The sequence below is a fragment of the Phragmites australis genome, chromosome 13 (assembly GCF_958298935.1).
Source record: "Phragmites australis chromosome 13, lpPhrAust1.1, whole genome shotgun sequence".
Lineage (NCBI taxonomy): Eukaryota > Viridiplantae > Streptophyta > Magnoliopsida > Poales > Poaceae > Phragmites > Phragmites australis.
In genome coordinates, this window is record NC_084933.1 from 17,919,210 (window position 1) to 18,027,993 (window position 108,784).

Here is a 108,784-nt window from a genome sequence, read left to right on the forward strand (position 1 = left end):
GAACCTAGACGTTTGCCCCAGTACCCTGAAAAAAAAAACAACTTGTCAATTTCAATTCCCGAATCAAAATAAAATATGATGTCAATTGTATATAATTTGTTTTTACACTACTCACCCGTTGTCGGCACCACATCGCACCCATAGTCGGTGTGTCCTTGTTAGAGTCTCCGTATATATCCTCAGTGTATTCGAAGAGGTCGATCAGCGGACAACCAATTGAGAACCTCTTATACAACCATAGTTACGTGAGTAGAGGGCACCCTGTGATTATGGCATGCGATTCGTCTTTGTGCAAGTGTCAAACAAATCCTGATACATCGCTATGAGCACAGTTGTGATTCGTCTTTGTACTAGGGAGCTTTCGCTCCTTTCTTCTCCTCTTCTCTTCTCCCCTCTACTCGCTTTCCTTTTTCAGATTAAAATGAGCCTCCAACCGATTATTTGATCTTATAAAGAAAATTCTAGTTGCCCGACCATTAGACGATAGGATACCTCACCCCCTTGTCGCTCCAATAGCAGGAGGTTTTTATAAAAATCGCCCGCAGTTAGAGCAATTAGACCCACATCAGTATGACAGGCAGCTGTCGCCCAACTGACAGTAGAGATTTTTATAAATCTGACCCACTGTTCAGGTGACAAGCCCACATGAGTCGATAAACCGATATTGCCCACCTGTCTAAGCAGTGCCACTGTAGCTCGCCAAATGACAACATGTCGCTCGATGGCTGAGAGGGGCGATATAAAATTTTCACCGTTACTTTGGCCGATTAATTCTGTTGTCGCCCAGTGTTCATACGATTTTAAAAAATCACCCAGCTGTTATGCGTCAAGAGGCTACTAGTAGTTCTGTAATTTTTTTAAAAGAAAAAAATAGAGTATATAGGGAAAAAAATCCAGCTGAACCCCCTGCCGATCGAACAGACCGAACCTGAGCCCGCCACCCACCGCCGTACCACGGGGCGTAACTCGCGCGTCGGCGCGTCGCCGCCGTTGGGTGGGTGAGCCGGATGGATTGACACGACGGAAGGACGGACGGATCGCAAGGTGTCAGTGTGCTTGTAGTCAGTACTGCCTGGCAAGCAGTTGTACTAGCACCCTTGCAGACTCCGCCGCACCTGCCATCTCCCGGCTATTTTTCTTCGTCGCCATCAATCGCATGGTTCCCGTGTCGAAGTGGGAAAACGCTTGATTTGTGCGTCGGTTTTTGGCCGCAGGGCGGTGTTTTTTTTGGTAACTAGGTGGATTGGCGCTAGGCCGCGCTTGTTTTTTTTCACACAACATGATAAAAAAGGTTGAAAATTGAGTTTACCCATTTTAAGTATCTTAATATTTATTTATGAATTTATCAATATTTAACACATTCATTTAATTAGGGAGAGAATAGTGGTACTTTCATATATGTATGTAATATTAACAGGTAGACGATGGTAATACGAACCTTACTAAATTTGTTTCATATTTTTTTTAGTTTTAGTTATTTTTTTATGCATTTTAAATTATTTCAGCCGATTTATCAGTATAACTGTTATTACTTTCGCTATTTTTCTGGAATTTTAAAAAAATTATGTGCATACACATATGTATATATGTACATACGTATATATGTGAGATTCACATAAACCGTACCTGCAGTTATTTGATCCTATAGAATCGCTCCAATTTTTTACCCTTTAATATATTTAATAGATTAGTACTTGCCTGTATTAAATAGTAACAAAAACGTATATTTACCTATATAAATACAGATGCATATGTGAAGGATAGGGGAGAGTTGTACTAGCCAACTTGCAAAGAGTACCTAGAAAGAGAATAAACCCTTGAGGAGCTCAGTGGTTGCCAAAGCCGTCTTGCATCGCCGGACTTCGTCGTCGTTGACGCACACGTCAGAGAAGAAAGAAGATGTCAAGTAGGAAACTGAGGCTAGAAGAAGTACCATCGCACAAAGACTTTCAAGTGAGCCGCAGTAATGTCCCGCCACTAAAGACGAGAACAAAGAACCTACAAACTTCCATTGGCAGGGGACGCACCCTGTTGTATAGAAAATTATCTTATTAGATCATGATTATGATTTTGATGATTAATAATAATATAACCATTTATACTAACATATTTGTCAAGAATATATGTTAGTAGGTCTTATGATGTAATACATCAAGAAGTCATCGTAGCTAGAACAAAGGTTGATTGAATTAGAAAAGTTTGAGGAAAATTTGGCTCATCGGATGGTCTGATGCAGAGGAGTTTTCACTCACTGGAGCATTGTATATAGAGGCTGATAGCATCACCGAATAGTTCGGTGAATAAAACATGAGACCACCAGAGTGTTTCTAACAAAAAGGGAGAAGACTGAGGACATTACCAGATAGTCTGGTGATCTACATTGGGTATCAACAGATTATTTCTGACAAAGGAAAAGAAGACTGAGGACCTCACCGGATGGTCCGGTGCTCTGTGTGTTGAACTCATCGGAGTATTTCTGACAAAGAGGGAGAAGGCTGAGGATCTCACCGGATAGTCCGGTGATCTGCATTGGATAACACCGAAGTATTTCCTGCAGAGAAGAATACAAGCACAGAAGACTGAAGATCAACCCACCGGATGGTCCGGTGCTTGGTTTGTGCACACCGAATTATAGCACCAGAACATTTCTTGCAGAGGCGATTGCAAGTGTTGAAAAATGAAAAACAACCCACCGGAAGATCTGATGCTCTGAGGATAAATGCATCGGAGCATTTCTTGCAGGGATGACTGCAAGTGTTGAAGAATGAAGAACAACTCACCGGAAGGTCCGATGCTTTGATGATGAATGCACCTGAGTATTTTACACAAATATATTGTAAAGGCTCGGATGGCTAAAGATAACTCACCAGAAGGTCTGGTGATAGATTTAAAGGTACACTGGAGTGTTCGGCGTTCACAAAGGCATCGAGTGAAATTCGAACGGCTAGTTTCTGAGGTTGTACTCACCGGATGGTCTGGTGTTGGTACTATTATTCTCAACGGATCATTCAATGTTAATAGCTTTTCTGAGCCATTGAAAAAATAGCTAGTTGGCGGGGTTGAGGTTATAAATACCTCTCCACTCAGTCATTTGAAGGTGTGGTATGCTGCTGGAGTCCAAAAAATCTTATAAACATTTGAGAAGACATCCAAGCTACAAAAGTGTTTAAAGTGATCATCAAAAGCGATTAAGCATAACATTGGAGAGTATTAGTGCTTATAGTCCTAGAGAGAGTTATAGCTAGATGCTGCAACTTTGAGAGGGGATTAAGGAGTGATCCTAACTTGTACCAAGAGGTACATCGATAACTTAGAGTTTTGATAACTCGTTGGTAAGCTTCTTGACCCTCCAACTTGGTGTGGAGCAGCGACAAGACACGTGTACGAAGATTCGGATACCCTAGACTTAGTGGCTCAAGTTCCGAAGTGATCATGGCAAGTGACCGGAAGAGAGGCTAGTGGTGAGATCTTGTCTTGGTAGCTTGGTGACTCATACAGCTTGAGGCCTTGCATTGGTGGTTTGGTGGCTCAAAAGTTATGGCAGGGTACCGATCGGGAGCATATCTTTGGTGTAGCTCTAACGTGAATTAGGAGTGACATTCATGCCATCGATACCACGGGATAAAAATTTCTTGTGCCAAGTTTGTCACTATCTTATTTATATTTTCGCATTTACTTTCTTGCAATTTACCTTGCTAAAGTAGGTTACAAAACCCTTGAGTGGTAGAGTAGACACACTAGATAAACGTAGAGCACATTTACATAAAAATTGAGATATGTTTATCTTATGAAGTTTTTAGTGCTATTAGTTTTTAAATGTCATAATTCACTTCTCTCTTAGGACGTCACCATTCCTCACACCAGTGCTTATCACATGGCCATGGATATGATTGCACCGTTTGAAGACGACAAAGAAGAAGACCAGATCCATTCATCGCGCCACCACACTCCCAACAGCCACTCCTCTGCATACAACACACCATGCCACCATTGCCACCGCCTCTAGCGGAGTGCGGTGGTACGACGAGTGGATCTGGTCCTCTTCGTTGTCGTCTTCGAACAGTGCGATCAGATCCGTGGTCAGGTGATAAGCACAGGGTGCGTTCCCAGCCAATGGAAGTTTATAGTTTCTTTGTTCTCGTCTTCAGTGGTAGGACACTATTTTCTCACTTGAAAGTCTTTATGCGATGGTGCTTCTTCTAGTCTTGGTTTCCTGCTTGGCTTCTTCTTTCTTCTCCGACGTTTTGCGTCAGCGGTGAGGAAGTCCGGTGATGCGAGCGGCTTCGGCAAGCACTTAGATCCTCAAGTGTTCATCTACAATTTATTCTCTTTCTAGGGTACTCTTTGCAAGTTGGCTAGGACAACTCTCCCTATCCTTCACATATATATCTGTATTTGTATATGTCAATATACATTTTTGTTACTGTTTAATACAGGCGAGTACTAATCTATTATATATATTAAAGGGTCAAGAATTAGAGCGATCCTAGAGGTTCAAGTAATTGTAAGCTACTGTTTATGTGGGTCTCACATATATGTATGTACATATATATGGATACGTATACATATATATACACGTAAACATACATACACATATACATATATATATATATGTATACACATGCATATAGTATAAGTATGTGTACGTACATATTTTTTTGCGAAATTCTAGAAAATAGTGGAAGTAATATATTTTTATTGATGTTATTAATTAAATATTGTATTGGAGACCGTGTTAATAATGTAATGAACTTATATTTGGGGATCTGATGTAGTAGTAAGGGTCGAATCGGTCAACGCAGTGAGGTAACGCTCTGTTACCCCTAAGCTGATCGAGTCCGCCCATTATTTCATCCAACGATCAAGACAACCTCCCCGTGCTTCCAGACGTGGAAAGCATCTAGCCCAATCTGCATACGTGTGCCCGTGTATTGGTAGTTTGGTACCCACCCCGCCCACATCGCACAGCGAAACGCACGGCCCTCACATTTACGTGTATGCTGGCATCGGCACGGCAAGATGATTCGAACGCATTTAACCCGTGCGCGCGCAGCCGGTCCGTTGCGCCCCCGCGAGATTAATTTGGAAACACCAGAAGGCACCGTCGTTACAAGTGCGTTGTCACGTCTCGTTCCGTCACCATGTGCTCGCTGCCCGCCAGCAGTACGATCTTTCTAGTAGTAACAATCACGTAGCCATATCAACACCGCCCTACAGTTATCACAGTCCGCCTTTCCCCTGCTACCGGAAAAAGGGGTGACCGAAAGGGGAGAGTTGTCCCGGCCGAATAGACGCCGGGAGCGAAAGGCGTCTTTCGGTCACTTTTTTACTGTAGTTATCAATAAAAATCTATTATTTTAAATAAAAATAGTTATATTTTTTAGAATGTATTTTTTTAGCTATTGATGGTAAAAGTTATTTTTTTTAAAATTAGAACATACCAAAATGGATTTCTATTTGGGATCAAAGGTAATACTAAATCGGTTTACTCTTCTTATATGTCTACACCTTCTTTTAAACAGATGTGTTAAGCGGTTTGTGTTAAACGTTACAGAGGGCCCTTCTAAACGTTCTCTGTTAGTCAATCCAGGTTAAACATCCAGGTGGAAGCCGAGCGAACAGTTGATTTTCAGCCTTAGATCATACTCATATCTAGCTGACGCTTAGACATGTCGAGCTTTTCCCTGACTGGGTCCCACATGTAATAGATAGTAAAAGCGTGGTAGGATTCATTTACGCGATGTTAAATTGTGGTGCCGTTTTTTTTAACACAAGTTAGATGAGTTATGAATTTATAAGGGCGATTCCGTGTGAGGCTTTCTCTGGCTGTGATTCGAGTCGAAGGCCTCAACATAGAGCCGTCTTTGTACATTGGATGGATCTAGAGTCCAAAAACCTTCTGAGACGAGTTTTGGCAAACAGGACGTCTTAAAAAAGCACGCTTCCTAATATTTAGCATCTGAAATCGTGGATTTTAGGCGACGTTGAACTGAAGAATCCAAAGAGGTTTAGCGGCGGAGGTTTGATTTCGGCAGGATTCTCCTCAGCAGGCTTAGAGAGAGTTCCTGAGAAGGGAGGCTGATTCCGCGGAAGAGGTGGGCATGAGAACAGAGCGGCGAGGTGACCGAGTCAGTGTGGCAGCAAACAGCGGCGAATCTAACGGCAGAAACGCCATCGAAGATAGATAGAGGCCCTGTTTGGGGAGCTGAGTTTATGGGTTTTTTCTGAAAAATTGTTTTTCTGAAAAGCTGCTTATGGCTTCTGAGATAAGCGGTTTGACTTATGGGCTTAATTTTTAGCTTCTCAGCATACCAACTTTTCAGAAAAGCCACCCTCAATCAGCTTTTCAGCTTTTAGTTCATTTCACCAGAAACCAGCTTTTGCTTCTCAGAAAAGTTTCTCAGTAATCAGCCTGTTTGGGGGAGCTTCTCAGCTTTTCTGAGAAGCAAAAGCTGCCAGAAGCTCCCCAAATAGGGCCAGAGGGGGACAGAAGATAGGAGGAAGCATAAAGAGGGTGGGTATGGTGACGAAGGGCATCACATGAAAGAGAAAGAGCATGGCTGCTCTAGCAAGAGGAAAAGAGAATATGGTGACCATTGGATTTTAATGGTACAGAAGATAATATTAACTGAAACTGATCCGTTTTTGACGGTTGAAGAATAGCATGACCTATAAAACAGGCTAAATCTATCGAGAATCTCTGTGACCATGACTCAAGATGGCTCGTGTGTATGCATTTAAGCTGCACCCACACTTACCTCTGTAGCTGATCGTGGCAGAGGGGACATAGCTACTGCTGACACTTAAGCTCGCTGCTTTTGACTCATTGGCACTTGGAAGTAACATCTATATCAGAAGTTGTTAGCTGTAGTTCCCAGTCTAACCGGGAAAAATAATAATAAGCTCGGCCATCCTTGTCATGCTATTCACATGTAGACTTCTTGACCACCTGCTATTGCTATAGGTCCTCTGCCGTGCATGCCTGTTCCAACCACGCGCGCGACCAAGATCAACACAGACCATGCGCAGCATTTCGCTGCCCGGTAGATCGTCGATCGAGCTTGAACGATTGCTAAGAGACGCTGTTATAGTACTACCTCACTACCAGAAAACGGTTGATTCGTGACGGTATAAGGATTTCGTAACGGTTTTACACCAGCCGATGTGAATAGCGGTCTGATTTACTTGGTACCCATCGTTTTCCAAACCACATTTTTAGACCATCTTCAACATCTATCTTAAATTTTCATCCTAAAAATACTATTACAGCATCCCTTATCACTATTACAGTATCTCTGATTTATTCATCTCTAACAGCTACTCTATTTCTTACCTTCTACTACTCTTTTCCTCCTTCCGAACCCACTGTCAGCCTCTATCTACAATGTTGCTTACAGTGTTTTCCTCCCTTCAGACCCATTGTCAGCCTCTGTCTACAGTAATGCTACATCACTACTACAGTATTGCGGCTGCTACAACACTAGAATTTGCAGATTTGAGGATTCCGTTGTAGTTAGCCTTAGACGACTTTCTTGTAGTCCCCAAAATGCACTGTGACTAGGCCCATGTAATAAGTCATAGTTTTTTTAATAGAGAAACCCACGAAATTTGAACTGGAAACGGGAGACACGGATCACCCTGGCCGTGCTCGCTGTATTATCTTTGTCATAAATATATGTTATTTTAGATAAAATACGGTCTTTAATATATTGTATTGACTATTATTTTTTATTATGATATAGTTATAAAATTAAATGAATTTTATAATATTATGAAAGTATTTTTCAAAATAAATATATCATTTTTCAAGTTTTTAAACTAAATATTTTGAAATAGATTGTTAGTCAAAGTTTTAAAAGTTTAACTGAATATTTGTAAAACACCGTGTATTTATGACCGGATGGAGTATTACACTTGCGAAAAGAAATATGGCATGATTTTACCACTTTTAAGCTTATGCAATAGAAAATGATGATCATTAAACGTGGACTTGTATTTAGAAGGTAAAATAGGAAGGGGTTTAGTAGGAATTGGACACTTCCTCGTGTGGTGTCCGGTGACTTGACAATGTTGGCAATATGAACTAACTTCTTTGATGAAACAATTCTTGATCTCCGGTGTCTTTATGACCCTTTTTACCGGGTTAGGGAAGCATCCAAGTCCTTTCTTGTTGTAGTATAAAGTATTTTTCATGAGAATTTTCTTGTGCTTGTACTCCCCCTTAGTCAACCGGGCCACACAAGACTTGAGACTTGCAACCTCACTCTCAAGCTCTTGCTCCCTTACATGGTTAGTCTTAGAGGATGATGTAACATCACATGAACAGGAGCATGGTATATCAAGAAGGTCATCACAAGAGGTAGATGCATTGACCTTAACAACATCAATATCAACCAATTCATTCAAGCTACGATCAATGGCATCATAAGCATACTCAAGTTCTTGGTGTTTGTATATCAAGCCATTATGCTCAAGTTTTAGCTTGTAGTTACCAGCCTCAAGAGACTTGCTAGATGCAACTACTTCATCATGTTTCTTAAGCACATTATTATATTTAGCAAGCAACTCATCATGACTAGAACTAAGCATAGAATTAGCATTTTCAAGAGACTTGATTTTAGCCTTTTGCCTTTTGATAATAGTAGCATAGTCATTCATTAGCTTAGATAGATCATTAGGAGAAAGACCATCATCATCACTACTATCATCTTTCTCACTACTCACCTTGTTGTTACCTTTTGCCATAAGACACATAGGTGGTGGAGGTAGAGATGGATCATCATTGACGATGGCGAGACCCGCGAAGTTGTTGTCTTCATCATCACTTGAGCTTTCACCAGAGATCCATTCACCAACAATGTAGGCCTTGCGTCCTCCACCCTTCTTGTTGAAGAGCTTATTCTTCCTCTTGTCTTGATCCTTTTTCTTGTGCTTGTCCTCATCCTCAATTGCATCAAACTTCTTGGACTTGTTCTTGTTTCTCTTGTCGGGATGAGGGCAATCATATGATATGTGGCCAAGGTTACCACAATTATAGCACTTCTTCTTGTCTCCACCACCGAACTTGTCAAATTTCTTTGAGAGAAATTTATTCTTCTTGGGATCATAGTTGTAGCTCTTCTTTTGAAACTTAGAGATCATCCTTGTGGTTCTTCTCATGAGAAAAGTAAGCTCGGTGTCGGAGTCATCATCATCATCTTCATCTTCATCGCTTTCACTTGATGATGGAAGCTTCATCTTCTTGTTGTTGTTGTCAACCATCTTTGCTTTGAGAGCAAGATTTTTCTTGGATGATGACTCATGATCTCCAAACAAGAACATCTCATGAGCACATATCTTTCCCACGACATCGGTGATGGTCATGTTATTGATGTCCCTTTCATGAAGAAGAGAGATGACAATGTTGTATTGTGGCTTAGGAAGCACCATCAAGATCCTACGAATAATGTCTCCATCGGACAATTGGGTGAGTTCAACGGAATTGATTTCTTCCACAAGCATGTTCATACGAGAATACATGTCATTGCATAATTCATTTGGAAACATCTTGAATTGATTAAGAGCATTCATAAGCACATGATATCTTTCCTCACGAATTCTCCTAGAACCCTCATGAATTTCACAAAGAGCGGTCCAAATGTCATGAGCGAATTCTTTGCTTCTAACTCTAGAGAAAACTTCTTTACTAATTCCCTCAAATATAGCATTCTTTGCCTTAGCATTCCACCTAACTTCTTGTTCGGTAAAAGGTTGATCAAACCCAACAGAGGTGGCTTGCCAACACTCGGGGGAAATAGCCTCAAGATAGCTCGCCATGCGAACTTTCCAATAGGCAAAGTTCTTTCCCTCGAACTTTGGCACGCTACTTCCGCTCCCCGGGACCATTTCTCTTGGATTTTAAGCCTATCAAGAGCACGAGGCTCTGATACCAATTGAAAGGATCGAATGGCCCAAGAGGGGGGGTGAATTGGGCGCTAATTAAAACTTCTACCGCTTTCTAAAACAAATAACAACTTTAGCCTATATAAAAGTAAATGCAACTACGTGATTTAAACTAGGACAAGGCAACTAAACAAACAAGATAACTAAGAGAGGGAACGGTAAAGAAAGACTTGCAAGAACAATACTCAAAGTAAAATGCGGGAATGTAAATAGTTAGAGAAGAGAACATCAATTTTTTTCCGAGGTTTCGAGAAGTTGGCACTTCCCCCTAGTCCTCGTTGGAGCATCCACCAAGGATGTAGCTCTCTCTTGATTGCCCCTTCTCCATCTCCGGATTGGCGGGCATCAAACCAAGTACATCATCTCTTCCCGGGGCTCCCACAAGTCCTCAAGAGCTCGCTGAGAACACTTCCGATCACCAAGACCGTCTAGGTGTTGCCAACCACCAAGAGTAACAAGCTTCACTTAACAAAGACCAAGCCTAGACAACAGCTAGATGCACACTTGTTACTCTCCAAGCACTAAAGATGTCATTAATCTTCAACTAAGAACTTGGAATTAACACAAGTGCTCTCTCTTGCTTCTAAATGACACACCAAGTGTATGAGCTGCTACAGGGTCGCAAGAGTACCATATGAGACCAAATGAGTAGGTATTTATAGGCTAAGGATCAAGAATTAGCCGTTGCCTAACAACCTAAAATTTTTCTTAACGCCAGAAGGTCCGGTGTGAATAACTCTCTCCACACCGGAATATCCGGTGCTAATACCTCTGACAGAATAGCCGTTAATTGTTCCATTAGCTGTTAAAGATCCGGCGTTTCATCTGGACTAACGCTGGATCATCCGGCGCATTGAAATCGGCTAGATGATAGTTTGCAACCTTTCTGTATAAAAACATCCGGCGTTTATCCAACCATACGCCGGACCATCCGGCGTGTAGAATCACGCCGAGACTGCACTGCAAAGATTGCTCCGGCGATCTCACCACTCGAACGCCGGACCATACGGCGTGGACTTCAACAATTTTTCAACTCAGAACTCTTAGGAAACTGCTACGATGCTAACAACAATTTTGGCGCCGGACCAACCTGACCAAGCTTAAGAATTTTGCTGTCCTCGACCAAAATAAACTCTGGTGAGTACACTCGTCATACAGAGGATCATCCGGTGTGTTGAATTTTCGCTGAATTCATCCAATTCAAACAATCTTGAGTTCTAACTTCTTGGACACTCAACCAAAAGCTTGTATGAGCTACCTAGATCTAGAACTTCACAAGTGTGCATCAACTATGTCTAGACTCACCTAGGTCAAGCTACAACTCTTAACCCCCTTTATAGTACGGTCAAAAGACTAAAAAGAAATAAAACTTATACTACTCTAAGTGTCCTTCATCTTCTTGTGACACTTAGAACTTGAAGATCCTTAATCTTCATACACATGTCCTTTGATCATCCATATAAGTGCTTAAAGGGCCAAGAGTATCAAAGCATCATTGTGAACTAAGTTTTTCTTTTTCTTTGCTACCGTTCAAAACACATATGTTAGTCACAATGATACGGTTGTCATTAATCACCGAAACTCTTACCACTTACCTAGGGGCCTAGATGCTACAACTGTGTCTACTTTACCGTTTAAAAAGGTTTGCAGCCTATAGCCAATCCAAAAAACTACCCTAGAAAGATAAGCATACAAAGGTAGATTTCAAGTATGTAAATGCAAAAAAGTAAAGATGGTAGAAAGAACAAACTCGGTACAAAGAATTTTTATCTCGTAGTATTGATGGCATAAACGTCACTCCTAGTCCATATTAGAATAGCCACCTAGGCTATAGCTCTCGAACGGTACCCAGTCATGGCCCTTGGGCAAATTAGTCCTCAAGTAGGTTGAGCCACCAAGCCATAAAGTCAAGATCTCATCACAAGCCTCTCTTCCTGTTACTTACCGTTATCTTCATTTCGGAGCTTAAGCCACTAAGGCAAAGGTCTCCACATCCCAGTGTAAGCGTCTTGCCCCCGCTTCACACAAAGTTAGAGGGTCAACAAGTATGAACCACTAAGGCTCACGGTGCCAACGAGTCACCAAGACTCTAAGGTGCCGGCATATCACTTCGTATAATGTAGGATCACTTCTTTATCCCCTGTCTAGGGAGCACTCCTAACAACAACACTCTCTAGGGCTATTAGTACTAATCACTCTATAACTTTATACTTAATTACCTTGGATGATCACTTTTATCACTTTAGTGGTTTGGAAGTCTTCTTAAGTCTCTATGAGTTTTCCTAGACTTCAGCACACTCAAATGATCAAGGTATTTATAGTCTCAAATCCGCAAATTAGCCGTTATTCCAACGGCTCAGAAAGACTATAAACACCGAATGATTCAGCGTCAATAGCAGTACAAACACCGGACCATCCGGCGTGTACAACAATAGAAACTAGCCGTTGGAACCCCACTCAAACTCATTATGAACATCGGATATTTCAACGTTAATGTTAACTCCATCACCGGACTATTCTGCGTGTAGACTTGAGCCGACCGAGTCACTTTTCGTTGTTCATTTGTCTAGCGTGTATAGTCCTCTGATCACTGGATCATCCGACGTGTGCAAATCTCTTCACTAAACACCTTCTGGAAAAAGCTCCGGCGAGGCCTCTGGTGCACACTTTTCTGAGCATTGGACCATTAGATGAGGCCTTCAATTTTATCTTTTGAGTCAAAATACTCTGGTGTGAATTTTTGCTGAGCAGCGGATAATCCGGTGTGTTATCCTTTCTGAGCACCGGACCATCCGGTATTAACAATTTTTTCTGAACTCTTCCAATTCAAATTTTCTTGAGTTCTGCTTCAGTGGCTTTTACATTTATTGCATCATGAGACATAATAAAGTATATACTTGACAAATATGTTAGTACTATTGACTATGTTATTATTAATCATCAAAATCACACACATGTTCGCTATAGACAACACGATGATTTTAAGGCACCGAACAACGCACCGCGCTAGCCAGCCGTTCCTCTCACACCGAACCGCAATGCACGCCGCTCTACACCCGCTGCACCGCTGCTCGCCGCCCCGTGCCCAACACCAGCCACTGTAGCCACGTGCCAGTGCTCGACGTCAGGCTAAACCACGTCGGCAACAGTAGTGTAGGAGGAGGAGGAGAGAAGGAGGAGGACGAAAGGAGGAGGAAAGAAGAAGAAGAAGAAGAAAGGAGAGGTAATCTTTTTTGTTTGTTATTTCTGTTTGTAGAAATTTTAGAATAGTTCAGGAAAATTATAATAGTTTAGAAATTTTAGAAATTATTTTAGATTTGTCTAGAAAGTTTAGAGTAGATTAGAAATTTTAGAAATTATTTTAGAATGGTCTAGAAATTTAGAGGATTTTAGAAATTTTAAAAATGAGTATAGTTGTAGTAAAATATGTAGCATGGTTTATGAAATGATTTAGACATTTTAGCAATGTTTTTGATATGGTAATAATATTTTTACTAATATATTATCATGATTATGATTTATTTGTGCCTTATTTACGAATGTGCGTGATTAATTTTAGCAATTATAGTACCAATAAATGTTTGAATTGAAGCTTGATGAAGGAACATGTGTAGCGTGATTTAGGAATATCTTTTAAAAATATTAGCAATAATTCTTGGAATGTAAACGTGATGTAGAAATAATTATAGTATGATTTAGAATTTTTTTAACAATATTAGTAATAATAAATTTTTGGAATTTAAGTGTGATTTACGAACAAGTTTGTCATAAATTAGGAATAATTTTATGAATATCAATGAATTAGAGAACAATAATATGAATTTAGATCATGGATGTCAGGAGGAGTGGTTTTTAGCGTGAATTATGGTGAAAGGTGAAGTATCTAGACCTCTAATTCGTGTTTTGGTAATCGATGTCAATATATAATTTGTGGACTAACTTGTTTGAGTTAACTTATGAAAATATTAGTCCCAAAGGCGTCTCAAAGCTAGAAGAAGCATGTGTGGGAGATATGCAAATGGCTAGCTCAAGGCAAAGGTATAAAATATAGGGATTTTTTTACCAATCAAAGGTGATTAGAGAAGGAATTTTGATTAAATTAATAGGATAAGTGTCGTACTATAAAGAGAGATTGATGTGCATCTACTTGAGATATCAAAAGTGCCTAACTTACTCAAACTTGTATTTCATATAGGATGAGAACATTTAGTTTGAGAAGAGCTAACGGAAACAATGCTTTTCAAAGTTCTGAGTTGTGGCGGTCAGACCGTCGAGCGTGGCCGGTCTGACTGCTATATAAATATGGTCGATGTTGAGTAGTTTTCTAGGGTGGTCTGACCGTGTGTATGGCTCTATCTGTCTGCCAAGGAACAGAGAGATTTGGACCCTTTGCTCGGGTGGTGGTCTGGCTACGAGGTCACCCGGTCTGACCACCAAGGCCAAACGGTCTAACTGTCATGGCCAGCCAGACTGATCACCTGGGAACAGAGAGGTTTGGTACTCTGTTCCTAGCTCATGGTCTGACCGAGACACTGGGTGATTTGACTGCCAAACATGTGTCAGAATAATCATCACGCTTTAGTAGTTGTTGTATGGTTGACGGTCTGACCGCCAAATGACATCTAGCCAGGCTTCTATTTATAGCCCACCATTAGAAATATGATCGTTGCTATTGTTTTGACAGCTCTGCGACTCTGGCGGTCTGACCACATGGAACAATATATCCATTATGAGATGGAGATCCAGATCCTACCTGAGTACCACAATTCTAGCTGGAATTCTTGGATGAAGAAACCCAGCTGGAAAATGATAAAAGTTGGAGCCATTTTCTCGAATATTTTTTCCAAATAATATTATTTTATAATTGTAAAAATAATATTTAGAATGGAAAACCATAAAAATAGGTGCTAGTAGATATTTCAATTACCAACTAGCCACCTATCGGTAATCGAAATACAACTAGTCCCTTATTGGTAAACGGGTAGCCGGCATGTAATTCCTAGGGACATGTTGGCACTTCAATTGCGGCAGGTCGTGTGTTCCCTAGATGATATTTAAAGAAAAATTCATAAATTTTCTTATGATCTTGGATGCAGATAATTTTTATATGAAAATTATACCTATTAATGATACATATGACTTTGCAGTTGAACACTTTCTATTTGAATTAGTTTAGGTACCTAAAAAGTGATTGTAAATTTTAGATTAGAAAATAGTTCTGAAATTTCTAGCCACTTTTTGAGCATCTAAAAAGATTAAAAATGAAAAAAATATTAAACTTCAAAGTTATATATATCATCAATAAATATAATTTTCATATAAAGATCAGCTCTATCTGAGATTATACGAAAAAGTTATAATTTTTTAATATCGTCTGTGAGACATATGATCGGCCTACAATTAAAGTGCCTACATCGAAGGTCATATGAAAAATTATGATTTTTTTTAATATCGTCTGTGGGACACATGACCAACCTACTAATAGAGTGTCTAAATGAAACGATGGCACTTCGATTATCGATAGATGACTAGTTGATAATTGAACTGCTGACTATCACTTATTTATGCAAATTTCTCATTTTAAATTATATTTTTACAATTTTTAATAAAATAATATTACTTAAAAAATCTCGTTTTCTATGGGAAAAAACCCCGCAGAAGATGACCCAAATTAAAAATTCAGATAAGTTGGGGAAGGCGACGTCGCGCGCTCTGGTCTCTTCACTCCGCGTGCCCAACGAGTGGTCCTCCTTTCCCGCCCTCCCCGGCCTCCAAACCCCACAAACCCGCACCCACCCACCCTCTGCACGGTGGGCCCAAATCCTACCCGGACCCACGCGTCAGGGGCGTACGTAGACCGCCCCTCCGCAAACGGAGCGAGGGAAACCGGGGTCGTCGTCCACCTCCTCCCGCTCCTTAATGACACGCTAATCCGCAAGCTTAACCCAGCAGCTCGAACGCCGCTGCTTGCGAGCGGCATTAGCGTGCGTCACATGGGATCGGGGTGGGGCTCGAACTCTAGCCATTAATACGGCCGGTGACCCATCCCATCGCGGCCGCCTCCCCCGCTTAAATCCCGCGTCCAGGTCGCGCCCCGCTCCGCTTCCCCCACCACCTCGCCTCTCGCCGTCGTGATCCGTCTCCGCCCGATTGGCAGCAGCGCGCCCGGACACTTCGTCGTTTCCTCGTGGGGGTGGTTAGTAGACGCGGCGCGCCCCGGTTCTTCGACGAGATGGACACCGCCATGGCCGCCCCGGACGCCCCGCCGCCGGCCGTCGTGCTCGTCTCCGCCGGCGCCAGCCACTCCGTCGCGCTCCTCAGTAAGCCACTCCGTCACCTAGGGGGTGGGGGATTTCGTCGAGCACCTCTCGGGTGGGGTTGCGGTCGCTTACGGGCCGTCGTGCATGTTATGTTTTGCAGCGGGCAATGCGCTGTGCTCGTGGGGCAGGGGCGAGGACGGGCAGCTCGGGCACGCCGACGCGGAGGACCGGCTCGTGCCCACGGTGCTGAGCGGGTTCGACGCTCCGGGGATCACGTCAGTCATCTGCGGGGCGGACCACACCACCGCCTACTCCGAGGACGAGCTGCAGGTCTACAGCTGGGGGTGGGGAGACTTCGGGAGGCTCGGGCATGGAAATTCCAGCGACGTCTTCACGCCTCAGCCGGTCAAGGCGCTACAGGGGATTAAGATCAAGCAGATTGCCTGCGGGGACAGCCATTGTCTCGCCGTGACCATGGCTGGTGAAGTGCAGAGGTGAGGCAGCTATCGACAGTTCACTGCTGTGCAAATTATACCTTTGTTTGGGAAGTCTTTGGCAAATTATACCTTTGTGCAAATTATCCATGATAAATAGTGTTAAATTTCACATTGTTGTATTACTATTGCTCTTGCTGAATTTTGGGTGAGACTTGTTTAATTATCTGATGTTTTTTTATTTCTGTTAGTTGGGGCCGTAACCAAAATGGGCAGCTAGGCCTTGGAACTACTGAAGACTCGCTGCTCCCGCAAAATATTCAAGCTTTCGAGGTAGAATGCTGTTCTTTCTCAAAGAAATATTGATATTGCAAAAAAAAAAAAAAAAACTTTACAGTATGCAGTAGATCTAGATCATACAAGGGGAATTTTAGGAGCGCCTGATTGTCCTTAGATATTTGTTCATTATTCAGCTTCGAAACATTGTGATAGTTCTTATGTGTAATGATGTCTATGTAAAATCATGAATATGAGTTGAGCTAACTAGCGCATCAATCCGTGCGACTGCACAGGCTAGAAATTTAGTTTATGGTTGAATTATAGATATTTGTATTAATAATGGTTGTATGCTAAGCTACATCAACTATTTATATTTAAATATTAGAATGTAAAATATAAATATAATTTATGTTCGTCGTAATCATGTTTATTATTTGTGAATAGATCTAGTTTATAATTTTTATTTTTTATTTGTTTCTTGATTTTTTGAAATTATTATTATTTTTAATGTTGTCACCGTATCTCATATTATTTTTTTGAAATACATTATAAATTCTTTGATATTATTTTTATGTGATAATCCGTAATATATTTGCGTTCTGTTGTTTTAATTTTGTAATGTTTGATTATAATTGATTTGAAAAAGTGTGTTGATTGCTAACGTAACTAAGTTGGAGTTTGCTAACGTAATCTTGTTGGATAAATGATATCTACAACAAAAAAAGGGAAGGAAAGGCAAGGCAAAAAGTAGTTTTGGAGCTGGACTCTATTATTTGTTTTTTAATCTTGTATGTTGTTTCGCCTGGTTGTTGATCTATGGTTACAGTTAGTCAATCAATTAATTCGACGGTTGGATGTTTTGCTTTTTTATGAGAACTTATAGGATTTTCTTAGGTTTAACGTGGAGGCACCAAAAGGAGCCTCCAATTAGTAAATATAAGATAAGATGGTTGCGATAGATAGCTGACTTCATGTCTTGATTCACACCCATGTACTAGCTGTATTACTATTATCATGAGATGCACGTTGATGTGCTGTCACTATGGTTCCCCATATAATGGTGATGTGAACATTAGGCTCACCTGTTATATATTGTTGATTCAACTTCTGGGGGACAACTATCACCATTTGTCACTATCCTGTGCAATCCTGTTGAGTGATTATGGCCCAAAATGTTTGTAGGGTGTTTGTGTGAAAATGATCGCTGCCGGTGCTGAACATACTGCTGCAGTAACTGAAGATGGTGACCTATATGGATGGGGCTGGGGTCGATATGGAAATTTAGGTCTTGGTGACCGTAATGATCGTCTGCTTCCTGAAAAAGTATCTTCTGTGGAGGTAAATTATCTAATTGGTTTAACATTTTTCAGTTTGAAATCATTATGTACACTCAACTGAGGTTCTACTAAACCTTTCAACACTTGATACTGCATAAAAGTTAATCATACCATTTTGGACCTGTTGCAAAATCAAAATGCTTTCATAATTCTTTATTTGGTCCCTGAAACATGTCAGCAGGGCATATTTTCAGCTGTGAGTACTCCTTTCCTACCTGATCCCATATTATCATTTTGAAAACACTGTCGGAAGCAAATCTTTTGCCCAGATAGAAACTGTCAGAATACATATAGTTCTTTCAGCTGATCCTTTAGTGCTTGTCTGGTCATTGTTCAGGTGATTTTATTCTTTGAAACCACACACATGGAGTACTGCCATTTTTTTCTTTTCCAATTAAAACAAAGTAAAGCACTAGTGTGCCATCATCCAAGTACTGAGTGGAGGCTAAATACTAGATTCATTGGTTGCATCATCAACAACAACAACAACAACAAAGCCTTTCAGTCCTAAACAAGTTAGGGTAGGCTAGAGATGAAACCCATAAGATCTTGCAAGTCTAGTCATGGCTCTGGCACGTGGATAGCTAACTTCCACGCACCGCTGTCCATGGCTAGTTCTTTGGTGATATTCCAGTCTTTCAGATCCCTCTTTACAGACTCCTCCCATGTCAAGTTTGGTCTACCTCGACCTCTCTTGATATTATCCGCACGCTTTATTCTTCCACTATGTACAGACGCTTCTGAGGGCCTGCGTTGTATATGCCCAAACCATCTCAAACGATGTTGGACAAGCTTCTCTTCAATTGGTGCTACACCAACTCTATCACGTATGTTATCATTCCGAACCCGATCCTTTCTTGTGTGGCCACACATCCATCTCAGCATGCGCATCTCCGCTACACTCAACCGTTGGACATGTTGCCTTTTAGTTGACCAACATTCTGCGCCATACAACATCGCAGGTCTAATTGCCGTCCTATAGAACCTGCCTTTTAGCTTCTGTGGTACTCTCTTGTCGCAGAGGATGCCGGAAGCTTGGCGCCACTTCATCCATCCGGCTTTGATTCGATGGCTCACATCTTCATCGATTTCACCATCCTTCTGCAGCATCGACCCCAAATATCGAAAGGTATCCTTCTGAGGTATCACCTGCCCGTCAAGGCAAACCTCATCCTCCTCGTGCCTAGTAGTACTAAAATCGCACCTCATGTACTCAGTTTTAGTTCTACTAAGCCTAAAACCCTTCGACTCCAAGGTCTGTCTCCACAGCTCCAACTTTTCATTTACCCCCGTCCGACTATCGTCAACTAGCACCACATCATCTGCAAAGAGCATACACCATGGGATATCACCTTGTATATCCCTTGTGACATCATCCATCACCAAAGCAAAAAGATAAGGGCTTAAAGCTGACCCTTGGTGTAGTCCTATTCTAATTGGAAAATCATTGGTGTCACCATCGCTTGTCCGAACACTTGTCACAACATTATCGTACATTATCGTACATATTCATTGGTTGCATCAACTGTGAAAAAAGGTTGAACCTTACTCTAAATTTTAATAACCTGAACACTAAAGGATCTGTGGGACAAATCTAAATAACCTTGTCTTAGACTCAGTTTCCCTGCAGTTTGATCTTACTAATGCTTTCACTAAGTTAGGGCAACTGCCATGAGAATGCAGTTCATTTGGTTCTGTTCTCGTATGTACTTTTTTAATATTATTTCTGTTGGTTCTGTTGTTCCAGCTTGGTCAATATTCGTATGTCTTACCCTTTTGTAGAGTGAGAAGATGGTGCTTGTTGCATGTGGATGGCGCCATACCATTACTGTTTCTTCCTCTGGTAATCTGTACACTTACGGTTGGAGCAAATACGGTCAACTGGGACATGGTGATTTTGAAGATCATTTAGTTCCACATAAACTGGAAGCTTTGAAAGATAGCACTATATCTCAGGTAATAGCTTATAGCACCATTCCCTGACATGGTTTTATGAAGGATTAATGCAATCTCATACTTAGTTTTCACTTTGCTGGGCTTTAGAAAGACAATGCTTCTATGCACAGGCTGACACAGACATGCCACATCTGGGCACATAGAAAATGCTTCCATGCACAGGCTCATTTAGACATGTGTATCTGGGAACATATAAAGATTATGCTTTCATGCATGGGTTGACATAGGCATACCTCATGCCGGCGAGAAGAATTTTCTTTTTACGTGGTGCTGCCTATAATCTAAACTTGCTTTTTTTTTTTGAAAAAAAGAAAACTTGAGGGAAGTCTCCCAAACGAATGAAAACTTATCCTATGCTACTTAACCCAGAAAAATTCTCCATGCCAAACTAAATTAACACGTTCAAGTCTTCTTGATTACTATTTGAGTCTCCGAGGAAAGGTTTATATACATACGTTCTGCTGATTTAGATTTCAGGTGGTTGGAGGCATACAATGGCACTTACATCAGAGGGAAAGCTTTATGGATGGGGATGGAACAAGGTCATTATCTTTGTACCTCTACTTCTTATTGTGCCCCATAATTGGTGTCATTCAAACTGCACAAGCAAGCTTTTTATTTTGCACTTCTATCAACGAATACAAAAAGGAAAACATTAAAAAAGTGAATCTCTGGTGCCGGTAAGCAAACTTTTTTGTATGTTCATGTATAGTTGCTTATGTATGGTAAAAGTTTCCATGATGATTGATAAGTTTCTTTACACGGAGAAAACAAGATGGACCATTTCCTTGGTCAACTCAGCAAATTGAGTTCAGAAAGTGAACTTTATTATTGTTTTGATGAACATGATTGACCGCTTGGAAAATCATCATTGTTCTCCAGTAGAGGGACACATCTAGTCCCTACATATGCTTATTTATTACACAACTTTAAGCTATATCCAATCTGGTAATGCAAAAAATAGATTTTTGGCTTGACATGGTGCATGGAGTCATGGAAAAAATTTCCAGGTGTAGGTGTTAAGCCCATTGGTTATCCCTCTTGTCACTGGATATATCTGGTACATACTTTGACAGCCAGTGCCCAGTGGTAGAGTAATTTTCACAGTGGTCCATTTTATTCTGGTTTCACAGGAACTGAATATTCGATCCTTAATCTCAATTGCAACTCGGTTATACCTGGTCTCAAAGACATTCAGTTATACCTATGGAAACCCTTATCGGTCAACAAATATGCAACATTCATTAGTAACTCGATCTCAATGTAAAAGTGGTCAGTTCTAAGTTCCAAACTCAGCTTGTCCTGTTTACTACTCTAGGCATAGGTTGAACGATTTCTATACTGAGCTTTGCTTGAGTTCCCGCTCTATTGTTCTGAAAGATGGTGGTACTGGCTTGATGCACCACTTGTTTGACATATTTGTTTCAAATGTTTACTTACATGGGGTTTTGTTTGTCACTTACACTGATTGCCTGATATTTGGAGCCTGCAGTTTGGACAAGTTGGAGTTGGCGACAATGATGATCACTGTTCCCCAGTACAGGTTCATTTTCCAGAGGAACAGGTACGACATGTTTGTGGGAGGGCTAATGATGGAACTTGTGCTCAACTAAATGATCCATGTACCTCGTGAATCATAAAACTCATAACCACAGTACTTATGGCGAAAATTTGTTAGTTGATTCATGTGAGTAACGATTGCCAACTTTTGTTTATTACTGTGATTACTACAGAAAGTTTCTCAAGTTGCTTGCGGATGGAGGCATACACTTGCCCTTACCGAAAAGAAAAATGTTTTCTCGTGGGGAAGGGGTACTAGTGGACAGCTCGGGAATGGTGAAATAGTTGACAGGTGGTCGTGGTTCCTTTCTAGTGCACTTGCCCAATATCTTCTCTTGTTTGTTCCAGCCTTTGCTATCTATACTCTTTTGAGCTAACAATATATCATATTCTATCATCCTGAAGGAACACACCGGTGATGATTGATGCCTTAAGCCCTGACGGTTCTGGCTGCAAGAAACTGGAGTCATCAACAGCACCTCCATTTGCAGGTTTGCATCAGCGCGCTCTAGTAGCTGCAGATGCTCTTACAGACTGGTTAACTGATGTTGTTTCTTGATGCTTTCAGCAAAAGTATGGGTCTCGCCATCAGAAAGATATGCTATAGTCCCTGATGAAAATGTGAGTTCAGTTCATGTTTGTTCGATGCGAAACAAATTACAACCAAATCACTAGACAACACTCAGATTCATTAGGAATTTTTAATGAAGTTTCTTTTGTGCATCTGTAGGTTCCTAAACGAGGTGAAGGCACGGCACGCGGCAACGGGGCTGATGCAAATGTACCGGAGAACGATGTAAAGAGAATGCGTGTGCAATCGTAGTTCTATGGTCCAAGGACCTTCCTTAACCGTAGTTCTTAAAAACAACAGGCGCCTTGCTTCGCTGTTCTCATCTAGCGGTGTCCGGTTTCTGTGCATTCCGTTCCGCCGAAGTGCTTTCCGCGAACATCTTGAGATGATGCTATGTATCTCTCTGGTGTTGAGATGGTACCATTGCCCCGCTGTAATGTTGTGTAATTCACCTCTTAGAGGTGCCTAGCAAAGTCAGCCTGCACTGCTGTTAAGATATGTTTTGGATCTTTGACATTGCATGGAGGCTACAATAAGTGCTTCATTTTCATTTCTTCTCACTTGTGGATAGACAACAAAGTCGTCAGTCTTTTTGACAGATGCTTTCTTCTTGGTAAGAAATACTAGGATACAAATTCGATTTTGCATATGGATATTATTGTAGAAAATGAACAAAACAATACGGATGCTGCATCTGCTAGTGTTACCATGTCTTAACCAAGCCATCACACACCTCTGAATTCAAATGCTTGCCGTCCATTTCCTTCTAGCCCACTAAACAAACAGCAGGTCCCAAGGGCCGAGGCGGAGCACGGGCGGCGCCCGGCCCAAGTGAGGTGCCGCCGAGGACAAGCAGCGGCAGAATAGCGCGGGCCACCTCGCTCGGTCGCGGCCCAGGAGCAGGCGGGGGGACGCCGTAGTGGCAGCAGCGGCACGGTCCCGGAGCCCCGGACGTTTCAGTCATCAGGTGGGTCGCCGCGGGAGCGAGGCTGAGCTGGGACTGCACGGCCGTTGGCCGGTGCCCGGCACCAGCACACTGGAGCGTAGGTGCAGTTTGTCCGTCAAATCTCTTCGCCGTCCCTGCCACACACCCACACCTCGCTCGCCGCATGCCTACGTGGGAAGCAAGCGGGATCCAGTCTTGCGACGGCGACAGCCACATCGGCGGGCGGGTGCCCCGGCCGCATCACGCCACAGAAACAGCCGAAGCCGGCAGCCAAATCCGCCATGGATTCCCCATTCCCTCTCCCCGCCGACTTGTCAAATGCCATACAGCCGCGCCCCGCGACTCCTTCCAGCTCGCCGGGTCGATCGTCGTTGAGGCCGCGCCGGCCGGCCGTACGTACGTCGCCACTCATCCATCCATCCATCCCTCCCGTGCGCGGCAGCCACGTCACTCGATCACGGCTCACTCAGCGGCGCCGGCGCGCACGCGCCACCAAGCGGTAGACTCGGCGAGACGCCCCACCCGACGGTTCCCAGGTAACCCGCGAAATTAACTGCCTTTAGCCACGCGCGTGAAAGGCAGGCAGCGACGGTCCACGGAGCAGTCACCACACCAATGGCTGATGATCTTATTGGCCACGTACCGACGCGCGTACGTTTTGTTCGATCGGTCTCCGCGGCCGGTGGCCTCTCTACTTTTGCGAGCGGCCCCGGGGGATTGATGGGCGCCGTACGCCCGTCCTCGTGCCGGTAGATCTGCACACCGGTGGATCTACCCAACGCACGCCGATGGCCACCGCCGCCAGCACGTACGAACGCTGTCGCAGACTTGCGCGCGTATACAGGCGGCTGCACATGTCGAGACACCACGTGGGCAGTGATTCCATACGCACTAGGTACGTGCAGACACGCCAACAGAGTCGATCCCAGTTACTGCCGCGGTGTCGCCACACACATATGACTCTATTTTTAAGTCATATTAGATTTTATATTTATAGGTTATAATAAAGTGATTTAAATCTCTATTTTTAAATTAAAATAAAATATATAATGGCTCATCCAAATAATTTCGGTGTATCAAAAACTCTAACTCCATAAATTTCTAAAGCTAGTGATACTTAGATATAACAATTTTCTCCGTAGAGGTAAGGATCCGCCTCGAACTGGATAGGGACGGGACAAGTTTTTCCCCACAGGGCTCATGGGGTGGGGCTCGAGTCCAGGTCAGAGCAGGGCTAGGGATGGCAATGGGGCCAATCCCCGCGGGGAATGCTTCCTCATCCCCGTCCCCATTTAGCTATCGGGGGAAGATTTCTCCTATCCCTATCCCCACGGGGAATTTACGGGGATCGGGTCCCCAATAGGGATATAAAATTGAATGATATTTGATTATTTTTATATATTAATAATATGTATGTTGTATAAATAAGTAATTTATTGATGTATACGAGGGTAATTAATATAATATTGAGTAAATATCGTAGGTTAGACAAAAAAGAATAAGAGTAATTTATTATTTACTCTACATAATGTAATATTTGTACATTTATATACTAAGAAAAATATGTATATATGTGATACCGGGGATATAGCGGGGAGCGGGGACGAGGAGCGCCTTCCCGTCCCCGTCCCCATATGAGTTCGCGAGGGACAAAATCTCCCCATCCCCGTCCCCTAATAGGGGAATTCCCCGCGGAGAATCGGGGATCGGGTCCCCATTGACATCCCTAGGGCCAGGATGAGGTTTTTCCACGGGGCTCCATGGGACCCGAGGGGCGAATGTGCGTTGGGCGGTAGCCGACATGGGCGCACGATAGCAGGCAGCAACCCGCCTCCAGTGCAAGGGTGCTCGCTAGGGCGCATGACCTCTAGGGCCTAGGTGTCGCTCATCGAGGCGCATGGCCTCAAGGGCACGAGTGCCGCTCGCCAGAGCGACCAGCACAACACGATCATAGCCCGTCTTCGACCTCTAGCATCATAGCGTCTCCAACAAAGCACGGCTGCAGCCTGCAGTGTCTCTCTCCCACGGGCCCCAACAGAGATTGGGGATCCGACGGGGCTAAGGATGGAGATGATTTTTGCTCCGAACTGTGTTTTGGGGTTAGAGCGGATCAGATTTCGAGGGTCAGGGCGAGATCAAGGACCCATTGTTATCCCTAAGTAATATCTAGCTCTAAAGATTTTTAGAGCCAAGAGCTCTAGCTTTATATACATATATGGGGCATATGATGGCTGGCCTATAGTTAAATTCACTTGAGTAGAGTGGAGGACAGTGCCACAAGAACCACGTACCGACCGACCGATCGATCAGACTTCAGTCACCCAAGTATTTATAGTGGTATCACCGAGGCGTTTCTACGCACGAACAGCTAGCTCCCTAGCGACTTCTCTAGTCTCTCTGTGTCCGTCTCTACTGTGGAATGTGGACAGAGGCAGGGAGAGGGTAAGAACAAGATGGACATGGGCGACTTCACCTTCCCAGCTACCGCGGCCGCAGCGTCGACGCCAGAGCCTGCAGGCCCTGGTCCGGTGCGCCACCGACACTTCCCCCACTTCGCCGCCTCGCCCCTCTGGTTCCTTCACTCTCCAACCGCCGGCCACGCCATGGCGGACGAAGAGCCGCGGCAGGAGAAGGCGGGAGCGGGAGGAGGAGCGGTGCACGAGCTGGAGGAGGACAGGATGGACCTGCTGTGGGAGGACTTCAACGAGGAGCTGGCGCTGCGTGGGGCCGGCGGCTCTTGCTCGAGGGCGGCGCTTGCAGCCGCGGGCGACGGGTTGGACCTGTCGTCGTCGTCGTCGTGCGCGGAGTCGGAGCCGGAGCCGGCGGGGCGCGTGCACGTGTACGGGTGCGCGCCGGTGCTGCGGGCGTCGTCGAGGGCCGGCGGGGCGGGGCACTACCGCCGCCGGACCGACAGCTGGGTGCTGCTCATGAGGATCTTCAGGAGGCTCTTCGTCATCGAGAAGACCTTCTCGGCGGCCGCCAGGAAACACCCTACCAGGGCACGGTAATGCATGCGCTGATACGTATGTTCAGACCGTGCAATGGCTTCCATGAGTGGCAGCGCCTGCAAGAACCATGGACGCATGCCTCTGATACATATGGCAAGTAAATTATACTCCATTAGACATACTTATTGGGTGTTCTTGATGGTGTAAATAGGGTTCAGCAGATACAGAGAAAATAGTAGCATCTCTCCATTTCTTTTGTCTTATTCCACTGTCACTTCTTTTAATTATAAATCATTATTTTGTTCGGTCCTAAAATATTATCATATTTAGTGTAATAGTATAAATGTAAAAAATTCAAGGCATGTGCAAATTCTTTATTTGTCCATTAGTCATTCATATACTCCCTCGGTTCAAGAAGGTAAGGTATATTTGTTTTGAAAAAGACATTAAAAGTTTTTTTTACCGCTGTTTTTTTTATAATATATTGTCGATTGTTATAAAATCAATATTATATTAAAAGTACTTTAAAATTCAAATATATTGGAGCAAGGTTTGTATATTAAATATATATAATTTGACTAATTGTCAGTCAAAATTTATAAAGCTTAACTTTTACAAAACAAAATGTGCAACGGAGAGAGTATCATCTTTGGATCTGAAGGAAGAAAGGTGTGCGGCTTTGTTACGACAATTTTTTTTGGTGTGCGTTTGTGGGTGGGGGGGGGGGGTGTAAAAGGTGCGTGTGCTGGGGAATTCGTGTTTTAATTCGGGTGGCTCACATAAGGACAGGGGATTAGTTCGCACTAATGGCAAAAGGAGACCAATGACAGGGACACCCAACCTCCTACCTGATCAGTCATCACAACAGTAAAACTCTGCTCTGCTCTGCTCCCAAGGAAACTTCACAATCGAAAGCCAGCTATGTTGTGTTAAGAATGGGAAAATAATAAATAGCTTTTGATTCAGTGACTCGATGGCACTGCATCGTAACATTTCAGGCCAGCAAAGTAGTATTGGGGTTAGGCAATCACAAACTTCCTCAGAGTGAAGAAATGGACATTTTTGTCTTGTTACCACTTTACCTGCATCACAAGTTCACAAAGGCAAAAGCATAGGAAGCAAAGGGGCAATTCTTGCAAATTATTATGTTGTGAAGCTACAATTATTCGATACCCAACTGAGGTCAACTAACAGCCATATCAGACAGGAGATAGCTCACAAGAACCTAGAGTTCGTACGCACATAAACCAGCGTGATGGCACCAGGCCCTACTTTCACCAACTATCTCAGACCAATGCAGTGCATCCAGATTATATATCATGCATCATTCAGGTCAATAAGAGAACGATACAGCATGATCATTTTTTTACAAAGGAATCTCCCAAAATGAGGGCAAACTACAGTTCACTAATTGAAGATAGGACAGCAATACAATTTACTTTAACCAGTTTTACTTTCTACTTGTCAAGTATATATATTAGGGGAACACAATAATTGAATATAAACTTTGGAGGATTTACTGTGTTTCCTGTGAAGTTCCAACTCATCGCAGCCTTCAAAATATATTATCTAATTATGCCTGTAGAGTAAAAAAAAAAACTATAGCAATGCATCACAAAATCACCGTTGATACTGGAATTTCAGATAGATACAATCCTTTTTATTCTTGAAAATAGATGCAGAGCACAAGCATCGTATGATTCTAGCCTATTAATAATGGCACGGTAATGGAGAGTTGACATAATCATGTTTATATTTTGGAACAGAAGGGGACTTCACAATCTGCTTGATGCAGCAAGATACTTGGTATGACGGCCCTGTGCCATCAATTTTCCTGTCTTTTTCTTCCTGAAATCAACAGATACCACGCCGATTGATTTTCCAGCATGCAACAACTTTCCCTCAACCTCTATTTCTTCCTGGACAATTAACCAAAAGAGTTAACAGTGAGTCAAACAACTTTGGAAATAAACATGGCAGTGCAGAAACAAACAAAAAGTTCAATATTTATGTAGCCTTCCAGTGGAACAACCAAGGACCAGCAGCCTATATAGTATATTCTTCAATGCGATATCTGAACAAGTATCAACTATCAAGGTGATTATTTCTGATACCTCCCCAGCATTTTCACAGATGTAAAGTGTGCGATAGCTCGGTTGGTAGAGCCTCCAATTGAGAGGCCACCCACTCAGGCTCGAACTAGATGCTCGCAGGTCATGTGAGTACCTCCCTAAAGAGTTCGGTACTCTCCTCTCTTAAGACAAAGCTAGGGGGCGTCTTCTCCCCGTGGTCGAGTTTTTTTAAGTGATCCAATTCTACATTTTCTTTTTAATAAGCATGTTATAGCCAACAGCCTCCACTTCTAACTGAACAACAACAACAAAGCCTCCACTTCTAACTGACAACAACGGAAAATGAATAAATAGTGAATGTAGACTAATTCATTCAACCATCCTTTCTGCTTATAGTTCAGCACTTCCTGATAAGAAAAATATCAGTTGCCAAAAGTTACGAAGCTAAGAAGTAGTAACAATATTATTGTCCATCGAGCTGTCGTTATCCCATGTTTATCGATCTTAATAAGAATATTACATTCCACCTTCCCATAGAACTATGAAGCAATGTTAAAACTTCTAGAAGAACTTTCATAAAATGAATATTATTAAAGCTAATGATATTGACCTGCAGTAGGCACGTGTATTATGCTCGAGCACAAAACTCAATAAGAAATCAAGCATGATTTTTTCCACCGAGGTATTTATTCTGAATACATTAGAAACATATGTTAAGCATGTAAAAAGGGAAACGGTTTCATAATTTAAGCAAGAGGGATAAATGAATTAGGATTTAGAAGTACCCTGTTTAAATAACCTGCCAGAAAATCAAAATAAAACATGGCCTCCTAGGTTCTGAAATGTGTTCTGATGAATACATCAAATCATCCATGAACAGATATATAAGATCATCTAATGGATTTATTTGCCACGTCCTAAAAAAATCAATGAACTTGCATTATATAAAGCTGAGCCACCATTAATCACCACAGAAGGCAGAAATCCTAGTTAATTTCAGTCTGCCAGAAAACACGAAATAACACAAATCCAACAAATTTCATCAAGTTCAAAGCAATTGCCACACGCCCACGGCCCACACCTAATCCCAGCTCACTCTGACTCCTTATCTACCAACAACTTCACACTATGGCAAATTGAGTCAGTAGTAGTAAAAATTGCAGGAAAGATCCCTGAGTTCCAGCCATAATAATTGTCGGGTTGTCATTGAGAGGCAATTCAGGCAATCTCACAACAACTTAGTGACAGTTTCTGCTAGTCACAAAGCTGTTCACAACACCAAGAAGTAGAGCTGCAGCAATCATGCCCAATTGCAATTTCCAGGAGACAACACACCACAATAACATCCTACTGACATTCACCTACAGAACATGCCAGCGCCACAACAGAGCCTAATCGTTAACAAAGAGTAGACACCTTCAAAAGTCTAACTAATTACATAGCAATTACTGACACTCAATCTTATCTCCTCACCTAACATGAACCCTAAAAGCATTGCCTAACACAATCCCCATTAGAAGGTTGGAGACCAACAGCTATTCGCCTAAACCCCAATGTCTCAGCAATTTTCGGAAGGCCTGATTTGCCAATTGCCCAATCCTAGCACTAGACGCACAACGACTCCAGTTTTATCAGAAATTCCCAATCTCCTGAAACCCAAATTTTGTTGAGGCCATAATCAAACGCAACCCGAAATGTGAGTTGAGAGGAAGAGAGAGAAAGTCTCACCCCGACGGCAGCCGCGTCGACATAGGAGACGCTGATCTCGAGGGAGACCCCGCTGCTGACGGGCCCGCTGCAGTAGAACACGGCCGACCCCACCTGGTCGGCGAGCGTTGCCGTGACGCCGCTGCGGAGGTACCCCGCGGGGCTCTGCAAACGAACACCGATTCGAACCAAACACCAGAAGTCTCGTCCCCATCTCGAAGCAAGGAGGGTAAAGACTTAAGAGCTAAGGGTTCCTAGGGTTTCATCGGAAGAGAGGGAGGCGAGCGTGTCTTACCGCCAGGCGAGGGGTGACGACGAAGGAGCAGAGGAGGCGGCCGTGCTCCGCGGACTCGACGCTGACGCCGCTGAGGACGAAGGGGTCGTAGAAGTGGAGCTGGGGAGGGGTGGAGCCGGTGATTTCCGCGGCGGAAGCGGTGGGCTTCAGGGTTTTCCGCACCGCCTCAGGGTCCATGGCTAGCGGCAACGGCGCTCCGTCCGGCGAGGAGGGCGCACCACCGGGATCCGACAAGGCGTCACGTATGGCCCGTGGCCGTGTGGGCAAGGCGGGTTCCGGATCGGTACTTAAAAGAGTGTGAACATACTGTGTATATATTTATGTATGTATGAGAAGATGTAAAAGAGAAAAATTAAAGAGATATTTGTGTGAATAGGTAGGAAGAGTGTAAATACGTCGTGCATATATAAAAAGATGTAAAAGAGGCTCGTGTGAATGGATAGGAAGTCTAACACTCTCCCATAGTTGAGATGTGAGTTTGTCGAACGTTAAGACTGGAGCGAAATTTTTGAAAGAACGAAGTGGGCAGCCCTTTAGTGAAGATGTCGGCGTACTGAGAGGACGTCGGGACATGTATAACACGGACGTCACCAAGGCCGACGCATTCGCGAACAAAGTGCAGATCAATCTCTACATACTTGGTACGTTGATGCTGGACCGGGTTGCTGGAGAGATAGACAGCCCTGACATTGTCACAATAAATAACAGTGGTACGCTGAAGTGGACTGTAGAGCTCCATGAGCAACTGGCGTAGCCAACAAGCATCCGCAACATTATTGGCGACAGCGCGGTACTCAACCTCAGCGCCAGCCGGGATACTGTATTATGCCGTTTGGACGACCAAGAGATAAGATTATCTCCAAGAAATACCGTATAACCAGAGGTGGACTTCCGAGTGTCAGGGCAATCAGCCCAATCAGCATCGGTGTAGACAATCAAAACAGTGGTGAAGGTACGGTGAAGAGCAAGCCCATAATCAAGAGTCCCCTGAAGGTATCTTGGAATGCATTTCACTAAATTAAGATGAGACTCACGAGGGTCGTGCATGAATAAGCAGACCTACTGTACGGCATAAGCGATATCCGGACGAGTAAAGGTCAAATATTACAGAGCACCTGCCAGACTGCGGTAGTGAGTTGGGTCATCCACGGGAGCACCATCACCGGAGAGATTGGCATGTGTGTCGACTGGGGTGCTGCAGAGCTTACATGCTGACATCCCTGCTCGCTCCAAGATATCAAGGATATACTATCGCTGTGAGAGGAAAAGAGCACAATCACAATGATTAACTGTAATCCCCAAAAAATGATGAAGAGGTCCGAGGTCCTTCATCGCAAATTCCTGTTGAAGAGCCTCAATAGTGTGACGAAGAAGACTCAGAGATGAAGCTGTCAAGACAATATCATCGACATATAGGAGCAGGTAGGTAGTATCTGAACCATGACAAAAAATGAATAAGGATGTGTCAGACTTTGCCTCCACAAAACCAAGAGATAAGAGGTGGGAGGCAAATCGATTATACCATGCTCGAGGTGCCTGCTTGAGTCCATAGAGTAACTTTCGATCAACACACATCATCAGGTCGAGCAGGGTCAATAAAACCAGAGGGTTGCACGTAGTAGACTGTCTTAGAAAGCGTTCCATGTAGGAAGGAATTCTTCACGTCGAGCTGATGAATTGGGCAGGCACGTGAGAGAGACAATGTGAGAACTATGCGGACAGTAGCGGGCTTGACGACAGGACTAAAAGTTTCATCAAAGTCAACGCCGGGACGTTGGGTGAAACCACGAAAAACCCAACAAGCCTTGTAGCGATCAAGAGAACCATTCAGCCGAAACTTGTGATGAAAGACCCATTTGCCGATGACAATTATTTGCGCCTAGAGGTCGAGGAATGAGATCCCAAGTATTGTTTGCGTGGAGATCCTCAAATTCTTCAGTCATAGCAGCGTGCCAATTAGGATCTGACAGAGCGCCACGGTACGTCTTAGGAATTGGTGAGAGGATGGAGGCATGAAGGTTCATGCGATTAACCGGGAAACAGAACCCGGTCTTGCCGTGAGTGACCATCTTGTGCTGGTTGCCACCGGTGGAATGGAGATAGCAACTTCCTTACCGGTTCGACTAGCAACAACCCGAGTCATGGGGGTAGCCGAACCAGAAAGAGGGGCCGCGGGACCTGGCGCCTGATGGGAAACAGGCACGATCGCCTGAGCAGGCGCGGACACCTGTAGCTCGTTCGACACAGACGTCAGGGGTGGAACAGAGTCACCAGCTAGGCTGACATTCTGGGGCGTGGCAGCGATAGGCCCAATCCGAGCTGGGCTAGCGCAAGCGTCCACTGGATGGGCTGGAGGAATGTGAGTTTGGCCAGCCAGGGGCAGCAGGAGAAAGGTCTGCCTCGCATGATACATCAAATGATATTGGAGAACATTGTTGCAATATGTCCAGGTGCAATCACTTACCTACAAACCTACCACAATCACATTTGGTCTAGAGTTGAATTTTTAAGGGCATGCAAGGTGAACTACGTAAACAATAATATATCAGAATGCTTCAACAAATGAATAAATGATTTTAAGGAGCTATCACTAATTGATTTGCTGGACAAGATCAGGGAGAAGATCATGAAGAAAATAGCTACGAGGCAGCTAATAGCTAGTAGACTTCAAGGGGAAATCTTGCAAAGTGTGATCCATAAGCTGCACATGAAGAGTAGAGAGTTGTATTAAACCATCACTAAAAGTGTGGGAGGGGGGGGGACAAGGGGAAGGAAAATCTGAGGTCTCTGAAACAATGAGAGGAGCCAAAGTGGAGTCATATGTGCATGACTACTATTCAGGGCAGAAGTTCATATTGACATATACTTTTGAGGTTAACCCTATGGGTGACAAAACTCAATGACAAAGAGTGGATCCTGGCATAGACATGAGACCTCAAAAGCTTGAAAGATCCACAGGTAGACCTTCAAAACTCAGAAAGAAAGCTAGTGGTGAGCCTGGGAAAAGGGACCCATACCAGTGCAAAAATTGCTTTATGTTTGGGCACATTAAGAAGAGATGTCCCAACCCACCCACTGAATTAGAAGAGGAACTTCCTCCTGCAGTCCCAACAACTCACAAGACGTGCATTATACTTCACTTTAGCTTCTTTCACATAAGAATTTTGAAACCAGAAACTCATCTGGCTTACTTTCAGAAAATATCACCAAGGGGCATCAACAGGAGGCTAATAATAACTGATTAACATAGCACATTTGAGATTTGTTGTTTGAATCTATTTTCTATGCATTGTCCCTTTTGGTATGAATGTTTGACTTACTGATATGTGCTACGTGTTATTAGTTGCATTCCTTTTGCTATGTATGTGTACTCTCTGAGATGCATATGCAATGGCTCGAGAGTAGTTTGGTCATATAAAACTGCATTGGATGGGGAATGGATGGAAAAGTTGATAGAGTGCTTAGAAAACTTAATGTTCCATTCACTGGGATCTTTGGATGCTATAGAACCAATTATATGTTTGTGTGTGTGTGGGGGGGGGGGTTGGTGAGGGGTGTTTTAGCTTTATGTCATTATAAGAATTATGGTTTTAAAATATGTCACTACACTTTTGGTATTTGAAAAGATGACATTATAAATCTTCTGAGATTGGATTTATGCTATTATGAATCTTCTGAAATTGGATCATGCTATTATGAATCTTTTAAAATTAGATTCATGCCATTACAAATCTTTTAAAATTGGATCTGTGCCATTATAAAATGTGCATGGATACTAAGGTAATGGTATTGATCTAATTTCATTAGATTTATAATAGCATCTTTTGAAATACCAAAAGTGTAGTGACATATTTCAGAACCATAATATTTATAATGACATAAATCTAAAAAACCTTTTTTAAAGACCATAGTGGACTGGGAGAGTAAGGAGCATGGGGTTTGCTTAGGTTGACAGGTGGGGCCATTGATGTACGCTAGCAATAGGGCTCGCAAGGCAAGGGATAGGATTGGGCCCAGCCCCCAGTGAAAGCCAAAACCTTTTTTTAAAGAAAAGGAGAAGCCAAACATTTTCTTTTGTTAAAAAAAGTCATTTCATCCATTTGGTCCGTTTTGGAGAGTTCTTTTCATGCAACTTTCCGTATGTGTTTATTCAAAAAGAAAATTAAATTTCAAAAAGCTTCAACTAGTTGCTTACCCTACACAAAACTAAACCTTTTGTAGTCTATTTCAGAAAACTACTACTCCATGCACATTATTGATGCTTGGGGCCCACTCGTCAGCCTTAGTGGTATCCGACAACCCTAGTTCTGATGTGAATGACAATGTGGCGTCAGACTATGGTAGTTAGATGTAATATTTTAGTTGTCACGACGATTAACTAATACCTTATCTAAAGGTGAACATGTAATTGTAAGTAAACGGCAACGTTAGATTGCTGTTGTCAATGATAACTTGATGTCAATCAAAATGCCACTGAGGCTGATGAATGGGCCCAGACATCAATAACAGATGTGGTGACGAAGTTGTTTTGTACATATAGTGTCAAAATAGTTATATTTTTTAAAATATGCCCTCAAAAGTTACAACGTATGTAGCATTTGTTAAAATAGATGTAAGTTTTGATATTTACTTAAAAAAAATGACTCGTAGGAGATCAATCATCGCACGCTGAAGATAACAGTAATAGTAGGCTAATAGCGATAAAGCAGCTATTCTCGCAAAAAAAAAAAATTTGGCAAATTCTTCTACTTAATTGCATTCCTCATTGTGAAACAATATATCATTATTCAGAGGCCGCGTTGCGGCATGAAAAACGACAGGGACCACAGTGACCTTATTCAATTCAGTAACGTTATGACAGTAAATTTCAATTACTACTGACCTTAGAATGTGTAACACAACGACAATTTGACAACCTATAACACGGCATGGCCGTCATAAACCTGCGGAAATCAAGTATGATTTGCAAGAACTTCTTTTATCTGAATCTTGTATGCATCTTCCTATTGAACGATTGATCTGAACAACTGCCCTGAACATTCTGTAGCCTGCACTCTGTAGCATAGTGCTCCTCGGTTTACTGCAGAACAGAGATGCCTCTAAGAATTGGATTCACAAAGCAAGGCACATAACAAAATGCAGAAGTTATTGGTCAACAAAAAGGGTGCATACGGCGTCAAGGCACATAACAAAATGCAGAAGTTATTGGTCAACAAAAAGAGTGCATACCGCGTCATGATTAGAGTTCGTCGTTAACAGAGGCTGACGAGGATGAAGATGTGACCTCTTCTGCAGCACCGGCACCCATCTGGGTCATTTCGTCGGCTGCAGCAGCCGCACTAGCGTTGGGGCCCTTGTTCTTCTTGATGAAACCGATGATGTCGTCGGCCGCTCTCCCGCCGTTGTACGACAAGAGGTTTCCGGTGGTTGAATAGAAGTAGATTGTGGGATATCTCTCGACCGCGAAGTCTGTAGGGATATCGTTGGCAGTGCCATCCTAAGAAAACCAAAGGAATGAAAACGTGTGTAATGCCTGACAGAAGTACGATCATACCATACAATGGAAAAAAAAATGATCAATCATCAAATGAAAATGGGCTACCATCTTCGCAATGACAATGTCTTCGTCGTCTTGCAACGAGACTGCAACTTCCTCCAAGATCGGGGCAAGCTTCCGACAATGGCCACACCAAGGCGCATAAAACTCGAGCAGAACTGTGAAAAAAATTAACGCCATGCGTGAATTCATAAAACAAGTTAAATACGAAATGTGACTGAAATATGAACCAACCATTTTTGCCAGAGTTGAAAACAATGTCATCAAGATTGTCAGCCACGACGACCTTTACAGGTTGGTCATTCACCTTGGGGATTGGTTCTGACTTAACATAAGGTGCCAAGTTGCCATACTACAATGAGCAAAAACAGGACAGAACTCCATTCAGCAAGAATTTTTTTTTCAGTAAAGTACTCTGAAACAGCTTAGTAGCTAAACAACACAGTGAAGTAGAAAAGGCCTCAACTATGTACTGCTTTATCCAGGGTATGATTTGATCAGGGTCAATAGTCGGATTGAGATATTTTCCGCCTTTTGCTATCATGAAGAGGAGGGGAACATCATTCTCTCTGAGCCCAAAATACTGAAAGGATTTGCAACGAAGCTTGTAAGGCAAGTAGTCGTATGAGCTCTTTAGAAACAAATGCTGATGTAAAGTAAAAAACAACAACCTGGAAGGTACGGTCAGCGGCTTCAACGTCACCAATTAGAAAACTTATGTTATTAGCACTGAATTGCCTGGCTGCTTCATGAATCTGGCTCTTGAAGACCTCAATTCTGTCGTCGCTGAAGTGCAAGAAAAGCATTGCCTGTCCGACCATGTTCCAAATGACAATATTTCGTCAGACAAGAAAATATTATGGTCGTACATTCAAAGGATAAAAACAGGGATTTGCAAATGAATAGGGAAATTCGATGCAGTCATGCAACCAGAAATGCCAGTCCAATGTGGATAGCATAACTAATGCTTATGCAGATGTAAAGGAATTACCGAAACGTTCACTCTTCCATCCAACATACACAGTTCATACTCAATTTTGAAGGGAACGAACAGAACGTAACAGAAATTGCCTGTACTCACTTTGGCACTAGGAATGCTGTAGTATCTCTCAAGAAACTTGTGGTTGGATGAATCAGAATCGAAGGTAACTACAGTAGGGAAACCAGACACCTCAATGAATTTTTCAAGAGCGTCCTTGTCAAAATCCTGACAAAGATCAAGACTAGTGTGTTAGTGCTAGTGCGGTACTCAGGCATGAACCCAGCATCGAATAATTTATCACACGATAAAGGTATATACCCGCGAATCCACAAAGAGCTCGTCGAATGGTTTAAAGAGACGAACAAGAGGGCCCTTGACGGCCTGTTCACCACGTGGTAGAATGCCTGCGTCCGACGTGTGGAAGAAATCGTAGTCCGACCGCTTCTTCTTCGCCACGGTCATAAAATTCTCATACTCGACACCAGCAAACTCGGGGAAAACTCCCACCTGCAACAAAAAGTTCATCGCATTCACATCCATCACTCTCCCACGGTACTCGAGAAACATGAGGCACGCATAACAATTGTGAAACCTACAAGGACCACCCCCTTGTCGCCGACGGAACGGGCGGCCTCCTCCGCCGACCTGAGCCCGATGGAAGCCGGGCCGACCTGTTTCTTGAGGTACTCCACGATTCCGTCTGCGTCCCTCGGACCGCCGTAGCCGCGCACGTCGCTCCCGCCGTTCTCGATGATCTTGATGGTGGGGTACGCGTGCACCTGATACCTGTCCTTGAGCTCCTTGTTCCGCTCGTCGTGCGCGTCCACCTTCGCGAGCACCGCCGGCGGGCTGTTCTTTCGCAGAACGGCAGCTGCCCTCTCGTACTGCATGCATGGCCATCGCGGACACGGACAAACAAGTTAAACGCACGTCTCGCGCTGCATCCGCCGGGGCAATCGTGCCACGTGAAGGAAAGCAATGGGTTATTACCTCTGGGGCGAGTTGCTTGCAGTGGCCACACCTGCGGGTTAGTTGCCAGTTAGCCACTGTTCGGCTGTTTGAGATCAGGGAAACTTTTTCGGCGAAAAATCGACGGTGAACTTAGTTTCTCGCTCTACCGTCGGACACCGGTAGAAAAAAAATGTACCGTGTTTACCAACATTTTGTTTGAATTTTGTATGAGTTTGTTTGAATTTTGTCCGATATTTCTGATAAATCGTGTTTATCGGTGACCTCAGGTAAATTCTATTTACCAATAATGTAAACCTTGGTTGAGACAGAGCACAGCTGCTTAACTGCTTAATGAACTGTACGTACCATGGCGCGTAGAACTCGACGACGATGAACTGGTGCTTGGACACCACCTCTGAAAAGTTGCTCGCATCCAGCGTCAGGACCACCTCCTCCAGCTCTGCGGCAGCCTCCACCTCTGCCATGGCTGGGCCGGAGAAGAGGAGGAGGACGGCGAACGGGAGCACAAGGGAGACGGCCATTGCTTAAGCTGGAACTAACGGAGCCTCTCAGGATCTCCACTCGGGAGCAGAGACCAGCTGACCCGAGCTAATATAAGTGAGAGCGCGGAGATGTGTTTCACTTGCAGGGATCTCGAGGAAGTCAATGGGCCAATCGGGGACTTGTTTGCTAGCTTCTCTTCAACTCCATGTTCCTGAACTTTGCTTACAGAAGACATCCGCGAGTCTTTTTCCTTCATCTTTTTTGCTTCAGTTAGTAAACGACTTAACTTCAGTTGTAAACTTCAAACAGTACTGCCTCGCAGCGCACAACCAATAAGAGCTGATAACTGATGGCCTTTTGTTTAGAAATTCTAGTATCAGAATTCAGCTGTCATATATGCTCAGTACGATAGAAATCTTCCACTTGCAGATTTTGCTCCCAAGCCACGCATGATCCATGATCTTTCAACCTACAAAATGCATCTGAGTTCTGACCTTCTAGCCACAGGATTCATAGCAGTAATCTAGAGTACACAGATACCGACACGCTTATTGGACACGACACGTATCGGACACCGCGGTGCGGCATTCTTCCAAAATAACCGATATCGTAGTGCGGCTATGTACTTTAATATTAATAATAATAATAATAATAAATTATTATATATATATATGTAAAATTTAAGTTGCAAAACTAAAAAATGTAAATATAGTTGTAACTGTAAGACCATTCTTACTTCTTCAATTCTACATATCAGCAAGTAGCATGATCACTTCAATCCATTAGATGAATAACTTGATAATTGGCGTTGGCATTGGCATTTATCTGGCCAAACAAGTAGCATCATCACTTGATCAGATCAGCACATTTGCTTATGTAAAAAAATATACTTGAATACTTGATTCATGAATGATAATTGATAAAAAAAATTAGCTGAATTGCAGGCTGCAGTAGGTCAGTTGTATAAAATTGAATTGAAGAGGATGAATTACCGTGTACTCTCCCTCTCCAGTTGCTCTGCTCAACTGCGTGCAAGCAAGCAGCAGCAGCTGCTCGCCCTCGCTGCTACTTGGGCGACCAAATCCACCTCTAGGACCCAGACACGAGCTCCTCTGTCAAGTATCGTTGCTTCCCTGTCGGTTGAGCTCCTGCACGCGCTCGTCCTTCTCCGCCGCCGGCAAGCCGGGCCGAACCCCATCCACCGACCAAATCTGTGAAGCCCGGTGAGCACCCTACGAATCCTTTCACCCACAGCTGCTCCACTTCTTGACGCACCTCACCGTAGCCTCGTCGCCCTTCTTCTTCGTTCACAGCTCGCTAGAGATGCTGCCCTGTCCGCGCCAAGATCCGCCGACGAGGAAGGTCACCGTCAACCGGCCGTTCTGGACCACCTCCGCCCAAAGACACAGCCAAGGCAGGGAGAAGGAAGAACAACATCATCATCAGGCGGCCGACGTTGGGGGGGGGGGGGGTCTGCTAAGTGCCAGCATCCATCTCAGGCGACCGGCGCAGGGCGACGTCGATCTGTTGCCGGCCAGCGTCCATCTCAAGCGGCCGGCGTGAGGCGGCATCGCTTTGGTGGAGCGGCATCGACCTGCTGCGTGTCGCTCTGGTGGAGGCGTAGGCGACGTTGATGACATAGTGCGGGGGTCATGTAGCGCCTGTCGTGGGCCAGGTCGTGTCCCAACCAAATCCCAGCCGTATCTAAAATGCAAAGTATTTATTTTTATTCTGTAATTATGCGATGCTCCTCCGATACGTATCGGTGCCATATCGGCGCCATGTCCGTATTGGACATGGTACGCGATGCGGGTGTTGCAGTAAAGAGGCGTGTCGGTGTTTCAGAGGCAGTAATCAATCGTGCCATCAAGAATTTCGGCGTCTACATTTATCCTGCTCATCTCCATTTGAATGATTCTTAAGGTATCACATATCTCGTTCCTGCTCGGATGTCGATTATCTCGTGCGAGAAACACATTCACTTTCCTGCCTATCTCAATCCAACTACAGCCGGGCTGCTTGCTGACACCCCTGTCTTTCATGGATCTTCTCACTCTAAAAACATCTGCCCATTTTCCCATCTCAGCGTACATATTGGAGAGAAGAACGTAGGGTCCAGAGTTCTCAGGATCAAGCTCAAACAATTTCCCAGCTGCCCATTCCCCCATCTCAACGTTCTTATGCAGCCTGCAAGCACCTAGCAGAGAAGCCCAGAGCACAGAGTCAGGCTCCATTGGCATGTTCTTTATGAGCTCCTCAACTTCTTTCAGATGGCCAGCGCGACCGAGCAAGTCAATCATGCATGTGTGGTGATCTCGGGATGGAGTTATCCCATGATCCTCAGTCATGGAATGAAAGTATCTCCGGCCCTCCTCAACCAATCCAGAATGGCCACAAGCTGATAAAACCCCTATCATGGTGACAGAGTCTGGGCTCTCTTTGCTGCACAGCATTCTCTCAAAAAGATGTAGTGCATCTTTTGCACGGCCATTTTGCGCATAACCAACAATCATTGCATTCCACGAAACATTATCTCTGGCTGCCATTCTCTCAAACACCCTCGCACCATCATCAATGGAACCTGCCTTCAGGTACATGTCTACAAGAGAGTTCCCAACAAATACATCAGACTCCGGCCCAAAGTCAAAGCGAAAACCTTCTTTCAGGACATGCGCATGAGCTTGCTGACCAAGCTGAAGATCAGCAAGGTTCCCACAGGCGTTAAGGATGTTGCCATAAGTGTAATGTGTTGGCCAAACTGACTCTCTTTTCAGCCTGACAAAGAGCCTAAGCGCTTCTTCCTCCTCACCATTCTGTGCATACGCTGCAATGAGCACATTCCAAGCAATGACATTCTTCTCGACCATCTGCCAGAACACCACCTGAGCATCTTCCACATTCGCAGACTTTGCATACCCAGTGAGCATGGATGTTTCCGAGACAATACTCCTGGAAGCCATGCAATCAAAGACACACCTTGCTTCCCATGTCTTCCCACACTTTGCATACATGTCCACCAAAGCATTGTTCAGCACCATGTCCTCCCTAAACCTGTCACACTTCACCACACGAGCATGGACCTGCCGTCCTTCCCTCTCCGCGGCGAGGCCCGCACACGCGCTCATGACACTTGCGAACGTCACTTCATCCGGAACGAGACCAGCATCCATCATCTCGACAAACAGCACAAGAGCCTCTCCCACTGGCCCGTTCTGCTCATAGCAAGTGATCAAGCTGTTCCAGGAAACAACATTCCGCTCCGGCATTGCGTCGAACACCCTACGTGCCTCCTCCGGCCGCTCGCACTTGGCGTACATGTCCACAAGCGCGCTCCCAATGTGCACGTCCTCTGCATGCGGCGACTTGGAGACGAGGCCGTGCACCTGCTCCCCGGCCCTGTAATCCTTCTCAGTGGCACAGGCGCTCAGGGAGCTGGCGAAGGAGTAGGCGTTGAGCACGAAGTCGTCGGCGTGCATGGCGGCCAGGAAGCAGAGCGCGTCCCCGCCGCGCCCGTGCCGCGCGAGCGCCGCGACGACGGCGTTGTAGGAGCACTGGTCCGGGTCGGGGATGGCCTCGAAGAGCGCGCGCGCGTCGTCAGGGCGTCCCAGGCGCGCGTAGGCGGAGAGGAGCGCATTGTGGGAGAAAGTGTTGGGGCGGGGTATCCCGTCGAACACCCTGCGGGCGTCGCGGAGTCGGCCGAGCCGCGCGTAGGTGGAGACGAGGGTGTTGAGCAGGAAGGTTTCGCCGAAGCAAGACGACTTGAGCGCGCGCGCGTGCGTGGCGCGGGCAGCAGGGAGCGTGGGAGCGGAGCGGAGGAGGTCGGCGAGCGGCGCGGAGCCGCGGAGGTGCGCGACGAGGTGGTGGCTGTGGTGGTGGTGTCGCGCCATGCCACCAGATGGCGCGCGGGTTGGACTAATCTCCTGGTGCCCAAGACAGAATGAACGGCCAGGATCGGTTGCGAATTGCGATCCTGAGAGCTAAAGCGAGAGAGAAACAGAGCGGCATAATTAAAAAAAAAAAAAGTAACAGAGCGGCAGGAGGAACAAGATATGTGGCTGTCATATGATGAGGGATGAACATCAGATGGAGCTTGACACATCTTATGTTAGGACACTAATACTCTTCGTCAGCAACATCTTCAAAATAAAATGTGAACATTCAGGAGTTTTCATTTTCCAAATGTGCTTATGAAAGCATCACACCTGTTGCTTCATTTTCAAATGATTGTAAAAATAATTGAACAGAGAATGTTTCTTGTCATCAAGCATCCTACCAGTTTTATCATTCTAATCATTCAACTTAATATTCTGCATTAGGCTTTAGCTAATCCAGAGATTCCGCGTTCGGACAGCAATTACTCTTTCTACAAAGGGAGCAAAGGTATTTACACTTGACAGTCAGGTCACCAGATGCCCGGAGCCAACTGTAGTTAGGAAGCGAGGAGGAAACAAAAAACAGCAAGGCTTAAAACAGCTGCCTCGGCATCTTCCTACCGCTGAAGGCTTACCAGTTGCTCTCCAAGAGTTATGATTGTAGAGCAACTATTAAAACTAAACAGAGGCAAGACTACATAGAGCAAACTTCAGCTGGAGCGCGATAGTCTTTACTTGAGATGCAGATGAGTTGCTGCATGTGAAGTCTGCAATCGGGCAATTCAATCTATGAGATTGTACACCTGTTAGCCACATCGTGCCCCAATTCAAACCCACCAGCCAGCATAGGAAGCATGGGGTCTTGATAGTATCAGTTGATAGAAATAAAACATGAGAGGATCAGATAGGCGTCAATCGACGATTTTCACTATATCAAGGATGTGTATAACGCAGGGAATTACAATAAGCGTCTTAGCTCTCCTTGCAGTTTACAAGATACATTTATAAGGGTGAATACATACGACTCGAGTCTAATACGGACTGTTCCAGAATATAGACCGAAGACGTCCCTTATCTGCCCTAACAAGAATTCGGATCACAATCCAACAAACTCCACCTTGAAACGAATTTCATCTTGTAGCAAATAAATAATAATCAATAAACTCCCTTTAATAATAAATATCACCGACACCAAAAATCTCTAGGACTCAAACTATAACATCAACTAAACTTGATCATAGCTCAAATTTAGTAGTAGGAACTGGCTTTGTCATCATATCAGCAGGATTATCATGAGTGCTTATCGTGCATATTTTAATATCACCTTGAGTAATGACATCTTGAATATAATAATACCTCACATCAATGTGCTTTGTTCTTTCATGAAACATTTGATTTTTTGTAAGGCAAATAGCACTCTGACTATCACAGAATATATTAATGCAAGAATTATCTTCACAAAACTTATTGTACAAACCTCTCAACCAAACAGTTTCTTTGCATGCTTCAGAAATAACCATATATTCAGCTTTAGTAGTTGATAAAGCAACAGTAGCCTGCAAACAAGCTTTCCAACTAACAACACAACCACCAACGATGAAAACATAACCTGTAAGATATCTCCTCTTATCCAAATCACCAGCATAATCTGAGTCGACATAACCAACAAGTCCATCTCCAGATTTTTCAAACTGCAAACAAGCACTAGAAGTACCACGCAAATATCTGAAAATCCACTGAACAGCTTTTCAATGCTCTTTGCCAGGATTAGCCATGAATCTACTAATAACACTCAGTGCATGAGATAAATCAGGACGAGAGTAGATCATGGCATACATAAGTGAACCAACTGCACTAGAATATGGAACTCTAGACATGTACTTATACTCTGACTCAGGACATAACGCTGAAGATAATTTGAAATGAGCAGCTAATGGAGTACTCACTGGTTTTGCATCATGCATATTGAAACGACGAATGACCTTCTCAATATAACCTTGCTGACTAAGATATAACTTGCTAGCTTTCCTGTCTCTAATGATCTCCATGCCAAGAATTTTCTTTGCTGCACCTAAATCCTTCATCTCAAATTCATTACTCAACTGTAATTTCAATTTGGCTATTTCTGATTTATCCTTTGCAGCAATCAACATATCATCAATATAGAGAAGCAAATAAATAGTTGAACAATTAACAATCTTCAAATAGACACAGCTATTATAATCAGAACGCTTAAAACCATTAGAGAGCATAAAAGAGTCAAACCTCTTGTACCACTCTCTAGGAGACTGCTTTAAACCATAAAGAGATTTCTTTAATTTACAGATAAAGTCTTTTTTTTTCCAGAAATAACAAAGCCTTCAGGTTGATCCATATAAATATCTTCATCTAACTCCCCATGTAAAAATACAGTTTTAACATCTAATTGCTCAAGTTCATTATCATGCATAGCAACAATATTGAGTAAAGTGCGAATAGAACTATGATTCACAACAGGGGAGAAGACGTCATTATAATCAATACCTGAAATCTGGTTATAACCTTTAGCAACTAACCTTGTTTTATACCTTGCTGCTTCATTAGGAGAAATACCCTTCTTTCTTTTGAAAATCCACTTGCAACGAACATACTTCTTCTCTTTTGGCAATTTGACTAAATCTCAAGTACCATTCTTTTCAAGTGACTCCATCTCATTTTGCATTGCAGTCATCCAATTATTACAATCAGCAGAAGTAATAGCCTCATTATAATTAGAAGGTTTTGCATTACCTTCAACTTCTTCTGCACAACTCAGAGCATAAGCAGCAATATTACACACCTCAATTAACCTCTTGGGTGGATTAATTTGCCTTCTAGACCTATCAACTGCAATAGAATGTTGTGTAGGCTGCACAACTGATGAAGAATGTGGAGCACTAGATGAATCATGATCAATAAATAAATTTTCAGCAATAAGTGTATCTTGGACAATGGTATCTGACGTACTTTCTGTATTAATAAAATGCTCCGCCTGCAAGATAGAACTCTGCTGACTCTAAACAGGAGCATTTGGCAACATAGCAGATTCATTAAAGACAATATTCCTGCTAATCATCACCTTTTGTGTTGCAGGATTCCACAATTTATAACCTTTAACACCAGATTTATAACTAAGAAAGATGCACTTAACAGCTCTAGGCTCTAATTTACCATTATCAACGTGGGCATAAGCAGGACAACAAAAAACTCTCAATTTTGAATAAATAGCTGGAGAACCAGACCATACCTCAATTAGAGTTTTCTTATCAATGACAATATTGGGTGATCGATTAATAAGATAGCAAGCAGTGGAAGCAACTTCAGCCTAAAAACGTCTATGCATACCTGCATTAGACAACATGCAACGAGCCCTCGAGATGATAGTTCTGTTCATACGTTCAGCTACACCATTTTGTTGTAGAGTACCAGGAACAGTGTAGTGTCTCACAATACCTTCAGACTTACAATATGAATCAAATTCATCAGAACAGAATTCCATCCTATTATCAGTGCGAAGCTTCTTTACCTTCTTTTCAGTTTGCCTTTCAACCATAACCTTCCACTCTTTAAATGCTTTAAATGCTTCTAATTTATGCTTCAAAAAATAAGGCCAAACTTTTCTCGAGTAATCATCAATAATGAGAACCACCTAGTGAAGACCTACAAGATGGTCTCCATAAATCAGAATGCACATAATCAAGAATACCTTCTGTTGTATAAACCGAAGTGTTGAATTCACACTCTTATGCTTGCCAAAAATACAATGCTCATAAAATTTTAGCTTGTCGATACTATGCCCATCAAGAAGACCTCTCTTACTCAATTCTGCCAAACCAAGTTCACTCATATGCTCAAGGCGCATATGCCAAAGATTAGTAGCATCAGAATCTGATACTGAATGTGAACTTACAGCGGCATCACCTGTGATTGTAGTGCCTCGGAGATGATATAAATTGACAGACTTTAAATCACCTTTCATTATAATAAGGGAACATTTTTTCACCTTCAAAATACCATCTTCACCTGACCAATCATACCCTTTATTATCAAGAGTACTCAAAGATATAAGATTCCTTTTCATACCTAGAACGTGCCTCACATCTGTCAAGGTTCTAACAATGCTATCATGCATCTTTATCATAATTGATCTAATTCTAACAATTGGACGTTGGTTATCATCACCCATCCTAACACAAACAACATCTTGAACAAAATTATAAGTGGTGAACCAATCTCTATGTATGCATATATGAAAAGACGCAGCAGAGTCAATAATCCATTCATCACCACTACTAGCACATCTAGCAAAAGCAACGAGAGTCTCTCCATCAGAACTATTATCAGAAGCAGCAATAGATGCTTTACCTTCTTCAATAGATTTACCTTTTCTCTTTTCTTTATTCTTCAACTTGTAACATTCAGATATGTCATGATTATTTTTCTTGCAATACCTGCATAATTTTTGTTTGCCTCTGGACTTTGAACGACCCCTGTAACCATTCAAACTTTTATCTCTTTGGTTATTATGCAAATTCTTTTCCTTTCTCCTGCCACGCACAATCAAACCTTCTCCATTGGAAGTAGAGCCATCAGTAGACACCATCTGTTTCATCTTTTCCTTGGCATGCAAGGCCTCATAAACTTATTTCAAAGTTAGTGTATTATGACTGTATAATATGGTATCTCTGAAGTTTGCAAAAGAACTGGGTAATGAGCACAAAAGAATAAGACTCAAATCTTCATCATCATATTTTACCTCCATAGACTATAGGTCAGCAACGATCTCCTTAAAGTCCGAAAGATGATTCAACACAGAACCACCCTTCTGTAATTTGTGCGTGAACAACTTCATCTTCAGATGCATCTTACTAATTAGATCCTTGGACATGCAGATCGATTCCAGCTTTACCCATAAAGCAGCAGCGGTTTTCTCCTGCAAAACCTCCTGCAAAATATTATTTGATAAATGAAGATGAATTTGTTACAAAGCCTTACGATCCTTTTTCTTTTCTTCATCAGACCAAAACTTTTTATCCTTATTTCCAAAATTATCAAGCGCATCATCCAGATCAGTGTACGCAAGAATAGCCCGCATCTTTACTTGCTATAGAGAAAAACCTTGTATCATGATCTAGCAGCGAAATATCACATTTCATAGAAGCCATGACGAAGAATAATTAGGAACAAAATAGCTTGCAGCCCCTCTGGTACAGCCCTGTGTGCACGAAGCAAAACTGCAGAAGCCCTGGTACACTTTGTGTACGTGCAGCAATGAAACAGCAAAGCTCCTGGTAGACTTCCTCGGGTGCACCTAGCAAAGATGCCAAGTTTTGACTTTTCACATGAGAGAGTAGGCCTTGGTGTCCTCGGGACTTGAACCTCTCTCTTTTTTTCTTTTCTTCACGTGAGAGGTCACGGTTGGGTGCTCCTCGGGACTTGAACGTCTCCTTTTTTTTCTTTCACGTGAGAGGTCACGGCTGGGTGCTCCGTGTGACTACCAGCTCACGAATAACACATGAATAACCTCAAGTGCTGATGCGCAGAGACGTGCTTGAACTCGTAAGTACAGTTGCGTGCAACAGTAGCAGATCGGAACTCGACGTTGATCGGTAGGTGTCCAGCAGCAGCGCAGAAAACCAGGTGATGCCCCCTGAGACCGATCCAATCTGATAGGCTGAGGCACGCACGGCTTCGGTGGAATCTTTGGTGGCAGGACGCACGTGAAGGCCTCGTGATCCAAACTGGGCGTCGCAGATGGATCGGCACGGACCGGGGCGTGAAGAAACTGGCGACGGACAAGGTCGACGAATCGACGAAACGAGCGGCGACAACGAACACGAAGAAGACTGACGGGAATAGATCTCTTTTTTTCTCATATTCTCGTGTATACAATCCGGCTCTGATACCACTTGATAGAAATAAAGCACGATAGGATCGAACCGTAAAAAACTTTTACGGAAAAAAACCACGGGCGCCAATCGACGACCTTCACTATATCAGGGATATGTACAACGCAGGAGATTACAATGAACGTCTTGACTCTCCTTGCAGTTTACAAGATATATTTATAAAGGTGGACACATACGACTCGAGTCTAATACGGACTGTTTCAAAATATAGACCGAAAACATCCCTTATCTGACCTAACAAAAATTCGAATCACAATCCAACATCAGTTATCAGACAATTGTATATGAGCTCAGCGTTCAGCCTGAATCCTCATCATGGCAGGGTCTTCTCAATGCTGATCCTTTTCAATTTTGTCCCTTTTAACAGATTGATCTTTTTTAAGCCAACTAAAAATCAATCCCATGGCTCACCAGTTTTGTCCGCCCGAGCTGAATGACATGGACTCTGCATTATCACCATCACTGCATTCGTAGTCAGGGATGGACTCAAATCTAACTGGAGTCAGGGGATTACTATCATTAATGCGCTGCGCAGCCCTCTCCCCTAATTTTCTGTTCCCATATTCCCTGCAGCAATCGAAGATCCTGAGCCACATTGCGGCTGTTGGCTCAAATGGCATGTGCTCCACGAAATCCTCTAGCTCAACCATGTATCCATGCTTGCCCAACAGTTCTATCATGCATTCATAGCGTTTGACGCGAGGAACGATGCTATACTCATCAGTCATCAGAGTGAAATAACTCCTTCCCGACCCTTCATGCCCCTCACAGATACATGAAACCAGTGCACCATGTAAAGTGACAGAGTCTGGCCTAATCCCCTGCTTCCGCATTTCATCAAACAATTCAAGCCCATATTCACCTTTACCATTGTAAGCACATCCAAAGATCATAAATTACACAGGACGACGTCATGTGATAATCCAGCCTCAAAGACCCTGATGGAATAATCAAACAGCCTACACTTGGAGTACATGTCAACCAGTGCACTTCGCAGTATATCATCAATCTCGTACCCGCTTCTGATCATGTATGCATGAATCTGCTTCCCATGCTTAAGCAGAAATATGTTTCGCTTTGGATTGCATCTCACGTAGAGCATGCAGAGCTGCTTCACTCATGGAGTGGCATTCGTAACCTGAGATCAATGAGTTCCAGGAGTATCTATCTCTTTCTGATCCCATCTCAAATAAAAGAAGCCGTTCTGCACTCCTCAGGCATCCGCATTTGGAATACATCCTCACAAGCGCATCCATCAGAAAGGGCTAACTGAACAAACCACACTTGAAACAAAAGCATGGACCTCCTCACCTTTACCAAGGTCAAGCAGCCCAGTACAGGCATTGAGCACTGAACCAAGCGTAACATCGTCAAGATCCTTTATCTCCTACCTCATCTGTCGGAACAAATCTAAAGCACCAGTCAGATCCATGGAACTGACATAACCGGTCAACATAGAATTCCAGGATACTAAATTGTGCTGTTCCATCCCATCAAAAACCCGCTTCGCATCAGCAATCCTCCCACAAGCAGCCAATCCTGACACAATTGCAGTAGACATCACCACGTCCTTCGTTGGTGCCAAGTTGAAGAGCCTCTGCGCTGCATCAATAACGCCACACTTGGCATACATATCTACGACTGAGCTACACACGTGCGCGTGGTGCACATACCCAAGTCGAAGCACAAAGGTATGTATGCACCTTCCCTCTTTAAGTGCACTGTTATCTCAGCAAGCAAGAAGTGCATGGGAGACAGTATAAACAAGCGGCCTAACTCCAGCCCATACCATCCTGAAGAACATCTGAACTGCCATATCGCCCAGCCCAGCAAGAAGATAGCGCAGGACAATGACATTCCATGAACAGCGTAAGTCTGGTGGCGACGTGCAATAGACCTACGACATCGCCGTGAGAAAAGTTCATTTCTGGACAATTTTTTCTAAAGAGTCCATTTGTAAAATATGTTTCTCAAAAGGATTAAAAAGTAAAAAATTCCACTATGTGGAAGGGGAGTTGTACTGTCATGTGGGCCTAAATTGAGTTTTACGTCTTTAACTAGATTAAATTTAGGCCCATCAGCTATTTTCATTTTCCTTCCTAAAATAAGATATTTAGTTTTTTCATTTTTCTTGTTATTTTGCGTTGGCCTCTATGGTAGAACACTAGAACCCGTCGGGGAGTCGCTTCTGCAGTTTCTTGACAAACACTTGTTTGAACAGAAAATTATGGTGTTGCGGAAAGATCAATCATCCTAACACGGTAATTAACAACTACTGGAACAAGCCAAAAAGTTTACCGATGATTACGATGGAATCCTGTAATAGAGGTTCGAATCTCACTGTCTTCGCGTAAATTGCGCACTACTTCACGCGCGTAGTGTCAAAAGGTTGCTATCCTGTTTCAGTCTCCACAAACTTTAACCTACACTCTCAACTCTCTTCCTAGATAATCCTTTGTTTGGATTTCTGTTTTAGAGTTTTTTTTAATAAAGATTATGTTTTTAACTTATCTGAAAAGCTACTTTTAAAAATAAACTATTAGTTTTTACAATAAATTATTGATTTCTCAGTACATAATTTCTTATAAAAATATCTCTCAACGAGTTTCTCAGTTTTAGTTGATTTCTTAAAAACCAATTCTAAATCTTGTTTGTTCTAACTTTTATTTTTACTTCTAACAGTAGTTAAAGAATCAAAAGTAATAAACAAACTAGAGTCGACACGTGTCTGATTCCATGTGTTTCTGAAAATGAGCACAGTATTTGCCGGCTTGGTCACTGTCATTCTCTTGGTTTAATCTGACCATGTTTGAGACGAGGGGTACCGTCTTTTCCACTTGAAAGGATTGGATTTGACACCCAATGTAGGCCTGGCAAATGAAACACCGGCAGCTAGTACCTTACACGTCATCAATAGTACATTAGTGCATAAGAAAACAAACGAGCTACATCCAGAAGATACTAAAGTCATCTTAAAGCTCATCGATCAAGATATTACATTGTCAAACCTTGAAAAATCCAAAATAAAACCCACTTAAGCGGGGGTTTTTTATACAAACACGATCACTTCAGATTGGTTGGGATAGTGAACTGATTTTGCTAGCAACTGGAAGGGACTTGTTCAAAACCGCACATATTTTAAACAAGACCTTGACTGCAGCTTATAAGATTTGAACCCTAATCCTCTGCTCCTGATGTAAGGTAGTACTAGACGTATTTAAAAAAAATCAAATTTTATATTCTTTGATTAAGATTTAATCAAATTACAAGAATATCTAATATATACAAATTATACAACTAGATTCATAATAAAAATAAATTTAGACTATATATATTTTGTAACTATAAATAATATATTTTATAAGAAAATCTTCATCAAAATCTAACTTTAGAAACCGTGTAAAAAAATACATCTACTATTTTTAAACTAATAGAGTAGTAAATAAGACAAACACGCACCACACCTCCACACCAATTCACTCTCCCTGTATGCATACTAGACCTAAACACTATATGTATACACGTTGATGAGCTATGTAAGTGACGAGCTAAGTTAACCTTTGGTTTAGATGGTTAGTAAAGGTGATTGTACCTCTTATCTACTAAGACTTAAAATCTACATTTGCTTCTTATATGTCTGACTCAGATAGAATTGTCTTTTAGTGGTAGGCAATGTATCGGTCGACAGTAAGACGTCAGTGCTGACTTCGTCAATCTTCAAGCTTTGTATCTTCAGTCTTCAGTAGATGTTATATGAATACATACGTATGATGATATAAGTACATGCAGGTGTCTACAAGTTATACTAATATTTTAAAAAATCACCATATTACTGTGGCGTATGGCCGACACACGTGTGAGTTGGAACTTATTCGAGGATTTAAACCCCGGTGACGCACCCAGGTAACCCAGGTGGGTGGAGCGATCAGCCTCCCACGATCCCACCCACCCAACCACCGAGCCAACGGTTCGTCCTCCTCCCGGTCAATCTAGCTGAATGTGTGGGAGATAGTATCATTTTACTGTCCCAGACTCTCATCAATCTTTCCCTGTGTTTGCCGACAATGATCCCCTTCTCTTGACCCTTCAATCCATGCTTCACCCAGGCAGAAGCGGCACCATTTCCTTCCATGAGACCATGACATCCCATTTTCTCCACCCAATTAGTTCCGTCAGTGGTCTGATTTTGACTTATTTCCTGTTAACACGACAGCGAGACGAGAAAAAACGACCTGTACAGTTCGATAGTCCACATGAGAAAGGAAAGAACATCTAAGAACAAGAACAAATCATTTTAAGGCGTGCAGTAGTAATCAGCAAGGTGCCCATTTTTCCACGGAATAACAAGCAGCACAGCATCGAGCAGTTTAGAATGTAGTTAACAAGTAAGTTGTCAATTTTCCCAACAACAGAGCACAAAGGCAATAATTGTCAATAGTAAGCAGTCCATTACGCACAATATAAAAAACTCGAGGGGAGAGATATCCACCCTACCATTAATAATGAAGACCAGGGTGTAATATTATAGGCTATAACACAAAAAAGTTATCATTAATCAAAATATCTTTTCCATTCGTTTATGTAACTTTAACATGGATTTTCTTACTGTACTAAGAATTGCATCACACGTTCATGCTGGTCTTTGAATCGGCATATTTACTTCTACCGAAAAGCGTCACATATACCTTTGAAATGAAATCCTTCTTCATATTTAATGATCCCCGCAGCATCATTTTCTTGTGGTAACGTCACTGATATATTAACACCCTGTTTGACAGACCTCAAGCTTCTAGCTCAGTATCAAATCTTATACGTGTAGGCTAAGATAAAATAGTTTAAATATTCATCTTTAGACTAAAAAAAAACTCATCCAAACGCCTTCAGTATCTCATGGCTCCATCTTTATAAATTTCTGAAGCTAAGAATATTCAACTCCAAAAATTATTAAAGTCAGAGCTCTACCAAGGTCCCGTTTATATAAGCTGTGGCTTTAAAGCTTCTAGTTGGCTGAGAAAGCGATTGTACCTGTTGAATTTTGCTTGTTGACTTTTATAATAAATTTTTAGCTTCTTAACGCACCAAAAACCATAAAAGCTCATCTCAACCTACTTCTCATCTATTAATTCATTTCAGTCACAACTATTTCCTCAACCAGCAAAAAATCAATAGAAACTAAGGCAAAAAAACCAGCCCCTTAGAAAGCTTTTGTTTAAAAAAAAAAAACTAGAAAAACCATAACCAAAGGGGGTGTCAAGCTCTTTTCAGCATGTGAGAGAGATTTTTTGGGCTCTGTTCCAATCGCCTGCTGAACGTGCTGGTATACGAGCCTGATGAACATCATCCCACTAGCCAATGTATCTCGGTGAGATTCTCGCACAATATGATAAGGAGCACGAGAACGAGCAGTGAGTAATGCAGTTTAACATTACGCATTACGCTGTCCATTTTGCCACAGAACAACACAGCAGAATAGCAATAATTGTCGACAGTAAGCTGCCCATTTTGCCTCAGGACGGCCAAAGAGAGTAAGGGCCAAAATGGAGGAAGCTGAGCAACGAAGCCAATCGTGTTCTTACTCCACTATCCAGTACACACCTTGATGGAATGGCAGTGCCACCAATGCTTGCTCCGGCAGGAAAAGGATAGCCCAACATGAGCTCCCCCCATGAACAGGCCCACAATTTCCATGTACGCTGAATTAGCCAACTAGATGGCGATATAATCGAATTTTAGGCAGGCTTAATCCTGGATTTCAAGTCCAATTGTTTCCAAGCAAGCAGGTTATATGATTACGTTGCTGTCTAAAAGAAAAAGAAAAATTGTATGATTATGTTCGGGGATGGAATCGGTATTAAGTGGCTTTAATTCAGCAATCTTTAAGGCACTAACCAATACATGCTTTTCAGGTTAGTGCAGGTTACACTGCCAGTGTTAGCGCACAGGCTGGTTACTCGAAGAAAGATGACACATGCCTCGTTGAAGCAAAAGAACTCACACTACCAATCTACCATGAAGAGCTTCCAGACATGGTCCCTTGATTATCTTGTGCTACAGGGATTCAGAACCCTGTGCGCTGTCACCACCACCGGCAACAAACACCAAAAATGGCCAGCTGGGCCGTGCCGATTAGGCACGGCCCAGGTATGAGGGTAGACGGGCTGGGCTGGCACGGTACGGCTAGTCGGGTCGTGTCTAGGTTAACACCTCGGCACGGTGGGCTGGCACGGCACGACCCAGTTTAGATGGGTCGGCACAGGTACGGGCACGGCCCGCCCCGTCCTTGCGCCGCCTCCCCGCGCCGCTCACCCCCGCGTCGCCCTGCCCGCCACCGCCCCCGCCTCGCCCCTGCGCCGCCTCACCGCGCCGCCCGGTCACCCCGGCAGCTCCCCACCCCGCCTCGATCGCCGCCCGCCCCTACCCTGCCCCAGCCACCCGCCCCCGTCCCGCCCCGCCCGGTTGCGCCTACCCTGCCCGGTCGCGCCACCCCCGCACCGTCGCTCGGCCCCAGCTTGGCACGGCCCGTCGTGCTTCAACCGTGCCCAGGCCGGCCCAGCACGATACTGTGCTTCACGGCTCGTGCCGTGGGCCGAGGGCGCGGCACCTATCGGGCCGTTTCGAGTTGAGCCCGTACCGGGCCGGTACAACTGGCCCATTTAGCCATCTCTGCTGAACACCAGCCGGTCTCAAGTGGAATTACCCGTTTGGATAGGCTTAAAAGCAACTTTTTTCGGAAAAAAATCAGAAGTTATCCAAACGGTTGATTTTTTACCCCGACTTCTGGTAGTTTTTGGCTAGTCGAGGAAGTGTTGTAGTTGAAATGCATTAAAAGCTGAGAAGTAGGCTGAGATGAGCTTTTTTATTTTTGATGTAATGAGAAACTAAAAATTTATTATAAAATCCAACAACTAAAATTTAACAGCCACATTCACCTCCTCAACTAGCCAAAAACTCTAAACCTGCAGCCTATCCAAACTGGGTCTTAGCCTAATCTTGCATGACCTGCCATAAAGAGACACATCATGCATAAAACACCCTCCCTAAAGAGAAGGGGATGCAGGGAAAGAGAAAAGGGCTGAAAAGTAGAAGATAGGGGGGCTTGGGCGCCATGAAATGAATGATTGGACATTATACATCTTTCTTCTTCTTTATATATAAGAACACAGATTGAGTTGCTGGTATACTTACTCGAAGATCCTGATGATCAGAGGACGATTATACTTGTAAACTGCACCTGCACCAAGATAAGCATCTTACCAGCTGTTAGGGAGAGTACAGTAGTTAGCTATCATTGAAGGCAGGTTAACAACTCAAAATAATATTGACACCAGTGATCGCTATCAGTTGATAGGCTTTTGCTGCCAAGAATGTCTCTTACCAATTGGTCTATGGCTTACTTAGCAAGGTGAAGATTCAATAGCCCAGTGTCACCATCGTAAATCATTGTCATGTCCAAGTGATGCTCTCTGTACTTTCCACAGCTCCACTGAACTCTGCAAAATGCTGGTGGACTGCGCGATAATTGATAAGAACCATTGTCAAGAGGCATAAAGGAGCATGGTTGTGACGACTGCATGACATGAGGAAGAAGGCAGCTATCACAGACGAACTAATGCAGTAACAGCACTCAGAAGATCCATTCCTGGGGGACACTTGCACGGTCCATTTGTGCTGGAATTTTCAGAAAGAAGTAGATGATAAGTCGACAGTCCCATTTGTCTTTGACAGTGCTTTCTTACCTTGGGTTCACATGTATATGATAGAACCCAAAGCTTCAGGAAGAATTTAAGCTGCAAAAATCTGGTGAAAGATATCAGCAAATCAGTTTGCATATGAAGTCGTTGAGCCTAGCCAATACCTTCCATATGACCACAACATGATACAGATTATAGCTCATCTATCATTCAACTCCCTGGGTACAGTATTGAAAGCCTTCAGACACCAAAAGAAATAAGCCTGATAAGTCTCAATCTCAAATCGCTTGGTTAACTGTTACATGATGACGTTCTTAAACTGACTAGTTCTCTTCGAAAATTGAACTTATAAATGAACATAAAATTTTTTACTCATAAACAACCAACCAAATTGTATTAAATAAACTATTAAAACGCCCAGAATAGGAAACATATGTTATTGAAAAATGAAAATGGTAATGATGCACACTAGACTATTGTATTTCTTTAAGTAGGTTACTGATGTGTGGAGCTGAAAGGGCATACGGTACTTGCAGTTGCAACACTTGTGCTTGGGCCAGCACTTGACAGTTCAGGAACTCCACAAGTATGCATAGCAGCGCTGAAAGCACATTTCAAGTTACTATTTCCTTAAAAAAAGTTACTATTTTCTGCATGATTGATTGATATATCGACATGATATCCAACTCACATCAACTGAAAGAAAGTCAGAGCTTTTGTCTAATCAACATTATAATTTAATCACAATACTATTTTCTTTTTAACATTAACTTGCGCGTGCAAACTAAATGTCAAGTGTTGAATTGCTGATTCTGTAATCTCACCGAACTTTTCTTTCACATCTCCTGATTTCAGATATGGACGAAAATAAGGAAAACCCAATCACCTGATATTACGTTCCATTGACGGTTTTCTTGGGCGGGCATGATGATTTGATGTGTACCTAAAGTAGAACTGAAGCAAAAGATGTATTACAATCCAAGAGTCTAGAATTGAAACTTTGCATGATAATATGAAATATCTACGTAATGTAAGGTATTCAAGAGGAGTCAGCGATCAGATGCATTCTCAAAGGGTCATCCAAATTAAGTACTCGCAACTCAACATCATTGCTAAGCAAGAACTATGTCTCGTCTCTTCACCTTTGTCAATATAAAATACATAGAAAATGATGAGGCACCATGCATGCATGCATTCATTGATGAGCCTTTGTAGTTCCCATCGATCTTTCTCAACAGTACAGATACTTGCAATATATTCTCTGAAGATCAAGGCAGATATACTCCTCTGTTCAAATCCAAGAGCAGTATTTGCAGAGCATGATTAGTTTCCTCCATAAAAAAATGGAGAGGACAAGAAAGCACGACACCTCAGGCTTCCTTCTCAAAGCACCACGCTGCAGCCACACCTCAAAACCTTTCGACACTCATGGAGTTGCACGTCTCTCCCTCTCTCTCTCATACTGATACATGCACACATACGGCCCCTATAAGTACCACTAAGCCATCGTATTAAGCAAGCACTCCTGCCTCCGTCTTTCTCATTGCCTTCCACCTGCTTCTAGTCTATCTACATCCGGCTTTCACCTCACCTCACCTCACCATGGGTGGAGCCTCTGATCTTCCTCCTGGCTTCCACTTCTTCCCCTCCGATGAGGAGCTCGTCGTCCATTTCCTCCGACACAAAACCTCCATTCTCCCATGCCAGCCAGACATCGTCCCTACAGTACTTCTGAATCACCATGATCCGTGGGAACTGAATGGTATGTATCTAATACAAGCTAATCACAAGTTCTTGTCATTATCATTACTTTGTGTATGAGGGTCATGTCCTGATAGCTAGCAACAATTCTTTCAAGGCAAAGCACTTCAAGCAGGTAATCAATGGTACTTTTTCAGCCACGCAACGCAAAGTAGGGTCACACCAAACGGGTACTGGAATCCCATTTGTGCAGACGAGATAGTAGGCAGTGACGGCTGTACTGTTGGCCTGAAGAAGACACTCATCTTCTCCATTGGAAAGCCCTTTGATGGAACCAAAACCGACTGGGTCATGCATGAGTACCACTTAATGGATGGGAGTCACAAGGGGAGTAGCAGTACCACTTCAAGCAGTTCAAGAAAGAGGTCACACAAGGAGAAACGTCACTCAGACAAGGTGAGTGCTGCATACATGTTTTTGTACTTCATTTAGCATTGTTGTGTTTATACACATGATTAGCTAAGGTCAATATGTATGCATGATCATTACAGGAGTCTAATAATTGGGTTATATGCCGAGTGTTTGATTCGAGCTGCGGATCGCAAGCGAGCTTCCACGAGGAGGGCATGGAGCTTTCATGCTTAGATGAGGTGTTCCTATCCCTTGACGACTATGATGAAGTCAGTTTGCCAAATAATAAAAATACTTATCAGCAGAACAGATAGTAGGCCCTGCACCTACGAAACCATTTGATTGCGATCCCGCAGGAAAAGTTACATTCCAAAAGATCAAATGATTTCATAGGTGTTGAACCTAAAACACTGCGTCTAGACCACACATGTAATTATTCTCCTCCCAGGAGGCGCATGAAATAAACATGAGTTAGTTTTCCATAACTATGGCATTAGTGTGAACAATCCCGTCTATTATTACAAAGTTACTTAGTTTTCTTGAGCACTTTTCATGGTTTCTTCTAAATTATGGAGCAAATGTTCTGGATAATCGCTGTATGAAATTAACAGTATGTAATAGCTTATAGGGTTAAACATGTTAGTTTTGGAGAGATGCAGCCATGGCTTGTGCCTGTCTGCTTCCCCTCCAACTCATTGAGTTTCTATGTGAACAATTGTGATGTGCCCACAAATCACAGCGATAAAAAGAGAACATGGTTGGACTGATATCGCTATTGATATCTATATTACACAGACGATTTACATGAGTGGGGAAGTGGTGCTTCCATGAACTCGTAGGACTTGACAAACCAGTTACTGGATACGCGGGAAGCCACTGAAGTTTCTAAATCTTTGTTGGACTCCGGTGCATAGTGCACTAGCTTTAGATCACTAGTTATGGTGAAAAGGTAGTAGGAGAAATCTAACCTTGGAATGCGATGATATAATTTAATGCCTTAGTAATGAGAAGTTATTAACGCATCCCTCCACAATTTTAGCATGCATGTCCGTGCTTTTCCTGGCTTGTGCTGAGTGCTGACACCACAATGGTCCAGCATACGGAGTATAAGTGAATGAGAAAAACATGGACAAACAAAGGAAAGAATGTATCATAACTATGCTAGTGGTTAAATGTGTTGTCATTTGAGTTGTTCTTCAGATGATTGTAATATTGATGGGGAACAGGTAGATATAAATCAGAAGTCCCGATTTGGACATTAACAGACAAATGGAAAAAATAAAGCTACATATTATTAGGAATAGCAGGTTGTATTCTCTGGAGACCCTGAGCCAGTATATATACACATGTATATATAACAATATGAAAAAAAAATTATAGACTGAGGATATTACACAAAAAGATATATATATCTAACAACCCCTTCAAACTTATGGGGATCAACCACACTGAGTTTGGAGAGATGGAACCTGTGCTGAGCCATACTCTGCCTTCGTGAAGAAATCAGTCAATTGAAACTCGAAAGAAACATACTGAAGAGCAATCATCTCATCTTGTATATGTGCCTGTGTGTAAGAAGCATCAACACCAATATACTTGATGAACTTATGCTCCACTAGATCCTAAGCAATACTGATAGCACATGTACTTACTACTAAAGAGGAGTAGGTGCAGGAGAAGAAACACAAAAATCCTCAAGTAGCCAACGTAACCAACTGAGATCCGTTGTCAACAATATTATATCTCGCAACTCAAGCTCTGCACTAGAACGAGAAATTGCAGTCTACTTTTTAGTCTTCCACGCAATAAGAGAACCACCCAAAAAACACAGTGGCATAAATAGACAGGCAATCAGAAGGATCACTAGCCCAAGTATCATCAAAATATGCACGAAACTGTAAAGAACTGGAGCGTGAAAAGAAGAGATGACGAGAGATAGTCTCACGAAGATAGCGCAAAACATGCAGAAGATGACTATAGTGAAGCTGAGTAGGAGTAGAAACAAACTGACAGAGGATGTACACTGCATGGGGAATGTCAGAACGAGTAACACCAAGGTAAACAAGACTCCTGTCGGGGATGATACCTGACAATAATCCTGGATATACCGGACGACGAGCGCGTTGATCAACATTTACTATATGTGTATATCAAACTAGACTCAAGAACACCATGATTTATTCAGGTTCGAACCTCCCGTGGGATAATAACCCTACGTCATGTGTGTTGTCTTATGAATTAGGTGAACTTGTTACAAAATATCCTTCACATCTACAAGCAAAGTCTTTACCCCTTTATATACCATGGGTAAAGATGCACAAACAAACAGACCATGTCAAACCATATAACAGATCTACTCCTAATAGAGCCAACTACCCCTAACCCATCATGACGTCGAATAGGCATACCTGCTCTGCTCTGGTCGTCCTACGCGTCCTGTACCAACACCGAACGTCATCACGCTCACACGTCAGACCATCTCGCGGCATTAAATGCTACGGGATGGGTCACTGCAACTTTACACAGCCCCACAATCGTGCCTCGCCGAAAGAAAGTGCCTGAGGAACGGAAAAACACTCGAGTAGGCAGTATTAAATGAGACTTGACTAGTTAGGTAAGTATCTGCTCCATGACCAGCAAGAGTTGGTCGCAAGACCTCGCTTCGCGACCAGGGGGCTGGTCGCGCCAACTTTGCTCTGGTCGCGCGATGCAGTCGTGGTCTTGACAATACCTGCTGCTGGCTGACACTTAACAGCGTGGGACCCGCCAGGTAGAGCACCCCCTTACCTATTACACCGACAGTAGCCCCCAAGCTCATTCGTGGATATGGTGGACTGAGTGGTTCGTCATGGGGGTCCGTGGTCACTGCACGTCACGTGGTCGTGGACAGGTTTGGTCGCATATTCTGGGTCCCAGGTGATCATAAATTTACCCAGGGAGCGATCGCCGCATGCCACGTGGTCATGGACGGGTCTGGTCGCACCACATGGGCCCCAGGTGACCGTAAGTTTGCCTAGGGAGTGGTCGTCGACGTAGCCCACATTAATGATCGACTCAGGAAATCATATCCCGAGGGAGGTTAAACGTCCGGAGAGAGAAAAATATGGGAGAGAGAGAAAGAAAACATGAGAGAGGGGAGAAAAGATGTGGAAGAGAGAAGCATTAATTGCGCTAGGCCCGAGGGAATTTCAGTTCCCAATGCGCGTCCGTTCGAATTTCACGCAAATCTGACCCCGCGACAGTTGAGATACCGCGGCGGCCCTTTAAATTGGAGTACCCACAACTCCTCACGAATCCTTTCGTCATCTTCCATCGCTCCCAAGCCTCTTTGCACTCAGAGCTCTTCGTCTCCTCCGCTGTCTCAATCTTTGTCTTTGTCCTCGCAACATCTTCCACCACAATCTGATGGCATGCACCGGCAGTGATTCTGCCATCCCCAGATCCAAGTGCGACACGGCTAGGGTTTAATTTATCGACGGTAACCGGTCAAAATTCGCAGTTACCGAGCTTACTGCTCCTGTCCAGTTTCAAAACCAAACGGTAACCGAATTTGAATTCAAAAAAATCGAAAAAAATATAAAAAAATAATTAAAAATCCTAAAAAAACTAAAGACAATTCTAAGACCTTCTGTGAAAAAAAAATCAAAAATAATATCGTTTGCATCATATTCTATAGAGAGGAAGTTTGAAAAAAGTTGAAGCGTGCGGCTCAATTATTAACTCATGTTAAGAAAAACTTAACATGCAAACACATATTTTTCTTGTGTAGAACGTATCTTAAAATAATCTTTAAAATTGATTTCACTTCATTTAGAGTTTTATTGATTTCCTCATGATTTTTACAAAGTTCACAAGCATAAAGTGAATATATTAAGAAAAAGCACTGTAATTAACTTTTTCATGTCTATCATTATTTTTCTTACATAAAGCATAGTATAAATAAACTAATAAAAGTGGTTTCACTAATTTTGGAGGTGTGATGGGTCAGTTCTGATTTAATCTAGTCGCAACACATTGAAAATGCCTAGAGGGGGGGTGAATAGGCTTTTCTGAAAATTAAAACTAAAAACAGCAGATTAAAACTGCCGGATATTCCGGTGAAGTCCGGATACTCCGGTATGGTCCGGAGTATCCGGTCTAGTCCGGAGTCTCCGGCCTAACAAGGATTTTCAGAATAAATGTGAACTAAAGATAACAGCTAGAGTCTAAGAATTACACTAGGTCTAGTAGATATCACAAAGCTAGAATAACACTTAATACTAGCAAGATTGTCACTAAAGCAATTTAAATGACAAGTTACCAAATTCACACGATAAAGTAAATTGCGCAAAAAAGAACACGTGAATTTATCCCGAAGTTCGGCCACCTCACAAAGAAGTGCCTATGTCTCCGTTGAGGAGCTCACAAAGAGCCGGGTCTTTTCCAACCCTATCCTCTTCTAGCGACCACCAAGATCAAGCTAGAAATTCTTACTCAATATGAAGATGTTTACAAACTTCTCAAGGCACACCATAAGTTTTAGGTGCTCTTCGGGCGACTCTTTTCCTTCTAGAAGCCCAAAGCTTCAAGAGAGATGATTGCAGTAGATGCTCGATGGAGAACTAAATGCTCAAGTGGCTTGAACCCTCTCCAAACACACACTCTCAAATTTGTGCAAACTTTACTCTCAAGGTGATCGGAGGGGCTTTGAATGCTCTTAAAATGCTCAAGAGATCTCAAGTTTACCAGCCACAGCAAGCTCTAAATGCTATGGAGAGAGGGGGCATTTATAGCACTCTCTCTCAGACTAGCCGTTACTGTTTTTGTCAGAGCTTACCGAAGTATCCGGTGTACACCGGAGTCTCCGGTCCTAAATCCAAAAACGGCGTCAGAACGGTCACCGAACGTGTCAGAACTAGCCGTTACAGTTCTGTTTAATTACCGGAGTCTCCGGTGAACACCGGAGTCTCCGGTCCTGACAGTCTTTCCAAAAAGATTAAGTCCGGAGACTAGCCGGACCCTCCGGCATCTCCAGGTACCGGAGTATCCGGTGAACACCGGAGACTCCGGTCTTTTTTTTCTTTTATCAAAAAGATTAAATGCAACCGAAAGTCTCCGCCGGAGTCTACCTCGGAGACTCCGGCTGAACACTGAACATTTTATCGAAGTATCCGGTGTACACCGGAGACTCCGGTCTTTTTTTCAAAAAGAATAAACCGTAACCGAGACTCTCTGCCGGAGGCTACCTCGGAGACTCCGACCGAACACTGAGTACCGGAGTATCCGGTGAACACCGTAGACTCCGGACTCAGTGAAGATTTTCAGAAAAAAAATTTGTGTCCGTGAGTGAATGTGTCTCTCAACTGGGTGGTTTTAAAGGATCTCTTGAGCATTGAGACACTAACCAAGCAATCAAATCCATCCTTCTAAAAATATGTCTATCCTAGACTCAATTTCAAAAATAAAAGGAATGTAAACCCTATCTAGTACCCTTCGTTGATTCTTCATTTGTTTCGGCGGGCGTCAAACATCATTTATCTTCACAACTAATGCTTAAACCTGTTCAACACTCGAAAAGCATGTTAGTTCTTTAATCGTTTTGTCATCAATAAGCCAAAACCCACTTAGGGGGCCTAGATGCACTTTCACATATTTACACAATCATGCATGTTACAATAACTAATTCATGAGTTCATGTATTTTTTAAAAACATAGGATCATGTAAGAAGACTAAAAAAATTAGTTTCATGATTTTTGAATTAACAAAGAGTAAACTATGCATTTAACTTGGTTTAACAAATATATTTTCTCATAGAAAATTTTCAACTTTTTTATGAGTATAAATACTTTTATCATGCAGATCATGTTACCAAGCTTGTCATGGCGTCGCCATATCGTCGTTATGGCGGTGTGGCGGCATTTTTGGCCTCGCCACGGCGACGGCATCTATGGCGTCCGCCACATATGAGTGGCGTCGGTATGACGTCCTAAAACATGTGGCGGGCGCCATAATTTTCTATGGAGGGGATTAGAAGAGTCCAGATCCATAACTTCAACTTACCGGTTGCACATCGTACTCCACCTCCGCTTGATTTCCGACGGCGCATCGCGTCCGCCACCTCTGCACCGACCGCCTCTGCTCCGACCGCCTCCACCCTCTGCTCCAACCGGCGGCCGCCTCCACCCTCTGCTCCGGCCGCCAGAAGCCCTAGCCCTCTGCTCCGGCTGCCTCTGCTCCGCCCGCCTCCAACGTCCGCTCTGGCCGCCTGCCTCCATCCTCTGCTCCAGCCGCCCGCCTCCAACGTCTGCTCCGGCCGCCCGCCTCCACCCTCTGCTCCGGCCGCCCGCCTCCAGTCCTCCACCCTCTGCTCCGGCCACCTCCAACGTCTGCTCCGGCCGCCTGCACCTCTGGTAAGTCCCTTCGGCCTCCGCAATCCGCACCCCTCTCTGTTGGTCTGCAGTCGACTGGGGCTAAAGCAGGCTAGCAGCTCATGTCGCCCTTCTGTCTGCAGACAGAGGCACAGAGCACTCATATTCTTGCGATGAACTACTGAAGTGCAAAGGAAAAAATAGAAAACTAGTATTTTGTACAGTCAAGACTACAATTACATTCAAATACCAATGTAATTAGGAAAAAACAATCAAGATTCAAAGTTAAATACCAATGTAATTAGGAAAAAACAATCAAACTAAGTTATTGTCACTTTTTTTCAGAACATGGCTACTCACGGGACTAGAAGTGCGGAGGCATCGGACACCGCATCAAATTATGATCCAAAGACTGATCCAAAGCGCAAGCCGGGAAGGTCAAACAATCCTGGATGGAAATATGCATTTTGGCCGACTATTGGTAATAGAGATCTCTTGCAGTGTTGCTTGTGTGATAGAACTGTAACTGGAGGAATTACAAGGCTCAAGGAGCATCTTGTGGGTAGTTATGGAGATATTCTGAAGTGTGCCAAAACCACACCAGCTAGGAGATGCAAGCTGCTTTGAAGGGCAAGAAGAGACCACTTCTGCTTGATGATGATGGAGAGCTTCAAGGAGAAGATGATGATGTGCTTGATGTGACAGAGGAGTCCCAAGATGCTTCTAGAAGCATTGGGCATTCTAGTTCAGGGACAGCTGCCAAAAGGAAACAATCTAGCTTTTTGAAGTTCAGAGCACCAAAAGAGCCCAACACAAAGTCAGTCGGTTCAATGCTTAGGAGAACTCCAAAAGAGGTTGTGGAAGAAAGACATTCGAAGGGTCCTTCTCAGATCAGTATCCAAGCTAGCATGAGAACAAAAGAAGAAAGAGATGCTGTCAACTTGGAGTGGGCCAGGTTCTTTTATGAGTGTGGCATACCATTCAATGCTGCAAATTCTAGGCAATTTGAGATTGCTATAGAGGCCACTGCACAATATGGTTCTGGGTACAAGGCTCCATCCTACCATGAGCTTAGGGAGCCATTACTCAAGAAGGTTGTTAAGGAAACAGATGATTTGAGGAAGAGGCATGAGGATGCATGGAAGCGATATGGTTGCACATTAATGTCAGATGGATAGACGGATAGGAGAGGGCACTATTTGATCAACTTCCTAGTCAATAGTCTAGAGGGGACTTTCTTCTTAGAGTCGATTGATGCATCAAGTGAAGTTCATGATCAAGTGATGCTAGCTGATTTGTTAGAGAAGAGAATAAGCGACATTGGTGTTGATAAAGTTGTGCAAGTTGTCACTGACAATGGGGCTAACTATAAGGCAGCGGGCAAGCTTCTCATGGAGAGGTTTCCTACGCTTTATTGGACACCTTGTGCTGCACATTGCTTGGATCTTATGTTGGAAGATGTTGGAAAGTTGAAGGCATTCAAGAAGCCTATCTCACGTGCCCGTCATGTCACTACTTTCATCTATAGGCATAGAAGACTTCTTAGTGCAATGAGGGAGAAGACAGGTGGTAGGGATCTTGTGAGACCAGCAGCAACTCGGTTTGCTACCACATTTCTCACCTTACAAAGTTTGCACAAGCATAGAGATGCACTGAGATATCTGTTTACCTCTGATGATTGGATGAGTTGCAAACTAGCAAAGACAGGGGCCAGAAAAAAAGTGTATGATATTGTGCTTTCTAGGGAATTTTGGAACTCTGTTGAGGATTGCCTTAGAGCTTCTCTACCACTTATCATTGTGTTGAGGGTGGTTGATGGTGATGAGAGGCCTGCCATGCCAGAGGTTGCTTCTCTCATGAATCATGCAAAAGAGAGAATAAATGTTGCCTTCTGTACTGAAAACAAGAGAAGCTTGCTCAATAATATCTTACAAATTATTGAGGGTCGTTGGGATAGGCAAATGGACACCCCACTCTATGGTGCTGCCCTCTTTTTGAACCCAGGAAAATTCTATGCCATCCAAAAAGAGAATGATGAATATGTTGGACACCTAAGGGGTTGTTTCAATGATGTGCTTGCACGAATGTTGTAAGATAAGACCCTTCAAAACAAAATTGAAGAACAATCCATGCTCTACGAAGATCAACGTGGAGGCATCTTCAAGAATTGTATGGCCCTCCAAACTATGAAGTCAAAGAACCCTCGTAAGTGATTTGAAATTTTAATTACAGCATGTTATTTACAGCTTAACCCGTAATATATGCATGTTTATTGTCAATTTAGTTGATTGGTAGCGTGCGTATGGTGGCCGATCTATTGACTTACAAAGATTTGCTAAGCGTATTGTTAGTCTTTGTGCTTCATCATTTGGTTGTGAGCATAATTGGAGCACTTTTGAATTTGTAAGTGAAGTACTCAAGTTTCACATTTCAATTAGCAAAATTAATAATACATTTTTGTTAACTTTGCTTGCTTTTATGGTTGCTTGTAGATTCATACAAAGAAGAGAAACCGGCTAGAGCATAAAAGATTGAATGATTTGGTTTATGTTGCCTACAACCGGAAAATGACTAGTAGGTTCCAAAAACGCCGTGAGGAAGCGGGTAAAAGCTATGATCCTTTGGTTATGGAAGACTTTGATTGGGAAAATGAATGAGTTGACCCAACAGTCCAACCTCAATGTTCTAGTGCTTTGGACATCACATGGGACCAAGTTGATGAAGCAATTGGTGCATCCCATGAGCTTCGAGGTCGTAACCTTCCTAGGACCTACGCTCGTCGTGCAAGACATATATCAAGAGTGGTTGAAGAAGCAAGAGTGGTTGAAGATGATGAGGAGGAGGGAGAGGAAGAAGACATCATTGTGGATGATGTTGATGTTGATAATTTTGGTGACAAACCAATGGATGCTACTGAAGATGATGCGGAGAACATGGATGCTTCAAACGATTTCGATGAGTTTGCATTGGATGACTTTTGAGAGATGAGAGATTTGAAACTTTGAATGATGATTGATGAGAGAGTGCTATGTCTTTTGTGCTACATTTACATTGCTATTTATCTTTTGTGCTACATTTATATTGCTATTCGCCACATGTGTATGGCGTCGCCACGCCACGCGTCATGTCGCTGTAAAGTTGTGAAGGTGGTGAGTCGCTGCGCCACGCCACGCCGCCGTAACAACTATGCAGCTGTTCAAACTTTAAATGGAATTGCTGACCAAAATAGCTTATTTTTAGTACGCTATTATATTCTCACATTACTCAAGAAAACAGAAAATAGTCTACTCTGCTCTTTTCATGGACAATGGACCGTCCTAATTTGTAGATATACAAACCCCTGCCATAGCTAGGGAGAAAAATAATATCAACTTTTATTTTGCATTATTGCATGTATTTTAGTATATAATCATTTATAGATTTACCACATAAATTGCGTGGTGTTTTTTCATAGTTAGTTTAACATATCATTACACAGTAATTGTAAATGATAGACTAAGATATGTGAAACAGTTTCAGAAGGAACAAATAGTAAGTGGCAGATAGAGCATTGGAAATGGACAAGGGAAATATCTTATTAAGAAAATATATTAAGTTTCGGTTAGCATAATGTAAAAAATCAGTCCAAGTACTGCTAAAGTAACTTTACTTAAATGCGACAGTTAGTATAGCTGTCAAATTTAAATGACAATACATAGAACCCTTAATCATAGTTGGAACAGAATGCATGCCAGACTCCCTATTTGTTCCAAACTTCGTTAATCGATCTCCTACTCTAGTTTGCACAGTATCTATGCTTAGTAAGTGCATAAACCCCCACTGACCTCCCCATAGTTACATAGTAAAGGCTTCATAATATGGCATGCTTATCATGTAAAACTATCCCTAAGTTAGTGCACGTACCTTATCATGGAAGTCATTCCCACCATGGTAGAGATAAACTGAAAGTGCAGTTAGTGGCTAAGTCTGTTTCAATCCTGCCAAACTCACTATGTCACATGTCACATAGCATCAAAACAACATAGGATCACAAGAAGGTCACTCCTAGAAGGACAGAGAATTGATTCTGTATGGACCAATGAAAGTTAACTATTTGACATGACAAAGGATTATTGGTAATCAGACGCTAAGCATTTCATACTCGGTGTGATATCATCTCAATTCCTGCCTTTTCTCCACACCTGACTATGACTAACAAAAGATTGCTACAAGAGAATGTCTATAGTACTGCTAAGTCAGCGTTAAGCAAGAACACATCACCAGGACAGAATCAAAGTGTTACATTTTCAAAGTATAGTGGCTTTGGTTTCACTTTTGTGCTTCAGCACGAATTGATTGTGCATGAAGCCATGATTATGTTAAGATTTGTTTCCCAGCTTCCCTTAAACAATGTAAAAGTTCACCAACATAACCACTATCTATGGGCAAAGAAAATCACATGGCCAGGTGCAGACCAAATTCAGTAACCAAAGAACAGCACACAGCTAAATGTGATGCTTGTGATCATGAATGTCTGAGCACCAAGACTTGCAACCTACCGAAGTCCCACATTGCCAATGGTAGAAGTAGAGGTATAGAACTACATTGTCCATAGTAAAGTAGTGAAGTAGTACGAACAATACATTTATGCACATAACAATAATCCTCAAGCTTCTGCTATGTTGCTTGTGCGCACACTGCAATTCAGAAGCTAACTACACCGATAGGAGAGAAAAAATTAATCTAACAAGCAATGTATCGATCGCGAAACGTCAACTGAACCCTAAACCTCCTGACCCTAATTGGCCAATTCCATCTAGAAATCAATCCTCGAAACATTTCACGCTGCAGCACAATTCACCTCCTGCACGAGAATGACGAATTGAGAGGCCTCCAAATTAGCGTCCGACCTCGCAGGGGAACCACAAATCTGCGTAAAGGCGCTTTGCAGTTCCTCTGCTTGCTACGCTCAGAAACACTGAAACAACTACGCGGCCAAGCAGGCCAATTGAGTGGATACGGGGAAGAGCACCTGGGATGGTCCGTCGGAGCCAGGCCTCGCCCGACATCCCAACGCATCGCTCCGGCGGCGGCGGGGCCGGGGCGTCGCCCGCGTGCGTCCAGAGAATTCCCGCAAACCGCCTTCCATTATACGCGACCGCCCTTGGAAGACGGACGCACGGGGGGATTATCCGCGGACGCGCCAGCCCCTGAGTAGGCGGGCCCACTCGGGAATCAAACCAGCCTTTCGGATTTGAATCCGAGTCGGCGACGGCGCGAACGAAACGTGGCGCGAGCCGAATCCGAACCTGAGACGAGCTCGGCTGCGACCGCTTGCTCCCCACGCGACGCGACCCCGCGGGCTACATATGCCGCCACTGCCCCCGTCCGCTGCCTAGATCCCCTCCTCGTCTCGTCTGCTCGAGCTCTCCCTTGATCACCGGCTCACCCCGCGCGTCTCCTGTGCCGCCGCGGTCGTCGAGCAGACCGCCGATCGATGGCGCGCTCCCGCTTCTTCGTCGTGGGCTTCGACGTCCACGGCGGCGATCGGTGCTGCTACCCGTCGTCGTCTTCGGGCTACTCGCCATGCGCCGCGTCGCCGGAGTACACGTCGCTGAGCTCCGCCGGCAGCGCGGGGTCCACGGAGTACACGCCCCTGACGCCGTCGTCGCAGCGAGCCGCGTCTACGGACTACACTCCGTCGAGCCCTTCGCGACGGGCCGCGTCGCCGGACTACACGCCCCTGAGTCCTCCTCGGCGCGCTGCTCCGCCGCACTACACGCCCGCGGAGACTCCGCCGCAACGTGCTGCTTCACCGGCCTACACGCCCGCGGAGACTCCGCCGCAACGTGCTGCTTCACCGGCCTACACGCCCGAGACTCCACCACGACGTGCTGCTTCACCGGACTACACGCCCGAGACTCCACCACGACGTGCTGCTTCACCGGACTACACGCCCGAGACTCCACCACGACATGCTGCGTCGCCGGACTACTCGCCCCTGAGCCCTCCCCGGCGCGCCGCATCGCCGGACTACACCCCCAGCACCCCGCCTCCATCGCCGCTGGTGTCAGACGCCGAGTCGCGCACGTCTCCGACGCCTCGCCGCCACCACCCGTACCAGAGGAGCGGCGCCGGCGCATGCTCCGCGCGCGCGAGCAGGACCAGCGGCCGCCGGCGTCAACGTGTCTTTTCCCTGTATGGATACTAGATAGATCTGCAGTTTGTAATAGAGGGCATCTTGCTTCAGACAGATCGGATCAGTTTGTCGCGTTCCTAAGTGTCATGTATGGCAAATTTTACAAGTGCCGTTGTCTGATCTTTAGCAAATTTTGCCTTATGATGCATGAAACGATTAATGTATGGATGAATTAACAAATTGTGCTGAAATTTTGGTATGATCTTGTTCCCCTGTCCGTTGCTTCAACACCTGTGAATTGTGATTGCGATTCTTCTTTACTGAATTTCTGATGTGTAAATCGGGCATGCTATTTTTAGGTTACATATTACGATGCATAATTGGATATCAAGAGCGACACGATTGATGTTCTTCTAATATACCTGCTCGTATCACAAGTCACAACGAGCTGTAAAGGATCTAGTTATAGCCAGTGGCTTCTGAAAGCCAAAATCTTTGCAGATGCTAAAAAACAGGCATCTATTTTTTTTTAAGAAAAAACTCACGGCCATCTTCAACCTCTTGATATCCCGCCTTTCAACGCTGCCCCCGCCTCTTGACGATGGCTCCGCTCTCTCGCCTCCACCTGTCTTCAACGACACTCCCGCGGTTGGATCCACTGTCGACACACTAACCCAACTCCGTCGAGCAGTCTCCACTCAGCACCACCCACCGGCCCTCCTCTGCCGCCCGCAGCCGGCAGCGTCCCCACCACCTCGCCTCGCCGTCCCCACACCAACCTCCTCCGCCGAGCCGATCTGCCACCACCGACCTTCCTCTAAACCTACCATCTACCGCCAACTCAAAGCTCGATGTGAAGTGCACACTGTTCTTTGCAACTTCAGGAGCACGCGACGGCACCATCAGATTCGATCAAATCTTATTTCTGATAATTTAATAAACACCATGGGCTCATCACGGAAGGAGCAAAATCGGGGCCGAAACAGCGGCCAGCTCGAGCTCCAGATCCTTCAGAGGCCAAACGACATTCTTTCGATAACACTGATAGCATCACGAAAGGCATGTCGCTTTCTTATCGCTATAAATGGATGACAGCAGAATCGCTCAAAAGAAACGAGTCAACAAAACTCAGCGGCAGAAAGCGATTTTTCGTCAGAAATGCATGGGATGGGAGAAGAGCTCTCGATCTAGAACATATGCCGATGGGCCAAAACCAACACACGAGCTAGCCAAAAAAAACAAAAAACAAAAAGATAATTCAACGCTGCACGTGCGTGCGTCTGATCCTCTCTTGCTTTGGTCCATGGCCTAACCTTACCTATCTTTACAGAAACTCAAAAGGCGTTGCGGCTTAAGATCAGGAAAGAACGGTGGTTCAGAGAGATTCCACACGTGTGGAACTCGAAGTGCTCAGAGAACGGTTCAGGATTCCTCGCAGAAGTTCTTCAGGAAATCCTTCTCAGGAATGTTAGACTTCTCTTCTGATGATGCATATGCTCCAGTGGTTAGATTCAGACGCTTCTTGTCTTTCATGCTGAACCGAATACTCGCTCCGATCGAACGGCGAAGAAAGAAGAGGAACTACTTAGTAATCTTTCTTTCTTTGAAAATAAAATTTTATTAATTCTTAGTGTTACATTAAACTGATATAATTATACAAGAGTTTATTTTCAATCTTTATATAATAAAAATGTACATAGCCATAATAAAGAAAAAAAAACCGAAACATACACAAAAAGTAAGGAAAAATAAACACATCCCCTCAGTTGTGGTTATCCTGCTCGGGCTTGATGCAGAATCTAGACTAATGTCAAACTAGGTAAAAAACTCCTTATTCATATGCTCCGATCCCATACATGCTATAGTAACTATCTTGCGATATTTCTACCGCTGATGTAATACATACTGCGAACCGAAAGTAGTAATCTAGAGCGGCCATTCCGCAAGGCATTCAGTTCGTCCACAACTTTGCGAGGCTTGGCGCCGGCCGGAGCATCCGTATGTGGTCCAAAGTTACAGCTTGCAAGTAGCTTGGTTGGTCGTGTGGTGTTCTTCTTTTATCCGTGGAATCTGACTTGGAACCGGGAGAGCAATCCTAATTCAAAGATGTTGCTTTGAACTGACCACATCGCTGGCACTTCATTCGTCATTATTTTTGTCTTGTTGGTCGAGTTCCAGTAATGAAAAAGCGACGACACTCGCTTTAGTCCAAATTAGCAGCCCTTGATAATTGGGTTTACCTCACTAAGGTTGCTGTCAGTGATAAATTTCCGTTTTGTGTACATTGTAGTTTACGCAGATTACCAGATCTGTAAACGCGGTCGGAGACGAAAACGATGAAATGGACCCGGCTGGGATTGAACAAAGTTTTACCGGTACTAGGTTGATCTGATTGCAGAAGTCAACCGTGCAAATTCCTGCCCAGCAAAATGGGAAAACAAAAGTTCATGGCACTAGCAAAGGAGCTAGAAATTTCGTAAGACGTTTCAAATAATAATATAGTCACAAAACGAGGAAAATTTACTGCTACTATTTCACATTCTCTAGAAAAAATATTGTTCAAAAAATGCTTACCAGACAACTGTTCTTCGCTTCCAGAGAGTACGTTCTAATACGACATATTTGGTTGTAACTTTTTTCTTTTGGAGGGAAAGGTCTCCAATACAATTTACTAATGGCTTACAATCCGCACACAACCCATAAAAAAATGTATTTGAAGCCAAATTGTTAGGCAAATTTCTACGGTTGGAGCAGCTGGGCAAGGTCTAACTGTACTCACGGTCCAATCTTTGAACACGCAAGCATGCAGCACAAATGTTACAAACTAGTCTTCTCCTTTTTAAGACCCATGATAGTACTTTTCGCCTAATCAAATTGGGTTTATTTTTTGAGGAAAAACCTAACTTGAATGTATATTCTGAGGCAAACGTCCTGACAGTGATGGGCAAAAATCCTTTGATTGAAACCACTATAGAACAATCATTCAGTCAATGTCGGCGTTGGCTTTGCTGGATTTCATTAAAAAAAAACATGTGTGGTGAAAGATTGCGGTAGAGAAACTGGACATTCAATATAATCGTGCTTCCTACGTGTCAGTCGACTGAAAATCACGAGATTTCAGTCGATGACAACCGGCGAGGATAGTGAGAGCAGTTTTACGTCGGGAGGTTTTCTTGATTGCTAGGATTAGAGGGACGGCGTCCCACAGGCAAGGCACCATTAGCTTCCGATGGAGAGGCACAGAAGTGGCTCAAAGATGTCATGTCAGAGACGAATGAGAGGGCAGGGCGGGGGAGTGAGGCAATGCGGTGCAGCTCTGAAGACACTTGTATCTTAATCAAATGTTGGAGGCACGTAGATCATAATTACATTTGTTTTTAATCAACTGTAAAATAGTACTTCCCTAATATGATTGACGTTAGCCCCTCCACAGTAGGTGTGAAGCTTAAAATTCAGGTTGCTATCACGTTGAAGATAAGCTTGATCAGTTTTTGTCTCACAACTTATGGCTTCGGAGCCAGCGGTAAAAGTGGACCCATGTGAAATAAAATACGAAAGTTGAAGATAAGTTTGAACGTTTGAGATGGCAACATATTTCAAGTCGTAACTGCCAGCTTGTTTTACAATTAAAAAAATTATTTTTTTAATTAATTGGAGTCGCGCATAAGTACTTACACAGTTTTACAATTTTCTACTATCTGCTAGCTATGATATCACATCACATAGCGTGCGGAGCGGAGCTTGAAATTTCTCTCTACATTTTAAGCACCACTCCAAGCACATACTGTGGAGGCCTTAACCTTATTTCCTGTTGTTCTTTCTTTCCTAGCTGTTCATCAAATTGGACTACCCAAAAGTCGACAGTGTTCGAAGACCCTTTTATTAGTGAAATTTGAACAAAAAGTTGGGCATGCCCATGTTACTCGCTCGACTGCTCAAGAGTTGTTTTCTGCCCACAAAACAGTGTTCGTGATGAGTCACTGCAGTTAATGGGCACGCCAATAATACAAGTACAGGTAGTACATGTAAAGCGGCCATCAATCCGCCTCGCCATTTATCAGTAATGTGATCCAAGATTCACTATCTAGATGCTGGTGTTAATCATCTTGCCCTGACTCGTGAGTTGCAACAGTCCAGGGCACTGTTTGGACCCTAGGAAATTCAGAACAATTTCGCAGGAAACAGATCCAACCCAATCCTCTCCGATACTTGTGTTGATCCTTCCAGGCCAGACGGAATCCGACGAGAGCTGGATTAATGCACGAATCTCAAATTTCTTGTTGTCATCACCGGGCGTGTGGGGTCAGTGGATGATATTATGCTCGTGCAATCCTTACCCTTTTTATTTCGAACGAGCAATCCTCACTTTTCCAAAGTTAAAGTTGGCCATCTCAGTCCCCATCTCATATGATCGTTGTAAGAAGTGCAGCATCCTAGCTAAGGATTAAAATTTCGACGAATTTTGAGCATTTCAAAGAGGAATGAAATATTTAATTTAAAAATTTTCTTACACTGATATGTGAGACTCCTAGAACAGAGTATGAAAAATGAACAAAATTTTAACAAGATTTCGTGAATTTCGCCAGTGAAAAAACGAAATTGAAATCTCTAATTTATTCCTAGCATGCCTAACCCTACGTGTGGAGCTGAGTCCCTTGATTTTGGTAATGCTGCTGCCTCCACTGGCTACACAGCCTCAAAGGGCAGTGTAACCAAGACTTCTTCCACTGCCCTAGCCGCGTTAAGCTGCCATTAGCACCTACAGAATCGCATTGTTTATCTCCAGTGGGTTGCTCGAGGCGGCGATTAACCGGTCTAGCTCTTCCGTTTTCAACTGCACAGATCATGCTATTTTGGAAATGTGGTGATGCCTCCTGTCTCGTAGTAGCAAAGACTCTCTCCTCCTGTCATGTTGCAGCAGAACTGTTGTTGCTGTAGCACTGGCTGGCAGGTGGGCCAAGCACGCTGTTATCAGCGGCAAATGACAAAAGAATTTCACGAGAAGTTTAATCAGTTTGAGCTGTGTTCAGATTTTCAAAAGGCATCCAGAAGAATTGCTCGCGCTCATCATAATGCTTCCAACGCACTCGATCTTGAGGTCATGGCTCTCTCATTCTGTCTGCTGCAAATGGAATAATCATCACATGCAGTGCTGCTTAAGACCGCGGAGTGCAGACTAGTCTACAGTTGACTGCAGTACTGGTGCTAAACTTGGGAATATCTCGGTCTATTTGGCATACTAAGTTCTACTAAATAGTAGTTTATAGTTTTTATAGTGATTCTATGAAAGTAATTTTTAAAAAATAAACTAGATGTTGAGATATGAAAAAAACACTTTCCTCAATTTACTTCCTTCCGAATTATTTAATTCATAGAGTTTATCTTATATTTTTTTAATTATAAAATCACTTCCTCAAATAATTTAGATCAGAAAAACTCTAACCAACGTACCCTACTTTCTTCAGAGATCAGAAATATTTACCCTGCAGTAATTTCTGCCAAATTCTAGTTCAGAATGACACTCGGCCTCCATCTAGAAACAGTTAAACTCTGTCATCGTTCTGGCCATGGCTGCTAATTCCTCTGATGCTCGCAAGTTGCCAACTATGCAGCTGCTGATAATTCCGGTCTCAATGAACATGCTCTGAGAGAAAAGGGGGCCTTAATGATCGTTGCAAATTGTACTATGAGCAGCAGCCTCTCTGGCCATTCGGCCATTCCAATCGGTAGATTGCGCTCCAACAGGTCCTCAACTCTGACCGTCCCCACGTTTTCAAGCCGCAACTTTTCCCGTCTCCTCTCTCTGTTCCGGTCCAATCCCTGGAGCTTTCTCTTTCTATAACTATCCGCGCGCTTAAAAAAGTTCGCCGTCTCCCCTTATCTTGCGCACACATCTGACATCCCTCTCACTTGTTTGCTCCTTCCATTTCTCTCTCATCTGTCTCTCATGCGGCTCCTCTTGGATTGAGAAAGTGAGAGAGCCCATAACCAGCACTGTACCTCCATCATCTGTGCAGTGCGGACCTGCAACTCCTGTCGTTTGGCCAGCTTTATGGCCGTCGTCTGCAGCAAGTTCAAGTACAACCATAGGGACCGGCCACAGTGCGGTAACTCTGCTGCTGTCACTTGCACAGTTTCATCTGCTGTTACACTGCACCGCCATGGATTCCTGATGGGGGCGGCATGGGAGTGAGTGCATGCAGCAAGCTCAAGAGCTTTCTGGTACTGCACACTGCGTTCTGTGCGAGCTGAAGCTCTTCTTGGACCTTGATCTCCTGTTTCTTAGCAGCCTCTTGTTTGAGAGTTCTTGGCATTTCTTGGCGTCTTGTTGATCCCTGCGCGCGCGCAAGATGAGCATACCGCACCTGTTCAGGTGCCCGATCAGCCTGGACATCTTCACGGACCCGGTGACGCTGTGCACGGGGCAGACGTATGACCGGCCCTGCATCGAGCGGTGGCTCGCCGCCGGCCACCGCACCTGCCCGGTCACAATGCAGCCGCTCGGGGACACCGTGCTCGTGCCCAACCGCACCCTGCGCCACCTCATCGAGCGATGGCTCTCTGCCGATCACCAACCACCCGAGCCGACGGCGGCCGCCACCGACGCGGAGGAGCCGTCGCTTGCGGCGCTCAAGCGCTGCCTCCAGTCCGACGCCGTCGCCAATGCCAAGGTGGCGGCGCTCAAGAAGGCCGTGACGCTGGCGTCCGAGTCGGACGTCGGCCGCGTGTGCATGCTCCAGTTGGGATTTTTGCCCGTGCTGCTGCAGCTCGTGTTCCACGCGCCAGAGCCATGGGAGTGCCACTTGGCGGAGGAGGAGCTCGCGCTTCAGTGCGCGCTCAGCCTCCTGCCGTCGAGCCCCGCCGCGCCGCAGCTCGACTGCCTCAACATGCTCAGGAAGGAAGCCAACCTGGCGTCCTTCGTGTGGCTCCTAGAGCGCGGCCGCGCCCGAGCCAAGGCGGTGCTGTGCCGCCTCCTGGAGACCATCGCCACGGCCGCAGCGACGCGGGAGCTGGCGCTCGTCGTCGCCGCCTCGCCGCGCGTGTGGCAGGCGCTCCTGCCTCTCCTGCAGCACGACGACGAGCGCGTCCCGGACGCCGCGGCGCGCGCGGTAGCGGGGCTCTGCGCTGCCGAGCCAGCGGGCGCCAGCGCCGTCTGCCACGGAGCGGTCGGCGCACTCTTCAGGCTCCTGTCGTGGGCGTCATCGGTGAAGGGAGGAGGCGGGGCAATATCAAGCGCGCTGGCAGCGGTGGAGACGCTGACTGCGTCGGAGGCCGGGCGCAGCGCGGTGGCGCGCGAGCCGGGCGCGGTGCGGGTGCTGGTGAGGCACGTGTTCATGATGTCGTCGAGCAACGAGGGCAGCGAGCACGCGGTGGCTGCGCTGCTGGCCGTGTGCAGGGAGTCGCGCGCAGCGCGGAGCGAGGCGGTCGGTGCTGGGGTGGTGACGCAGCTGCTCTTGCTGCTGCAGAGCCAGTGCGGCACCAGGGCCAAGACCAAGGCGAGGGCGCTGCTGAAGCTGCTCAAGTCCATGTGAAGCAATTAGTTTCGGTGTTAATGTTGCTAGATGTTCTTGCAAGCTGTAGTTTCGGCATCAAGAATGTCTGCTGATTTCATGGCTTGCGCTCAGGTCCCATGACTTAAGCCAAAAAAACATGGTCTAGGTTATTTCATGGTTGGTTACGGAAAGCTTGGAGCTACTGGCTTTTTAACGACAATAAGCAATAAGGGCTGCTCGCCTTTCCTTTTGCAATCTGTCTTACCTTCCTTATATCCAGCGTCGTTTCGCTTTAGGATGGCTTTCCTTATATTTCATTAGCCAAATTACAACATCAAGCGGGGATAGCTCAGTTGGGAGAGCGTCAGACTGAAGATCTGAAGGTCGCGTGTTCGATCCATGCTCACCGCAGTATCATTTTTAGTAAAGCCCATTGTATTTAATTTTTCCTTTTTAAGTTGACGCAGCCAAAGTCGCAAACACCTGCGAATATTTAAAGGCTTTGCCTGCTTACCGTGCCAATATGATATTAGACTAACTTTAAAAATTTATCTCTTATAATATTATTATAACATCTTCTAACACTATTATAATACTCTCTATTTTTTCTATCTCCAATAACTAACTATTTCCTACCTTCTATTACTCTTCTTCTCCCTTAGAACCCACAGTCAACCTCTATAAACAGTATTACGACTGCTACTGTAGCACTGTGCTGGAGAGAAAATTCATGTGCTACAAATTCTGCTAGAGATGACTTAGCTCGAAGCATCGAGTAGCACGTCTTTGGTCTGGTCACCGTATCTTCACCATTGTTCCTACCACTAAAATTAGTCGGCAAGAACCCAACGAATGGGAAAAAAGAACACAAACGGTAGCATATATCCTTCTTCATGTCAGTCGGAATACATCATTGCATCTGTCACCCTAAAAACTGCTACTTCATAGAAATGCCATCTTGTGCAAACTTACGAATTTGCATCCCGTAGTACATCTGAAAGATTTATATCAGGACATACATGTATACAACTATATAATGGGAGCGACAACAAACCTATGAATATACAGAACTTCCTGTTACACTGCCTTCGTCAAGAACCCGTTTTAACTGTACAGTACATCCGGTCGGTGTGGTTGCTGACGGCACATCTCAGAATATCTACCTAGTCATGGCGATATTTTTCTTTTGAAATTTTCTTTTATAAATGGTGCTCAGTAAGTCAGAACCTTTTTGGGGAACCATAGGGGCTTTGATGTTTCAACTGGCCAACGTCCAGCCAAGGATCAGAAACTGCAGGAGTAGGACTTCGTCTTGTTTGATTTTGCGCATAACTTAATGTGTTGTAGCCAGCGGAGGAAAATGTTTGATGAGGTGGAGAAGGCAAACAGCTCCAGTTAGATTGCTTGAACTGCCGCAGTGGGCTAGAGCATGGGGAAACCGGTACAGACATGTTTGCTCTCCCAGGAATAGGGCTGCTGTAGGGTAAACGTTGTCAGTCAAAATCGTGTGAAAGGGTACAAACTGAGGATGGAAGTGGAATATCACGGTACCTGGAGGTGCGCGGTGAAGGAACAGCAGTGGATAATCCAGTAAAATCTCTCGCGCTCAGTACTATATCCCTCAGAGGAGGAATAATCTTCCTTGATGGGAACTCCCTGTTGGACTGCAACAAAATTGAGGACAGAACAGGAGGGTGAGCATTTAGCAGAACATGACGTATGATGAAAATTTTCTAACCCCTTAAAGCAACAATCCTACACTGAATTTTATTCAAATAAAGTCGCAAATGGAGCACTTGCTCGTCAGCTAGTGGTATCAATTTATAATGAGAAGTAATCCCAGCAAAGTAGCGTGCATATCACTAATACCACTATCAAATACCAGGGGAGTGCTGCCTGTCGATGGCCAAATTGGCCAGACTGAGTCCAAACAAAATCAGATGGTTCACGCAAATGTAAAGTACTCAAAATCAGAGATCCACTCCAAGATGTTTTAGTATTTCCCTTTCTTATTTGGTACTTGTAGAAAAGCAAAGAAAAATAAAAGAATGAGAAAAAACTGATTCAGCCTAAGTAGAAACAATACCATTGTGTGCCTGCCATCTGCTGGAGAAGACAATGCATTTCTTAATGTACTGGATTTAGCAGCTCTCACTGCGGGATGGTCATGAACAAAAGGGTGATCCATCAACTGGGATGCGGAGGAGCGAGATGCTGGATCCCGTTTCAAGCAAAGCTGCAAGAATTTTTTCCCTTCCTCGGAAAAACTGTCTGGGATTTCAGGTATATCTTTACTGTTTGCAATCTTAAATATTGCTGCTACCTGCAAGATCAGATTAGAGAATATAGGATCAGCCTCATTAATCACATTACATGGAATACAACTGCTAAGTGAAAGCATACCCCCTCATATTGATGCCAAGGAGGTCTTGCCGTTGCCATTTCAATAATGGTGCATCCCAAACTCCAAATATCAACGGCTAAACTGTAACCTTTACTGTTCATTATAACCTGGAGGTTGCCCAATGATATGATAACAAGACATACAATAGATTATGACAAAGAGGCAACAAAGTTTAGTATTAAAAACAGCTCACCTCAGGAGCCATCCAGTAAGGACTTCCTTTGAAAGAGCGTATTTCAGCAAAAGATGATATCTGCTTCAACATACGTAATGAAGATGAAGGGGTTTGCAGAGGAAAACAAAAGATAAACCAGAATCTGTGTTTATCCATGTTATGAAAACCATCAAAGATCCGGAATTTTATGTGTACACATTCATCACAACAAATTGACCATCAAATGTTTTCAATGTTAAGGATACTTCATCTGGGCATGCACAGAAGGGCATACACATTGACCATCAGCATCGTTCCACAAAATTCCTTTTCCACTTATGTGAGGAGAAGTAGGCAGATAGCCGAATACTCAGCTTTATATAAAATTACAATTTTACTTTATTCTTTCTCTAATAGAAAGGATCCTAATGCAATTGAGCAACATTAACTTCAAGTACAATTTGAAACTGCATAGTACCCTTTTATGAAAGCATTCCTCATTACTAATTTCTTCAAGGGCACACTAGCAAATTCTAAGGTGGATGATACAAAATAGAGAGCATTCAGAAAGAAAATCAGTAGTTGACAAGTCCCAAAAAGAAAAAGATTAAATCTTAGGATAACGGAAGTGTTATGCACACAGGAGGGGGGACTGGCAAAATGAACAGTTATTTGAGCCTGGATGAACAGTGATTTTACTGTACATCAGTGACATTGCTTTAGTAATGTCAGAGGATGCGAGTCCCAGGAGGGATAGGGAGGGACAGATAGGAAAAGTGCATACATGCTTAGCCATGCCAAAGTCAGCAAGTTTGACTTCACCGTTAGGTCCCACAAGTATGTTTGCTCCTTTGATATCTCTGCCAAGAAAAGAAGAACGAAGTGATTATTGCATTTTGTGCTATCTATGGAATGAGTGCACAGTTTTAGACAACAAATACTACCTGTGGACAGTGTTCCTCCCATGCAAGTAAGCAAGACCAGCAAGAATTTGTCCAGTGTAATTGCGAATCACTGGTTCTTTAAAAGGGCCATACTCTCTTAGTAACTTGTGGATTGAACCCCCAGAAACATACTCAAGGTAGATGGAAAGGGCATCATCAGTCTGTACAGAAACATGCAAAATTAGAAATTCTAAGCATGGTCAAGTACTTTGTAATGTAAGCCCAATAAAAGTTGATAAACACTGAACAGTGGGATACTAGAACAAATAAGAGTAAAATAAGAACACTAGAAAAGAGAAGTAAATGTAAAGAAGTCAAAACATAAGCCAAATAAGAGGAAAGAACAAAAAGAAAAGAGTAAAATACACTAGCAGTCCTTAAACTTGCCCCCGTGTCACTTAGGTCCCTAAACTTTGAAAGTGCAGTTTCAGGTACTTCAACTTGTTGAGTGGTTTATGGGAGGTCCAAAACGCTCATGTCAGCGTCTAGCTGCCTGTGTGGCTGCTTGACTGTGTCCAACGTGGTCTTCTCCTTTCTTCACGCTCCTCTCCTTTTCTCTCCATCTTCTGTCGTTGTTGCAGGAATCCCTCCTGTAGCAGCCTGGTCTGCCAGGATCTGCGCCAACCGGAGCCAGGGATCGACCTTTCTTCCACTGCTCCGGCCATCTCTTGCTGCCATGCCTCATTCCCAGTTCAGCCCAATTCGATTGGATTAGGACTCAGGGGAATTCGGTAGCAGAATTTGATTAGTGTGATTGGTAGGGAAAGGTTGGAGCTTGGTTGTATTTTGTGGGAGGATTTAATCGGGATGGGGAGAAGAGTCCGGAGACGAGGTTGATTCATGCCGTCACAGGAGCATGCATCGTCGCACCACTCAGCGTCTGTGCCATTGCCATGACCATGGCCACCGTGCAGTTGCACGCGTCAGTCCCCACAGCCTCGGCGGTGGCTCCAACAGCAACATTGTTGCCTCCACAGTGTCGTGGTGCGGATGATGTGACCAAGGCCACAACTCCGTGTTCGAGATGTTCATGTGCCACATTATTTTCAGTTCGGAGAAGATGTCAAAGCTGAGCCAAATTTGGTGAATTCTAGCATGCAAAATATACATATTCATAAAGCTGGTTAAATTTTTTCTAACGGATCAAACGGTGCATGATTTGGAGTATTCTATGAAGAGATATGCTATTTTGAACGAAGACTGCACAAGCTGTAAAAAATGTCGCGCGAGAGTTTGCAAAGATGATGAATCAGTGGCTTATATGGCATATTCAGATGGATCCGTGTGGTCTCAAGAGTTTCCAAAGGCTTGGAAGGCTTCCATATCTGGTTCTACACGAATTTGGATGCAATTCATAGAAGGAAACAAAAGATATGAAGATATGAAGTCGATTCGGATTAGGCTCATCACAGCTAGACATGCACTGAGTAAAAAGTCCATCAAACGTGCAAAAGGAATCCAGTTTGGACATGCAAGTACTCATTGGAAAGCTTACTTCAATGCCCACATGATAGTTCTCGTCCCAGCTTCAATTTCCTTTTGGGATGCGTCGCAATTGGAGCAACAATCCGACGGTTCTACAATTAGGTTTCCTGTTTTTGAGTCCATGTAATCTTTCGAGTTTGTTTCCTATTTTAGAAGTCGTAGAGTCTCTATATAATGTTAAGGTCATGTCCATATAAGGGGAGAGTTGATTATGAATTGAGTTATGCCATGATAGCTTTAGAGTAGATCCCTGTTATCGAGTTTGCAAGTTCTTGTTAAAAACTTTGCATCTACCGAGCAAAACTGCATGTGTTTGTTCTTAGTTTGCGGATCAAGATCGTTCTTGGGTCGCATGCGGAATTCTTGTGATTCTTCCTACTAGTTCATGTTCAATCTAGATCACGTGTTGGTAGTGTTCTTCAGTGCGGCATTGCATTTGTACTTCAGATTGCAATGGTGTGCAAGTTATCTCCGTATCTTCGCTGTTCCACCATGAAAGATCGGGTTGATCCTCATCATTTGGTACCAGAGCCATGTCATGGGCGAGAGTTAAGTAAGGTAGGTGTGATGTGCATATATAACTTACTGTTCACACATAGAACCCTACCTCCGGTCATTGCCATGCCATTCCAGCTTCCATTGCCACCTGCCACAAAAATCCACCAGCTCCAACGCTGTCTTCCATGGGATGGCAAAGACATGCATCAAACACGCCAAGTAGGCTCAAATTTCAGTGTCTATCAACAGTTGTCATGCGAATGTCTTCGTTTGTTCAGGAAACGGATATCATGTATGCGTTGTCCTGCACCTTCCGTTGTGTCGTGCCCAAACATGTCGCGCTGGCGCTAGAACCGTTCGCCAACGTGGGGATTTCAAGGGCTGCAGCCATGGCCGCCACCCTGCAGCTTGAGGACGAGCTGTTCGAAAGGAGCGGTGTAATGTCATGGGTGAGAGTTAAGGTAAGTGTGAACAGTACCAACGATGTTGTAGCAGTTGTTGTGGCGTGAGTTTAGTAGATGTTATGGCAGGAGATCAAGGCTTGCCATTTAATTAGGAGATAAGTTTGGTATGAGTTGGACATGAACAGTAATCCCTACGCATCACACCTACCTTAGACCAAACCCAATAGCTTCCCTTCGCGGTCTAGATTCCCGTCGTGAAGGGATTCCCGTTCCCTTCAGCGCTCCCAACTGTTTCCCTTTACGGTTCCCTTCACGACGGGATTCTCAGGGTCATTCCCTTCAGGACGGGATTCTCTCTCCGTTCCCTTCGCGATTCCCCTCGAAGGGAAGCTGTTGGAGATGAGAGAAAATAAAGGGAATGAAAACGGGGAAGGGAATCGGGAAGGGAACGAAATGAAGGGAATATGGTTGGAGGTAGTCTTACTTAACTCTTGCCCATGACATGCGTGTAGACCGGAGAGGAGAGAGATGAGGAAAGAAATGAGAGCGGAGATGTGCTGCTGACACATGGGCCCCACGTGTCGGGATACATGCTGGCACACAGTCAGCTTGCCACGCAGATGGCTAGATGCTGACATGAGTGTTTTGGACCTCCCATGAACCACTTAACAAGTTTAGGTACCTGAAACCGCACTTTCAAAGTTTTGGGACCTAAGTGCCACAATGGGACAAGTTTAAGGACCGCTAGTGTATTTTACTCAAGAAAATAAACAATTGCGCAGAATGGGGCACCACATAACTACACACTCCATCCCTCTCCCTCCCTCCCTCCCCGTCCTTCTATGCATGCACTATACTTGAACGTGTAATGAATTGCAGCAAGAGTCATTTTTACTGATTTTTTTAACTCCTAATACCAATACCCTCCCAAACCATTGACTGAATCCCACTTGCTTTCAGTCACAATATGCAGTTACGTTCATTGGAGTACATAACATTGCCATCGCTCATGTATATAATAACAGTTGTTTCTTTGGCACATTAAGTTTAAAATCCTGATGAAACCCATGTAAATGAGTAACCCTTTTGTGCATGTGTGCACCACACCCTGTTTTAGAACAGTCAATCAAGAACTAATGCACTATATAAGTTTGTTTTGAGAGGAATGAATTATATAAGTTATTTATGGATTATCACTCTTAACTCTTAACAGTTTGTGCAACATAATGGCACTACCAGCTCAGAAAAATGATCCCATCAAATACATGGATCAAGAAACATGATGGGCAAACAGGTATTGGAACTATATGGCTGCAGAGATAAATGCAATTGATTATCAAGTAGAACCTACCAGCTCACTTCCATAATATTGCACAATGTTTGGGTGCGAGAGTTGCATGAGCATATCTATCTCCTGCCAATACCGAAATTAAATCATGTTGCATGTTGGTCAGTCAATCAAACAAGAGATACAAATACTGTGCTATTCGTGAGATGGCAACCATGCCAACTAAATAAGATAACATGTAACCTGGTTTAATTGTTTGAGTCGTTCCTTTGAGTGTGGATCATCCATAATAACTTGAACCTCCTTAATTGCACAAAACTGCCCACTTTCACTGCATCATCGATCATCATAAACTAAGAATTCTTTTTACACCATTGCTTTTCCAGACATTTAGTAACACCCAATTTGGTAACCCCCAATACATATCAACAATTTAGTATTTAGAAAAAATGATCAAAAGATTGGCATGTTCCATTGGGTGTCCATTCTTAGTCTCATTATCAACTTCCTAAACCCATCTAATGTAACATGTCAACTTATGTGCACCACCATATCTCTACTGTATAACTATAGCTTCCAGTGCAATTCTAATGCATTAACTTTCACGTGATAGTTTCCATGATGTAAATGTTGGGGGGGGGGGGGGGGATGTGATACCTGTTAAATCCAAGGTAAACCTGGCCAAATGTACCACTCCCTAGCAGTTTCCCTTTTTTCCACTGTGATTGGGACTGTGAGCAAGTAGTGGGAGACGGAGGCAGAGGCGAGCAAGAACTTGGAGATGGAGGAAGAGGTGAGCAAGAACTGGGTGATGAAGGACGAGGTGAGCAAGTAGCACGAACTGGAGGAAGAGGTAAGGGATGAGGTGGGCTTCTCAAACCATCCATCTTTCTCACTGGTGACCTTGGGCTAAACCCAAATTCTCTTGAATTTCCATTGTTCACAACAAATGCATGGCCTTTTGGGCCAGGGGAGAGACTTCTCGTTCTTGGACCAAAGATACCTTCAGATAACAATCTGCCGCGTGAACAGCTGGCCTCAGTAGTTGAAGGTTCATCACCATGCAAATTAAGTTCTCTGACAATAGAGACAGGAACCTCAAAGAACTTCTGATGCCCCCGTGGCATACTATAAGACATGATATGCTTGTCTTCGTTTATGATTCTATCTGAGCCAGATAGCGTATTTCTTCCCCTGGCAAAAGCAACTGGATCCACAGACCTAGAGATTACACCAAGCAACCAATAGGCAATAACCATCAGAAAACATATCAACATGACAACAATGGGCTTCTAAATAATGTACTGATTAAAATATCACAACTAGCACATGATGGCACAACTGAACAAGGCACGTACTCCCACGATGCCATAATTGAATTCAAAACAAAAGGATAAACTGATCCAAGTGCGTTATATCTTGCAAGAGTCAGCAAAAGCACTTAAGCTGCACCTCAGGATGCTAGCTCTATTTTAATGAAATTGATAAAGCATCAAGGAAACAGCTGTTCGGACTTTTTTTTACTTTTATTATCTTTGTCAACAAGTATCACACCTTGGCATCCTGATTGATCCAGCGTTCAATACGAATTTAACAAAAAAAAAAACGATTTCCTAAGATTTTAGAGCAAGAACGACCATAGAAAAGGTCAACTGCTGTAGTTGGTGTGAATCCTCACTGCTCACTTCGACTCTACACTGGACTCAAAACCCTCAAATACCTAACACACCAAATTAGAGGGGGGAATTACTAAACGAAACGCATAGATCAATCTATCTAATCACGCAATTCCCCAAACTAGGTCGCAGTATCACACGAATTCAGTTGCAATTGCACCCCAAATGAGGAAATTTAATTGATGACCAGGCTGCAGCGAATTCGGAACAAAACCATAAACGGGCACCGACAATTCCAGGATCAGCCGCTCACCTATACACATGCTGATCATGAGCCTCATCCAACGACCCTAGCGAGCACACGCTCGACTCCGACGCCGACGAGCGGCCATCACCGGTGCCTCCCGCCGCCACGTCCGCGGCCTCCTCGTACAGGGTCCCCACAGGTTCCGGCTCCGGGTCAGCCACAGGCACCGGTAGCTTGTACCCGACCACCCCATGGCCCGCGCCGCACCGGCCGCGCGCGGCGCCGGGTGAGTCGAGGCTGCGGACCTTCTCCCTCGCCCGGGGCGTCGGCGAGGGAGAGGACGAATCGAGGTCGGCGGAATAGCGCGGGGAGGAACCCGCGGAGACGGCCGCGGCGGCGCCGGGCTTGGCCTTCGACTTGCGGTTCCACCACGCGGGCATCGAGCCGCACCCCACCCGGGCGAGCAACGCGGCGGCGGCGGAGGCGTCAACGGCGCTGGCGCTAAAGCTGGCTAGGGTCTCTCCGGCCCCGAGCCCGAGCGGCGGGAGGGGAGAGCGAGGAAAGAAGGAGAGAGGAGGGCAGGAGGCGCGCCGCGCGAGGAAGGCGCGAGGCAGGAAGGAAGGGGCGACGAAGGGAACCGAGGCGAGGCCAAGACAAATGGGAGGAGATATTTTCCGGATTTATTTTTTCTTCTGGAAAAAAAATGGTGGGGGCGTACCAGGTACGCGTGTGCGCTCAAGCGAGCAGCGCTGGTTGGGTGGCAGCTGCTGCGACTGCGACCGGGGGGCGAGGTGCTAATGCCGCGTCTCCGGGGGCGTGGGCCCCGGAGGGTTTAACCCGCGACGGTCCCGGGTGTCAGTGGGACGCGTGCCGTCCTGGACGGGCTCGCGGAGGCTTTTTGCTTCGGCGCCTTGCTGTGCTCGGGCGGCTGCATGTGGGGCCGGAGGAGCCAGGCGGCCGCGCGCGCGTGCGTGCGAGCGATTTCATTTCATTTCATTTCCTCGCGTGTGTGGAATGGAATCTTCGCGGATGATGGTGGTGCCTGCCGGGCTCGGGTTTGGCGCCCGCTCGCGGGAGGTTTGGTGGCGTACACCAAGAGGATGGGCCGGCGGTTGGCCAGGCATGACCCGCTGACGTGGCAGGCAAGTGTAGGAGAATTTCTAGCCACTCTTTAAAACGAGGATGATCTTTTGGGCCATCGCTAGTGCAATGACCGCGATGGAGATAGTACATGATTACAGAAAACCGCTCATATTTCTTGGTGTCGTGCTTATTCCTCCTCTGGTGTTATATTTGATGTCATTTTAGATAGAATTTAAGTTACTAAGTGGCTTAAGCAAGGTTGCTTTTTATTATTTTATTTATCATAACTCAACTATATGAGAGTCATTTAATACAGTAACAAATGTCAAATCAATAGGGTGATGTGCATATCTTTGTTTTGTAGAGTTGCAACAATCGTATTTTTTTCTACCTCCGGTTTTCCTTGCTCAAGTTGGCGTCATAAGTCCTTTCGTCTCCTAATTTTACCACCACATGCTAACTCTCAGTCTCATACACATACTCATGTATTTCCTCATCTTCCAGAATGATGGTGAGTTGAGATCAATAAGATTGCTCTCTCCATATAGGCAAAAAGAGTACTCCTAACTTGAACTTTATTAATGGTGCATACAAGCCGTTAATGGTGCTTTGAGAAGAGCCAGCAATGGTTGAATGAAGTTAACGGTGCATGCAAGATTAAAGTAATTTAAGGATAAAACAAATTAGATGACCCTACAATCTTTAAACGGTAGCTTCTCAAGCATACCATCCAAAACTCTGTAACGATATTTAATATGAAACTGGAGAGAGTATGTAGAAATAAGGGCAATGCTAAATTTCAATTGAGTGAGAATACTGTTTTGTTCGATCAACACAGAGAACATGGTTAGACGCCCGCTCTGTCTTCTCTACCACGCCGATGGACCTCACTCCCCCACATCACCCACCTCCTCTTGTTAACACTGTCAAATCCATGACCCCTACCCCCACGGGCTAATCTAGCTCCTATGAGACGGTCTCTTCTTGCCCCCACACCAACACCATCCATCTAACAGTCCTCCATCACCCCGTCGGACCACCCTACCTCCCGTAGTCCCCTGGCTTCCCTCTAAAGTCGAGCAGCAATGAAAATTTTGACTGGAATCAAACCTAGCTTGGCAAAACCTTGACTAAAATATTTGCCATTTTCATAAGTGTAGGAAGCGTGTATAAATAAATACCACTCGAGTAGGCACTGATTTTGCTTTTGTGGTTAGGGAGGAGTATGTGTTAGGAGATAGATGACGTTTACACAGATGTCGATGACGGGTATGTATATCTCGCTTTCATTTTAGTATGAGAGGGCAGCTCCATTATTACAGATGTCTAAGGGCACTAGAAAATCTAGCCGAGGCAACTATGGTATCAAACAATGCTCGTAGTACCATTATCTGCCATAGTAGCTATTATGGAAGAGATTGGTAACGTTTTAAGGAAGGAGTGAAATATGATATTTAGAATTATTTTAGTTTTAAAACTAATATAAGATAAATATATATTAAATTTTATTTAAATATATTTTAGGTTTATCTTGTGTGTCTACTCTACCAAAAAAGCGCTTGTAACTTATTTAAGAAGCTAAATTGCAAGAATATAACTACGAAAATGTAAATAAGGTAGAAAGAGTAAACTTGATATAAGAATTTTTTCCTGTGATATCGATGGCATTAATACTACCTCTAGTGTATGTTAGAGCTCCACAAAGGATATGTTCCCGGTCGGCATCCGGCCACAGCTCTTGAGCCATCAAGTCACAAAGATAATGCCTTCACCTGGATAAGCTATTAAGCTACCAAGGCAAGGTCTCACCACTAGCTTCTTTTCCAGTTCCTTACTATTATGATCACTTCAGAGCTTGAGCCACCAGGGCAAGGGTCTTCACGTCTCTGCATAATCATCTTGCCACCGCTACACACCAAGTTGGAGGGTCAACAAGCTTGCTGGCGAGTCACCAAGACTACAATGTGCTGATGTACCACTTGGTACAAGGTTAGATTACTCCTTGATCCACTCTCTAGGTAGCAATCACCTAGCAACACTCTCTCTAGATCACTCCTTGATCCACTCTCTAGTACCAATCACCTAGCAACACTCTCTATAGGCCTATAAGCACTAATCACTAACCAATCTTGTGCTTAATCGTTTTGGATAATCACTTTAAGCACTTTGGTGGCTTAGATGCCTTCTCAGGTGTACATGAACTTCTCTGAATTCTAGCGGCACGTCACAGATTGAGTGGAGGGGTATTTATAGTCTCAAACCCGTGCACTAGCCGTTAACCCAATAAATCAGAAAAGTTGTTAACACCGGTTAATTTGGTGAGAATAATAGAACTAACACGGGATTATTGGGTAAGTACACTCTCACAAACTAGCCATTGAAACCCAACTCAAGCCTATGTGAAAACTGGATACTTTGGTGTATAGTTCATTTCCATCACCGGACTATCCAGTGAGTTATCATGAGCCATCCGAGCCTTTCCTTCTTCTCTATGTAAATTTCTCTATTGTAAGCATCCGATGTACATCACCGGACTATCCAGTAAGTTGCCTTCAAGCAGCCGAGTCAATGCAACCCTCTATGAAAATAATGCTTCGGTGTGCACATTCTTCATCACCGGACCATCCGATGCGTTGATCTTTGTTCTGCCTCTTTGCACTGTTTATTGTCTGGTATGTGCAACACATTGATCACCGGATCATTCGGTGCTTTGATCTTCAACTTCAATGGCTGCAACTTTTTCTGGACAAAATGCTCCCGTGTGTATCTTCTCTGATCACTGGACCTTCCGGTGAGATCTTCAGACCTCTCTCTCTCTCTTTCTAAATATGCTCTGGTGAGTTCAACACCCAGAGCACCAGATCATTTGGTGAGGCAAATCTTCCTATGATTGTTTTCAATTCAATACAACTTTGTCCCGACTGCAGTGGCTTCTTCATGTATTGCATCCATGAAATCTACTAATATGTATTTTTGATAAACATGTTAGTCTTATTAAATATGTTATCATTAGTCACCAAAATTACAATCGTGATCTAATAGAGCCATTTTCGCTACTCATTATATAATAGATTTAGCAAAGAATCAATATATATACAGTATACATTGAGTCTATATTGTACTAGAAGTCCTATAGTTTACAACTACGCATACTCTAGTTATAACTCAAAAACTATTAGTTATAATTCACTAATATATATATATATATATATATGCATAAATATATATACATATATATGTCTGCGCGTGTATATATATAAAGAACTGGAGTTACATTTTATATATATAAAGAACTGGAGTTACGTTTTATATGTGTGTGCGTGTATATATATAAAGAATTGGAGTTACGTTTTATATTGTATTACTATGTATTTCTTAGTTTGTATATGATTCGGTAAGAAATTCATTATGAGTTATGTTCATCCATAAAATAATTGTAACTTTTTTTATTTATATCTGATTATATCTTACTACCTTGTGAATTATAACTTTATTATTTTTAAATTGTAACTGAGGTTATCACAACCGTTACTAGAATTGGATCTATTAACGTTGCTGAGAGGTAGCTTTCCAAGATGACGTATTGGTTGGAACACAACGGCCGCCTATAGTCTCACTACACTTTAGCATCGGCTCCAAAAATCTATCTGATAGCGCTAGTATAAAAAACGGTTCCAAAATCAGAATCGATTTGGACTTACCAACCAACACCGATAGGAATTCCAAATTGGAACCGATTTAGATAGCCCGATTCTAAATGTGGTTTTTTAGTAGTGAGTGTTGCACTTCCCATGCATGCCGCTCTATATGTCTCTTGTCAGCGCACTGTGCAAGAACTTGATTGATTGACCATTTCATTTCACTTAAAGCTGGATTTAGGTGCGCAGACATAGATAGTATCTTAAGCTCCTAGTCACTTTACAGCTATCGATCTTTAACTTTACTAATATGAGATCCAAGTAGCAAGGAGCCGAGACTAGGCTGAGGTTTTTTTGTTTTTGATTGAAAAGTTACTTTTCTAGTTTTTTGTTTTTTCTGTTGGTTTTTTATTAATTTTTATAATAAATTTTTAGTTTCTCAGTACATCAAAAACTAATCTCAATAGTCTTTATCTTTTAATTCATTTTCTCATAAAGTAGTTTTCAGCTTTCATAAAACGAGCTCAACAGCTAGACTGTTTGTTTCGACTTTTAGATTTCAAAAAGCTAAAGCTAGAAAAACCGAACCAAACACAGTCTAATATGAGAGAGAGTTTACTTCTAATCCCAAATATAGTTAATTATTTGGACATCTACGCGATCTCTAATTTGATACTTGACTAAAAATATCTATAAAACTGTATTATTATAAATAAAAATATATGATTTAGGATAAATCTAAATGGACTTATATTAAATATAGTCAGAGGCAGTAATTCTTAGTTCTCTGACGATGTTTATACCTCAACAGCAAAGATTGTAATAATCGGCTCGATCTCCCATTGACGTCGATAGAAGATCACGACACTTGTGCTTAATGCTTCCTTTTCGGATAATCCCTTTCGATCCGGGGCCGGGCACATGCTCAAAGTCAAGTCGAGTTAGCTTAACTCTGAGGCTAAAGTCGTAGTTAACTTTCTTGCTTCTTTTCATACGTATCGTTGACCCCTTGCTCTCTTGCTAGCTAAAGCATGCAGTAGTTATGCTAAAAAAGTAAAAACTAGTTTAAGTGCAAGCTAGTAGTAGTCACAGACAAAATTAGTTTACCAAGAGCTGGATATTCACTCCGTCCAAAAATATAAAAAGCGTTTTATTGTGATACGGTCTTCAGAATTAGATTTTGAGCATGACTTTCTCACAACATATTCTATCATTTAGAGCTATAAAACTAATATAATACGAAAACATTTTAAAATGTGAATCTATTATATAAATTTTTATATAAATTAACTAATTATTGGTCAAAATATACAAAATTTAACTTTTTTAAAAAATAAAACACACCTTTTGTTCTTGGACGAAGGAAATATCAGGGTAAGTTCATCGTTAATTTCTAGTTGCTATATCGATTTCTAAACCGTATTCGTAGTACTTGAAGCTGAAGTGGAACTTCAGCGATCAGTACCCATCAGAAGCTGAAGTTCCTTTCCGTTTCTTCGAAGAAAAAAGCTGAAGTTTTTTTTTACATAACGATGAAAGACTTCATGGTTTCTTATTATTTTTTAGACGATACGTCCTATCGAATTGATTTCTTGATTGGTAAACATCCTAGCTAGAAATTCATGATGAACTTACCATGATATTTCCTCCGTCGAAGAACAAAAGAACGATAGTTACTACCTATATATATATATATATATATATATATATATATATATATATATATATATATATAGGGAGCGTGCGGAAAATTACGATAGTTAGGCTATCTTAAAAAAACTTTAAAAATTCATCTTCTATAATACTATTACAGTATCCTATAATATTATTACAGTATCCTATAATATTATTACAGTATTTTTTTCCATCCCCAACAGCTACTCTATTTCCTACTTTCTATTACTCTTCTTCCCTCTTCGGATCAACAGTCATACTCACGGAATAGTGATACGGACTCCTCAAAACATCGTCAAATTTGCTTCTTCCGTATCCCTGTTCATCTCCGGCCATAACATTGTACCGAGCGATACCGGTTCTATTGGAGGCAGTTACGGACATTCAAATGATCGGCAAAACATTGTTACACTAGAAAACCGTCTCCGATAGACCTTACTACTTTCTATCCACAATTGCTTCAGCTAACGATGCACACCGTTTGGCTTACCATTTTTTTAAAAAAAATTGGACCCCTCCGAAATGTCCGATTTTCAGAAAATTTGAGTCCGAAATCATTTAAATGAAATTCAAGTTCAAACTTTACAAACTAAATAAATAAATAAATAACAGATCCCCTACTAGTCCTATGATGCAGGTAGCCTAATGGGAAGGTGCCTCACCAAGAAGCAAGCCAGAGCATCGAGCCTGGACCTCCGATAAGTAATATTTCCGCGCTATCACTTCGACACATCTGTTGACTGTTGTCTAATAAAGTAACTGGTGAAACAATGGTATCTAAATTGTATTCTTTTCAAAAGAAATATTTTGACCAATAGATGCTGCTCCCGGTCCGGTTTCTGCTGAATTTCGCCAAAGACGTGAACCTTGGGCGTCTACTACTAGTTTTTGGTTTGCAGCGAGGTTTATGAATTCGTTCAGCCACCGAAATACGGCGGCCGATAAATTCATCAAATTCATGAATATCGGTACGAATTCGGTAGAAATTAGGCGAATTTTATTGAATTTGAATTGGACTGAAGTACAGTCACATTCTGAATACAATGCAAATCAAATTAGTCGAAAACCACAAATTTCGAATGATTTTCAACAAATTTATGAACCTTGGTTTGCAGGCGTGGCTGCATATCCCATTCAATAGTAACAACCCTCCCGATGTTCCCGGATTCAAGTTATTGAACCCCCAGTCGTATATCGTCATCCACGTTCCACATTTCTTTTCATGACACCACATCAACCAAAGAGACGATGGCGGTGCAATGCTCGTCACGCAACTCCATGGCAACCATGCCTCGCCACCGGCAGTGTCCGCCTCTTTCGACGATGATTCCGCTGGCATGATTCGCACGTGGTGGTGGCCGCCTGTCCAGACTCCAAACTACCATCTTGCGCGCATGCGGCGCACCCAGCCGGCGGCTCAGTGGCAGAGCTTGGATCTAAATTCAGGAACCGGTAAAGTTAAATGTGCTCTAACTAAATCACAGTAGAGACCGAATCAAGAAAATATGAGAAATTAAACTTAAAATACACTATAAATATATAAAATTTGTTAAATCGAGTGGAAAATACACTATAAAATATATTAAATTTGTTAGCCCATCTCTCCAAATGACGATCCTACGCGTATGAGTTGGTAAATTCATTTATAATTAGCTGCATGTACCATCGTTTGCTCTACCGTTCAATGCTAATCTGCAAGAGCTGTATTGCCGCCGTGAACAGGATATATAGGACGATCTCTCGGTTTTGGGATTCATCTTCACATGCAGCGTATACGTCCTGGAATGTTACGCGGCGTCATAGACTCGTAGGCAGATAGGCTCGCACAGCAGCCGGAGGCGATCGGAGCTGGCATGCGCGAGGCGGCGCCGAGGCGAGGACACGAGGTCCAGGAGACATGATTACTCAGGGCTTGTTTGCTTCACGACTTAATTTGTCACGCTAACGTGTGGAATACCCACAAAAAAAAAGCTAAGAGCATACTTGAAGTGGATAGTGCGGACATTCTGGCCGGGAAGATAGAGCCACTCACGAAAAAGTATTATCGCTGGGAACACCAAGCGTCAAGACAGCGATAGTGCAAGCTACTTAGTCTAGCTCTACTTGTGAAGAGTTTGGCAAGGATGCCATGTTAAGTCCCAAATATCTTCACCAATAATTTCCTCAAGAAAGATGGTATAACTGGAGGGGACATCCAAACCTGAGCTATGGCAATAACAGTGGCAATAACCATAGTCTCTCAACCAATACTCCCTCACTACGTGCTAAGTTCAATCAATTTGTGGAGGAGCAGGCGAAGGTCATTAAGGATACATGGGTTAAATTCAACCAATACTCCCTTGCTGCTTAAGCTCATGCAGGTGAGTCTACTTTGTCAGTGTCATAAAATTATCTTCATATGATTAACCAATTATAACATCAACTCTTGCATCCGCTCATGCAGCCTTACATTTGGTCAACTAAACATGATGTGTTTGGTTATTTGAATGGGATTTTGTAGAGCTGCATCGTATAAATAGGCTGAGGGAAAGCAGGTTGAGTGAAGTCATATGTGTTGAAAAGAAGAGTGCTTGGTTAATTATATCTATCCGGACAGGTTGAGCTGAGTCTATGTGGGTGTGTTTGGTTGACTGAATTACAACCATAATACTTAGCGCCGACCTCGCGATGACCCTCTCCCCGATGCGCACGTGCTCCGTGACCTTGACACCTCCACTTCCTCCACTTTCGCCTCCTCGTCCTCCCGACTCCAGTGCCAATGCCTCCGGAAGAGGACGAATAGCAGCGCTGCCAGTAGGCCAAAGCATATGATCGGGACGACGACCACGATGATGGTGACATGCGTCGACAGCGGCGGAGAAGGCAGTGGTATGTAGTAGTCTGACGGTGGCGACGCCAGCAGTAGGTAGTAAGTAGCCAACACGGCGGGGGAGTCACGTAGGGAGCTCCTGCCATCGATGTTCTCTACAGAGCAAGAAGATTGTTCTGTTCTTGAAATGAGCACAGATAGCTTGTGTGAAGGATTAAGATGGGGATATGGAGCAAATGCACATTTGAGCTACTTTTATAAGGAAAGAAAGGAGTTGTCTGTCTCTGACCTTGGGGGGCTTGGTCCAACTTGCATGCATGCATATACACATGTGGAGTACAACAAATAGCTATTTTTTATTTTTTTTATTTTTGCGAAGAATAGCTAATTGCATCAGAGGGGAGATGCTGCTCTCAATGATGACAGACACCCAATTTAGAGTATAGTCTATTTGATGCTATGGATTACAATATGTTGGGGTAAATTTCTGACAATGATTCCAGAGTATGCTGGACAGTGGGTGCGTGATCAGCGTTCCGGATGTGCCTATGGAATGTGTGTGTTTGTTGCTCAAGAATACAAGAGCTATCCAGGTTCAGGCTCCTCTTGATGTAATAGTCTTACATCCTATGTATTCTTCTTCATCCTCCCCTTGTACAGAAGATATCCCCTTTATATTTCAGGGGGGAGAAGTTACAAGTGGGTCCAACAAGAAAATCCATGCATGTCCTCAAGAAACAATATAAACAATCATTACAAGCCTACATTCGTTGTGCTTGCCCTGGGTCCCTGCGGCGGCAGTCCCGTCCATCGGTCGCACCCCCGTTCGTCGCGTCCGAAGCGCCCGGCCTACCCTGTCCTGTCGCAGGCTTCCCACGCGCGCCTGCTGCACCCCCTGTCATGTATGCGCTCCCGTCTCGCAACAATTAATGTCTCCGGGACAGGATAAGGTAACTCTGCGCCAACCATACCGCCTCACCTGGAGTGAACTGCTTGGGGAAGAAAAACGGCGTGATTAGCGGCATTAAATGAGGTTTGACTGGCCTAGACAAGTACCTACCTCACGACCAGTAAGGACTGGTCGCAAGGAACCCTGCGAAGGCCCTGATCGTGGTCGCGCTGACGTCGACTGATCGTGCGGGAGTCATCTGTCAAAGAACGAATGTGGATACTGCCCAAAACTAACCGTTGCGGGCCATCCCGGTGAGAGACCCCTATACTCTTTATATCGATACAGTACTAGACTACACAAGTGCTTGTTGGCTTACAATATTCCCATTGATATGTCTACAAGATTAATCAGTAGCTGGTACTGGTTTATTGGTTGAGAGATAGCCATTCTCGTTGACAAGAGATTAACAAATGAAACAAATATATAAGAGAAGATAAACAATAAATCAAGTCCATGTAGGGTGTAGGAAGAACTTTGTGAGCTAAACCTCAGGTGTTATATGTCAGGAGTAGTAGAAAAACTTATCTTAGATGTTTTTCGCCCTCATGGCAAATGAGAAATTTCAGGTGGGCAAACCCCACCGTTGATTCCTCAAAAAGAAACAGATGGTACAACAATCTAACTAGTACTGCACATACAGTGACCTATAGTTTAGCAAAACTGAATAAAAGTGAGGGACTTTAACAAATGGACATAAATATTACTCAAAACAAGCACCTCAGCATTCAGAGTACAGCCTGACCAGCTTCAGTGACTCAAACGGCGTCTGCAGCCTCCATTCTTTCTGCTTCTTGCTCAGGGGCCTGCCCTTGCCTGCCTGCTGCCGGTTTATCTTCACGTCAGCTATGCCCCATGTGCACTCGCGCAGATCCATGTCATAGGAGATTAGCCTGAGCACGCCATCGCCTTCCTGAGGCGTGGCCCTCTCATCGCTTGCTGTAGTGTATCTGATGTACATTGCCCGCTCTTTGAAGCGTTCAAGCTCTTCAGGGACACGGACAACTCTCTCCACGCCAGGGGATGACACCTTGAAAGTTATTAACGAAAGTATGTCTTAATCCAAGTACAGCAAAGGGCACAATCGTATTGATGTTTGTTTCTTCAAGAGATAAGAAATCTTTAACTAGTTTTGAGTATTGTATACAGAGGGGAAATACCTCCAAAGATATGTTCTGTGGTATCTTTCCTGCTGATTCTGCATCATCCAACTTTGCACGGTATGCAATTGTGTATGCTTCAATGTCGTCTATTGTTGGAGAACCATACCTATATCAAGCACTTTATGAGAGAGATTCGATAAATCATGTCCACAGAAGAAAACTTTGACATGAAGGTTATCTGCAACTGTCACTTAATATGTTCTATGCTGTTGCATGTGAGTACCATGTCAAGAGTTAGTCCATATTTATATTTCCATAGACAGATAACGGCTTTCGAATGAAAAAGAGAACACTCTCTGGATCCACATTCGAGTGCATGGAAATATGGCATATTCCAGTATATCTACTGTATGCTTTGCCTTTTGCTCATAGGCCTGAACCTAGAATTACTGTAACCTCATCCTTCGGACGAATGACTGAAACCTCCTTAAAATTTATTTTCAACCCACTACATCTGTACCAATTTTAGGTTCCAGCAGACCGACATAATCATGACAAAAACTCTGACAGCTACTGCATATGGAAGTAATTTGATACATACCTAGTAGACATCTTCTCAATGCGTACTCTGATGGTTAAGTTTGCAGCTGTCTTGAAAGCATAAATTTTCAAGTCGCCATCAAATGATGCAGAGACCTGCTCTGCCAAAGCCAATGCTTCCTTGTCCCACCATGTGCCAGCAAGTGATATTCCACCACCAGCACCTCCATCTCCAACCTCCAGAATGTACATGCATATGCACGGTCATTGGTCAATGTTATCCGGAGAAGGTTGTATTTTACAACTGATCAAATTAACCCTTACATAAAGGTCCTGTTCATCGTCACTCTCAAAATCATCATCAAAGGAATAGTCACCGTCATCATCATCCTCGTCATCGTCCATTATATCTGCACAGTTTGGGAAACAAAGTTCCTTTATTGACTACAGCAACATACTACTTGGTAAGCTTATGAACTGAAACTATCACTAGTAGTTTATAGGGAAGGGTGCATCGACAGCATTGCACAGACAAGTATGAATGTTTCTCAGTGCATAAATTCAACAAACGTAAACGGCAACCATTACATAACCCAAATTGTTGTCACCCATGTTACCATTTGCAATTGGAAAGCACCAAACCCAACTAGGAAATGGACTATACAAAAGAACAACGCAATCTGCTCAAGATCTTTGCCAATTTCAGAAACAGAGTCTGAACCATGGCCTCTGAAAATGAGTGTGCATATTGCAGCATTACTTAAGGTCCTGTGCACAGATAATCTATTGCACCACTCGGTATCAGGGATGCTTTCTAACGACAGGTAAAGCATGCATATGGCACCTCACTCCAGAAACAGACCTTACAAGAACATGAAAAATCTAATTTACAAAAAAGCTTCACAGTAAGAACACTCATACCAAGTGGCCCAGGAAACGGGGCCAAAAGTTGCTGAAAAATTGGATGTTTAATACTCCATAAATTCGACGGACATAATAGTAACCATCACATAACCCATGTCACTGTCGCACGTGTTAACCCATTTGCAATTGGAGGGCATCAGGTTCAACTAGGAAATCGGCCATCCAAAAGAGCAGTACAATCTGCTCAAGAATCATTGACAATTTCGGTAGCAGAATCTGAACCTTGGCTTCAGAAATGAAGGGAACGTGTCTGCATATAGCAGCATTACATATGGTCCAGGAAATCTACTGGACCTCGCTGTAGCATTGATGCTTTATGCCTGGTAAAGCATGCACATGAGCAAACCATACCTCGCTCGAGCAATAGGCCTTACAGGCACATGAAAATTATATGTGCTATATGTTTCACAGTAGGAACACTGAGGCCAAGTGATCCAGGAAATGTAGCCAAAATGCAGAGTCCCGAACAACTCTCCTTCCGCAGCAGACAGAGCCCAAAACTCCCAATCACAAGAGCACAATCAAACATCACCAGAGTTCACCAAGAAAAAAAAAACATTACCATCGTCGTCGTCGTCGAGAAAATTCTCCTCCTCTTCCACCGCCTCGTCATCCATCTCATCAGCTAAATTACCGGCTGGCTCCTCATCCGGTGGTTCATCACTTTGCCCTTTCCTCTTCTTCTTGGCGAACGGCACCACCGCTGGGGCGTTCCGACGAACAGCTGGCGGGCATGAGCATCCAGGAAAGGCAGCTCTCACCGCCGCGGCAGGGAGAGAGCCAAGCAAGAGAGGCAGTCTTGGCGACGGCTTGATGCTGCCCCAGGATGGCAAGCGCACGTGAACGCCGACCCCTCGTCCGGCGACCAAGCCCATCTATTAGCTACGAGCTCTCGCGTTCCTGCGCGCGCGCCTGGGTGTTCCGGTGTCACCAGACTTATCACTTCATCGGTTAGGAGGGGCAACTACGCGAACGGCCGGCGAAAACGCCTTTACAGAAACCCGCCTTCATTAACGCGGGAGCTTTCCCAAATCCCGATTCGCGAATGGTCAGTTAGCTAAGCCGGCGCCAGTCCAGTACCGGCGATCCGTGCCGTCGCGCCGCCGCCGCCGCCTTCCCTCCGACGCGGTGACGCGCGCACCCAAATGCCGCGCGGACACCACCACCCGCTCCCCCGCCGCGGCCGCCTCCTCCCACTTGCCGCCGGGGCGGCGGCCCTCCTGCTCCTCGCGCTGCTCATCCTCCTCCCCGCAGCGCCGCCAGGGGGGCCAGCCGCGGCGCCCGCCTCGCTCCTCGGCGCGGCAGTCGCGGCACACCCGTCGCCGGCCTCCTACGCGCGGCCCTGCACCGACCACCTCGCCCTCTCCCTGCGCCGCCTCCGCTCCGCGCTCTCCTCCCTGGAGTCCGGCGACGTCGCCGCCGCTCTCCACCTCGCCTCGGCCTCCCTCCAGTGCCAGTACGATTGCTCCCACCTCCTCTCCCTCCCAGCCTTCCGCTCCCACCTGCTCACGTCCCGCTTCCTCAATTCCCTTGCCCCGAAAACCCTAACCGCTGCCCTTAAGCCTTCCTCCGCTTCCGCAGCCTTCCTGGCGAGGATCCGCCCGGACGCAACCGTCTGCAAGCCAAATCCAGCAGCGAGGCCGTGCGGCTACTCGACCGTGCAAGCCGCCGTCGACGCCGCGCCGAACTACACCGCTGGCCACTTTGTCATCACCGTCGCCGCAGGTACATACAAGGAAAATGTCATAATTCCGTACGAGAAAACCAACATTTTGCTGGTGGGGGAAGGCATGGGGGCTACCGTGATCACCGCATCACGTAGCGTGGGGATTGACGGGCTTGGGACTTATGACACCGCGACGGTGGCCGTGATTGGTGATGGGTTCCGCGCGAGGGACATAACATTTGAGAACAGCGCGGGTGCTGGAGCTCATCAGGCTGTGGCATTCCGGTCAGATAGTGACCGGTCAGTGCTGGAAAATGTAGAGTTCTGTGGGCACCAGGATACACTTTATGCTCGCACAATGCGGCAGTTCTATCGTCAGTGCCATATCGTTGGGACGGTGGATTTTATATTTGGGAATGCTGCGGCAATGTTTGAGGGATGTGTGATTAAGAGCGTGCCACGGGCAGAGGGAGCCCGGAAGAGTGCACGCAATGTGGTAGCAGCAAATGGGAGGATTGATCCTGGGCAAACGACAGGGTTTGTGTTTCGGAATTGTACAGTGGATGGGAACAAAGATTTTGTGGAATTGTTCCAGGCAAAGCCACAGTCATACAGAGTGTATTTGGGTCGGCCATGGAAGGAGTATGCAAGGACAGTATATGTTAGCTGTTATTTGGGGACCGTTGTCAGGCCGGAGGGATGGCTTCCTTGGCGAGGGGATTTTGCACTCAGGACATTGTATTATGGGGAGTTTGATAGTCGAGGCCCTGGTGCAAACCGCACAGCAAGGGTTGAGTGGAGCAGTCAGACACCAGAACAGCATGTGAAATTTTATTCAGTGGACAACTTTATTCAGGGCCATCAATGGATTGCGTACTAACTATAGTGTGAATTGAATGCTTAGATCAGTGACTCTTGGGGGCACTTTAACAGCACAATGTGGAAATTTGCTGGAACTGCATATACCTTCAGCCATTATCCTAATAATCTGGAGACACCTGTGTTTCTTGGTAGAAAATATGAACTGATGTGGTTCGTTTTCTTTTTACCCACAGCTGTACCTTCTTTTTTGTATATGTTGTTAGATTAATGTTTTTTCTTCTAGTTTTCAGTTGCAATTTTGTAATTACATAGCCCCTGTCATAGAGTAAAGAATAAAAAACGGGTTGGCTGCAGAATATGATGTTTCTTTACTCTCTTTACTCGTGCTCGTGCATTGTTGCATAACTTTTGTTATCATTTTCAGCTTCCGGTGGTCCAATTACTCATGAAACATTAATATTTCTGGGACAACAAGAAATATTTCTTAACATTTGCTAAACCAATGGAAAAGAAAGGTCAATTGTTTCATCTGCTGTATGAGCTGAATGAGTACTAACAGTTACCAACTCCTTCAGAACTTTTGTCGGCAGCAATATACATGGTGTTCATCATTTATGTTCACGTCTTTGGAGTCAATGGTATTAAAAATTCAAGTTATCTGATGAATTTTCCTATAACGGTATACTTGACAAATGTTCTACAACTTCAACAATTAGGCTCGTACCACGAAACAATAGTTACTAACAAAATGGACTCATATTGTGATACAGAGGGAGTAACATTTACCAAGCCATTTAATCTCAAAAAAGGAAGATGAACGCACCACATGAACTTGGAAAACTTTTTTTAGATGAAACTTGGAAAACTTTAAAAGGGAAAAGTTATAATGCATGTTGTTCAGAAGACCACAGAACAAATGATGCAACAACTCGCTGTCACTTAACAATGACATCAATGCCCTGTAACCAAAATTGACTACTAATGCTGTTGAGAGTAGATAGTCGAGACTGTCTTCCTGATGAGCAGTACCAGGTTGCAGAGCTACAAGATGTTACTACTAAAAGGAGCCTATGAGTTTGGTGTAAGATGTGGCAACCCTGTTTCTGTTTACATGTTTTGTTTCTATCTTTCTCCTGTGGCACAATTTTTGCCTAGGATTGTGGATGCTTATTCTCCAGTGCCCATCAGAGAAGTTTGCTTTCTTTGCCTGGACAATGTCCCATTTTAGTAGAGCTTTCTGCCTTTTTTATTCAGAAGGCAAAACTTCTGAAAATATGGTGTCATCGTGTCATGCAATTTCCACCATCTTGCATGCGCTTCATCACTTGAGATTTGAGAATTCTTGCAAGGTATCCACATTCCAGTTGCAGTCATAGTCCTTGAAACATAACCATGGCTTCATGCCGACAAACTGGAGAGCAAAAATGACTGGTGGATCTGCTCGATGTTTCTTCTTTGCAATTGTCTCAGAGGCCTCCCAAAAATGCTTCAAGTAGTTCATGTGTGAAGGAAAACGATGCCACCATGAGAAGATTTCATTCAGGTAACCTTGGTCTCCCCCATTATATGATTCTATCTCATTGATATGATCCATTAATAGCTGAAATGTGCAATTGCTGGGCTCAATCACCATTACACCAGAGTTGAACAATATTCTATTGTTTCCTGTTGCACTAATCTCTGGAAGAGTGAACAGCTCCTCCATGTTCCTTTGGATGAGAGGTCAGCATCTATGAAGATAATCTTGTCATATTCTATTAGCGTCCAGAGCCAGAACTTGCTATAGTTCCACTCATTTTATGCATAAGATGCTGCCCTTGGATATCGGATTCTCTTTATGGTTTTGATCTTCCAACCAACTGCTTGTAGGCCATTCCTATGGTGTCTACTAATTGTCTCGTCAACAAGGATGATCAAGTCCCTTTTTGATCCTGTTAAGTGAATGCTTTGTGCAGCAGTTATGGCACCACAAACATATAAATTGTCTGAATGAAGATGCTTCTCGTTGGGGTTGAGGTACATAAGGCTCCTCTGTTCAGAAAACATGCAAAAAAAAAAAGTGTTCTTTTTTCAGAAATAACAAAGAGAATAAACAATGCAGACTAATTTATGACCAGTTTTCTGCATGCTGTTATTTTTATGATGAGAGCATGCCAATCTATGGATGAATCATCTATCATATGCTAATCCACTATTACTGCACTTTTGTTGTTTGTACTTTATACCTCACCATTATGTCATTTCACAGTTATTTCATTCTCAAATTAAATGTTTATGTTAAGATGTGGGCTTCGTGAGTAGGTAAGTTTATGCCATATTGCCATGGATAACTTCCACACAAGAATGACTTTTTAACAGTAACAGTAGTTCTTGATTTGTTTGGTCATTCCTTATGGAAGTGAGAATGAGCTGCATGCCTGCATCACATACCTATTGCTTTTAATGGATGAGCAAGTTCACAAGAACCCACAGGAAGTCGGAGTTTCTGCTTCAGATCCATCATATCTGGTTTGTACAGCCAGATTTGACCCTGATGCATGACTTCATTCTTGCACTTGAAAAGATTTGGGGTAGGAAAGCACCTGCTCACTAGGAGAACACGTGTTGACCGCTGACCTTCTGAAAAGTAAGCAGCTATCTGTGCTGCTGCAAGCTGCAAGTGCAATCGTGAGACATCTGTTGACCAATTTGCTAATAGGCTGCATGGGAGCTTCACTGCAACAAGATCATAACGGGATCCTTCAGGAACCTTTGGTTCTGGGAGATCTGGGCAAGATGGTCTCTCATATTGTTCTTCCTCATCAATCCATTCAGCATACAGGTGCTTCCAAGTGACATTGCCCTGAACATGATCCAGGTGTTGATTAAGGTAAACACCTGCCTGGAGGATAGCCGGGCGGCGTCGGCTACTAGAAAAGGGATTAGATTATAGATTTGGTAGATTTAGAATATTGAGGGAGACTAGATTAATTCTTCTTGCTTCCTTTTATCTATCTATCTATCTATCTATCTATCTATATGTGTGTAGCCGGCTAGAGAGTATCCCAGCTGACCTACAGGTCCCAATTCAAACCCACTTATATCTGTAAACTCTATCTCTAATTCTTATCCTGATTTAAACTAACTAATCCTATCTTATCTCCTAAACCAAATTGATTTAAACCAAACTGGACTCTTATCTCTAAACCAGACTGATTTTATCTCCTAAACCGACTAGACTCTTCTTGCTGCGCGGTCACTGTTCACACGCGTGAACAATGTTGGTGAGCAGGAATCCTGCCCGTGTCGCAGGTGTACTGCAGAGGCAACTGTATGCGGTAACTTGGTACCCCATTTATCAATCTCCACAATCCTAAAGTTCAATAGTGCTATTCTCAGACTTTTGCTTGCCCCTTCAACTTTCTTAGTGCATTGGAAACTAGAGACCAGTCTATCTTCAAGTTTGATGAATATCCTGAATCTGGCTTCTCAGTGTTCCATATCCACCCCATTTTGGCTAGTTTATACCTGTGTTTCAACAGTTGTGTTTAGTATCCATTGATGTTTTAAGGAATCACTGTCTAGAGGGTTTCTTACCTGGTGCTTGATCAGACATGATTGTCATGATGGTGGATTACGATAGATTGAAGAAGGCTGAAGGGCCCACACATGAGTATTAGTAGAACAAGCTTCAGACAAAGTATTTTGCTGCTTGAAGCCTCAGGTAATGTATTGCTAAAGAGCTTATACTTCGGCTCCTTCCCATGGTTACTTCTTATGTAACTTCTTTTGCTTAGATTGGTACTGGACCACAAAGAAAGTTACTTTTCTAAGTTTCAGTAACTTAAGAGTTATCATATATTACTGAAGCCAATAAAAAGTAAAACGGGTATGTCGCAAACATTAATATTTGTGAATATCAGTACACTAATGACTGTAGCTCGAAACCAACTGTTCAGTGAAGCTAGATATGATATACTTGGTTGGAACTTAGATAAAGGGCTTTTAATCCAGTTTGAAAAAACTGCAGGGTGTATTTGTAAGTGCCTAAATTTCTACTAACAATGGAGACCCAATTATAAGTAGCTCGAAACTTGGTTCTTGTTTAAAGACCTAAAGTAAATGCTTGGCGTTATTTTTTGGTTAAGGAGTTTTTAGATAGGTTCATGCATAGTTGTTGGATCATGGAGTCAACTGAGATAGATTCACTGGAATTGAAAATATATTAATAGCTCGTATACCACTTGGCTACAGGAGGTGGAAGTTGTGCTATGATCATTCCATGTGCTTGCTCGAAGATAAACTGACTCTACTAGAACAGGAATGCATAGAAAATGTGAAGGAGGCGAGCAAGTTATGGATATCTACTCACTACGTTCCAGCTAGGCGGTGCCTTTTCTCTGCATGAACGGAGTTAAGACCTCGCATCTTGAAATAGCAGCTGCAGCTCAGATCCTTCTATTCATTTTCAGGTGGTAGAAAATTCACGACCTTGCTGCGAGACAGTTGCTTTAATGCAGTCTGAGCTTTGGAGTGTCAGCTATATATGAATGCCCAGCTCGAAATGAACAAAAGGTGGGACCTATCTGAACCTTGTTGAAGTGCAGCAGCTATCTGAGTGAAATATACTTAGGCATGAGCGATGCTGAACCATGTCAATGAGCTCCTGAAGTGTAGCCTAATGGCAGGTAGGAAACTTATGTCGAAAAAGGACGCTTGATTATAGGCATTTGAATACTTTGGAGTTTAAACAACTACTCAAGGCCGGCTATGTAAATCTTTATTTGACCCCTCTTCTGTTTCATTTTGTAGGTACTCAACAATGGTTACTGGCTGCCGGAAAACTGGTTCCTTCCAGAAACGTTGGAAGAGCACGTCAGTACACTGAAGTGCCACCTTACAGTTTTATTGGTTTCTACTCACGAATATCGCTTCATGTAGTACAACCTTAGAATACGCATATATTGTTGGGTTCTACTCGGACCGTTCTTTCTCTTAATTTAATGACATGCAGTTCTCCTGTGTGTTTGGAAAAAAAACTCCTTTCAGTGATGGGTACATAAGAAAGAGAGGGAAAAACATTATTTTGGTACAAGTGAAGTGAAAAGATTCTGCTGTTGGAATGTAGACTGTCTACTGTAATACACTCTGATGCTCACCAATCCCTACCCGGCTTGTGACACGTGCCTTTGTTCATTTGTGCAGTGCCTTTGGGAACAAGGGATGTGTGTGTTACACTGCTGCCGGAGATTGGTGGAGTCATGCCTTCAGGTAACTGGGATTGCAAGGAAGATTACATGAGAGCTAGCGACAAAAAGAACAGAAGCAGCAGTTCAATTGAGATCTCCCGGGGGGCCTTGATCTGGAGTGTGATTTAACCCAGTGGGACTGGAACAGAGAGTTACCTGCGACCAAGATCAGAATTTATGTAGGTGAAGTGTTAGAACATAGTACCTCCTGGAATCCTATCATGCTGAGCAGATTCCAATCCTAACCGCATTGGGCAATTTGCTCCTTTTTTTTCTAACATTTTACTGCTAGCACTATATGTCAAGGAGATAGCTAACTAGTGAATGCTCATGAGAATAGATCCTTATCTAGTGAACACTTAACATAAAGCCGTTGTCAGGTTTTCAAACTTTGTAGAACTGGGTTTGTTTTAAAATCTGCTAAACTATTTTTAATAAACTGTTGCCCGGTTTTCAGGAATGTTGAGAGGGGTTTTGTTAGATAATTTTATCAAGTGACCGTTCGCCAGATAGAGCCTCCATGTGTTTATACTGTTTATGGCTGAAGTGGTGACTCTTTCTTGCTCAAGCTTTCTTCACCGGCCAGTAAAATGTAAAAAGGCTAAAAAACAATGAGCGTAAAGAGACAACCGCTCGATTTACTTGTGCTCGGGCGTGTGCAAATTCAACAAAAATGATTGCTCCGGTGCGTGCAACTCTGCAAGTCCAACGAAAGGAGGAAAAAGGTTGCTCTGAAATGCAGCAGGATGAGCGCCGAAGCGCGAGACGAATGCTTCAGCCGCCAAGCAAGGCCCTCGTCGAGCGGCTCGAGCCGTCGTGTTCACCTGCCACTTCCGCACGCACGGACAGCTAGCCGCCTAGCCGTCCCGTACAGGCTCATCTGCCCGTCCGCGCGCCGGCTGCTTCCGCCTTGCCGTGTGGCGCGGTGCGGTGGTGGAGGTAGAGCCCGCACCGGCTCCGGGTTCGCCCGCGGGGTTGCATGGTAAAGCAAATTCTATAAAAGATTTTTTTCATATGATGATACATGTGTATTCTCTTTTTTTCTCTTCAATCTAACTATTAGATTATAGAATAGATGATATAGATAGAATTTTACGAGAATCTTTCTAAACAATACCTTATAAAATTTGCTTCCGTTGCATGAGACTCACTGACCGAAGCTGAAACGTATGGACTTGAGGCCTTTTCGCGAGAATCGAAGCTGAAACGTATGGACTTGAGGCCTTTTCGTGAGTTTCCGTCAATGCAGCCCATTTCAGTCGAGAACGTGTGAATTTCAGCATCCCAAAACTTTGTCTTTGTTTCGAGCTAAAATTTTCGTGAGAGCTAGACGGTAGCATCCTCTACATCATAATTTTTTTCAGAAATTTTCATAACTACTTATATAATGTTTTGAATTTTGAGAACAATGGAATGTTGTACGGATGACAGGTTTATTTTCTTAAA

The 108,784-nt window shown here is 43.7% G+C and overlaps 12 protein-coding genes, 1 long non-coding RNA gene, 1 other non-coding gene and 2 pseudogenes across 17 annotated transcripts; 9 read left to right on the forward strand and 7 right to left on the reverse strand.

Annotated features, from left to right (window-relative positions):
- The first annotated feature begins 15,882 nt into the window (after nucleotides 1–15,882).
- On the forward strand, nucleotides 15,883–22,899 carry LOC133888014 (ultraviolet-B receptor UVR8-like). Its single transcript, XM_062328096.1, has 11 exons — nucleotides 15,883–16,262; nucleotides 16,363–16,696; nucleotides 16,888–16,969; nucleotides 18,098–18,253; nucleotides 20,035–20,208; nucleotides 20,679–20,750; nucleotides 21,701–21,772; nucleotides 21,942–22,060; nucleotides 22,174–22,259; nucleotides 22,337–22,389; nucleotides 22,499–22,899. The coding sequence occupies exons 1-11, from the start codon at nucleotides 16,175–16,177 to the stop codon at nucleotides 22,589–22,591; spliced, it is 1,329 nt and encodes a 442-aa protein (XP_062184080.1). The 5' UTR covers nucleotides 15,883–16,174; the 3' UTR covers nucleotides 22,592–22,899.
- Nucleotides 22,900–25,427: 2,528 nt separating this feature from the next.
- LOC133888903 (uncharacterized) lies at nucleotides 25,428–26,589 on the forward strand. Its single transcript, XM_062329292.1, has one exon. It carries the CDS (start codon nucleotides 25,739–25,741, stop codon nucleotides 26,291–26,293), a length of 555 nt encoding a protein of 184 aa, XP_062185276.1. The 5' UTR covers nucleotides 25,428–25,738; the 3' UTR covers nucleotides 26,294–26,589.
- A 1,252-nt stretch (nucleotides 26,590–27,841) lies between these two features.
- On the reverse strand, nucleotides 27,842–30,595 carry LOC133889154 (uncharacterized). The gene is made up of 3 exons (XM_062329624.1): nucleotides 30,308–30,595; nucleotides 30,034–30,177; nucleotides 27,842–28,152 (listed from the first exon to the last, which is right to left on the reverse strand). The coding sequence occupies exons 1-3, from the start codon at nucleotides 30,482–30,484 to the stop codon at nucleotides 28,009–28,011; spliced, it is 465 nt and encodes a 154-aa protein (XP_062185608.1). The 5' UTR covers nucleotides 30,485–30,595; the 3' UTR covers nucleotides 27,842–28,008.
- Nucleotides 30,596–35,047: 4,452 nt separating this feature from the next.
- Nucleotides 35,048–40,027, reverse strand: LOC133888699 (protein disulfide isomerase-like 1-2). 2 transcript variants are annotated; one of them, XM_062329034.1, is made up of 13 exons: nucleotides 39,294–40,027; nucleotides 39,038–39,126; nucleotides 38,164–38,770; nucleotides 37,837–37,867; nucleotides 37,443–37,730; nucleotides 37,165–37,353; nucleotides 36,946–37,071; nucleotides 36,536–36,673; nucleotides 36,331–36,447; nucleotides 36,099–36,216; nucleotides 35,910–36,022; nucleotides 35,537–35,804; nucleotides 35,048–35,387 (listed from the first exon to the last, which is right to left on the reverse strand). In XM_062329034.1, the coding sequence occupies exons 3-12, from the start codon at nucleotides 38,337–38,339 to the stop codon at nucleotides 35,547–35,549; spliced, it is 1,554 nt and encodes a 517-aa protein (XP_062185018.1). In that variant the 5' UTR covers nucleotides 38,340–38,770; nucleotides 39,038–39,126; nucleotides 39,294–40,027; the 3' UTR covers nucleotides 35,048–35,387; nucleotides 35,537–35,546. The 2 variants fall into 2 exon arrangements, with proteins under 2 accessions (XP_062185018.1, XP_062185019.1); XM_062329035.1 differs by lacking the exon at nucleotides 39,038–39,126.
- A 111-nt stretch (nucleotides 40,028–40,138) lies between these two features.
- LOC133889478 (pentatricopeptide repeat-containing protein At2g13600-like) lies at nucleotides 40,139–42,989 on the reverse strand. The gene is made up of 2 exons (XM_062329984.1): nucleotides 42,909–42,989; nucleotides 40,139–42,278 (listed from the first exon to the last, which is right to left on the reverse strand). The coding sequence occupies exons 1-2, from the start codon at nucleotides 42,987–42,989 to the stop codon at nucleotides 40,143–40,145; spliced, it is 2,217 nt and encodes a 738-aa protein (XP_062185968.1). The 3' UTR covers nucleotides 40,139–40,142.
- Nucleotides 42,990–48,507: 5,518 nt separating this feature from the next.
- Nucleotides 48,508–53,788, reverse strand: LOC133889479 (pentatricopeptide repeat-containing protein At3g26540-like; annotated as a pseudogene).
- A 416-nt stretch (nucleotides 53,789–54,204) lies between these two features.
- LOC133889480 (protein TRACHEARY ELEMENT DIFFERENTIATION-RELATED 7A-like) lies at nucleotides 54,205–54,757 on the forward strand. Its single transcript, XM_062329986.1, has 2 exons — nucleotides 54,205–54,241; nucleotides 54,357–54,757. The coding sequence occupies exons 1-2, from the start codon at nucleotides 54,205–54,207 to the stop codon at nucleotides 54,755–54,757; spliced, it is 438 nt and encodes a 145-aa protein (XP_062185970.1).
- Nucleotides 54,758–57,263: 2,506 nt separating this feature from the next.
- On the forward strand, nucleotides 57,264–58,446 carry LOC133889014 (NAC domain-containing protein 104-like). The gene is made up of 3 exons (XM_062329441.1): nucleotides 57,264–57,553; nucleotides 57,650–57,948; nucleotides 58,044–58,446. The coding sequence occupies exons 1-3, from the start codon at nucleotides 57,394–57,396 to the stop codon at nucleotides 58,215–58,217; spliced, it is 633 nt and encodes a 210-aa protein (XP_062185425.1). The 5' UTR covers nucleotides 57,264–57,393; the 3' UTR covers nucleotides 58,218–58,446.
- Nucleotides 58,447–66,354: 7,908 nt separating this feature from the next.
- LOC133887712 (uncharacterized) lies at nucleotides 66,355–67,324 on the forward strand. The gene is made up of 2 exons (XR_009903640.1): nucleotides 66,355–66,654; nucleotides 66,744–67,324. It is a non-coding gene; the product is annotated as an uncharacterized LOC133887712 (long non-coding RNA).
- A 2,403-nt stretch (nucleotides 67,325–69,727) lies between these two features.
- LOC133889481 (uncharacterized) lies at nucleotides 69,728–70,441 on the forward strand. The gene has a single exon (XM_062329987.1). The coding sequence runs from the start codon at nucleotides 69,728–69,730 to the stop codon at nucleotides 70,439–70,441; it is 714 nt and encodes a 237-aa protein (XP_062185971.1).
- Nucleotides 70,442–76,719: 6,278 nt separating this feature from the next.
- On the forward strand, nucleotides 76,720–78,053 carry LOC133889004 (U-box domain-containing protein 26-like). Its single transcript, XM_062329431.1, has one exon. The coding sequence runs from the start codon at nucleotides 76,720–76,722 to the stop codon at nucleotides 77,899–77,901; it is 1,182 nt and encodes a 393-aa protein (XP_062185415.1). The 3' UTR covers nucleotides 77,902–78,053.
- Nucleotides 78,054–78,200: 147 nt separating this feature from the next.
- On the forward strand, nucleotides 78,201–78,273 carry TRNAF-GAA (transfer RNA phenylalanine (anticodon GAA)). The gene has a single exon. It is a non-coding gene; the product is annotated as a tRNA-Phe (tRNA).
- Nucleotides 78,274–78,715: 442 nt separating this feature from the next.
- Nucleotides 78,716–87,555, reverse strand: LOC133888745 (mitogen-activated protein kinase kinase kinase 3-like). 2 transcript variants are annotated; one of them, XM_062329092.1, is made up of 11 exons: nucleotides 86,969–87,555; nucleotides 85,697–86,260; nucleotides 85,283–85,370; nucleotides 85,103–85,165; nucleotides 81,365–81,525; nucleotides 81,205–81,280; nucleotides 80,460–80,519; nucleotides 80,266–80,373; nucleotides 79,949–80,185; nucleotides 79,414–79,526; nucleotides 78,716–79,335 (listed from the first exon to the last, which is right to left on the reverse strand). In XM_062329092.1, exons 1-11 carry the CDS (start codon nucleotides 87,340–87,342, stop codon nucleotides 79,083–79,085), a joined length of 2,097 nt encoding a protein of 698 aa, XP_062185076.1. In that variant the 5' UTR covers nucleotides 87,343–87,555; the 3' UTR covers nucleotides 78,716–79,082. The 2 variants fall into 2 exon arrangements, with proteins under 2 accessions (XP_062185076.1, XP_062185075.1); XM_062329091.1 differs by having other exon boundaries at nucleotides 78,716–79,338.
- An 8,994-nt stretch (nucleotides 87,556–96,549) lies between these two features.
- Nucleotides 96,550–100,596, reverse strand: LOC133888098 (uncharacterized). Of its 2 annotated transcripts, XM_062328214.1 has the most exons (6): nucleotides 100,185–100,596; nucleotides 99,023–99,108; nucleotides 98,760–98,935; nucleotides 98,216–98,324; nucleotides 97,776–98,085; nucleotides 96,550–97,095 (listed from the first exon to the last, which is right to left on the reverse strand). In XM_062328214.1, the coding sequence occupies exons 1-5, from the start codon at nucleotides 100,495–100,497 to the stop codon at nucleotides 97,777–97,779; spliced, it is 993 nt and encodes a 330-aa protein (XP_062184198.1). In that variant the 5' UTR covers nucleotides 100,498–100,596; the 3' UTR covers nucleotides 96,550–97,095; nucleotide 97,776. The 2 variants fall into 2 exon arrangements, with proteins under 2 accessions (XP_062184198.1, XP_062184197.1); XM_062328213.1 differs by lacking the exon at nucleotides 96,550–97,095 and having other exon boundaries at nucleotides 97,568–98,085; nucleotides 100,185–100,595.
- On the forward strand, nucleotides 100,580–102,486 carry LOC133888097 (probable pectinesterase/pectinesterase inhibitor 51). Its single transcript, XM_062328212.1, has one exon. It carries the CDS (start codon nucleotides 100,768–100,770, stop codon nucleotides 102,166–102,168), a length of 1,401 nt encoding a protein of 466 aa, XP_062184196.1. The 5' UTR covers nucleotides 100,580–100,767; the 3' UTR covers nucleotides 102,169–102,486.
- Nucleotides 102,487–103,167: 681 nt separating this feature from the next.
- Nucleotides 103,168–105,601, reverse strand: LOC133889482 (putative UDP-glucuronate:xylan alpha-glucuronosyltransferase 3; annotated as a pseudogene).
- Between the last annotated feature and the right edge of the window lie 3,183 nt (nucleotides 105,602–108,784).

What these genes read in the sequence shown, in the direction of transcription:
- LOC133888014 (XM_062328096.1), top strand. Translation starts at nt 16,175, where the DNA reads ATGGACACCGCCATGGCCGCCCCGGACGCCCCGCCGCCGGCCGTCGTG. An exon ending in AAAAAGTATCTTCTGTGGAG is followed by an intron (nt 18,254 to 20,034) that starts GTAAATTATCTA and finishes ACCCTTTTGTAG; the next exon opens with AGTGAGAAGATGGTGCTTGT. An exon ending in ATGGATGGGGATGGAACAAG is followed by an intron (nt 20,751 to 21,700) that starts GTCATTATCTTT and finishes TGGAGCCTGCAG; the next exon opens with TTTGGACAAGTTGGAGTTGG.
- LOC133888903 (XM_062329292.1), top strand. Translation starts at nt 25,739, where the DNA reads ATGGACATGGGCGACTTCACCTTCCCAGCTACCGCGGCCGCAGCGTCG.
- LOC133889154 (XM_062329624.1), bottom strand. Translation starts at nt 30,484, where the DNA reads ATGGACCCTGAGGCGGTGCGGAAAACCCTGAAGCCCACCGCTTCCGCC. An exon ending in TCGTCACCCCTCGCCTGGCG is followed by an intron (nt 30,178 to 30,307) that starts GTAAGACACGCT and finishes GTTCGTTTGCAG; the next exon opens with AGCCCCGCGGGGTACCTCCG. An exon ending in TCGACGCGGCTGCCGTCGGG is followed by an intron (nt 28,153 to 30,033) that starts GTGAGACTTTCT and finishes TTAATTGTCCAG; the next exon opens with GAAGAAATAGAGGTTGAGGG.
- LOC133888699 (XM_062329035.1), bottom strand. Translation starts at nt 38,339, where the DNA reads ATGGCCGTCTCCCTTGTGCTCCCGTTCGCCGTCCTCCTCCTCTTCTCC. An exon ending in GCAAGCAACTCGCCCCAGAG is followed by an intron (nt 37,731 to 37,836) that starts GTAATAACCCAT and finishes CCATGCATGCAG; the next exon opens with TACGAGAGGGCAGCTGCCGT. An exon ending in TTTCAACTCTGGCAAAAATG is followed by an intron (nt 36,023 to 36,098) that starts GTTGGTTCATAT and finishes TTTTTTTCACAG; the next exon opens with TTCTGCTCGAGTTTTATGCG.
- LOC133889478 (XM_062329984.1), bottom strand. Translation starts at nt 42,989, where the DNA reads ATGTGGCTAACAGGTGTACAATCTCATAGATTGAATTGCCCGATTGCA. An exon ending in GCAACTCATCTGCATCTCAA is followed by an intron (nt 42,279 to 42,908) that starts GTAAAGACTATC and finishes CTCTCGCTTTAG; the next exon opens with CTCTCAGGATCGCAATTCGC.
- LOC133889480 (XM_062329986.1), top strand. Translation starts at nt 54,205, where the DNA reads ATGGCCAGCTGGGCCGTGCCGATTAGGCACGGCCCAG. An exon ending in GCCGATTAGGCACGGCCCAG is followed by an intron (nt 54,242 to 54,356) that starts GTATGAGGGTAG and finishes GGGTCGGCACAG; the next exon opens with GTACGGGCACGGCCCGCCCC.
- LOC133889014 (XM_062329441.1), top strand. Translation starts at nt 57,394, where the DNA reads ATGGGTGGAGCCTCTGATCTTCCTCCTGGCTTCCACTTCTTCCCCTCC. An exon ending in TGATCCGTGGGAACTGAATG is followed by an intron (nt 57,554 to 57,649) that starts GTATGTATCTAA and finishes AATTCTTTCAAG; the next exon opens with GCAAAGCACTTCAAGCAGGT. An exon ending in AGAAACGTCACTCAGACAAG is followed by an intron (nt 57,949 to 58,043) that starts GTGAGTGCTGCA and finishes TGATCATTACAG; the next exon opens with GAGTCTAATAATTGGGTTAT.
- LOC133889481 (XM_062329987.1), top strand. Translation starts at nt 69,728, where the DNA reads ATGGCGCGCTCCCGCTTCTTCGTCGTGGGCTTCGACGTCCACGGCGGC.
- LOC133889004 (XM_062329431.1), top strand. Translation starts at nt 76,720, where the DNA reads ATGAGCATACCGCACCTGTTCAGGTGCCCGATCAGCCTGGACATCTTC.
- LOC133888745 (XM_062329091.1), bottom strand. Translation starts at nt 87,342, where the DNA reads ATGCCCGCGTGGTGGAACCGCAAGTCGAAGGCCAAGCCCGGCGCCGCC. An exon ending in GTTTACCTTGGATTTAACAG is followed by an intron (nt 85,371 to 85,696) that starts GTATCACATCCC and finishes TCGATGATGCAG; the next exon opens with TGAAAGTGGGCAGTTTTGTG. An exon ending in ACTTTGGCATGGCTAAGCAT is followed by an intron (nt 80,520 to 81,204) that starts GTATGCACTTTT and finishes ATGTTGAAGCAG; the next exon opens with ATATCATCTTTTGCTGAAAT.
- LOC133888098 (XM_062328214.1), bottom strand. Translation starts at nt 100,497, where the DNA reads ATGGGCTTGGTCGCCGGACGAGGGGTCGGCGTTCACGTGCGCTTGCCA. An exon ending in TCTCGACGACGACGACGATG is followed by an intron (nt 99,109 to 100,184) that starts GTAATGTTTTTT and finishes CAAACTGTGCAG; the next exon opens with ATATAATGGACGATGACGAG. An exon ending in CACAGAACATATCTTTGGAG is followed by an intron (nt 98,086 to 98,215) that starts GTATTTCCCCTC and finishes ATAACTTTCAAG; the next exon opens with GTGTCATCCCCTGGCGTGGA.
- LOC133888097 (XM_062328212.1), top strand. Translation starts at nt 100,768, where the DNA reads ATGCCGCGCGGACACCACCACCCGCTCCCCCGCCGCGGCCGCCTCCTC.